Source organism: Manihot esculenta, chromosome 12, assembly GCF_001659605.2.
Source record: "Manihot esculenta cultivar AM560-2 chromosome 12, M.esculenta_v8, whole genome shotgun sequence".
Lineage (NCBI taxonomy): Eukaryota > Viridiplantae > Streptophyta > Magnoliopsida > Malpighiales > Euphorbiaceae > Manihot > Manihot esculenta.
The window spans coordinates 35288462-35432640 of record NC_035172.2 but is presented as its reverse complement, the minus strand read 5'-3'; the positions used below and the strand labels follow the sequence as shown (position 1 = coordinate 35432640).

Genomic DNA, 144179 nt, shown 5'->3' with positions numbered 1-144179 from the left:
TTACTGAGCCTGACATGAATGATAAGTTCACTAAACTTTTTGATCCTATTATAGCATGAAACCATAACACCCCATCCACCTCTCCTTCTCACACATCTCCACCTCCTTCTCTTGTATAAGTCAAGAGATACACTAGAGTTAGTCACAAGCCTACTTGGTTGCCAGACTATATTAGTTTTCCTTCTACTATATCACAGTCCACTTCAAATATATGCTTTAACCCACATCATCAATCTTTTATTCATAATATAGCTACTATTCTTGAGCCATCTACTTATGCACAACTTGATGCTCAGTGGATTGCAGCTATGCAGCAAAAGCTGCTAGCTCTAGAAAAAAAGGATACCTGAGTGGTTACTAACTTACCCAAGGACAAGAAAGCCATTAGGAGTAAATGGGTTTATAAAGTAAAATACAAATCCAATGGTGAAGTTGAAAGACTTGAGGCATGTTTAGTTGCCAAAGGTTATAATCGAATTGAGAATTTGGACTATAAAGATAAGTTTTCACCTATTGCTAAGCTTACCACTGTTAGGATTCTCATTGCCTTAGCTACTGCAAAGTAGTGGTCTATTTTTCAACTTAACATCAATAATACTTTCCTCCATGGTTATTTGAATGAGGAGGTTTACATGTTACCCCCTTAGGATTATCATAAGGCCCTTCTTGGCCAAGTTTATCTGCTTAAAAAATCCCTTTGTGACTTAAAATAAGCTTCAAGACAATGGAATATAGAATTTACTAATTTTCTCATATCTTTAGGGTTCTCTTTGTAACGACCCAAAAATCGGATCGGTACAGGCGCTAGGGTTCAGATAGGGGTGAGCATTCGGTCGGTTCGGTTCAAAACCGAACCGAACCGAAATAACCGAAAACCGAATTGCAGAATTTTACACAAACCGAACCGAACCGAATAAGAGGAATAACCGAATCGAACCGAACCGATTTGGTTCGGTTCGGTTCGGTCGGTTCGATCGGTTCGATTCGATTTTTAAAATTTTTTTTTCACATTCATTCTAAAATCCAATTAAAATATTTTAATTTTAATTTTTATAAATAAAAAATCAATATTGGGACTGGGGACGGGGACGGGGACGGGGACGGGGACGGGGACTGGGGACGGGGACGGGGACGGGGACGGGGAGCGGGGACTGGGGACGGGGACGGGGAGCGGGGACTGGGGACGGGGACGGGGAATGGGGACTGGGGACCTGGGACTGGGGACGGGGATGGGGACGGGGACGGGGGCGGGGAGCGGGGGCGGGGAGCGGGGAGCGAGGACTGGGGACGGGGACTGGGGACTGGGGACAGGGGACTGGGGACGGGGGACGGGGACGGGGACGGGGAAGGGGACGGGGGCGGGGGCGGGGGCGGGGGCGGGGGCGGGGGCGGGGAGCGGGGAGCGGGGAGCGGGAAGAGCGGGGAAGAGCTAAAACCGACGTAGTTTAGTGATTTCGGTTCGGTTCGGTCTGATCGAAATTTTTGAATCTAAAACCGAACCGAACCGAAATCACCGATTTTTCAAAAAATTAAACCCGAACCGAACCGAATTAAAAATAAAACCGAACCAAATTTTTAGTTCGGTTCGGTTCGGTCGGTTATTTCGGTTTAAACCGAATAGTGCTCAGCCCTAGGTTCAGATCGACTTAAGGTCGCCGGAACCCGTAGCAAGCCTACTATACATCCTGTTACACCTGATAAAATCCCATACATGATCACAAGATATAACAAAAACATAAACATTCCATGAACTAAGGCTCGACCTGTGCATGCATCGAAACTGAAAATATAAAAGCCATACTAGAGCACTCATCAAATGCTCCAGTATGGTAAACATCACATGCCTCAAGGTTAGTTCAAACATAACTCATAATTAAAACTTTTACATGAGGATCATGTAAACAGGGATTACAAGGACAAAACACTAGGGCAAAGCACAATTCTAAAACCATAAAACGATACATGTCCACAACTATTCTATTACAAAGGACTATACCAGCAACTCAGCCGACTTTTCCGAGCTAACTCTGATCCTGCAAACCTAGGGTTAGGGGAAAGGGATAAGCTACAAGAGCCTAGTGAGCAAAACATAAAAACAGTTCAATGAATATATGATCGAATGAAATGCATCACAATACAAACAATTCACATCAAAATGGATTTGTCACCAGTAACCCTCTACAAGTTCCAATAGTGCCAGGCCCACAACGGGTGCTCCTCAGGACTTCCTCTTAAACATATCATAACATATCCATAATGCCAAGAGCGTAGAATGGGCAGCCCTGGTCTTTCCATATCTGTCATAACATATCATACTCGAGGGCTAGTGGGTCATCCAACATCCATCCACAACAACAGTAGATTATGCAATGTATCATATTCATGATTTCTCATGCAAATAACTTAATACATATACATGGCATTCATGATGCATGAGCATGCTTAAAAAGTTTGATTTCTTTAAAATGATATATCAGTTCAGTTCTACTCACCTCTGGCTGACGCTTGCCTAACACTGACGTAGTTATTTCACTGCAGGCCTCTACGATTTCCCAGATCTGATCCTACACAGGTGGACTCAAATGAGGGACCAAACATAACCTTTACAAGACTCTAAACAACTCCCTAAGAACCCCCTAAAACATAGCAAAACATGCATATAAAGCAAACAGAAAAAGGCTGGATAGGGGATTTTCGGCGGCAGATTCGGCGGCCTAAACCCTTTCACAGATCCAAAAGTCCATACTTTTGGGGGCAGTTTAGGCAGCCAAAAGGCTGCCTCTACCTGTAATACCCGGCTAGACTCCGGTATCGGAATTCCTACCGTCCGGTGGAATCTCGGATGTCGGAGACCTCTAGAAGGGTAGGACCATGCTTTCTTAGAATGTTTTCATGTTTTTAATGGTTTTAAAGTATGAAACTAAATGAGTTTTTGCATGAAAATAGCATTGGAGGAAAACCCAGGTTCGGCCGCCGAAAGTCAGGTTCGGCCGCCGAAAGTCAGGTTCGGCCGCCGAACATGCATGCGTTTTGGAGGCACGTTAGGCCCCCGAAAACATGAGTTAGGGAAGTTCAGGTTCGGCCGCCGAAAGTCAAGTTCGGCCGCCGAACATTGCATGGATGCGGAGGCGCATTCGGCCCCCGAACGTGGTCTGGCCAGCCACCTATAAATGGGGCACTTAGCCGAAATGGGCGAGCTTTCTCCCATTTTCGGCCACAGCAAGCTTCCGACCTTCCCTTTGCAAATCTTGAGTTCTTCCTCCAAATCTCTTCCATTTTTCTTGAGTTTTAAACTCACATTGCAAGTTTTGAGCATTTAAACCAAGTTTTGGAGCTTTGGGAACTCAGGAGCTCATTTTCGTGGATCTCCAAGTTTAGGTCGTCTCCCTCTCGATCTTCAAGAGGTAAGAGCCGATCTTAAGCTCCTTATGTGTTTTAAATAAGTTTTATGCAAGATCTAAGGGGTAGAATGCATGTTAGGGTATATGATGAACCTATGGGTTTTTGATGACTTTTTGAACAATGTGGCATGTTTGTGTATGCTTGAAGTGTTGTAGTTGGGGTATTTGATGTTTTGAGGCCCCTAGGAACGTGTATGCTTGTTTTGGTTGAGATATATGCATGATTGGTGAGTTTGGAGGCGAAAATGCACAAAGGAGCCAAGTTTCTGCCCTTTGGCAGAAACCAGGTTCGGCAGCCGAAGGCACTTTCGGCCGCCGAACATGGCTGGGGAGGCAGGCCTTTCGGCTGCCGAAGTTGCCCCCGAAAAGAGACTTTCGTCTCTGTCTGGCACTTTCGGCCGCCGAAGGTGCCGCCGAACCTACCTGAGTTTCGTCTCTGTCCAGGACTTTCGGCCGCCGAAGGTGCCGCCGAAAGTGCCCTGTTCAGCCACTTCATGCATATCTCTATGTGATATTTTCAGGATGTTTTAGGGGGTTTTTGGTGGATATATTAGAGTTATGTCTATGTATGTTTGGTCCCTCATTGGAGTCCACCTGTGTAGGTTCGGACCCGAGGAACCAAGGACCCCAGCAGTGAGCCAGCTGCTACAGAGTTTGTCAGAGTCAGCCAGAGGTGAGTGGAACTAAGCTTAACATTTTAAATTAAGAAATCAAATGCTTTTATCATGCTTCATGCATCATGATCATATTATAGGTTGTTTGCATTAGAATCCACGACTATGCCGCATTGTATTGTTGTGATAGATGATAGTGGATGGACATTAGGATGATTCATTAGCCTTCTATATACGAAGTCCTGTGGTGCCCATAATAGGGCCGGGCAATACGAAGACCTGTGGTGCCCATAATAGGGCCGGGCAATAACTCCGAGTACGAAGTCCTGTGGTGCCCATAATAGGGCCGGGCAATACGAAGTCCTGTGGTGCCCATAATAGGGCCGGGCATGGAGTTGAGGGATTTTTGAATCAGTCCATCCGTGATGTGATTTGTTTGTGCAGTAACGCATTTCATGATAGCATGTTTTAAATATTCTTTTTATAGTTCTACTCACTGGGCATCTAGCTCACCCCTCTCCCTAACCCCCAGGCTTGCAGGTACGGGATAGATAGAGAAGGCAAGAAGAGAAAAAGTCATATGTATGTAATAGTTAGTTTGTGGACATGACAATTGTGTTATGATGAAATGTAAAAATATTCAGGATGTTATGTAATGAGGTTATTGAGGATAGAGTTGTGCTTGACCATAATATTGTGTTAATCCCTTTTGTATATACATGATCTTATGCTATGATGTTTATGTAAACTAACTCAACACAGGTTGTTTTGCCTTTAAGGCTTGATGAGATCCCACAGAGGGACTATGTTATGTTTATGATCAGAGTATGCACAGGTTGAGTTAGTTGATGACAGTATGTATGAAGAAAAGTTTTAATTTTTATGCATGTTGTTGATCATGTATGGGATTATACAGGTTTACAGGTTATATGTCAGGCTTGCTACGGGTCCCGGCGGCCTTAAGTCGACCCGGATCCTAGCGCCGGTAGCGGTCCAAATTTCCGGGGCGTTACAGAATGGTATCAGAGCCCTAGGTTCATATGGTCGGACCTAGAGTGTCGGGCTCATAGATGTTCTAGAAGGTCAAGCACAATAGGAAGGTCATGTCCACTAGGATAGGATGTGGAGTCCTGTCTTACATGATGATGTGAAATGCCATGATTTTGTGCATGTGCATTAATGATATGCTATGCTATGTGATGTATGTGATGAGGGTTCATGTGTGCCCACATGAACCATATGATGCTAATGTTTGCTTGTTATGAGCTGTTTTTCAGAGAATAGGATGAGAGGAACTCGTCGGTCTACGCGATTGACTGGAGTGCCACCTGAGGATGAGGGCACGAGCGCCCGTCCTCCTACATTGCCTAGGGCAATGTCTTGTAGAGCCAACAGAGAAAGAGTGTCAAGGGACCCTAGAAGGTCTTTTGATGCTAGCAGAAGGGGGACAGATAGAGGAGGAAGTTCTTCAGATGTGAGGGAGGTTATGGAAGAGGATTAGAGGAGGGATGGGAACCTGGATGTGAGCATGCAGGAAGAAGGGACAGGGGAGTCTCAGGGAGGCGTTCAGGCCTCGGGGTACGGTTTTCCACCCCATTATCCACCCTTCCCACAGGGTTCAGGGTATCCGATGGGAGGCACATCGGATTACTCCAGCTTTAACCCCTACCCTACCTACATGCCCTATCCACCTTTCTATCCACCTTACGCACAGTACCCAGCTTATCCACCCTCACCCTTCTATCCAAACCCGGCAAACCCCACCTCGGGGAATGCTGCACCTCCACCTCCACCACCTACAGAACCAGCAGCCCCAGTTACTCAACCTCCTAGACCTAGCTCAGTCGATGGGAGCAAGGTAAAGATGACAGACTACCTTAAGCTAGATGCTCCCAAATACAAGTCAGGGGATGACCCCTTTGAGTATCTGAGAGTAGTGAAGACAATAACTGATGAGCTAGGGGCAAGTGACAGCAGGGCCATTCAGATGGCAGGGTTCACTTTAAAGTGCAAGAAGGCACGGGAATGGTTCAAGTGTTATGTGGACCCGAGACTAGACGGTATGACATGGGAAGAATTTGCGAATGAGGTCGCTGGATGGGCTTTTCCAGACAGTTCTAGAGAACTGAAGATGATTGAGTTTGAGCAACTGAGGCAGTCAGAGCACATGAGTGTAGAGGAGTTCACGGATAAATTCTTGGAGCTATTGCCTTTTTCAGGGCAAGCTCTAGATTCAGATACGAAGAAAGCCAAGAAATATGTTATGAAGCTGCATTCCAGGTACTCCTCGTTAGTTCAGTCAGCTGAGAGAGAAAGTTTCCACACTGTGGTGGATATGGCTCGAAGAATGGAGGCAAGTGCTATAGTTGAGGGGTCAGTGAGGCAGTCAATGACCCAGTCTTCAGGGGTTAAGACCCCAAGCAGAGGAGGACCAGGTTTCTCTTCTCAGAGCTCAGGTAAGAAGAGGTGGGATAGCACCACCAAGAAGCCGAAGAAGAATAAGTTTTGGAACAAGTTGAAATTCGGTCTGGGATTTGGCGGTGACTCGAGCTCAGGCTCAGATGGTACAGAATGCCAGAGATGTGGAAGACCGCACAGGGGAGTGTGTCGAGCTGGGACTAATGCATGTTTCAGATGTGGACAGGAGGGACACATAGCTCGGGATTGTCCTAGAGCGCCTTTTATGGGCCAGCCCCAGCAGACAGCTTCTGGTAGTGTGGCACAGCCAGCAGTTCCAGCCCCAACTCAGGGCAGTGGCAGAGGTAGAGGGAGAGGGGCAGCCTCTTCTTCTGGTTCCTAAGGTGAAGGTCCATCAGCTCCAGTCAGGATCTTCACCATGACACAGCAGGAGGCTAACACATCCAACATCGTGGTGTCAGGTAATCTCGTCATTGGGTGTTCTGATGTGTATGCATTAATGGACCCGGGTGCATCTCATTCATTTATTGCTCCGAGAGCCGTTGAGAGGTTAGGTCTGATAGTCTCTGGGTTAGAGTGTCCCCTATGGGTCAGTGGATCCAAGTGTGACCCGTCAGTGGCAGTGTCAGTCTGCCAGTACAGTCCAGTTTTTATTGAGGGAAGATGCCTCTCCGCCGACCTTGTGGTTCTAGATTTGACAGACTTTGACGTCATTCTAGGGATGGATTGGCTATCTACCCATAGTGCTACCTTGGACTGCAGGGACAAGGTAGTCAGGTTCAGAGATCAGAACGGGTCAGAGGTCGTCTTCAGAGGAGACAAGAGGGGCACACCTAGAGGTCTGATATCAGCTCTTCAGGCTCGTAGGTTGCTTAGGAAGGGATGTCAGGGGTACTTAGCTCATGTGAGAGAGCTAGACAGTCAGGTCAGGGAGCCGGCCTCGGTGCCAGTTGTCAGAGAGTTTCAGGATGTCTTTCCTGATGAGCTTCCAGGTTTACCACCTGCTAGGGAGATAGAGTTCGAGATAGAGTTGATGCCTGGAACTAGACCGATCTCTATCCCTCCCTACAGGATGGCTCCAGCCGAGTTAAAGGAGTTGAAAGAGCAATTGCAAGAGCTGGTAGAAAAGGGTTTCATCCGACAGAGTACCTCACCTTGGGGTGCTCCAGTTTTGTTTGTGAGAAAGAAGGATGGATCCCTTAGACTTTGTATCGACTACAGACAGTTGAACAAAGTCACTACCAAGAATAGGTACCCATTGCCTAGGATCGATGATCTATTCGACCAGCTAGTCGGAGCGGGTTGTTTCTCCAAAATAGATCTAAGATCGGGGTACCATCAGCTAAGGATAAGGGATGAGGATGTGCCAAAGACGGCTTTCAGGACCAGATATGGGCATTTTGAGTTCCTTGTGATGCCGTTCGGGTTAACTAACGCCCCTGCAGCATTCATGGATCTCATGAACAGAGTGTTTAGCCAGTACCTGGATCACTTTGTTATTGTCTTCATAGATGATATCTTAGTGTATTCCAGGAATGCAGAGGAACATGCCCATCATCTGCGGTTGGTCTTACAGACTTTGAGGGAACATGGCTTGTATGCCAAGTTCTCTAAGTGTGAGTTCTGGCTGAGGAGCATTTTGTTCTTGGGGCATGTAGTGTCAGAGAATGGGATTGAGGTGGACCCCAAGAAGACAGAAACTGTGGCTAACTGGCCTAGACCCACTTCAGTGACGGAGATCAGGAGTTTTTTAGGTCTGGCAGGTTACTACAGGAGGTTCGTTCAGGACTTCTCAAAGATAGCAGCTCCTCTGACCAGACTAACCAGGAAGAATCAGAAGTTTCTGTGGACCGACCAGTGCGAAGAGAGTTTTGAAGAGCTTAAGAAGAGGTTGACTTCAGCACCAGTGTTAGCTCTGCCATCTAGTGATGAGGACTTTACAGTCTTTTGTGATGCGTCCCGTGTGGGACTGGGTTGTGTACTGATGCAGAATGAGAGGGTGATCGCTTATGCTTCTAGGCAGCTGAAGAAGCATGAGTTGAATTACCCCACACATGACCTTGAGATGGCAGCAGTAATCTTTGCACTCAAGATGTGGAGGCACTACCTCTATGGGGTAAAATGTGAGATCTTTACAGATCATAAGAGCCTACAGTACATCCTGAGTCAAAGAGATTTGAATTTGAGACAGAGGAGGTGGGTAGAGTTGCTGAGTGACTATGATTGCAAGATTCAGTATCATCCGGGTAAGGCGAATGTCGTGGCAGACGCCCTAAGCCGGAAGTCACTAGGCAGTCTATCCCACATCACGGCAGAGAGGAGACCAGTGGTGAAGGAGTTTTACAAGCTCATTGAGGAAGGTCTACAGTTGGAGTTATCTGGTACAGGTGCCTTGGTTGCTCAGATGAAAGTGACACCCGTGTTTCTGGAGCAGGTGGCTCAGAAACAGCATGAGGACCCAGAGTTAGTAAAGATTGCCAGGACTGTCCAGTCGGGCAAAGACAGCGAGTTCAGATTCGACAATAAGGGGATCCTCCGCTATGGGAGTCGTTTATGTGTACCAGATGACATTGGGCTAAAAGGAGACATTATGAGAGAAGCTCATAATGCAAGATACAGCATTCACCCCGGAGCCACCAAGATGTATCAAGATCTAAAGAAGGTTTATTGGTGGCCAGCGATGAAGAAGGAAGTGGCACAGTTTGTGTCCGCCTGCGAAGTATGTCAGAGGGTGAAGCTGGAACATCAGAAGCCGGCTGGAATACTTAACCCGCTACCTATTCCAGAGTGGAAATGGGAGAATATAGCTATGGACTTCGTAGTGGGGCTACCGGCGACGTCCAACAGATTGGACTCCATATGGGTGATTGTGGACAGACTCACCAAATCTGCTCACTTCGTTCCTGTCAGGAGTGGCTACTCTGTGGACAAGTTGGCACAGGTGTATGTGGATGAGATAGTCAGACTGCATGGGGTTCCTGTTTCGATAGTGTCAGATAGAGGGCCCCAGTTCACCTCCAGGTTTTGGCGGAGTCTGCAGAATGCCATGGGTACTAGGTTGGATTTCAGTACTGCCTTCCACCCCCAGACTGATGGACAGTCAGAAAGGACCATCCAGACTATCGAGGATATGCTCAGAATGTGTGTGCTAGACTTTGGCGGTTCTTGGAGGCAGCATCTACCTTTGGTGGAGTTTGCCTACAACAACAGCCATCATGCTAGCATCGGGATGGCTCCATATGAAGCTTTGTACGGAAGGAAGTGCAGATCACCTGTTTGCTGGGAGGAAGTTGGAGAAAAGGCCTTGGCAGGGCCTGAGTTAGTAGAGATCACCAGCAGGGTGGTACCCATAATCAGAGAAAGAATCAAGACTGCTGCAAGCAGACAGAAGAGCTATGCAGACGTCCGCAGAAGACAGTTAGAGTTTCAGGAGGGGGATCTGGTATTGCTCAAGGTGTCTCCAATGAAGGGAGTGGTTCGCTTCGGAAAGAAGGGTAAACTAGCCCCACGATACATCGGACCCTTTGAAATCTTGCAAAAGATTGGGAATCTGTCGTACAAGCTGGATTTACCTGCTTCGATGGAAAGAATCCATCCGGTTTTCCATGTTTCAATGTTGAGGAAGTTTGTGTCAGATCCGAGCAAGGTTCTTAGTGAGCCTAATGTGGAGGTCCAAGAGGATCTCACCTATGTTGAACAGCCAGTACGGATCATAGACACCCAGATCAGAAAGTTAAGAAACAAGGAAATCCCAATGGTGAAAGTCCTGTGGAACCACCACAATTTAGAGGAATGCACTTGGGAGACACGGGAGTCTATGCTCCAGCAGTACCCTCATCTCTTTTAAGGTTAGATCCCTATGTGTTTATGTGCCTTGTATGTGTGTTATGTTCTTTGCCATGCTATGTGTGCTAGTGAGGAACATTCGGGGACGAATGTTCTTAAGGGGGGGAGAATGTAATACCCGGCTAGACTCCGGTATCGGAATTCCTACCGTTCGGTGGAATCTCGGATGTCGGAGACCTCTAGAAGGGTAGGACCATGCTTTCTTAGAATGTTTTCATGTTTTTAATGGTTTTAAAGTATGAAACTAAATGAGTTTTTGCATGAAAATAGCATTGGAGGAAAACCCAGGTTCGGCCGCCGAAAGTCAGGTTCGGCCGCCGAACATGCATGCGTTTTGGAGGCACGTTAGGCCCCCGAAAACATGAGTTAGGGAAGTTCAGGTTCGGCCGCCGAAAGTCAAGTTCGGCCGCCGAACATTGCATGGATGCGGAGGCGCATTCGGCCCCCGAACGTGGTCTGGCCAGCCACCTATAAATGGGGCACTTAGCCGAAATGGGCGAGCTTTCTCCCATTTTCGGCCACAGCAAGCTTCCGACCTTCCCTTTGCAAATCTTGAGTTCTTCCTCCAAATCTCTTCCATTTTCCTTGAGTTTTAAACTCACATTGCAAGTTTTGAGCATTTAAACCAAGTTTTGGAGCTTTGGGAACTCAGGAGCTCATTTTCGTGGATCTCCAAGTTTAGGTCGTCTCCCTCTCGATCTTCAAGAGGTAAGAGCCGATCTTAAGCTCCTTATGTGTTTTAAATAAGTTTTATGCAAGATCTAAGGGGTAGAATGCATGTTAGGGTATATGATGAACCTATGGGTTTTTGATGACTTTTTGAACAATGTGGCATGTTTGTGTATGCTTGAAGTGTTGTAGTTGGGGTATTTGATGTTTTGAGGCCCCTAGGAACGTGTATGCTTGTTTTGGTTGAGATATATGCATGATTGGTGAGTTTGGAGGCGAAAATGCACAAAGGAGCCAAGTTTCTGCCCTTTGGCAGAAACCAGGTTCGGCAGCCGAAGGCACTTTCGGCCGCCGAACATGGCTGGGGAGGCAGGCCTTTCGGCTGCCGAAGTTGCCCCCGAAAAGAGACTTTCGTCTCTGTCTGGCACTTTCGGCCGCCGAAGGTGCCGCCGAACCTACCTGAGTTTCGTCTCTGTCCAGGACTTTCGGCCGCCGAAGGTGCCGCCGAAAGTGCCCTGTTCAGCCACTTCATGCATATCTCTATGTGATATTTTCAGGATGTTTTAGGGGGTTTTTGGTGGATATATTAGAGTTATGTCTATGTATGTTTGGTCCCTCATTGGAGTCCACCTGTGTAGGTTCGGACCCGAGGAACCAAGGACCCCAGCAGTGAGCCAGCTGCTACAGAGTTTGTCAGAGTCAGCCAGAGGTGAGTGGAACTAAGCTTAACATTTTAAATTAAGAAATCAAATGCTTTTATCATGCTTCATGCATCATGATCATATTATAGGTTGTTTGCATTAGAATCCACGACTATGCCGCATTGTATTGTTGTGATAGATGATAGTGGATGGACATTAGGATGATTCATTAGCCTTCTATATACGAAGTCCTGTGGTGCCCATAATAGGGCCGGGCAATACGAAGACCTGTGGTGCCCATAATAGGGCCGGGCAATAACTCCGAGTACGAAGTCCTGTGGTGCCCATAATAGGGCCGGGCAATACGAAGTCCTGTGGTGCCCATAATAGGGCCGGGCATGGAGTTGAGGGATTTTTGAATCAGTCCATCCGTGATGTGATTTGTTTGTGCAGTGACGCATTTCATGATAGCATGTTTTAAATATTCTTTTTATAGTTCTACTCACTGGGCATCTAGCTCACCCCTCTCCCCTAACCCCCAGGCTTGCAGGTACGGGATAGATAGAGAAGGCAAGAAGAGAAAAAGTCATATGTATGTAATAGTTAGTTTGTGGACATGACAATTGTGTTATGATGAAATGTAAAAATATTCAGGATGTTATGTAATGAGGTTATTGAGGATAGAGTTGTGCTTGACCATAATATTGTGTTAATCCCTTTTGTATATACATGATCTTATGCTATGATGTTTATGTAAACTAACTCAACACAGGTTGTTTTGCCTTTAAGGCTTGATGAGATCCCACAGAGGGACTATGTTATGTTTATGATCAGAGTATGCACAGGTTGAGTTAGTTGATGACAGTATGTATGAAGAAAAGTTTTAATTTTTATGCATGTTGTTGATCATGTATGGGATTATACAGGTTTACAGGTTATATGTCAGGCTTGCTACGGGTCCCGGCGGCCTTAAGTCGACCCGGATCCTAGCGCCGGTAGCGGTCCGGATTTCCGGGGCGTTACACTACCTGCAGGTTCGACGGCCGAACCTTGCTTCACGGCCGAACCTGGGTTCTCCAGTTTAGGCAGAACCGGATTCTGCCCTAGACACATAGCCACCAAAAGCTTCGTTTCTCACCCACACAGCTAAAAAAACAACCATACATACTCAACACGCATAAGGGGCATATAAGACTTGTCTAATCCCCATCATACAACACAAGAGGAAACATTTATCATCAATCCTAACCCAAACCCTAAAACTTCAGATTTAATAATTTGCATGCATCAATAACCCTTAAACCCCTTTAAAACTTGCTGGAAACTTCTAGAAAATAGAAGAAAGGAAAAGATTCAAACTTACCTCTTGGAGACACAAAGGTGACAGTAACCTAACTTGGAGATGAGGGAAATCGATCTCCAGAGGTCTTTAAGGTTCAAAACTTTAGATTCAAACTCAAATCTTTAAAAACAAAGGAAAACTCATGAATTCTCTGAGAGATTTAAAGGAATTTCAGCAAGAACATCAAAGAAAGGGCATGGACTCACCTCTGCCTGAAAATGAGAGAGCTTGCCCGAAAATGAAGAGGAAGCTCTCTCATTTTCGGGCTGAAGACCTCTTATAGGTGGCTGGAGGGACCACCTTCGGCGGCCGGGTATTACACTTTTATTCCTCCCATGATCATTGTCTATTTGTTAAAACTTCTGCAGAGTCTTTCATTCCTTCTTACTTTATGTAGATAATGCCATTATTACTGGTACTTCAATTGATGACATCTCTAATATTAAGACTGCTTTACATGATAAATTCACCATCAAAGACTTGGGGCATCTCAAATACTTTCTTAGGCTTAAGGTGGCTAGATCTGATCAAGCTACTATTCTTAGTCAGTCTAAATTTATTACAGATTTATTGAGTGATGTTAGCATGTTGCATTGTAAACCAACATCTTTTCCTCTACTTAGAGGGCTATATTTATCACCTGATCTTGGTGACCCGCTACTTGAGCCTGATATTTATCAAAAGTTGATTGGCAGACTCTTGTATGTTAATCTTACTAGAACTAACATAAGCTATATTGTCTAGCATTTTAGCCAGTTTATATATGCTCCTAAAAGGCCTCACTAGGAGGCAGCTATGCATGTTTTGAGGTACTTGAAAGCCACTATTACTACTGGATTCCATTTTTCTGTTCAGTGAAATTTTCAAATCATATTATATTGTGAGTCAAATTGGACATCCTGTTATTTCTCCAGAAAATCACTTATAGGGTTTGGCATATTTCTCGGTTCCTCACTAGTTTCTCAGAAAACCAAAAAACAGTTGACAGTGTCTAAGTCCTCTGCTGAGACTGAGTATAGAGCCATAGCTGCTATAGTTCTGTGAATTACTTTGGATTACATATATTTTGCAAGATTTTCAGGTTCCACTTGTTTTTCCAGTCTAGCTTCACTGTGACAACAAGGCAGCTCTCCAAACTGCAGCCAATCCTACTTTCCATGAGAGGATTAAGCACATCGACATTGACTGCCATATTATTCAAGAGCAACTTCAGAAAGGTTTTCTACCTACTTCACTTGGCTCCAACCAAGACCAAGTGGCTGATCTTTTCACTAAACCCTTATTAGCTACACAACACTAAAATTTTTGTTCCAAGTTGTCTCTGGTCTATCTTTCAGCTCCAACTTGAAGGGGAGGATGTAGAAGAATGTACATGCTAACTGGTCTCTATTATTTTAAATACTATTTCATAATTATGCTTATACTTGGACTTGTCAGTTTAGTTTATTTTGTTTTAGGGATCCTTGTGTTATTTTCCTTTCTAGCTTGTGCTTTGCACGTGAGGTATGCTAAATATAAATAGCTCAGCTCTCTCTTGTATAAATATAGCTTTTCAATAGAAGATGTATTTTTCCAAGAGAGTTTTTCTCTATCTTTACAAGTTTTACAAAAACATAAGCTAGCTATCTTGGATATGGATAGTTGTCCACCTTTTCCCTAACGTCCTTCAAATTATTAAAATACACGAGAACACACCATGGAGTGGAATCAAAATCAGTCCAAGAATGAAAAAGTTGCTAAAAATCCCATTTATTCCTGGGATAAGGAAATCCATAAAAACAAGTCAACTGAAATACAGGCAGGGAGGGGAATAAAACATTCAAATCAATATAATTAGAAGAAAAATCCTTAATTGAACTGAGACTATCTCGTTCCAAAATAAAAGCAAAGTATTTATAGTGTCCTAATGGAGCAGCAACAAATATCCCCTTTGAATTCCAACCTTGAACAATAAGTGTGAATCTCCTTCCTACTAACAATTATTTTCATAAAAAATAAAATTGCAGGCCGATTGGCTCTAATTAGGTTCAAGAGCTCAGACATGGTGCAGAAATTGTCTAACCTACAAGCATTCTACCTAATGACTTTTAAGGAATAAATAAGAGACATGGCATCAGCCCTTCGATCTAATCCAATCCATCTTCCCTAACCTCTTCAACACACTTTTAATTAAAAAAAAAAAACTTCCACCGTAGAGAAGAGATTTAAAATTTGGGTCCCCTCAATCACCCTTTCCAAAGGAAAGCTTAAATTGGTTAAGAAATATGAACCCGCATTTGTTTTAACATTCAAACCGAACCCCAGCTAGAGATGGAATTCCAAAACCTAAACAACTCAATTGAGAGCTCCATGACCATTCAAGGGAAGATCCACCAATGATTGATAGGTTATTCCCTCATCCGTCTCTTGATCGCTCATTCAACTAATTTGTTATTACTAATTTATTCAAGGCATAGACTCCCACTTCTTTATCTTATTAGCGGAAGTGTTCATCAACGATGAAAGTCGTTGAACTCAAGACTGTTTTTGGCCAGCCCCATGCACATTTTTTGGACTAGTTTCAGCAGAAGTGGTACTAGAAGCAGAAGCTACCAACTTAGAATTTAGGTGTAATCGACTACAACGATGTTTTAGGTCTGAAATTAAGATGTCAGCATCATTCTCATTTATATAACTTTGTTGAAAATAAAAGGTTAAACTAATATTAACAAGCACATTTTTCTATTTTTAAAACACAATGATTTATCTCTAAATTTTGACTCTTTTATTTAAAAATGTTATTAATGACATATGGAATGACTCTATGCCCTTAGTCTCACTCTGGTATAACTCTCTCTCCATCTGTGTTTTCCAAATCTTCTATGGCAAAGCCATCAACCCTCTTCACTGAAATTTTAAATATTTCAATTTTTTCTACACAAAGGCAAAAAAATCCCCACTTGCAATTGAAAGAACTTGTCCTCTTCCGCTCACTATTTCCAATTTTATATATTTCTTTCAAATCATATTCCATTCACCCATAAATGGGAACAACAAAAAACTAAAAAACTCGTTTAATAAAGTCCCAAATAGCAAGTCACAATGAAGAGAAACACATTACAACTAACAAAGAGACCAACGTATTGACATGGACCTGAATTGTTATGATTCACTGGTGCTTGCAAATATGCCTTGCACTGCAAAGCAAAATACTAATGGCAAATGCAAACATCCCAAAATAAAAGGCAAAATAAACAGAGATGCACTTTAGATTCCTTCATGTGTTCTTAATTTTCAGTTATTTCCCCTTTGAATATCACTTGTCTTGAATTTCTCTTCTAGCAAAATCAAACTTTGCCATACTAAACACAATCATATGCCTTCCCATCAACTTGGCCATACTAAACACAATCTCCTCCCTACTAACCATTATTTTTAAGATTTTATATTTTAATCATGTGAATTAATTATCCAATTCAGATAGGTTTTTATACCAGATAGCAGCAAGTTGTGGCTGTAGTTTAGTGGTAAGAATTCCACGTTGTGGCCGTGGAGACCTGGGCTCGAATCCCAGCAGCCACATTCTTTTGCCCTTTCTCTACATCCAATGAAAAACTAAAATTTTCAATTCCCCAATTATTGCGCCTCTTTGTCTCCTTCTGGAGGTTCATTTTAATTTTGAACACGTTACCAAGTTTCATAAAAAGTAACATTTTATTATTATATTTTACCTGATAATGTAGCAACTAAAGCGGCACTATTTATTAGCGACTGATCATCAATGGCTTAAAAATATAAAAGTCGAAGATTTTGCACAATTAAAATCTTACATATTGCAGATAAATCTCAAACTCCAATCAACAGCTCACGCAGCCAGGTTTAATAAGTGAGCAAAAGATAGATCCACAATTAACATTTAATAAAAATAAAAGAGTTTTCAGGAATTTTTTTGGATTAGACTCCAATGAATTATGGCCAACCATGTAATCCAAATAATTAATCATCCAAAACTCAAAATTTTATAAAAGTTGATCCTACAACACAAAAATTTTGTGAATAATTTTCACATATAATCATTAAAATCACAATAGTGATTAAATTTATTTTAAAAAAATTATTAACGTTTAAATAATTATCTCACACCGTATGTAAATAATCTTTTATTAATTTTTAAAAAAATACACATTAAAATATGTAATATATTTTATATACCTTAAAAAACTTTTAAAATTAAATTATTTTATCACGTCAGTAAAACTTCAAACCTCTTGTTAAAGAATTTTATTTTCTTTCTATCTCCATAGCCTCAATCATCGTCCAACTGCTTCCTCAGTACTCCAATCCAAACCTCTTCCAGATCCTCCAGAAAACCAGAATCGAATCATCGGAGAACCGCTCCTTCTTCGTGGTGAGCTCCTCTCTTCGGATGGTCTCCGATCCCAACTATATTAACACCACCTCCGGCAAGGTGTAGAGTTCGTTCGATATCCAAGGAAAAATATTTTTTCTTCTTCATCTGTTCATCTGCTTCCTTCTTCTTCGTTGTATTATTATGTTTCTATTATTTTTTCTCTCTATTATTAAACATCTGTTTTTCTTAATTTTTCTTTTTAGAAATTTTTTGGATTTTTTCATGAGGTATTGGTTATTACAAATTTAATTATTTTATTTTTTTATTACTTCATATATTTTATTTTTTTATTATTCATTAAAATTAAACTTTTGCATAAAATTCCTAAACCCATTACTGGTTGTTGTGGTCTGGCTGGCAGACGAAGGGAACATCACATGTGCGGTGTCTCAATGGTTTATTAATTTAAAATGTTTGGTTATTATTTATTGCTTGGCTTATGAAAATTTGTGCTTTCCCTCCTCACACGGAAATAATAAAGGTAATTTACAGGAATGTTTTGAAATTTGGCAAAATTTACTAGTAGCCATTTATTAAAGTTTTGATAATAAATTAGATTTAAATTTAATTTTCATTTAATAAAATAATATTTTTATTACCATTTCAAAAAAAAAATATTATTATTAGTAAAAAATTATTAGTAGACAACTAATTAGAGATTATATATTTTAAATGGCTAAATTACTGGTCTAAATGGTATATTTTTTTATAATAAAAAAATAATTTTATCTATTTTAAAATTAAAATAGTAACTTTACAATTTTTTAAAACTAAAACAATAGATAATCAACTCACAGTAATATGTGTTTTTTATTTACAAAATATTCATTTTATTAAATAAAAATTAAATTTATAAACTAATTTATTATTAAAAATTTAATAAGCAATTTTTTTTTGAAATAGAATAAGCAATTACTTTATAAGATAAAATCTCAAATATCAACCTCAATTGTAAAAACATATAAAAAAAATTACCTCATTTGTATATTAAAAAAATTCTGTAGTAATTTATTCTCATTAATAATAATAATAATAATTATAAAGCCCTACATTAAATGTCTCCTCCCGTACAATTGATGTTTTGAAAATTACCTATGTGTGTTATTTCCTTCGCCCGTGTACAACTGTAAAAGTGTACTACTTTATCTACGCTCAGTCCAATTAAAGTTGCGTTTCTTTTATGGAAATATTTTCTTAAAAAATATTTTTAAAATTTAAAATAATTAAAAAATATTTTTATGATTAAAAAAATAAAATTATTTTTAAAAAAATGAGTTATTCTTTTTAAAATAGAAAATTATATAAATTTATTAATATACTTTATTTTAAAATTATAATTTAACTAAAATTATTTTATATAAAAAAAATATTTTTTAAATACAAGTTCAAGATTAGAAAATAGAACTATGTTATAATTAACTAAATATATAAGAACGAAAACGTGAGGTGATGGGTTCTTATAACCGCCACTCAAATTAATATACAGAAGAAATATGATAAATATAATGAATTACTTAAAATTTAAATAGTATGATAGAATAATATATTTTATTTTTTTTATATTATAAAAATATAAAAATAAATATAATATTTTCTGATAATTTAATAATAATGTGACCGATTACTTAATAAAAAATATCGCTAACTAATGATTATACAATTACAGACATAATATAATCGGATGGTGTCTAATAACGATAATTTTGTATCGAAATTCAACCTGTTTAGGATAATATAAATGTTGGTAATGGACCGAATGTCAAGATGTTCGAATCTTTATTTTTTCGAGTGAAATTATATTTTTCATTTATCAAATCTTAACTCTATTTTTTGGTCAAAGCACAGTTTATTTTGAGTAATTATTATATAATATCAATAAGTTATGTTTTTTAAGTAAATAAGGCTAAATATCTACACGTTTGTTCAATGGTCAAATAATTTTTGGAACAATTAAGTTTATGTATATTTACTTAAATGTTAAATAAAATTTGATCTAATATAATATTACTTTTTAATAATAAAATATTTTTTATAATAAAATTTTATTTTTGTAATTTTAAATTATTTACTATTTTTATATATTTTTTATTTTTATATTAATTAAAATATTAAATTTTTTAATATTTTAAATTATAAATAAATAATATTTTATTAATTTACAACTTATTTAACTCTGAAGTAAAAATATATAAAATTAATTAATACAAAAACAATCAACCTTATTTAAGTTTTTAATAAAAATATAAAAGTTTAATTAAATTTATTTCCATTTATACTCCCACCTTAGTATTAATTTTTTTTATGATGAGTCTCATAACTTATTTTTAATTTCTATGCAATTTAATTAAAAATGCTTAATTTTGACTTAATTTGATTTAAAAATAAAGAAAAATCATGAATTAAATTTTTTAATTTTTAAATCTGATACTATATAACGATCGTCCAAAAGTAAGTTATGAGGGGTAACCATAAAATAGGTTCACGTGGTAATGATATGATAAGTGGGTAACGCGGTCCATCCGAGAAAAAAAGATTTGAACACCTCAACGTCTGGTTCATCATCAAAACTCGTTCTTCCCTGAATAGAATGAGTCTCGAAACAAAGCTACCGTTATCAGGCACAGTCCAACATATCCACATTACGTCTGTGATAGTGGAATCATCAACCTATTAGCTAGCGATATTTCTTACCAAGCAGTCCGTCACATTATCACCGGATCATCATTAAATGTTATAGTTATCTCAATCTTCTTCTAGTATAAAAGGAGAAGAATCACAGATATAAAGGTACGCTATTCTTTGCCACTACTCAAATTTTACGCAATTCATTATTTTCGCCCAATTCTCCAGTACACTGACTTGAGTATCGGAGTGGCTGTAATACCCGGCTAGACTCCGGTATCGGAATTCCTACCGTCCGGTGGAATCTCGGGTGTCGAAGACCTCTAGAAGGGTAAAACCATGTTTTCATAAAATGTTTTAATGTGTTTTATGCTTTAAGCATGGAAGAAAATGAGTTTTTTTGCATGAAAATAGCATTGGAGGAAAACTCAGGTTCGGCCGCCGAACATGCAGGCATTTCGGGTGTGCCTTAGGCTCCCGAAGGCATAAGTAAGGGAAGCCCAGGTTCGGCCGCCGAACCTCAAGTTCGGCCGCCGAACATGGCATGCATGCGGAGGCACGTTCGGCCCCCGAACATGGCCTGGCCAGCCATTATAAAAGGGTCCCTTAGCCGAAAACGGGCGAGCTTTTCTCCCCGTTGTCGGCCAAGGTGAGTTCTCCGCCGTCCCTCACCAATCTTTGATGTTTTTCCTCTAGATCTTTCAAGATTTTCATTTGTTTTAACCTTGTTTTGAAGATTTGAGCTTTTGAGCAAAGTTTTGGAGCTTGGAGGTTCAAGAACCCAATCTCTCCCAACTCCGAGTTTAGGACGTCTCTCTCTCGATCTTCAAGAGGTAAGAGCCGATTTTAAGCTCATTGCATGTTTTAAGTAAGTTTTAAGTAGATCTATGGGTTAGAATGCATGTTTAGGTTATGGTTATGTTTATGGGTATAAATGTATGTTCATGAACAATGTGAGTTGCTTGTTGTGTTGTAGATGGGGTTTATGATGATTTGAGGCCCCTAGGAATATGTATGCTTGTGTATGTGTGTTGTAGAATAGGTTTGAAGCATGTTTGGAAGGTTTGGAGGCATTTGTGCATGTTTGAACCAAGTTTCTGCCCTTTGGGAGAAACCAGGTTCGGCAGCCGAAAGGACTTTCGGCCGCCGAACCCTCTTGTGGAGGCAGCATTCGGCTGCCAAAACTTGCCCCCGAAAGAGGACTTTCGCCTCTGTCTGGGAAGTTTCGGCCGCCGAAAGTGCCGCCGAACATGCATGAGTTTCGCCTCTGTCTGGGAGTTTCGACCGCCGAAGGTGCCGCCGAACCTGCCTGACTTTCGACTCTGGAAGGACTTTCGGTCGCCGAACCTGCCGCCGAAAGTGCCCTGTCCAGGCCTCTTTTGCATGTTTTTCTATGATTGTTTCATGATGTTTTAGGGAGTTTTTGGGGAGTAGTTTATAGTTATGTTCAGGTATGTTTGGTCCCTCATTTGAGTCCACCTGTGTAGGTTCGGACCCGAGGAACCGAGGGCCCCAGCAGTGAGTTCAGCTGCTTCGGTGTTGTCAGAGTCAGCCAGAGGTGAGTGAAACTAAACTTAATCTTTTAAATTGAGAAATTAAATGTTTTATCATGTTTCATGCATCATGATTATGCAATAGGGTGATTGCATTAGTTTTCACAAATATGCCGCATTGCATCGATTGTTGTTGATGTGGGTGAATATTGGATGACCCAATTAGTCCATGACAGGAAGACCAGGACCCCATTCTACGGCCTGGCACAGAGTAAGGAAAGACCAGGACCCCATTCTACGGCCTGGCACGGTTATGGGACTCGAAGACCAGGAGCCCAGAGGAGGCCCTAGGGCAATGGTAAGTAATGTATGTTATGACAGGAAGACCAGGACCCCATGCTACGGCCTAGCACAGAGTTAGCTTGGACTAATTGGTGACAAGTTCACCCAACCCTTATGTGAACTGTCTGTGTTATGATGCATTTCATTGGAGCATAGTGTTAATACGTTTTTATGGTTCTACTCATTGGGCTTTTAGCTCACCCCTCTCCCTTTACCCCCAGGCTTGCAGGTACAGTATAGAGCAGGAGTCCGGATAGAGTAAAGAAGTCATGTTTATGTAATAGTTAGCAATGGACATGATCAAATTGTAATGTAATGTCTTAATCAGTATAGATATGTAATGAGATGATGTTTATGGATGTTAGAGGTGTGCTTGACCATAGACTGTTGTTATCCCTTTTAATACATAATCTTAGAGATTTTTTTATGATGTTTATGTAAACCAACTCAACATATGTTATGTCACCCATTGGGGGCACTGATGAGATCCCACAGAGGGATCAATGTTATGTTAATGTATATGCACAGGTTGAGTTTGGTTGATGTACATGGAAAGAAAAGTTTTAATTTTTATGTATGTTGTTGATCATGTATGGGATTATACAGGTTTACAGGTTATATGTCAGGCTTGCTACGGGTCCCGGCGGCCTTAAGCCGATCTAGATCCTAGCGCCGGTAGCGGTCCGATTTTTGGGTCGTTACAGAGTGGAATCAGAGCCCTAGGTTCATATGGTCGGACCTAGAGTGTCGGGCTCATAGATGTTATAGAAGGTCAAGCACGATAGGAAAGATCATGTCCACTAGGATAGGATGTGGAGTCCTGTCTTGTACGATGATGTGAAATGCCATGATGATATGCATGTGCATTAATGACATGCTATGATATGTGATGTATGTGATGCGGGTTCATGTGTTCCCACATGAACCATATGATGCTAATGTTTGTGCTATGTGTACTGTTTTTCAGAAAACAGGATGAGAGGAACTCGTCGATCTGCACGATTGACTGGAGTGCCACCTGAGGATGAGGGCATGAGCGCCCGTCCTCCTACATTGCCTAGGGCAATGTCTAGTAGGTCTAACCGAGAAAGAGCAGTAAGAGACCCTAGAAGGTCTCTGGATCTGGGTAGGAGCAGATCAGTGAGGGGAACAGTTCAGGGAGGAATGTCAGAGGATATGGGGGATGATATGGATGTAGAACAGAGAAGGGATGGCAGTTTGGGAGTTAGCATGTCAGAAGAAGGTATGGGAGAGTCCCAAGGAGGCACTCAGGCCTCGGGATTTGTTCAGCCACCCCACTACCCACACTTCTCACAACATCCCGGGTATTCGATGGGAGGTACATTGGATTACCCTAGCTTCACCCCTTATCCCACACAGGTGCCATACCCACCATACTACCCACCATATTCACAATACCCAATGTATCCACCCCCACCTTACTATCCAAACCCAGCTAACCCTACCTCAGAAAATGTTGCACCTTCTCCACCATCAGCAGAAACCCCAGTTCCAGAAACCCAATTACCTAGGCCTAACTCATCTGGTAGGAGCAAGGTCAAGATGACTGAATATATGAAGCTGGGTGCTCCCCAGTTTGAGTCAGGTGATGACCCGTTTGTGTATCTTGAGAGGGTCAAGACTATTACAGAGGAGTTAGGGGCGGATGACAGTAGAGCCATTCAGATGGCTGGGTTCACATTAAAATGCAAGAAGGCCCGTGAGTGGTTTAAGAATTATGTGAATCCGAGGGTGGACAGCATGTCTTGGGAAGAGTTTGCAAACGAGTTTGCAGGATGGGCTTTTCCCGATAGTTCAAGGGAGCTGAAGATGATAGAGTTTGAACAGTTGAGGCAGACAGAGGATATGAGTGTAGAGGAGTACACCGATAGATTCTTGGAGCTGTTGCCTTTTGCTGGGTAGAGTCTGGATACAGATTCGAAGAAGTTAAGGAGGTATGTCATGAAACTTCATTCCAGGTATTCCTCCTTGATTCAGTCCGTGGACAGGGAGAGCTTCCATGCCATAGTAGATATGGCCAGGAAAATGGAGGCCAGTGCCATCATTCAGGGGACAGTTAAGCAGACAGTGGCACAGCCTTCTGGTTCTAAAACTCCGGGTGGGGGAAGGTTAGATCCCTCTACCCTGAGTGCAGCAGCCTCAGGCAGTAAGAGATGGAGTAAAGCCAAGGGTAAGAAGAACAAGTTCTGGAGCAAAGTCAAGTCCAGTCTGGGATTTGGGAGTGGCTCAAGCTCTGGTGCTGATAATGCAGTTTGTGCAAGGTGTGGTAGGCCGCACAGGGGAGTATGTCGGTTTGGGACGAAAGCCTGTTTCAGATGTGGTCAGGAAGGACATATGGCTCGAGAATGTCCAAGAGCAGTCCCGATGGCTCAGTCCCAGCAGACAGCCTCAGGTAGCGTAGCACAGCCAGTAGCTCCAGCCACGACTTAGGCTAGTGGCAGAGGTAGAGGGAGAGGGGCAGCCTCTTCTTTAGCGGGTTTCAGAGGTGAAGGTCCATCAGCTCCAGCACGGATCTTCACAATGACACAGCAGGAGGCAGATGCATCTAACACCGTAGTGGCAGGTAACTTAGTCATTGGTTGTTCAGATGTGTATGCCTTGATGGACCCTGGTGCATCTCATTCTTTTATTGCTCCGAGAGCCGTTCAGAGGTTAGGGTTGATGATCTCTGAGTTAGAGTGTCCTCTCTGGGTCAGTGAACCCAAGTGTGATCCATCAGTGGCAAAGTCAGTCTGCCAGTGTAGTCCTGTGTTTGTTGAGGGAAGATGCTTGTCCGCCGACCTAGTGGTTCTAGATTTGACAGATTTTGACGTCATTCTAGGGATGGACTGGTTATCTACCCATGGTGCTACCTTGGATTGCAGGGACAAGGTAGTCAGGTTCAGAGGTCAGGATGGGTCTGAGGTTGTCTTCAGAGGAGACAGAAGGGGTACACCTAGAGGTCTGATATCAGCTCTTCAGGCTCGTAGGTTGCTCAGGAGGGGATGTCAGGGGTGGCTCATGTGAGAGAGCTTAGCAGTCAGGTTAGAGAACCCGCCTCGGTGCCAGTGGTTAGAGAGTTCTTAGATGTGTTCCCAGACGAGCTGACAGGTTTACCACCTGCTAGGGAGATAGAGTTCGAGATAGAACTGATGCCTGGAACCCGACCGATCTCTATCCCTCCCTACAGGATGGCGCCAGCAAAATTGAAAGAGTTGAAGGAGCAGTTACAGGAGCTGGTAGACAAGGGCTTCATCCGACCGAGTACCTCACCCTGGGGTGCTCCAGTTTTGTTTGTGAGAAAGAAGGATGGATCCCTTAGACTTTGTATCGACTACAGGCAGTTGAACAAAGTCACTACCAAGAACAAGTACCCATTGCCAAGGATCGACGATCTATTCGACCAGCTAGCAGGAGCGGGTTGTTTCTCCAAAATAGATCTGAGATCTGGGTATCATCAGCTGAGGATCAGAGAAGAAGATGTGCCAAAGATAGCTTTCAGGACCAGATATGGGCATTTTGAGTTCCTTGTGATGCCGTTCGGGTTAACCAACGCCCCTGCAGCATTCATGGATCTCATGAACAGAGTGTTTAGCCAATACCTGGATCACTTCGTTATTGTTTTCATAGATGATATCTTGGTGTATTCCAGGAATGCAGAGGAGCATGCCCATCATCTGAGGTTGGTTCTACAGACCTTGAGGGAACATGGCTTGTATGCCAAGTTCTCTAAGTGTGAGTTCTGGCTGAGGAGCATTTCATTCTTGGGGCATGTGGTGTCAGAAAATGGTATAGAGGTAGACCCCAAGAAGGTAGAAGCTGTGGCTAACTGGCCTAGACCCACTTCAGTGACAGAGATTAGGAGTTTCTTGGGTTTGGCAGGTTACTACAGAAGGTTCGTCTAGGACTTCTCAAAGATTGCAGCTCCTCTGACCAGGTTGACCAAGAAGAATCAGAAGTTTGTGTGGACCGACCAGTGCGAAGAGAGTTTTGAAGAGCTTAAGAAGAGGTTAACGTCAGCACCAGTGTTAGCTTTGCCAGCTAGCAATGAGGACTTCACGGTTTTCTGTGATGCATCCCGAGTGGGATTGGGTTGTGTGCTTATGCAGAATGAAAGGGTGATTGCTTATGCTTCTAGGCAGCTAAAGAAGCATGAGTTGAATTACCCCACACATGACCTGGAAATGGCATCCGTTATCTTTGCACTCAAGATGTGGAGGCACTACCTCTATGGGGTTAAATGTGAGATCTTCACAGATCATAAGAGCCTGCAGTACATCTTGAGTCAGAGGGATTTGAACTTGAGATAGAGAAGATGGGTAGAGCTGCTGAGTGACTACGATTGTAAGATTCAGTATCATCTGGGTAAGGCGAATGTTGTGGCAGACGCCCTAAGCCGGAAGTCACTAGGCAGTCTATCCCACATCACGGCGGAGAGGAGACCAGTGGTGAAGGAGTTCTACAAGCTCATTAATGAAGGTCTACAGTTGGAGTTGTCTGGTACAGGTGCTTTAGTTGCTCAGATGAGAGTGACACCCGTGTTTCTGGAGCAAGTGGCTCAGAAACAGCATGAGGACCCAGAGTTAGTGAAGATTGCCAGGACTGTTCAGTCAGGCAAAGACAGCGAGTTCAGATTTGACAACAAGGGGATCCTCCGCTATGGGAGTCGTTTATGTGTACCAGATGACATAGGGCTAAAAGGAGACATTATGAGAGAGGCTCATAATGCAAGATACAACATTCACCCCGGAGCCACCAAGATGTATCAAGATCTGAAAAAGGTTTATTGGTGGCCAGCTATGAAGAGAGAAGTGGCACAGTTTGTGTCAGCCTGCGAAGTTTGTCAGAGGGTGAAGCTGGAACATCAGAAGCCGGCTGGAATGCTTAACCCGCTACCTATTCTAGAGTGGAAATGGGAGAATATAGCTATGGACTTCGTAGTGGGGTTACCGGCGACGTCCACCAGATTGGACTCCATATGGGTGATTGTGGACAGACTCACCAAATCTGCTCACTTCATCCCTATCAGGAGTGGCTATTCTGTGGACAAGTTGGCGCAGGTGTATGTTGATGAGATTGTCAGACTGCATGGGGTTCCTGTTTCTATAGTGTCAGATAGAGGACCCCAGTTCACCTCCAGGTTTTGGCGGAGTCTGCAGGATGCCATGGGTACCAGGTTGGATTTCAGTACTGCCTTCCATCCACAGACAGACGGACAGTCAGAGAGGACCATCCAGACCATAGAAGATATGCTAAGAATGTGTGTGCTGGACTTTGGCGGTTCTTGGAGGCAGCATCTACCTTTGGTGGAGTTTGCCTACAATAACAGCCATCATGCTAGCATCGGGATGGCCCCATATGAAGCTTTATATGGAAGGAAGTGCAGGTCACCTGTTTGCTGGGAAGAAGTTGGAGAAAAGGCCCTAGCAGGGCCTGAGCTAGTAGAGATCACCAGCAGGGTGGTACCCTTAATCAGAGAAAGAATCAAGACTGCTGCAAGCAGACAGAAGAGTTATGCAGACATCCGCAGAAGGCAAGTAGAGTTTCAGGAGGGGGATCTAGTATTGCTCAAGGTGTCTCCAATGAAAGGAGTGGTTCGCTTTGGAAAGAAAGGTAAACTGGCTCCACGGTACATCGGACCCTTTGAAGTCTTGCAAAAGATTGGGAATGTATCATACAAGCTGGATTTACCTGCTTCAATGGAGAGAATCCATCCGGTTTTTCATGTTTCTATGTTGAGAAAGTTCATGTCAGATCCGGGCAAGGTTCTTAGTGAGCCTGATGTGGAGATCCAAGGGGATCTCACCTATGTTGAGCAGCCAGTACGGATCCTAGACACCCAGATCAGGAAGCTAAGGAACAAGGAAATTCCGATGGTGAAGGTCCTTTAGAACCACCACAATCTGGAAGAGTGCACTTGGGAGACACGGGAGTCTATGATCCGGCAATATCCTCATTTCTTTTAAGGTTAGTCTCTATGTGTTTTATGTGTTTGATGTGATGATTCTATGCATGTACTAGTTGAGGAACATTCGGGGACGAATGTTCTTAAGGGGGGGAGAATGTAATACCCGGCTAGACTCCGGTATCGGAATTCCTACCGTCCGGTGGAATCTCGGGTGTCGGAGACCTCTAGAAAGGTAAAATCATGTTTTCATAAAATGTTTTAATGTGTTTTATGCTTTAAGCATGGAAGAAAATGAGTTTTTTTGCATGAAAATAGCATTGGAGGAAAACTCAGGTTCGGCCGCCGAACCTCAAGTTCGGCCGCCGAACATGCAGGCATTTCGGGTGTGCCTTAGGCCCCCGAAGGCATAAGTGAGGGAAGCCCAGGTTCGGCCGCCAAACCTCAAGTTCGGCCGCCGAACATGGCATGCATGCGGAGGCACGTTCGGCCCCCGAACGTGGCCTGGCCAGCCACTATAAAAGGGTCCCTTAGCCGAAAACGGGCGAGCTTTTCTCCCCGTTGTCGGCCAAGGTGAGTTCTCCGCCGTCCCTCACCAATCTTTGATGTTTTTCCTCTAGATCTTTCAAGATTTTCATTTGTTTTAACCTTGTTTTGAAGATTTGAGCTTTTGAGCAAAGTTTTGGAGTTTGGAGGTTCAAGAACCCAATCTCTCCCAACTTCGAGTTTGTAACAGCCCGGAAATCCGGACCGCTACCGGCGCTAGGATCCAGATCGGCATAAGGCCGCCGGGAACCGTAGCAAGCCTGACATAACCTGTAATCCTGTTTAATCCCATACATGATCAACAATACTCATAAACCTGTAAACATTCTCATATAACAACCAAGCTCAACCTGTACATAAACATAAACATAACATAAACCTCCACTGGAGCCCTCATCAAAATGCTCCAATGGGGTATCTCATCATACATAAGCTTGGCTGAAACATAACCTCATATCTCATATCATAAAGACCATGTACATACAAGTGGGATTAACAAGCTGTATTGGCCAAGCACAACTCTATCCTCAATATTCAAATTACATAACATAACTTAAAATACTTTTACATTACATCATAATACAATTGTCATGTCCTGTAACGCCCCGGAAATCCGGACCGCTACCGGCGCTAGGATCCAGATCGGCGTAAGGCCGCCGGGACCCGTAGCAAGCCTGACTTACAACCTGTATACCTGTATAGTCCCATACCTGATCAACAGCATACATAAAACTGTAAACATTTTTCTTTCTTTTCCAAGCTCAACCTGTGCATGCATATAACTATAGACATAAACCTCCACTGGAGCCCTCATCAAATGCTCCCATGGAGTGTCTCATCATTACATAAAGCTTGGACTATCATAGATCATATCTCATAAACAACTCTATAGATCATGTGTATAAGAGGGACAACTATACATATAGGGTCAAGCACATCTCTAATTCTCAATATCATACATAACATTACATAACTGTTCAATACTTTTACAATACATCAAAACATTTGTCATGTCCACATTCTAACTATTACATAACAACTCTTCAGTACTCTGGCTAACCTTCTGATCTACCCTGTACCTGCACATCTGGGGTTAGGGGAGAGGGGTGAGCTAGAAAGCCCAGTGAGTAGAATAGAGAAAAACATTATATTAAAGTTTCATGCTCACATGAAATGCAACACCTCACAAACAAATCACATAAGGATGGTATCGTCACCTCTAGTCCTCTACAATCCAAAGTGCCGGGACGTAGAATGGGTCAACCGGTCTTTCTCTTACATAACATACATAACATAACATTCCAATATGCCAGGGACGTAGAATGGGTCAACCTGGTCTTTCTCTTATTCTGGCCGGGACGTAGAATGGGTCAACCGGCAAACATACCATACCATGTCTCATCATAACATATCAAGGACTAAAGGATCATTCAATGCCCATCCACATCATCATCAAGTATGCAATGCAACATATTCGTGAACTAATGCAAGCAACCTATTATATTCACATGGCATTCGTGATGCATGGGTCATGCTCAAAATTCATATTTCATTAATTAAAATTTAGGTTCATTCCACTCACCTCTGGCTAGCTCTGACAATACTCTGAAGCAGCTATCACTGCTGGGGTCCTCGGTTCCTCGGGTCCGAACCTACACAGGTGGACTCGAATGAGGGACCAAACATACTTAAACAAGACTCTAATATACTCCCCAAAAACCCCCTAAAATATCATGAAAACATCACATAAAAATATGCATGAAATGGCTGAACAGGGCACTTTCGGCGGCAGGTTCGGCGGCCGAAAGTCCCAGACAGAGACGAAAGTCAGGCAGGTTCGGCGGCACCTTCGGCGGCCGAAAGTGCCAGACAGAGACGAAAGTCTCTTTTCGGGGGCACCTTCGGCAGCCGAATGCTGCCTCCACAAGAAGGGTTCGGCGGCCGAAACTTCCTTCGGCTGCCGAACCTGGTTTCTGCCAAACGGGCAGAAACTTGGTTCAAATGAACCTCCTGCCTCCCAAAACCATAAATCATGCATATGACTCAACCAAAGCATGCATACAAGCTCCTAGGGGCCTCAAACAAACATATACCCCATCTACAACACTCCAAACACACTCAATCAAGCCACATTGTTCATTAAAGCATCAAAAACCCATAAGCTCAACATATACCCTAACATGCATTCTACCCCTTAAAACTTCATAAAACTTGTTTAAAACGCATAATAAGGGTGGATCCGAGCTTACCTCTTGAAGAAACGAGAGGGAAGACGATCCTAGCTTGGAGATGAAGAGATTGAGCTCCTTGAACCTCCAAGCACCCAAAACTTGCTCTTTGCTCACAAATCTTCAAAATAGAAGTTAAAACTCGTGAAAACCATGAAAGATCTAGGGAAAACACTCAAGATTGAGGGAGGAGCGGCGGAGACTCACCTTGGCCGACAATGGGAGAGAAAAAGCTCGCCCGTGCGGACCAAAGGGACCCTTTTATAGTGGCTGGCCAGGCCACGTTCGGGGGCCGAATGTGCCTCCACAACTCATGCAAGTTCGGCGGCCGAACTTGACTTTCGGCGGCCGAACCTGGACTTCCCTCACTCATACTTTCGGGGGCCTAACGTGCCTCCAAAACGCATGCATGTTCGGCGGCCGAACTTGACTTTCGGCGGCCGAACCTGGGTTTTCCTCCAAAGATTTTTCATGCAAAAACTCATTAAATTTCATACTTAAAAACATTAAAAACATGAAAACATTTTATAAAACATGCTTTTACCCTTCTAGAGGTTTCCGACATCCGAGATTCTACCGGACGGTAGGAATTCCGATACCGGAGTCTAGCCGGGTATTACATTCTCCCCCCCTTAAGAACATTCGTCCCCGAATGTTCCTCAACTAGTACATACAGAGCATAAAGCATATCATACATACTAAACACATAGCACACATAGATACTAACCTTTTTAAAAGAGATGGGGATATTGCTGGAGCATGGACTCCCGTGTCTCCCAGGTGCACTCCTCCATATTGTGGTGGTTCCAAAGGACTTTCACCATCGGGATTTCCTTGTTCCTCAACTTTCTGATCTGTGTGTCAAGAATCCGTACTGGCTGCTCTACATAAGTGAGATCCTCTTGGATCTCCACATCAGGCTCACTAAGAACCTTGCTCGGATCTGACATGAACTTCCGTAACATAGAAACATGGAAAACCGGATGGATTCTCTCCATTGAAGCAGGCAAGTCCAGCTTGTATGATACATTCCCAACCTTTTGCAAGACCTCGAAGGGTCCGATGTACCGTGGAGCTAGCTTACCTTTCTTACCAAACCGAACCACCCCTTTCATTGGAGACACTTTGAGCAACACTAGATCCCCCTCCTGAAACTCTACCTGTTTCCTGCGGATGTCTGCATAACTCTTCTGTCTGCTTGCAGCAGTCTTGATCCTTTCTCTGATCATGGGCACCACCCTGCTGGTGATCTCTACTAGCTCAGGCCCTGCTAGGGACCTCTCTCCAACCTCTTCCCAGCAAACAGGTGACCTGCACTTCCTCCCATACAAAGCTTCATATGGGGCCATCCCTATGCTAGCATGATAGCTGTTATTGTAGGCAAACTCCACCAAGGGTAGATGCTGCCTCCAAGAACCGTCAAAATCTAGTACACACATTCGGAGCATATCCTCTATTGTCTGGATGGTCCTCTCTGACTGTCCATCAGTCTGGGGATGGAAGGCAGTACTGAAATCTAACCTGGTACCCATAGCACTCTGCAGACTCCGCCAAAATCTGGAGGTGAACTGGGGCCCTCTATCTGATACTATAGACACTGGGACCCCATGCAGTCTGACAACCTCATCAACATACACCTGCGCTAACTTATCCACAGAGTAGTTGCTCCTGACTGGGATGAAGTGAGCAGATTTAGTGAGTCTGTCCACAATCACCCATATGGAGTCTACTCTGTTGGACGCCGCCGGTAGCCCCACTACGAAATCCATAGCTATATTTTCCCATTTCCACTCTGGAATAGGTAGTGGGTTAAGCATTCCAGCCGGCTTCTGATGTTCCAGCTTCACCCTCTGACATACCTCGCAGGCTGACACAAACTGTGCCACTTCTCTCTTCATAGCTGGCCACCAATACACTCTCTTCAGATCTTGATACATCTTGGTGGCTCCAGGGTGAATACTGTATCTCGCATTATGAGCCTCTCTCATAATGTCTCCTTTTAGCCCTATGTCATCTGGTACACACAGTCTGTTCCCATAGCGGAGGATCCCCTTATCATCAAATCTGAACTCTTCACTTTTGCCTGACTGAACAGCCCTGGCAATTTTCACTAACTCTGGGTCCTCGTGCTGTTTCTGAGCCACCTGCTCCAGAAACACAGGTGTCACTTTCATCTGGGCTATTAAAGCACATGTACCAGACAACTCCAACTGTAGACCTTCCTCCATGAGCTTGTAAAACTCCTTCACCACCGGTCTCCTCTCTGTTGTAATGTGGGATAGACTGCCAAGTGATTTCCGGCTTAAGGCATCAGCTACTACATTAGCCTTACCCGGATGGTACTGGATCTTGCAATCATAGTCACTCAACAGTTCTACCCATCTCCTCTGTCTCAAATTCAGCTCTCTCTGGCTCAAGATGTGCTGCAGGCTCTTATGATCTGTGAAGATCTCACATTTTACCCCATAGAGGTAATGCCTCCACATCTTGAGTGCAAAGATAACTGCTGCCATCTCAAGGTCGTGTGTGGGGTAATTCAACTCATGCCTCTTCAGCTGTCTAGAAGCATAAGCAATCACCCTTCCATTCTGCATTAGCACACAACCCAAGCCTACTCTGGATGCATCACAGAACACTGTGAAGTCCTCATTGCTGTTTGGCAGAGCTAACACCGGTGCTGAAGTCAACCTCTTCTTGAGCTCCTCAAAGCTTTCTTCACACTGATCGGTCCACTCGAACCTCTGATTCTTTCTGGTCAATCTGGTTAGAGGAGCTGCAATCTTCGAGAAGTCCTGGACGAACCTCCTGTAATAACCAGCCAAACCCAAGAAACTTCTGATCTCTGTCACTGTAGTGGGTCTAGGCCAGTTAGTCACAGCCTCTACTTTCTTGGGGTCTACCTCTATTCCATCCTCTGACACTATATGCCCCAAGAATGAGATGCTCCTCAACCAGAACTCGCACTTGGAGAACTTGGCATACAAGCCGTGTTCCCTCAAGGTCTGCAGAACTATCCTCAGATGATGGGCATGCTCCTCTGCATTCCTGGAATACACTAAGATATCGTCTATGAAGACAATAACAAAGTGATCCAGGTACGGTCTAAACACTCTGTTCATGAGATCCATGAATGCTGCAGGGGCATTAGTTAACCCAAACGGCATTACAAGGAACTCAAAATGCCCATATCTGGTCCTGAAAGCTGTCTTTGGTACGTCCTCTTCCCTGATCCTCAACTGATGGTACCCCGATCTCAGATCTATTTTGGAGAAGCAACCCGCTCCTGCTAGCTGGTCGAATAGATCGTCGATCCTTGGCAATGGGTACTTGTTCTTGGTAGTGACTTTGTTCAACTGCCTGTAGTCGATACAAAGTCTGAGGGATCCATCCTTCTTTCTCACAAATAGCACTGGAGCACCCCAGGGTGAGGTACTCGGTCGGATGAAGCCCTTGTCTACCAACTCTTGCAACTGTTCTTTCAATTCTTTCAACTCAGCTGGTGCCATCCTGTAGGGAGGGATAGAGATCGGTCTAGTTCCAGGCATCAGTTCAATCTCGAACTCTATCTCCCTAACAGGTGGTAAACCTGGCAACTCGTCTGGGAACACATCTAAAAACTCATTGACCACTGGCACTGCGGCGGGCTCTCTAATCTGACTGTCTAGCTCTCTCACATGAGCCAAATACCCCTGACATCCCTTCCTAAGCAGCCTTCGAGCCTGTAGGGCCGATATCAGACCTCTAGGCGTACCCCTCTTGTCTCCTCTGAAGACAACCTCTGACCCGTTCTGATCTCTGAACCTGACTACCTTGTCCCTGCAGTCCAAGGTAGCACCATGGGTAGATAGCCAATCCATCCCTAGAATGACGTCAAAGTCCGTCAAATCTAGAACCACAAGGTCGGCGGAGAGACATCTTCCCTCAATAAAAACTGGACTGTACTGACAGACTGACACTGCCACTGACGGGTCACATTTGGGTCCACTGACCCATAGGGGACACTCTAACCCAGAGACCATCAACCCCAATCTCTCAACTGCCCTCGGAGCAATAAAGGAATGAGATGCACCCGGGTCCATTAATGCATACACATCGAAACACCCAATGATGAGATTACCTGACACCACGGTGTTGGATGTGTTAGCCTCCTGCTGTGTCATGGTGAAGATCCTGGCTGGAGCTGATGGACCTTCACCTCTGAACCCTGCTGAGGAAGAAGCTGACCCTCTCCCTCTGCCTCTGCCACTGGCCTGTGTAGCAGCTGGAGCTACTGGCTGCGCCACACTACCTGATGCTGTCTGCTGAGGCTGTGCCGTATGAACTGCCCTAGGACACTCCCGAGACAGGTGTCCCTCTTGCCCACATCTGTAGCAGGCTGTCGTCCCAAACCGGCACACTCCCCAGTGTTGCTTGCCACACCTTGCACATACGGCATTATCTGCACCAGAGCTCGAACCACTTCCCAATCCCAGACCTGATTTGATCTTGTTCCAGAATTTACTCTTCTTTGATTTCCTGGAGGTAGTACCCCACCTCTTGCTGCCTGAACTCAAGGATGCAGGGTCCACTCTTCCCCCACCTGGGGTCTTGGAACCAGAAGGCTGTGCCACTGATTGTTTAACTTTGCCCTCAATGATAGCACTAGCCTCCATCCTCCTAGCCATATCCACTATGGCGTGAAAGCTTTCTCTATCTGCCGACTGTATCAAGGAGGAATACCTGGAGTGGAGCTTCATGATATACCTCCTTGACTTTTTCTGTTCTGTATCCAGATTCTGCCCAGAAAAAGGCAACAGCTCCAAGAACCTGTTGGTGTACTCATCAATACTCATTTCATCCGTTTGCCTCAGCTGCTCAAACTCTATCATCTTCTGTTCCCTTGAACTATCAGGGAAGGCCCATCCTGCAAACTCGTTTGCAAACTCCTCCCAAGAAAGACTGTCCACCCTTGGCTTCACATAGGCCTTAAACCACTCACGGGCCTTCTTGCATTTTAGGGTGAACCCAGCCATCTGAATGGCTCTACTGTCATCCGCCCCTATCTCATCTGTAATGGTCTTGACCCTCTCCAGGTACACAAACGGGTCATCACCTGTTTCATATTGGGGAGCACCCAACTTCATGTAGTCGGTCATCTTCACCTTGCTCCCTCCAGATGAGCTAGGTTGAGGTATTTGGGTTTCTGGTGCTGCTGGGGGTGGAGGAGGTGCAGCATCCCCTGGGGTAGGGTTTGCTGGATTTGGATAGTATGGTGGAGGTGGGTACATGGGGTACTGTGTGTAGGGTGGGTAGTATGGTGGGTATGGCATCTGTGTGGGATAAGGGGTGAAGCTAGGATAATCCGATGTACCTCCCATCGAATATCCAGGATTATGTGGAAAGGGTGGGTACTGTGATGGCTGAACAAATCCCGAGGCCTGAGTGCCTCCTTGGGATTCTCCCATACCCTCTTCTGACATGCTCATCCCCAAACTGCCATCCCTCCTCTGCTCCACATCCATGTCATCTCCCACATCCTCTGACATGCCTCCCTGAACTGTTCCTCTAACTGATCTGCTCCTTCCCAGATCTAAAGACCTTCTAGGGTCTCTCGCTGCTCTTTCCCTGCTAGACCTGCTAGACATTGCCCTAGGCAATGCTGGAGGACGGGCGCTCATGCCCTCATCCTCAGGTGGTACTCCAGTCAATCGTGCAGATCGACGAGTTCCTCTCATCCTGTTTCTCTGGAAAACAACACATAACAAGCAAACATTAGCATCTTATGGTTCATGTGGGCACACATGAACCCTCATCACATACATAACATACATATCACGTCATTTATGCACATGCATATTATCATGGCATATCACATTATCATAGCAAGACAGGACTCTACATCCTATCCTAGTGGACATGACTTTTCCTATTGTGCTTGACCTGCTATAACCTCTATGAGCCCGACACTCTAGGTCCGACCATATGAACCTAGGGCTCTGATACCACTCTGTAACGCCCCGGAAATCCGGACCGCTACCGGCGCTAGGATCCAGATCGGCGTAAGGCCGCCGGGACCCGTAGCAAGCCTGACTTACAACCTGTATACCTGTATAGTCCCATACCTGATCAACAGCATACATAAAACTGTAAACATTTTTCTTTCTTTTCCAAGCTCAACCTGTGCATGCATATAACTATAGACATAAACCTCCACTGGAGCCCTCATCAAATGCTCCCATGGAGTGTCTCATCATTACATAAAGCTTGGACTATCATAGATCATATCTCATAAACAACTCTATAGATCATGTGTATAAGAGGGACAACTATACATATAGGGTCAAGCACATCTCTAATTCTCAATATCATACATAACATTACATAACTGTTCAATACTTTTACAATACATCAAAACATTTGTCATGTCCACATTCTAACTATTACATAACAACTCTTCAGTACTCTGGCTAACCTTCTGATCTACCCTGTACCTGCACATCTGGGGTTAGGGGAGAGGGGTGAGCTAGAAAGCCCAGTGAGTAGAATAGAGAAAAACATTATATTAAAGTTTCATGCTCACATGAAATGCAACACCTCACAAACAAATCACATAAGGATGGTATCGTCACCTCTAGTCCTCTACAATCCAAAGTGCCGGGACGTAGAATGGGTCAACCGGTCTTTCTCTTACATAACATACATAACATAACATTCCAATATGCCAGGGACGTAGAATGGGTCAACCTGGTCTTTCTCTTATTCTGGCCGGGACGTAGAATGGGTCAACCGGCAAACATACCATACCATGTCTCATCATAACATATCAAGGACTAAAGGATCATTCAATGCCCATCCACATCATCATCAAGTATGCAATGCAACATATTCGTGAACTAATGCAAGCAACCTATTATATTCACATGGCATTCGTGATGCATGGGTCATGCTCAAAATTCATATTTCATTAATTAAAATTTAGGTTCATTCCACTCACCTCTGGCTAGCTCTGACAATACTCTGAAGCAGCTATCACTGCTGGGGTCCTCGGTTCCTCGGGTCCGAACCTACACAGGTGGACTCGAATGAGGGACCAAACATACTTAAACAAGACTCTAATATACTCCCCAAAAACCCCCTAAAATATCATGAAAACATCACATAAAAATATGCATGAAATGGCTGAACAGGGCACTTTCGGCGGCAGGTTCGGCGGCCGAAAGTCCCAGACAGAGACGAAAGTCAGGCAGGTTCGGCGGCACCTTCGGCGGCCGAAAGTGCCAGACAGAGACGAAAGTCTCTTTTCGGGGGCACCTTCGGCAGCCGAATGCTGCCTCCACAAGAAGGGTTCGGCGGCCGAAACTTCCTTCGGCTGCCGAACCTGGTTTCTGCCAAACGGGCAGAAACTTGGTTCAAATGAACCTCCTGCCTCCCAAAACCATAAATCATGCATATGACTCAACCAAAGCATGCATACAAGCTCCTAGGGGCCTCAAACAAACATATACCCCATCTACAACACTCCAAACACACTCAATCAAGCCACATTGTTCATTAAAGCATCAAAAACCCATAAGCTCAACATATACCCTAACATGCATTCTACCCCTTAAAACTTCATAAAACTTGTTTAAAACGCATAATAAGGGTGGATCCGAGCTTACCTCTTGAAGAAACGAGAGGGAAGACGATCCTAGCTTGGAGATGAAGAGATTGAGCTCCTTGAACCTCCAAGCACCCAAAACTTGCTCTTTGCTCACAAATCTTCAAAATAGAAGTTAAAACTCGTGAAAACCATGAAAGATCTAGGGAAAACACTCAAGATTGAGGGAGGAGCGGCGGAGACTCACCTTGGCCGACAATGGGAGAGAAAAAGCTCGCCCGTGCGGACCAAAGGGACCCTTTTATAGTGGCTGGCCAGGCCACGTTCGGGGGCCGAATGTGCCTCCACAACTCATGCAAGTTCGGCGGCCGAACTTGACTTTCGGCGGCCGAACCTGGACTTCCCTCACTCATACTTTCGGGGGCCTAACGTGCCTCCAAAACGCATGCATGTTCGGCGGCCGAACCTGGGTTTTCCTCCAAAGATTTTTCATGCAAAAACTCATTAAATTTCATACTTAAAAACATTAAAAACATGAAAACATTTTATAAAACATGCTTTTACCCTTCTAGAGGTTTCCGACATCCGAGATTCCACCGGACGGTAGGAATTCCGATACCGGAGTCTAGCCGGGTATTACATGTCCACAATCTAACTATTACATAAACATATCTTCCATACTCTGGCTAACCTCCTGATCTACCCTGCACCTGCACATCTGGGGTTAGGGGAGAGGGGTGAGCTAAAAAGCCCAGTGAGCAGAATAGAGAAAACATATATTAAATATTTCATGCTTCCATGAAATGCAACACATCACAAACATATCACATAAGGATGGTATTGTCACCTATAGTCCTCAACATAGTCCAATCGTGCCAGGGGCGTAGAATGGGCCTCACTGGTCTTTCTCTTTCATACATAACATAACATAACATTCCAATATGCAAGGGGCGTAGAATGGGCCTCACTGGTCTTTCTCTTAACATAGTCCAGGGGCGTAGAATGGGCCTCACTGGCAATCCATACCGTATCATCATCATATCATACCATAGGAGGACTAAAGAATCATCCAATAACCAATCCGCATCCACATCATATTATGCAATGCAACATATTCGTGAATACTAATGCAAACAACCTAAAATATCACATGGCATATATGATGCATGAACATGCTCCAAAAAGTTATATTTCATTTATTTAAAAACTTAAGGTTCATTCCACTCACCTCTGGCTGAAGCTCTACAGACTCTGATGCAGCTATCTCACTGCTGAGGTCCTCGGTTCCTCGGGTCCGAACCTACACAGGTGGACTCCAATGAGGGACCAATCATACATAAACATAACTCTAATAAACTCCCCAAAAACCCCCCTAAAACATCAGGAAAACATCACATAGAAATATGCATGAAATGGCTGAACATGGCACTTTCGGCGGCACCTTCGGCGGCCGAAAGTCCTGGACAGATCCGAAAGTCAGGCACTTTCGGCGGCACCTTCGGCGGCCGAAAGTCCCAGACAGAGACGAAAGTCTCTTTTCGGGGGCAACTTCGGCAGCCGAATGCTGCCTCCACAAAGGGGGTTCGGCGGCCGAAACTCCCTTCGGCTGCCGAACCTGGTTTCTGCCAAAGGGCAGAAACTTGGTTCAAACGAACCTCTTGCCTCCCAAAACCTCCAATCATGCATAAACTTGCTCTACAACATGCATACTTCACATACATTACACCTAGGGGTCTCAAACTATCATATACCCCATCTACAACACTTCCAACAACACATAAACAAGCTACATTGTTCATCAAAGCATCAAAACCCATAAACTCATCAATAAGCCTAAACATGCATCTTTACCCATAAATCAACTTAATGCTTGTTTAAATCATACAATGAGCTTAAGATCGGCTCTTACCTCTTGAAGATCGAGAGAGAGACGACCTAAACTCGGAGATCCAAGCAAATGGGCTCCTGAGTTTCCAAAGCTCCAAAACTTGGTTTAAATGCTCAAAACTTGCAATGTGAGTTTAAAACCCAAGAAGAATGGAAGAAATTTGGAGGAAGAACACAAGATTTGCAACAGGAAGGTCGGAAGCTCACTGTGGCCGAAAATGGGAGAAAGCTCGCCCATTTCGGCTAAGTGCCCCTTTTATAGGTGGCTGGCCAGGCCACGTTCGGGGGCCGAATGTGCCTCCGCATCCATGCAATGTTCGGCGGCCGAACCTGGACTTCCCTAACTCATGCTTTCGGGGGCCTAACGTGCCTCCAAAACGCATGCATGTTCGGCGGCCGAACTTGACTTTCGGCGGCCGAACCTGGGTTTTCCTCCTATGACTTTTCATGCAAAAACTCATTTAATTTCATACTTAAAACCATTAAAAACATGAAAACATTTTATAAAAACCTGGTTTCTCCCTTCTAGAGGTTTCCGACATCCGAGATTCCACCGGACGGTTGGAATTCCGATACTGGAGTCTAGCCGGGTATTACATTCTCCCCCCCTTAAGAACATTCGTCCCCGAATGTTCCTCAACTAGTACATGCATAGTAAAACAACATAACATACATATAAAACACATAGGGACTAACCTTAAAAGAGGTGGGGATATTGCTGGAGCATGGACTCCCGTGTCTCCCAGGTACACTCCTCAATATTGTGGTGGTTCCAAAGGACTTTCACCATCGGGATTTCCTTGTTCCTCAACTTTCTGATCTGAGTGTCAAGAATCCGCACTGGCTGCTCTACATAGGTGAGATCCTCTTGGATCTCTACATCAGGCTCACTAAGAACCTTGCTCGGATCTGACACGTACTTTCTTAACATGGAAACATGGAAACCGGATGGATTCTTTCCATAGATGCAGGCAAGTCCAGCTTGTACGATACACTCCCAATCTTTTGCAAGACTTCAAAGGGTCCGATGTACCGTGGAGCTAGCTTACCCTTTTTACCAAACCGAACCACCCCTTTCATTGGAGACACCTTGAGCAATACTAGATCCCCCTCCTGAAAGTCTACCTGTTTCCTGTGGAGGTCTGCATAACTCTTCTGCCTGCTTGTAGCAGTTTTGATCCTCTCTCTGATGATGGGTACCACCCTGCTGGTGATCTCTACTAACTCAGGCCCTGCCAAGGCCTTCTCTCCTACTTCCTCCCAACAGACGGGTGATCTGCACTTCCTCCCATACAAAGCTTCATATGGAGCCATCCCGATGCTAGCATGATTGCTATTATTGTAGGCAAACTCCACCAAAGGTAGATGCTGCCTCCAAGAACCGCCAAAATCCAGCACACACATTCTGAGCATATCTTCTATTGTCTGGATGGTCCTTTCTGACTGTCCATCGGTCTGGGGATGAAAGGCAGTACTGAAATCCAACCTGGTACCCATAGCACTCTGCAGACTCCGCCAAAACCTGGAGGTGAACTGGGGCCCTCTATCTGACACTATAGATACCGGGATCCCATGCAGTCTGACAATCTCATCAACATACACCTGCGCTAACTTATCCACAGAGTAGTTGCTCCTAACTGGGATGAAGTGAGCAGATTTAGTGAGTCTGTCCACAATCACCCATATGGAGTCCAATCTGTTGGACGTTGCCGGTAACCCCACTACGAAGTCCATAGCTATATTCTCCCATTTCCACTCTGGAATAGGTAGCGGGTTAAGCATTCCAGCCGGCTTCTGATGTTCCAGCTTCACCCTCTGACACACTTCGCAGGCTGACACAAACTGTGCCACTTCTTTCTTCATCACTGGCCACCAATAAACTTTCTTCAGATCTTGATACATTTTGGTGGCTCCGGGGTGAACGTTGTACCTTGCATTATGAGCCTCTCTCATAATGTCTCCCTTAAGCCCTATGTCATCTGGTACACATAATCTGTTCCCATAGCGGAGGATCCCCTTACTGTCAAATCTGAACTCACTATCTTTGCCTGACTGAACAGTCCTGGCAATCTTCACTAACTCTGGGTCCTCATGCTGTTTCTGAGCCACCTGCTCCAGAAACACGGGTGTCACTCTCATCTGTGCAATCAAAGCACCCGTACCAGACAACTCTAACTGTAGACCTTCATTCATGAGCTCGTAAAACTCCTTCACCACCGGTCTCCTCTCTGCCGTGATGTGGGATAAACTGCCTAGTGACTTCCGGCTTAGGGCGTCTGCCACAACATTCGCCTTACCCGGATGGTACTGAATCTTGCAATCATAGTCACTCAACAGTTCTACCCACCTCCTCTGTCTCAAATTCAGCTCCCTCTGGCTCAAGATGTGTTGCAGGCTCTTATGATCTGTAAAGATCTCACATTTCACCCCATAGAGGTAGTGCCTCCACATCTTGAGTGTAAAGATGACTGCTGCCATCTCAAGATCGTGTGTGGGGTAATTCAACTCATGCCTCTTCAGCTGTCTAGAGGCATAAGCGATCACCCTGCCATTCTGCATCAACACACAACCCAAGCCTACTCTGGATGCATCACAGAACACTGTGAAGTCCTCATTGCTAGATGTAGGGCTGTGCAATCGGTCGGTTCGGTTCCGAACCGAACCGAACCGATAAAACCGAAAACCGATTTGTTAAAATTTATAAAACCGAAAAAACTGATTATGAAGGTATAACCGAACCGAATCGAACCGATAAAAATCGGTTCGGTTCGGTTCGGTTCGGTTCAAACCGAAATCTGTATTTTTTTTTAATTTTTTATTTTTAATTTCAACAAAATAATTTAATAAATATTCTATTAATCTCTGGATCTAATACCCTCAAACTCCACTTCTATCGCCGCCTGCGCCGACGCAGAAACCTTCTCCTCGAGCTTAAATCCAGCAGCGGACGTGCCGCCGGAAGCCGAAGAAGCCGGAAGCCGAAGAAGCCAAATTATTGGGGCTCTGGCGGGCTCTAGTCAAAGCAATAGAACAAGAAAATCAATCAAGCATGAAAGCAAATTCACCTGAACAAGAGGCAACATATAAGCCAAAGTTTTGCCAGACCCAGTATACGACCCCAAGACCACACTTTTTCCATCCAAAACAGCAGGAATCCCAATGCACTGTATCTCAGTAGGAACCTCAATCCCCATCTCCCTCACAGCCCCCATCACCTCTTCACTAAGCCCAATCTCCTCAAAGCTTCCCACCATCTTTTTCCCCTTCTTCGACTTAAAACCATCTTCATCCTTCTCGATAGCAACAACTGGTTTTGGTGGGAATTGGGTTTTAGCTTGTGAGGGTTTTGAGGAGTGCTTGAGGTGCCTCAATCTAAGTCTCTCTAGAAGGATTGAGTGCTTGGCTTCGTCTGGTCCAGGAATTGTACTAGACCTCCATTGTGGATCGGAGGGTGAGAGATCAGGCCCTTCTCGCGTGTGAGCCGTTTCGACGGTGTAGACGAAGAGCTGGATGTCGAGAGCCAAACTCTTCTTCACCGTCTTCATCCTCGTCACCGTCTTCCTCCTCCTCATCGTCGTCGTCATCGTCATCGTCATCGTCGTCTCCGCCTTCACCATCGTCATCTTCATCGTCATCCTCGTCGTCGTCCGCCGACTGAACCGGTTCGTAGTCTTCGTCGTCCTCATCTTTCGGGAGAATAGGGGTGGGGGAATCGGGAGATTGGAGAATGTGGAAAATGGGATGGAGGGGAGGGATTCGGCGAAAGGTATGGAGGGGGTTGGGTTGCTGGCCTGCTGGGTTGGGTTGGGTTGGGTTGGGTTGGGTTGGGTTGGGTTGGGTTGGGCTGGGTTGGGTTCGGTTTTTCGGTTTGATCGGTTATTTAACATGTTTAAACCGAACCGAACTGAAAACCGAATAATTTTAAATCTACTAACCGAACCAAACCGATTTTTCTGATTAACCGAACCGATAAACCGAATTTAATCGGTTCGGTTCGGTTTTTCGGTTTAGACCGAGAATTGCTCAGCCCTAGCTAGATGGCAGAGCTAACACTGGTGCTGAAGTTAACCTCTTCTTGAGCTCCTCAAAACTTTCTTCACACTGATCGGTCCATACGAACCTCTGGTTCTTTCTGGTCAATCTGGTTAGAGGAGCTGCAATCTTTGAGAAGTCCTGAACGAACCTCCTGTAATAACCAGCCAAACCCAAGAAACTTCTAATCTCTGTCACTGAGGTGGGTCTAGGCCAGTTAGTCACAGCTTCTATCTTCTTGGGGTCTACTTCAATTCCGTTCTCTGACACTATATGCCCCAAGAACGAGATGCTCCTCAACCAGAACTCACACTTGGAGAACTTGGCATACAAGCCATGCTCCCTCAAGGTCTGCAGAACTGTCATCAGATAATGGGCATGCTCCTCTGCATTCCTGGAATACACTAAGATATCATCTATGAAGACAATAACAAAGTGATCCAGGTACTGTCTAAACACTCTGTTCATGAGGTCCATGAATGCTGCAGGGGCGTTGGTCAGCCCGAACGGCATCACAAGGAACTCATAGTGCCCATATCTGGTCCTGAAAGCTGTCTTTGGCACATCCTCTTCTCTGATCCTTAACTGATGATACCCAGATCTCAGATCTATTTTGGAGAAACAACCCGCTCCTGCTAGCTGGTCGAATAGATCGTCGATCCTTGGCAATGGGTACTTATTCTTGGTAGTGACTTTGTTCAACTGCCTGTAGTCGATACAAAGTCTAAGGGATCCATCCTTCTTTCTTACAAACAGCACTGGAGCACCCCAAGGTGAGGTACTCGGTCGGATGAAGCCCTTGTCTACCAATTCTTGCAACTGTTCTTTCAATTCCTTTAACTCGGCTGGGGCCATCCTGTAGGGAGGGATAGAGATCGGTCTAGTTCCAGGCATCAATTCAATCTCGAACTCTATCTCCCTAACAGGTGGTAAACCTGGCAACTCGTCTGGGAACACATCTAAAAACTCATTGACTACTGGCACTGCGGCGGGCTCTCTAATCTGACTGTCTAGCTCTCTCACATGAGCCAAATACCCCTGACATCCCCTCCTAAGCAACCTACGAGCCTGAAGAGATAAGATCAAACCTCTAGGTGTACCCCACCTGTCTCCTCTGAAGACGACCTCTGATCCATCCTAACCTCTGAACCTGACTACCTTGTCCCTGCAGTCCAAGGTAGCGCCATGGGTAGATAACCAGTCCATCCCTAGAATGACGTCAAAATCTGTCAACTCTAGAACCACAAGGTCGGCGGACATGCATCTCCCCTCAACAAAAACTGGACTACACTGACAGACTGACTCTGCCACTGATGGATCACACTTGGGTCCACTGACCCAGAGAGGACACTCTAACCCAGAGACCATTAATCCCAACCTCTCTACGGCCCTCGGAGCAATAAAAGAATGAGATGCACCAGGGTCCATTAATACATACACATCAGAACACCCAATGACTAAATTACCTGCCACCACGGTGTTAGATGCATCTGCCTCCTGCTGTGTCATGGTGAAGATCCTTGCTGGAGCTGACGGACCCTCACCTCTGAACCCTGCTGATGAAGAGGCTGACCCTCTCCCTCTGCCTCTACCACTGGCCTGTGTCATGGCTGGAGCTACTGGCTGTGCCACACTACCAGAAGCTGTCTGCTGAGACTGTGTCACAAAAGCTGCTCTAGGACACTCTCGTGCCATGTGTCCCTCCTGCCCACATCTGAAGCAGGCTGACGTCCCAACCAGACATACTCCTCTGTGCGGTCTCCAACATTTCTTACATACTGCATTATCTGCACCTGAGCTCGAGCCACTTCCTAATCCCAGACCTGACTTGATCTTGTTCCAGAACTTGTTCTTCTTAAACTTCTTGGTGGTACTGCCCCACCTCTTACTACCTGAGCTTAAGGAAGAAGGATCCACTTTTCCCTTACCTGGGGTTCTAGAACCAGAAGGCTGTGCTGCTGACTGTTTGACTTTTCCCTCGATGATAGCACTAGCCTCCATCCTCCTAGCCATGTCTACTATGGCATGAAAACTCTCTCTATCTGCTGACTGTATCAAGGAGGAATACCTGGAATGGAGCTTCATGATATACCTCCTTGACTTCTTCTGGTCTGTATTAAGGTCCTGCCCAGCAAATGGCAGCAACTCCATAAACCTGTCAGTATATTCGTCTACACTCATGTCATCAGTTTGCCTCAACTGCTCGAATTCTATCATCTTCAATTCCCTTGAACTATCAGGGAAAGCCCATCCTGCAAATTCATTAGCAAACTCCTCCCATGTTAGACTATCCACCCTCGGTTTCACATAGCTCTTGAACCACTCACGGGCCTTCTTGCATTTTAGCGTGAACTCAGCCATCTGAATGGCTCTACTGTCATCCGCCCCTATCTCATCTGTTATCGCCTTGACCCTCTCAAGGTACACAAACGGGTCATCACCGGTTTCAAACTGGGGAGCACCCAACTTCATATAATCAGTCATTCTGACCTTGCTCCCTCCAGATGAGCTAGGTTGAGGTATTTGGGCTTCTGGGACAGTAGGTGCTGCTGGTGGTGGAGGAGGTGCAGCATCCCCTGAGATAGGGTTTGCTGGATTTGGGTGATAGGGTGGGGGTGGATACATAGGGTACTGTGGGTATGGCGGGTAATATGGTGGGTATGGCATCTGTGTGGGGTAAGGGCTAAAACTAGGGTAATCCGATGTACCTCCCATCGAATACCCGGGATTCTGTGAGAAAGGTGGGTAATGAGGTGGCTGAACAAAACCCGAGGCCTGAGTGCCTCCTTGGGACTCTCCCATGCCTTCCTCTGACATACTCATCCCCAAACTGCCATCCCTCCTCTGGTCCACATCCATGTCATCTCCCACATCTTCTGACATACCACCTTGAACTGTTCCTCGTACTGACCTGCTTCTACCCAGATCCAGAGACCTTCTAGGGTCTCTCACTGCTCTTTCTCTGTTAGACCTGCTAGACATTGCCCTAGGCAATGCTGGAGGACGGGCGCTCATGCCCTCATCCTCAGGTGGCACTCCAGTCAATCTTGCAGATCGACGAGTTCCTCTCATCCTGTCTTCTGAAAAAAACCACACATAGCACAAACATCAGCATCATATGGTTCATGTGGGCACACATGAACCCTCATCACATACATAGCATACATAACATATCATTTATGCACATGCATATAATCATGGCATATCACATCATCATGTAAGACAGGACTCCACATCCTATCCTAGTGGACATGACCTTTCCTATTGTGCTTGACCTGCTATAACCTCTATGAGCCCGACACTCTAGGTCCGACCATATGAACCTAGGGCTCTGATACCATTCTGTAACAGTCCGGAAATCCGGACCGCTACCGGCCCTAGGATCCAGATCGGCATAAGGCCGCCGGGAACCGTAGCAAGCCTGACATAACCTGTAATCCTGTTTAATCCCATACATGATCAACAATACTCATAAACCTGTAAACATTCTCATATAACAACCAAGCTCAACCTGTACATAAACATAAACATAACATAAACCTCCACTGGAGCCCTCATCAAAATGCTCCAATGGGGTATCTCATCATACATAAGCTTGGCTGAAACATAACCTCATATCTCATATCATAAAGACCATGTACATACAAGTGGGATTAACAAGCTGTATTGGCCAAGCACAACTCTATCCTCAATATTCAAATTACATAACATAACTTAAAACACTTTTACATTACATCATAATACAATTGTCATGTCCACAATCTAACTATTACATAAACATATCTTCCATACTCTGGCTAACCTCCTGATCTACCCTGCACCTGCACATCTGGGGTTAGGGGAGAGGGGTGAGCTAAAAAGCCCAGTGAGCAGAATAGAGAAAACATATATTAAATATTTCATGCTTCCATGAAATGCAACACATCACAAACATATCACATAAGGATGGTATTGTCACCTATAGTCCTCAACATAGTCCAATCGTGCCAGGGGCGTAGAATGGGCCTCACTGGTCTTTCTCTTTCATACATAACATAACATAACATTCCAATATGCCAGGGGCGTAGAATGGGCCTCACTGGTCTTTCTCTTAACATAGTCCAGGGGCGTAGAATGGGCCTCACTGGCAATCCATACCGTATCATCATCATATCATACCATAGGAGGACTAAAGGATCATCCAATAACCAATCCGCATCCACATCATATTATGCAATGCAACATATTCGTGAATACTAATGCAAACAACCTAAAATATCACATGGCATATATGATGCATGAACATGCTCCAAAAAGTTATATTTCATTTATTTAAAAACTTAAGGTTCATTCCACTCACCTCTGGCTGAAGCTCTACAGACTCTGATGCAGCTATCTCACTGCTGAGGTCCTCGGTTCCTCGGGTCCGAACCTACACAGGTGGACTCCAATGAGGGACCAATCATACATAAACATAACTCTAATAAACTCCCCAAAACCCCCCTAAAACATCAGGAAAACATCACATAGAAATATGCATGAAATGGCTGAACATGGCACTTTCGGCGGCACCTTCGGCGGCCGAAAGTCCTGGACAGATCCGAAAGTCAGGCACTTTCGGCGGCACCTTTGGCGGCCGAAAGTCCCAGACAGAGACGAAAGTCTCTTTTCGGGGGCAACTTCGGCAGCCGAATGCTGCCTCCACAAAGGGGGTTCGGCGGCCGAAACTCCCTTCGGCTGCCGAACCTGGTTTCTGCCAAAGGGCAGAAACTTGGTTCAAACGAACCTCTTGCCTCCTAAAACCTCCAATCATGCATAAACTTGCTCTACAACATGCATACTTCACATACATTACACCTAGGGGTCTCAAACTATCATATACCCCATCTACAACACTTCCAACAACACATAAACAAGCTACATTGTTCATCAAAGCATCAAAACCCATAAACTCATCAATAAGCCTAAACATGCATCTTTACCCATAAATCAACTTAATGCTTGTTTAAATCATACAATGAGCTTAAGATCGGCTCTTACCTCTTGAAGATCGAGAGAGAGACGACCTAAACTCGGAGATCCAAGCAAATGGGCTCCTGAGTTTCCAAAGCTCCAAAACTTGGTTTAAATGCTCAAAACTTGCAATGTGAGTTTAAAACCCAAGAAGAATGGAAGAAATTTGGAGGAAGAACACAAGATTTGCAACAGGAAGGTCGGAAGCTCACTGTGGCCGAAAATGGGAGAAAGCTCGCCCATTTCGGCTAAGTGCCCCTTTTATAGGTGGCTGGCCAGGCCACGTTCGGGGGCCGAATGTGCCTCCGCATCCATGCAATGCTCGGCGGCCGAACTTGACTTTCGGCGGCCGAACCTGGACTTCCCTAACTCATGCTTTCGGGGGCCTAACGTGCCTCCAAAACGCATGCATGTTCGGCGGCCGAACTTGACTTTCGGCGGCCGAACCTGGGTTTTCCTCCTATGACTTTTCATGCAAAAACTCATTTAATTTCATACTTAAAACCATTAAAAACATGAAAACATTTTATAAAAACCTGGTTTCTCCCTTCTAGAGGTTTCCGATATCCGAGATTCCACCGGACGGTTGGAATTCCGATACTGGAGTCTAGCCGGGTATTACAGAGTTTAGGTCGTCTCTCTCTCGATCTTCAAGAGGTAAGAGCCGATCTTAAGCTCATTGCATATTTTAAGTAAGTTTTAAGTAGATCTATGGGTTAGAATGCATGTTTAGGTTATGGTTATATTTATGGGTATAAATGTATGTTCATGAACAATGTGAGTTGCTTGTTGTGTTGTAGATGGGGTTTATGATGGTTTGAGGCCCCTAGGAACATGTATGCTTATGTATGTGTGTTGTAGAATAGGTTTGAAGCATGTTTGGAAGGTTTGGAGGCATTTGTGCATGTTTGAACCAAGTTTCTGCCCTTTGGGAGAAACCAGGTTCGGCAGCCGAAAGGACTTTCGGCCGCTGAACCCTCTTGTGGAGGCAGCATTCGGCTGCCGAAGCTTGCCCCCGAAAGAGGACTTTCACCTCTGTCTGGGAAGTTTCGGCCGCCAAAAGTGCCGCCGAACATGCATGAGTTTCGCCTCTGTCTGGGAGTTTCGGCCGCCGAAGGTGCCGCCGAACCTGCCTGACTTTCGGCTCTGGAGGGACTTTCGGCTGCCGAACCTGCCGCCGAAAGTGCCCTGTCCAGGCCTCTTTTGCATGTTTTTCTATGATTGTTTCATGATGTTTTAGGGGGTTTTTGGGGAGTAGTTTATAGTTATGTTCAGGTATGTTTGGTCCCTCATTTGAGTCCACCTGTGTAGGTTCGGACCCGAGGAACCGAGGGCCCCAGCAGTGAGTTCAGCTGCTTCGGTGTTGTCAGAGTCAGCCAGAGGTGAGTGGAACTAAACTTAATCTTTTAAATTGAGAAATTAAATGTTTTATCATGTTTCATGCATCATGATTATGCAATAGGGTGATTGCATTAGTTTTCACGAATATGCTGCATTGCATCGATTGTTGTTGATGTGGGTGAATATTGGATGACCCAATTAGTCCATGACAGGAAGACCAGGACCCCATTCTACGGCCTGGCACAGAGTAAGGAAAGACCAGGACCCCATTCTACGGCCTGGCACGGTTATGGGACTCGAAGACCAGGAGCCCAGAGGAGGCCCTGGGGCAATGGTAAGTAATGTATGTTATGACAGGAAGACTAGGACCCCATGCTACGGCCTGGCACAGAGTTAGCTTGGACTAATTGGTGACAAGTTCACCCAACCCTTATGTGAACTGTTTGTGTTATGATGCATTTCATTAGAGCATAGTGTTAATACGTTTTTATGGTTCTACTCACTGGACTTTTAGCTCACCCCTCTCCCTTTACCCCCAGGCTTGCAAGTACAGTATAGAGCAGGAGTCCGGATAGAATAAAGAAGTCATGTTTATGTAATAGCTAGCAATGGACATGATCAAATTGTAATGTAATGTCTTAATCAATATAGATATGTAATGAAATGATGTTTATGGATGTTAGAGGTGTGCTTGACCATAGACTGTTGTTATCCCTTTTAATACATGATCTTAGAGATTTTTTTATGATGTTTATGTAAACCAACTTAACATATGTTATGTCACTCATTGGGGGCACTGATGAGATCCCACAGAGGGATCAATGTTATGTTAATGTATATGCACAGGTTGAGTTTGGTTGATGTACATGGAAAGAAAAGTTTTAATTTTTATGTATGTTGTTGATCATGTATGGGATTATACAGGTTTACAGGTTATATGTCAGGCTTGCTACGGGTCCCGGCGGCCTTAAGCCGATCTGGATCCTAGCGCCGGTAGCGGTCCGATTTTTGGGTCGTTACAGTGGCTGTCATGGGCACCCACTATCTTATGTTTTTTTTCTTGCAGGTCTAGCCAATCACAGTATAACTTTGTTTTTTGGCTACATCATTTGGCATTGTTGCCGGAGAATCCATTGAATTCTCTTTATTCATTTGGATTGTGACCGGTCTCCTACTCTTTTCTCGTAGAAAATAAATCTCTCCCTTTTCTCTCTCAAAATGGCCGATAGTTTACGAGCTGCTGCTAATATTGCTACTAATGAAGGCGTTATCATTTTTTCTACCCCTGGCAGTGGATAAAATATGCCCTCAATAGTCAATGAAGTATACATCAATAATTTGAACAATAAGTAAATGCCCCAATATATCCAAAGGTTGCAAGCTACTCTTGAACAATACAAGACTCAGGGAGAGGCGTCAAACATGGCTCCCAGGAGAAGAGAGGAGGCCTTTGTAGACATCCCGAGGAATTTGGTATGTATCACAAAGGCGGTCTATATCTTGCTCTGATAGAATGGACGAGATGTCACTAATCGAGCTACCTTCACTTTTTGGGGCCTCCCTCAATGAGACAATGGGGCCGGAGCACGGATGGGACCATCGGAAGAGGAATTTGAGGCAAAACTACTGGGGATAAGAGAAGAATAAGTATTTATATTCATTCTAAGAGGAAAAAGAAAACAAAAATTACCGTAAAAGCAAGGAGAGTATGATCGGAAAAGAATGAGCGATCGAGTCTTTTTAGAAATACAGATTACATTTGAGAGCAGAAGTAATATTTGGAAAAGAAGAAGGGCTTATAAGACGGTTTTTTACGGCAAGCTTTAAATGTTGCTCAGGAAACGGGGCAGTCATCTTTGAGGGGCTAGGCAGGCGAAACGGCGAGAACAGAAAAGAACCAATCTTAGGGGCCACGTGCTCTAATATCTCGAGAACAACTATGTACTTCGAATCTAAAAAATCGAAGGCTAGCGAGGGACCTCTGATACTAAATAATAATCTTCCAAAAGTAAGCTATGAGCTGTTAACATAAGACAGTCCACGTGATAAGGATCTGAAAAGTAGGTAACGCGGTCCTATCCAAAGAAAGAAAGACCCAGACACCTCAACACTTGGTTCATCATCAAGACTCGCCCTCCCTTGGATAGGACGAGTCTCGATATATAATTATCATTATCAGGTATAATCAACTTAATGCTTGTTTAAATCATACAATGAGCTTAAGATCGGCTCTTACCTCTTGAAGATCGAGAGAGAGACGACCTAAACTCGGAGATCCAAGCAAATGGGCTCCTGAGTTTCCAAAGCTCCAAAACTTGGTTTAAATGCTCAAAACTTGCAATGTGAGTTTAAAACCCAAGAAGAATGGAAGAAATTTGGAGGAAGAACACAAGATTTGCAACAGGAAGGTCGGAAGCTCACTGTGGCCGAAAATGGGAGAAAGCTCGCCCATTTCGGCTAAGTGCCCCTTTTATAGGTGGCTGGCCAGGCCACGTTTGGGGGCCGAATGTGCCTCCGCATCCATGCAATGTTCGGCGGCCGAACTTGACTTTCGGCGGCCGAACCTGGACTTCCCTAACTCATGCTTTCGGGGGCCTAACGTGCCTCCAAAACGCATGCATGTTCGGCGGCCGAACTTGACTTTCGGCGGCCGAACCTGGGTTTTCCTCCTATGACTTTTCATGCAAAAACTCATTTAATTTCATACTTAAAACCATTAAAAACATGAAAACATTTTATAAAAACCTGGTTTCTCCCTTCTAGAGGTTTCCGATATCCGAGATTCCACCGGACGGTTGGAATTCCGATACTGGAGTCTAGCCGGGTATTACAGAGTTTAGGTCGTCTCTCTCTCGATCTTCAAGAGGTAAGAGCCGATCTTAAGCTCATTGCATGTTTTAAGTAAGTTTTAAGTAGATCTATGGGTTAGAATGCATGTTTAGGTTATGGTTATATTTATGGGTATAAATGTATGTTCATGAACAATGTGAGTTGCTTGTTGTGTTGTAGATGGGGTTTATGATGGTTTGAGGCCCCTAGGAACATGTATGCTTATGTATGTGTGTTGTAGAATAGGTTTGAAGCATGTTTGGAAGGTTTGGAGGCATTTGTGCATGTTTGAACCAAGTTTCTGCCCTTTGGGAGAAACCAGGTTCGGCAGCCGAAAGGACTTTCGGCCGCTGAACCCTCTTGTGGAGGCAGCATTCGGCTGCCGAAGCTTGCCCCCGAAAGAGGACTTTCGCCTCTGTCTGGGAAGTTTCGGCCGCCAAAAGTGCCGCCGAACATGCATGAGTTTCGCCTCTGTCTGGGAGTTTCGGCCGCCGAAGGTGCCGCCGAACCTGCCTGACTTTCGGCTCTGGAGGGACTTTCGGCTGTCGAACCTGCCGCCGAAAGTGTCCTGTCCAGGCCTCTTTTGCATGTTTTTCTATGATTGTTTCATGATGTTTTAGGGGGTTTTTGGGGAGTAGTTTATAGTTATGTTCAGGTATGTTTGGTCCCTCATTTGAGTCCACCTGTGTAGGTTCGGACCCGAGGAACCGAGGGCCCCAGCAGTGAGTTCAGCTGCTTCGGTGTTGTCAGAGTCAGCCAGAGGTGAGTGGAACTAAACTTAATCTTTTAAATTGAGAAATTAAATGTTTTATCATGTTTCATGCATCATGATTATGCAATAGGGTGATTGCATTAGTTTTCACGAATATGCTGCATTGCATCGATTGTTGTTGATGTGGGTGAATATTGGATGACCCAATTAGTCCATGACAGGAAGACCAGGACCCCATTCTACGGCCTGGCACAGAGTAAGGAAAGACCAGGACCCCATTCTACGGCCTGGCACGGTTATGGGACTCGAAGACCAGGAGCCCAGAGGAGGCCCTGGGGCAATGGTAAGTAATGTATGTTATGACAGGAAGACTAGGACCCCATGCTACGGCCTGGCACAGAGTTAGATTGGACTAATTGGTGACAAGTTCACCCAACCCTTATGTGAACTGTTTGTGTTATGATGCATTTCATTAGAGCATAGTGTTAATACGTTTTTATGGTTCTACTCACTGGACTTTTAGCTCACCCCTCTCCCTTTACCCCCAGGCTTGCAAGTACAGTATAGAGCAGGAGTCCGGATAGAATAAAGAAGTCATGTTTATGTAATAGCTAGCAATGGACATGATCAAATTGTAATGTAATGTCTTAATCAATATAGATATGTAATGAAATGATGTTTATGGATGTTAGAGGTGTGCTTGACCATAGACTGTTGTTATCCCTTTTAATACATGATCTTAGAGATTTTTTTATGATGTTTATGTAAACCAACTTAACATATGTTATGTCACTCATTGGGGGCACTGATGAGATCCCACAGAGGGATCAATGTTATGTTAATGTATATGCACAGGTTGAGTTTGGTTGATGTACATGGAAAGAAAAGTTTTAATTTTTATGTATGTTGTTGATCATGTATGGGATTATACAGGTTTACAGGTTATATGTCAGGCTTGCTACGGGTCCCGGCGGCCTTAAGCCGATCTGGATCCTAGCGCCGGTAGCGGTCCGATTTTTGGGTCGTTACAGTGGCTGTCATGGGCACCCACTATCTTATGTTTTTTTTCTTGCAGGTCTAGCCAATCACAGTATAACTTTGTTTTTTGGCTACATCATTTGGCATTGTTGCCGGAGAATCCATTGAATTCTCTTTATTCATTTGGATTGTGACCGATCTCCTACTCTTTTCTCGTAGAAAATAAATCTCTCCCTTTTCTCTCTCAAAATGGCCGATAGTTTACGAGCTGCTGCTAATATTGCTACTAATGAAGGCGTTATCATTTTTTCTACCCCTGGCAGTGGATAAAATATGCCCTCAATAGTCAATGAAGTATACATCAATAATTTGAACAATAAGTAAATGCCCCAATATATCCAAAGGTTGCAAGCTACTCTTGAACAATACAAGACTCAGGGAGAGGCGTCAAACATGGCTCCCAGGAGAAGAGAGGAGGCCTTTGTAGACATCCCGAGGAATTTGGTATGTATCACAAAGGCGGTCTATATCTTGCTCTGATAGAATGGACGAGATGTCACTAATCGAGCTACCTTCACTTTTTGGGGCCTCCCTCAATGAGACAATGGGGCCGGAGCACGGATGGGACCATCGGAAGAGGAATTTGAGGCAAAACTACTGGGGATAAGAGAAGAATAAGTATTTATATTCATTCTAAGAGGAAAAAGAAAACAAAAATTACCGTAAAAGCAAGGAGAGTATGATCGGAAAAGAATGAGCGATCGAGTCTTTTTAGAAATACAGATTACATTTGAGAGCAGAAGTAATATTTGGAAAAGAAGAAGGGCTTATAAGACGGTTTTTTACGGCAAGCTTTAAATGTTGCTCAGGAAACGGGGCAGTCATCTTTGAGGGGCTAGGCAGGCGGAACGGCGAGAACAGAAAAGAACCAATCTTAGGGGCCACGTGCTCTAATATCTCGAGAACAACTATGTACTTCGAATCTAAAAAATCGAAGGCTAGCGAGAGACCTCTGATACTAAATAATAATCTTCCAAAAGTAAGCTATGAGCTGTTAACATAAGACAGTCCACGTGATAAGGATCTGAAAAGTAGGTAACGCGGTCCTATCCAAAGAAAGGAAGACCCAGACACCTCAACACTTGGTTCATCATCAAGACTCGCCCTCCCTTGGATAGGACGAGTCTCGATATATAATTATCATTATCAGGTATAATCCAGCGTATCCCCATTATGCCTGTAATTGTGGAATTATCAACCTATTAGCTGGTAATATCTCTTACCAAGCAGCCGGCCACATCATCATCAGATTATCAGGAAATATTATATTTATCTCTACTTTCTTATTGTATAAAAGGAAAAGAACTATAGAGGCAAAAGTACATTATTCTTTGACACTACTTAATTTCTAAGTAATTTATTACTTTCGCCCTATTCTCTAGTATACTAATTTGAGCGTGGTTGTCATGGACACCCACCACCTCATATTCTTTTTTTGCAAGTCTAACCAATCACATTATAGTTGTATTTTTCGATTATATTAAAATTAAATAAAAAAATAAAACTAAAAGTATTTAACCCATATGCACGACGATATAAAAGTAAATATATATATATATATATCCCTTTTGAATCCAAAATCCCATTTAAATGAATCTAAATAAAAAGTTAAAATTGAAGATTTCCATATAGTTATTTAATCGAAACTTAAAACTGAAAATTTTGATAATGTTAATCACAACTCTACTCATATATCATTAACTCATTAAAGTAAATCTACACTTCTAATCAACTTTACAACAAGTGTGTTTGATATTCCCTTTTGTTTCCTCATTATCAATTATATTTTGTAAAATTATTATTGATAAAAAAATTTCATTATTATTTTAGTAAATGATATTAAAATTAAATTCTATATATTTAATTATAAAATAAAAAATAAAAAATTATTTTCATATTATGTTTAATATCACTTTTTTGATGAGTGAAGGGAAATAAATAAGGAAGGAAAAAATAAAACCTTATTTTACCTTAATTATTCTTCCCCAATTTAAAGAGAGAAATAAAAATAATAAATTATTTCATTTAGAAAATTACATAAATATCCTTTGATTTCATTTATAAATAAAAGGTAAAATGATAATTTTAATAAAGTAATGTTATTTTCTTTTTTTTTTCAAAAAAATAAAAAAATTATATACTGCTCTTTCATTTTCATAAATGCAAATAGAAAATAAAAAATAAAAATAAAAATTATTTTATCCTGTTTATTTTTTTAACTTCGTCTCTCATGATTTATCTAAATAAAAAGTAAAAGGTGGTGATGATGATTCTCTTAACTTCAGATAAAAGGTGATTTCAATTCATTTCTCTTCACTGAGTTGGTTCTAACTTTTTCATATTGTTTGTCCATTTGGATTTTGTATTGTCTTTTTTTTTTTTACTTTGCATTTTTTTATCTTGCATGCAAGGGTTGGCTGATGTCAAGTCGAGTTCTTTTGGTCAGAATAGATTTCGTCGATATTGTCGTCTTTGATTTTGATAAGTTAGACTTGTTTTCAGTTTGTTCAGAATGATTTCTCTTCCCTATGAACTCTTCAATGTGTTGATGCCAATTTTTTTTGCCATGGTTGGTATTCGGTGATATAATTGTATTGGACGAATTGTTTAAACCTTTTATTTTGTTAGTTGCATGCTTATTTTGAATTTATTAATAATTTTCTTTAAATTATATTACTGGGACCGAGCTTTTTAAAGCAATATTTTATAAAAAGGAAAATTTATTTTTTAGTTTCTGAAATTTAACATAATTAACACTTTTGTCATTTTATTTTGGTGACCCAATACTTAAATCCCTCACTTTCTCTTCTGTCTAAATTCGTAGTTCTTCCGTCCAAAATAGTCATTTGGGACACGTGAATTGACAAAATTGACCCTTACTAAAAGTCCCGCTATTTCAAAATTACGAAACTCAAACCTAATGCCTCTTCAATGTAGATTCTTCTACTTATTCTTCTTATTCTTCTTCTTCTTCACCATAACTCCTACCCTTTCTGCAACTTCTTCTTCTTCTTCTTCTTCTTCACCATAACTCCTACCCTTTTTGCAACTTTCAAATAATGTTTCAAAGAAAGATAGAAAAGAGAAAAAAAAAGAAAAGAAAAATCAACAATGTCAAAAGGAAATAGAAAATATACGAGAGAGAATAAAGATGAAAAAGAGAAAAAAAAGAAAAATCAACAATATCAAAAAAAATAGAGAAGATATAAGGGAGAAAAAAAGATGAAAAAGAGAAAAAAAAAAGAAAAATCAACAATGTCGAAAGAAAAATAGAGAAAATATGAGGGAGAAGAAAGATGAAAAAAGAGAGAAAAAAAATAAGAGGAGAATTAACAATGAATAAAAGGAAATGGAGAAGATATGAAATAGAAGAATAATAGGAATTTCACGATGAGAGGATGGTATTTTTAGAAAAAATTATCACCTATCACCTCTCACCTTTGAATTTTTGATCAAACGGTTTAAATGGATGGAAAGACTATAAATTTGGACGGAAGAGAAAGTGAGGGATTTAAGTGTTGGATTGACAAAATAGAGGATAGAAGTGTTAATTATGTTAAATTTTAAAAATTAAAAAATAATTTTTCCTATAAAAAATAAGAGTAATATCGATTTATTTTCTGAAAAGTTTAATTTTTGGAAAGTATGAATTAACATGTTTGGTTGATATATTAAATTTTTGAAAAATAAAACTATGTTAGTGAAAAATAATAATAAAAATAACATAAATGCTCCTATTCTAATATAAAATATTCATTAATTTAATGTAGGATATTTTATAATATTCAATGTAAAACGAAATTCAACTTACATAATAATTAATACATAAATAAAGAAAAAAAATAAAATAAAAAGTTATATATATATATATATGAAGAAAGAGAAAAAAAAAAGTGGAAAGTAGTAGTAATTTTTAATAAGAAACTCTAATTTCTTAAATAAAGGTAATTAATTTACTTTTATAGTAAAAAAAAGTAAAATATACTTCACAAAAAGTTAATAAATATGGCTAAATAAACGAAATGAATTTTAGCAAAAATTTTAACTTTTTTAGCCAAATTTTCCCAAAACAAACAAAACCGAAATGAAGTGCAGCAGAACGAGTAGGAGCAAGTAGGGAGTGTCCACATTCTCAGTACTTGGAGCTAAGTGGTATGAAGCGGTAAGTCTACTCGCGTTTCCACGTATCATAAAATTTCCGGGCAAATCTTCTACGACCGACACTTCTGCCCGAATTTCTTCTCTCTCTAGAGATTCTGTGGTTCACACTTCACTTTCCACAAAAGCTATCGCAAATCGCAATCGCCAGCTGTCATCTCTCTCTAAACACAAAAGTGTCTCACAACTCATTGGGACCCACTCTCTATCAAACAAAACATGTCATTCGTCTATGTAGGTCCCACACGGGTTTAGCGCTTATTTGGAAGTAAATGGAAGTTCCTTTTTTTTTTTTCCCTCTTTCTATATGTCTCCATGGACCCACCTATCACATGCCCTTTAACACGTGGTGTGTTTGTATTGGATACATGGTGGGGTAAAACCCATGATTGTGTCCTTCCCTCGGTTGGTGATGATACAATAATATCTTTAACCAACTGTTATTAGCGTGTCTTACTATTTTGTTTTTAATTTTTTTTTACCACATGGCATGTTCTCAATGGATTAAAACAATTTCATTTTTATGGATAAACCTCCAAAGGAAAAAGGATTTATTTTCCCGTTTTTACTACAATTTAATCATTATATTAATTTTATATTTTTAAATCATAGTAGCTTATATATTTTTGAAAAATTAATAAATTAGTCAGTAATTTAAAAAATATTTACACTCATATATTTAATTTAATAATAAATATATTTCAATAAATCTAAAAAATTTTAAATTCTACTCCTCTAATATTTAATTTTCAATTCAAAAAATAAATTTAAAAAATATTTTTCATTTCATTCACATTTTAATTTACATAATTTTTATATTCCAATAATTTCATTTATGTGAGCTAAATGGATATAGCAACTTAATAATTAAATAAATTATATAATCATAGTGACTAAGTGTATTTTAATGATTATTTCAAGGAAAAGTGTATTTTATCTCCAAAAAAAATTGATAGATACTAATTTATTATTTTTTAAATTATAAAATTTAAATAATTATTTTTTAGAAAAACACTAGTATTAAAATATATATTTGGTAACTAAATAGACTAAATTGTAAGTTATATTACACATAATAAGTGATTTTTTTAAATTTTTAAACAATAATTTTATACTGAATTTAATATCATTTTCATTCTTAATGATCAATAAATCGTTTAAACAATGATGAATTAATATTAAAAAATAAATAAAAATAATTGAGGAGGGAATTGCCGAAGTGGGCATTTGGGAGTCGTGTGATATTTCCTCTTTTCCTTTTATTTCACGTTGCAAAAGCAAAAGGAGGTAATTATTTTATATTAAAGCAGATGTAATAATATATAAAATATTAATTCAATTAATATATTTTATTAATTTTAATATAAATAAATTAATTTAATTTAAGCATATACTAGAGCTGAAGGTTTCTGAATGTCAAAAAAGGCCTATAGCATGGAAACACGTGTGTGTGTTAGCACTTAGCAAATGATTCAGGTTTAGCTTAAAGAGATTTACAATGATGACCATATGACCAATCATTATTTATTGTATACAAATTTTATTAAAAAGCTCATCAAACCTAAATCAGAAATCAAACCCCATATTAATATTTGTGTGAGAGTAAAGTCTTCCCCAACACACAAATTAAAATAAATTAACCAATTAAAAAACAAAAAAAAAGAAATTAGCTCCACCGACACTTTGATGCTCATGTGGTCTGAAAGGACAAGACTATCTAACAGAATATAATAATGTAGAGTGAGAAGAAGAAGTAAAGTTGAAAATCACATGAAGCCCAAGCCATATGAGCCGTATACTAATTACTGGGGGTGGCTATAACGTTATTTACTTTCGATATTAATTTAAATTTTTTTTCCTAATATTTTGAGTTTTAAATTGATTAATATGAAGTGGTTTGCTCATTAGGATGGGATCGATTTTTTTTTTATTTTTTTTCTATATTTTAGTAATATTTTAAATTAAAAAAAAATAAGTATAATTTGCATTTTTTATTTCCTTTTTAAAAAAATAAAGCGTTTGCCAACTAACTCATTTATAGAAAACAAAAGGCTGAAATCAAATAAAGAATCAATTTGATTGTTGTCATTTCCATTGGATTAAGCATAACAGCTAATAATTGCATTGGTGAGTTGTCTTGACTTCAATATAACCATACACTCACGGACATGAGATAATTAGTAGGGAATTAGTCTAAATTTTAGGTATGCAAAATTTAGATTAGCACTCGCCATGTTCCTCGCTTGACCAACTCTTCAAAAAATATAAAAAAATTTAAAAAAAATATTTATATGAATATTAATTTTATAATAATTATATATATAAACAGAATAAAAAAAATATTTTTTTATAATTAATGATTAAAAAGTTAATTATGATATGAATATATTCTTTTAATTTTATTATTTTAAAATAAATATAAATACAGTAGAAATATCATAATCAATAGTCAAACGACCTTTATGACAAGTGAACCAATTATGAAGATTAATTAGTTAGCAAATCTTATAATTTTATAGTTGGATTTAAATTATAAATAAAAATAAAAAACATCACCGACAAAAATAAAAATATTGACCCGAATATAGTTGGGTCCGAAAAGGCATCAGATCTAACCCGAATTAAAGTCAAATACGCTGAATTACTGAGACAGACGGAACTGATCCCGTACTATTGTATTTATATTCTCACGAGAAATTAAAGAGAGAGAGAGCTTGGAAGTAGGATCTGTTAACGCGGCACAGATCAAGTATCGAGTGTCTCTCTTCTGCTGTTGTATTCGTAATCTCTACACCATTTTCTTTCACTTTCTCACTGCAAAATATTCAGGAGAAGGGAAAAAATGAATTTTCTTTCTTATTCTCGGAGAGCGGAGGGAGAAAGAAAGAAAAAGAAAAAGGGCAAATAATTAATAGGGTGACGACGAGCGGGACACCTACTCCGGTGGGGGCACAGACCAGAGCCACCATCACATTCTGGGGCCCACCACCAATTACTTTTTATAATTATTATTCACTGTTTTTTTTTTTCTTAATTTTAATTTTCCATTTGTTTGTTTTCCTCGATTTTTTTTTTCTCACTTGGTTAGAGACGCATAGATACATTTCTTGATCTATCTGTCTCCTTCTCTATTACGCCTCCACATTTTCAACTAGCCATTCTCTCTCTAAAAACCAACCCACATCTCACTCATTCCATTGCCTCAAGATTGAGACCAGCCAGGATACAGAGAGGAGCTAGACTTGGCTGGCAAAGCTATTGAAAACAATATTAAAGCAACAGCAACCCAGCACCACTTTTTTCATCCTTTTTTTTTTCGTAGTCGTTTAGGGAAATTTTTATATTTATAAAAGAAGCAGCTCTGTTTATCAGTTGATGTTTTCTCCATTTCTGGGTTTTGAGATTGGGATGCAAAGGTGGAGTCTTTTTGGCGAGCTGACCCAGCGGAGGGCTCAGTTCTGAGTTGGGTTTTCTCGATCTGAGAAGAGTGCTGGGTTTGTTTTGATTTGGAGAGTTAGCTGAGCCAGTCATGAATACTGGGGGTCGACTTATTGCTGGGTCTCACAATAGGAATGAGTTTGTACTCATAAATGCTGATGAGAATGGAAGAGTAAGAGCTCTACAAACTCCTGCATTTTGATTCCTTTTTTTCTCTCTCAGTTAACCCATCTGTCCTTTCTGCCGATTTATGATCTGGGTTTCCTTTCAAATGTGATAAATTAGAGTTTAGCCAAATTTTCTTTTGATTCTCACAGATTTAGGGATTTCTTTTTGTGGGTTATCGTTGTTAAGATTATAAATGTCGTTCAATTTTTTTTTCAGTTGTTTTTTCCCTCCAAGTATATGAAAATTTTCCTAAAAATTTATTTGCCTTTTCGTGAAATTTCCTTCCCATTTCCCTGGTGATTATATCTTATTTTTCTTGCTATGTAATCGAGTCAATATTAGAGTCGTTTGGTTAAGATAAATAATACCCACTTTTGGAAGTAAATTGCTAGATTGTTTTAGCGGCTGCGGAATATGCCACATTCTTACTTCTGGTTTGTTAAAATTATGGTATTTTGCGACTGATTTAGTAGAAGATCGAGATTTAGATTCTGATTTTGGTATTTTGCGACTGTTTTAGAAGATCGAGATTTAGATTCTGATTATAGGTTAATGTTGGTTATAATTTATAGGAATGTCCAATAATTTTTGAACATTGTAATCAAATTTGCAGTTCGTTATGAGATAATTGAAAGTGCCGTGGCATTTTTGGCATAGATTTAGGAAGCTCTCGGATAGACTATCAATGGTTTTGCATATGACATACTGCAAGCTCTGCTGTGGGATTTTTGGCATAGATTTAGGAACCTTTAGGATAGACTGTCAATGAATTTGCATCCGCATGTTGCAACTTTTTCTTCTGGATCTACCAGACTTTCAATTAATCTGCAGTTCACTCGAAAAATGAGACCCATTGTGAGTTGGAAACCATCCCTCTTTTCTGTAATAAAACACATGACGGCACAAACAGAATCACATTCACTGGTATATATGGAGGGACTACAATTTCCTTTGACTAGATGAAATTGCAGGCATGAATATGGAAAAAAGGAGTTCTGAGGATGTAGTGGAACACAATTAAATGTTAGTTTTCAGTCAATTAGAAATTGACTGGCAATGAAGGACAAAACAAATTACTGGTGAAATTCTGGTATGACAATTTTAGTATATATAAGAGTGTAATGATGAGAAATTTAGTTAATGTAGGAGTATGTGCAATGAATTGAAACACTTTCCTTATGTCTGTATCTTTTGTATTTTTTAGTAGCAAGCTCAACCAGTATTTATGGTGTGCTTTTTAACTATTCGCCTTGTGAATTATGTTTGAGTACTGATAGACTCATTTTGTTTGTTTTGCATACAGATAAAGTCTGTGCAGGAGTTGAGCGGGCAAGTGTGTCAGATATGTGGGGATGAGATTGAGATCACTGTGGATGGAGAGCCATTTGTTGCCTGCAATGAATGTGCTTTCCCAGTGTGCAGGCCTTGCTATGAGTATGAGAGAAGGGAGGGAAATCAAGCCTGTCCTCAGTGCAAAACCAGATACAAGCGCATCAAGGGTTAGACTTCATTTCCCTTTTGGTGCATGTAAATATTTAGATTACACTTGTCTTTTTGACTGTAACCTTTGATAACGGCAGGTAGTCCTAGGGTTGATGGTGATGAGGAAGAAGATGACATTGATGACTTGGAGCATGAGTTTGATTATGGGAACTTTGATGGCTTGGGTCCAGAACAAGTTGCAGAAGCAATGCTCTCTTCACGACTTAATACTGGGCATGCTTCTCATTCTAATGTATCTGGAATTCCCACACACTCAGAACTTGATTCTTCTCCCCTTAGCTCTAAAATTCCTCTTTTGACGTATGGCGAGGAGGTAATTCTGTTGGCCTGTCACATATGAACATGCTCTAATGTTCACACAAGTGGTCTGATCATTGTGTACATTGTGTTTTAGGATGCTGAAATTTCTTCTGATCGACATGCTCTTATTGTTCCCCCATATATGGGCCATGGAAACAGAGTTCACCCAATGCCTTATTCTGATCCGTCTATTCCCTGTAAGTCATTTGTTCATTCTCTGTTTTGCTTATGCTTCTGCTTTTTTATTGTTCTATTTTTCCAGATAATATAAAGTTAATGTTTTTAATGTTGTAGTGCAACCTAGACCTATGGTTCCTAAGAAAGACATTGCTGTATATGGGTATGGGAGTGTGGCCTGGAAAGATAGAATGGAAGACTGGAAGAAAAGGCAGAGTGACAAACTTCAGGTGGTCAAGCATGGAGGTGGAAATGATGGTGGAAACTTTGATGGAGATGAATTGGATGATCCTGATTTGCCCATGTAAGTGATAGCTGAAGGCTTTTTTTTTTTCCTCTTCTTTTGGTCCATTCTTATTTGTTGTTTGGTAAAGTTTGCTCCATGTTCGTTTTATCATTGATTAAATTATCCCTATCCCTAGAAAAGATGATGTATGATAATTCAGTTTTGAGTAAAGAAGAATTCCATAATTCCATTAGGTGGTGTTGAAGATTTTGCTAGTATTAAAAGCAGCTGCTAAACTTAAACATTTTATTTCTTACAACATCAAGGATTTTGTTTGGAGCTCTTTCAGGAAAAAGATTATGAAATATGCACAATGTAAGGATTTGTTTTCACTTCACATCCAAAACACTGGATCATTACAGGGGACATGTAGAAACTTGCCTGCTTTGATCTAGACTTCTTCAACCACTAAAACTGGTTTACTGTCAAATGAAAAGGCAAATTGAAGGATTTTTTTTTCTCCCTTTCTTTCTAATAAATGGTGCCTTTTATTTATCTAATTCATTTTTTTTTATCTGTTAACTTACTAAGGATTACTATGATCTTTCTTGATGCGATTTGTCAGGATGGATGAGGGCAGACAGCCACTTTCAAGGAAGTTACCCATACCATCTAGCAAGATAAGCCCATACAGATTGATAATAATTCTCCGTCTCGTAATTGTGGGCTTGTTTTTTCACTATAGAATTCTCCACCCAGTCAATGATGCCTATGGTTTGTGGTTGACATCGGTAATATGTGAAATATGGTTTGCAGCATCATGGATTCTTGATCAGTTTCCAAAATGGTATCCTATAGAACGAGAAACATACCTTGATCGTCTGTCACTAAGGTATATAACACCAATTAAGTTTCAAATGTGACATGTTCTCATAATTCATCTTGGTTCCACTCTCTTTTTCCTTAGATTTAACTTCCATTTTGAGATTTGGGAATCTGATGGCTTACGGTTGTACCTTGATTTTCAGGTATGAAAAAGAAGGAAAACCATCTGAGTTGGCTAGTGTAGATATTTTCGTAAGTACCGTTGATCCAATGAAAGAGCCTCCACTGATCACTGCAAACACTGTTCTCTCGATTCTTGCGGTTGATTATCCTGTGGATAAGGTGGCATGCTATGTATCGGATGATGGAGCTGCCATGCTTACATTTGAGGCACTTTCAGAGACGTCAGAATTTGCCAGGAAATGGGTTCCTTTCTGTAAGAAATTTAATATTGAGCCCCGAGCCCCTGAGTGGTATTTTTCCCAGAAGATTGACTATTTAAAAAATAAAGTCCACCCATCTTTTGTGAGGGAACGGCGTGCTATGAAGGTTAGTGACCGTCTGTCGGCACTCATTTTGCAGTATAATGCATAAAAAGTTATATAGCTATGTAATTTGAGCATTTATCTACTTCAGAAAAATACAATCAGATGCTTCTGGTATCATTTTTTAATATTTGTTTTAATGCATGATTCACTCAAATTTATGCTAATGATGTTACTTCATTGTACTATTTTATTGGTGCAGAGGGAATATGAAGAATTCAAAGTTCGGATAAATGGATTGGTTGCAACAGCTCAAAAAGTCCCTGAAGATGGTTGGACAATGCAGGATGGTACTGCATGGCCTGGAAACAATGTACGAGATCATCCTGGCATGATTCAGGTGCGACCATATTCTTTCTAAAAAGTAATTCTAACCATGTTGTCTTGATAATCTATTACTTAAGTTATGTACAACTACCAGCAGTCCTTTTTTCCTTGACAAGTATAAATGTATTTTTTTTGACATTGTTGATGATCATTTGTTGCTTATTTATCTTGTTTGTGGCACAACATGACCACAAACATGATGGTGATCCTATTCACCAAATAACGATGTTATCTTGCTTTGCAGGTCTTCCTTGGCCATAGTGGTGTCCGTGATGTGGAAGGGAATGAGTTACCTCGTTTGGTTTATGTTTCTCGTGAGAAGAGACCAGGGTTTGAACACCATAAAAAGGCTGGGGCTATGAATGCTCTCGTAAGGCTCAAACTTTATTTTTTTAATGCCTTTTTGTCACTTTTAAGTTTTCTTTAATATTCTCTAACTACCAAGAATTAATGTTTGTTTGTTTGTTATTATTGCTGCAGGTTCGGGTGTCTGCAGTTCTATCAAATGCTCCTTATCTTTTGAATGTTGATTGCGATCATTATATTAACAATAGCAAAGCTCTTAGGGAAGCTATGTGTTTCATGATGGATCCAACATCAGGGAAGAAAGTTTGCTATGTGCAATTTCCTCAAAGATTTGACGGTATTGATCGTCATGATAGATACTCAAATCGGAATGTTGTATTCTTCGATGTATGTGTATTTTGCTTTTTTTTTTGTTTTCCTGTTTTATCCCTGCTCTTTGAAATTTCTCTTTTTAATTTGTACTCTGGAAAAAACAAAAAACTAAATTTTCAATTGAAAACAGATCAATATGAAAGGATTAGATGGTTTGCAAGGTCCCATATACGTTGGAACAGGGTGTGTTTTCAGAAGGCAAGCACTTTATGGTTACGATGCACCTGTCAAGAAGAAGCCCCCTGGCAAGACCTGCAACTGTTGGCCAAAATGGTGCTGCGTTTGCTGTGGATCTAGGAAGAACAAGAAATCAAAGCCAAAGAAAGAGAAGAAAAAGAAGTCAAAGAACAGGGAAGCATCAAAGCAGATACATGCCCTTGAAAATATTGAAGAAGGAATTGAAGGTGTAGATTTGTTCTCGCTGTTAGTACTAGTTTTACCATACTGAGCTAACTCTAACTCAATAAAATTTTGCTCTCCTTTCAGATCCAAATATTGAAAAGTCTTCAGAAACATCCCAAGTGAAATTGGAGAAAAAGTTTGGACAGTCTCCGGTATTTGTGGCTTCCACTATTTTGGAGAATGGCGGAGTTCCTCACGATGCCAGTCCTGCATCATTGTTAAGAGAAGCCATCCAAGTTATCAGCTGTGGTTATGAAGATAAAACAGAATGGGGAAAGGAAGTAAGTGAAAAACAATAAACAGAATTCTAAAACTTACATAAGCATGTTCCATTGTAATTGGGTGTCAATATGTTTTTTGTGTTGAACCAGATTGGCTGGATATATGGCTCTGTGACTGAGGATATCCTGACAGGATTCAAAATGCACAGCCATGGATGGCGATCTGTGTATTGCATACCTAAGCGGCCTGCATTTAAGGGGTCAGCTCCTATTAATCTGTCGGATCGTCTGCACCAGGTTCTTCGGTGGGCCCTTGGCTCTGTTGAAATTTTCTTCAGTAGACATTGTCCAATCTGGTATGGCTATGGGGGTGGATTGAAATGGCTGGAACGATTTTCCTACATAAATTCAGTTGTATATCCTTTGACATCCATCCCCTTGCTTGTTTATTGTACACTACCGGCTATCTGCCTTCTGACTGGGAAATTCATTGTTCCTGAGGTAACACCACATATCATTTTGATTGTTGTTAATTCCTTTAAGAATTTGAAAATGCTGATTTTGGAATGATTTTTTGAATCCCTCGTGGATTTCTGAAATGGCAAGTGACATGAAGAACTATTACTCATCCAACTAAATTTATTTTGCTTTTTTAACTATTAAAACAAAAATAGCTGTTTTGTATATGGTGGTTATAATATGTGCTTCTGTGGATGAATTATGTTAATGTAGATTGATTGTAGCCTGTTGTTTATCAGCTTACTACTCTTTTTAAGAAGATTCAAAATGCATGTACTATAAGAGCAAACTAGTCTTTCTTTTGTTATAAACTCCTGATTATGTTCCATAATATTTGGTTGTTATTGGAGCCTGAAAAACCAACTCTGTCATTTGTACTATTTAGCCACTAGGCTTTTTTGGCTCACTCGGGGTTTTTGTGTTATGCAGATTAGCAACTATGCCGGTATCATATTCATTGCACTCTTCATATCTATAGCTGCAACCGGTATCCTTGAGATGCAATGGGGTGGTGTCGGGATAGATGACTGGTGGAGAAATGAGCAGTTCTGGGTAATTGGAGGTGTTTCATCACATCTCTTTGCTTTGTTCCAGGGTTTGCTCAAGGTGTTGGCTGGTGTCAACACAAACTTTACTGTTACTTCTAAAGGAGGTGATGATGGGGATTTTTCAGAGCTTTACCTCTTCAAATGGACATCATTGTTAATCCCTCCCACAACTTTGTTAATCATAAACATTGTTGGAGTTGTGGTTGGGATCTCAGATGCTATCAACAATGGCTACGATTCATGGGGTCCTCTGTTCGGCAGGCTATTTTTTGCCTTATGGGTCATTATCCATCTCTACCCCTTCCTCAAGGGTCTGCTTGGGAAACAAGATCGTATGCCCACCATTATTTTGGTATGGTCAATTCTGTTGGCTTCAATCTTAACTCTTTTGTGGGTCCGAATAAACCCATTCGTGTCGAGAGACGGTCCTGTGTTGGAACTTTGTGGGTTGAATTGTGACTAGGATGATGAATAAAAGCCTGAAAAGTAGGTGTTTTCAGTGGAGAGATAGGAAAATGGTTCTGGAGTCGCCCCCGGGAAGTCATCGGATAAGCTGGGTGTGACAAATGTGCAATGTTTTATTGTTATGACCAATTAAGATGAAATTTTTGTGGGAAGAAAGAAAGTTGTAATTTGGGGGTGTAGATACTGTGGGTTGGGGATGACACATTATTTTTTTACAGGTTTTTTTTTATTAATTCTTTTATTAAATTGCTGTCTTTTCTGTTCATGTGAGTTTTATGTATTTCTAAGAGAGCATGGAATCATAAATTATTCCCTTGTCAATGTGGGGATTAATGTTAAGTGTCTGAGACAACTTTTCACGTTCTTCTGTTGGTTATTCATGTGGACATCTATGTAACCTTATTTGGAGCTGCAATTTTTATCTCCTCTCTTAGGAATAATATGCCTCTTCTTTGTTTCCCTTGGTTTCCTCAGCTTCTTCATATCTTTTCTTCTTCTTCCCCTTTTAATATAGCATCATTAGTTTAACACATGTTCTGCAAATTTTGTTTATTATCTGTTACTACAAAGTATTTATGTCTTTGAGATGGCTCTTAGTTTGTGATAATTTGATGAAAGAGTTCTTTTCTTTTTTTACTTTGTTAAAATTTTTCAAATTTGATCTTACTTTGAATAGAATATCAATAAGTTCAATATTAGTTCGTGTAATAAATGAGTAGTTTTTATCAAATAGAGTCAAATTTTCAAATAAGTTAAACAGAATTTTTATTATGCCGGTCTCAATTAGCTCAAATAATGTATTTCATTTATAGCCCTAAATATATTGGGCAGAAGGTATTAAAAATTGAAGGAATTTGTTAAGGGAGATTTATCATGAGAGGCGATTATCTGAAATTCAAAAAAAAATAGAGTTTCGACGAGTATATGGAAAATGTTAGTTAGAGGGTTATGTTTCTTTTTTTTATTTTACTCCCGTCATATTAAATGAGTTAGATTTTTTTTTATAGGTTCGGACTCTCAATTAGTTCGACTTGCTTTAGTTGCAGATTGAATGATGTGTTGATGGTCGGCCTATTTAGTGGACTCCAATAAATTTTAAATTTATCTCTTTTTCTAAAATTCGATTTCAAAAGTTTTAAGGTTGACTCTCAATATTTATTCCTTAAGAGTGACATTATATTTCTTATGTAGTATTTATACATTCCTTCAACATTTTACAAAAGGTTGACTTGCTACCAAGAAAAGAGAAATTATGTTTGACTTCTGTTATATAACTCATTTTATTTTCAAAACTCAGTAGTTTGATTTTTTTTTTTTATTCTGTCAAATTGAAGGTTATTTCATTTAATTTTTTTATTAATTATTTTAAAATACTAAAATATCATTGAATATTAGCAATTAATAATTTAATTTTTATATTTTGAATTTATCAAACTGAAAAAAATATATCATTTTGAAGGAGTTTTTATTTTGATAAAATTAAAAATATAAATACTAAATTATTGAGTTTTTTTTATCAGTTTTGATATAATGAAGAATAAGAAAAGTAATTTATTCAAAAAGAAAAAGTTAAATTTAATATTTTTTAAATATGAAACTCTAAAATAACTCTTTTTTTTTTAAAAAAAAAAAACCAGTATTTTAATCTCGCAAACACAGTCCAAATAGAGTTGAAGTGGTTGGTCCAAGATGTATGAGTTGAAGATTTGCAAATTACAAGAGAAATTTACCTCACCCTAATTCATACAAAGTTTCTTATTGGCCAAATATAGAAAGGGTTTCGATGTGCAGACCTATATGGGAATAACCAGGTGGTTACCTTCCAAGACTTCCCCAGCTCCACCTTTGACTCCACCGAAATATGCAAATCCTATTTATATATATATATATATATATATATATATATATATATATATATATATAATTTTCACTCATTAATAATTTAAATTCGTATTCACAGAATTAATCTGATACTAAATATATTTGAGTAAATCTAAAATTTCAAATTTTATTTCCTTAATTTCTAAACTCTATTTAAAAAGAAAAATTAAACTCCAAATTTTTTTATGCATAAAGTATTTTATACCAATAAATTTAAATTATTTATTAATAAAAAATATGTATTTGAATGTGAATGCAAAAAAATCCACACCCAAATATTATTGCTTTTTTCTTGTTTTTAAAGTCAATTCTACTTGTCTTTTACTACTCATTGCTTTAGTTAGAATTTATTTATTGACTTGACTATTCAAAATAGTACCTTATTTTGTTTGCTTCCTTTGTCTGAATTGCATACAAATGATAACATTTTACTTTCTCTTTGAAATTATCCCTACTCTAAATTTCAATGTCTAATTCCAAATTTAATGGACAATTTAAATAAATTTTTATAAATTATGCATGGTTTAATTTTTTTAAATTGAAAATTGATGATTTGAGATCCAAAAAATAGAGTTTTTACAAGGATTTTTGTGAACTTAGAAAAACTTAGTCCTATAAGAGTATATTCCCTCCCTTTTATCCTTTTTCTCCCCCCTCATGCGAGATGGCCTCTCCGCTATAGGGTCACCTACCTCTTGGTGCAGGTCCGTACGTGCAGGTAACCCCTGGACCATCTTTGTGTCAGACAAGCATTTAATTCCCTTTAGCGCGTGCGTGGGCAGGGCTGCGAAATGACTGGACTCGCAGTCTTTTCTTCTTGTGACCAGGTTTGAGAGAAAAGGGTCGGGACCTTGAAAAGGACTGGCTTCAAGGCTAAAATGGGCTGGGCCGGTCTGATTGAGTGACGTGAATAGGAGTCCGATCAGAAGGATGAACGGGTTGGGCCTGGCTTATTCGGGGGCTTAGGAGCTTTCTGATTGTGGGCTGCTATTATCGGTCCGGCCTCGTAATGGGATGGAGAAACCCAACGGTCATCAATTGTCCCTTTACCTTCTCATCAGTTATTGCCCGACTGATGAGGGGGTAAATACCGAGAATCATTATGACCGCGCCATCTAAATGCAATTTGCCTCAGAACACCATTTCACCTTATCGTCATATTGATTTCTAAATTTTCTCCGTCTCCTCCCAGTTCCTGCTTTCTTTGGTCATTCGTGCACGCTGCTATCTGCGTTCCCCTGTCTTTATTTTCACGGTACGTTCCTTCTTTATTCCTACGTTAGTGCCCCTTGCCGGAAGGGGAGTAACGTTCTCCTCGATCCTCATCCTTCTGGTTCAATCGGCTCTCAGAAAGATGTGAGCTTGATTCTGTCTTTCTTCGAATCTGCTTGTCTGAGCTGGAGGTTCACACCCTCGGCGCGTCTGTTTATCGCCTTCTTCAAGGGGGGCAAGACGAACCAAAAATCTTATTGCTTTATCCCTCGAAGAGGCCCGTTTTAATCTTGCTTTTGTGATTTTTGCTGAGAAGTCTTCTGACTTGCCCCGATTTTGGGTTTTTTGCAGCTTCTGAAATGAAGATGGGTCAGAATAAGCCCTCTAAGAATTTCGTGCTCTCTTGGTAAGACATGAATACTGCCTCGGGCACCTTCCTCGCGAGGCGATCGAGGGGGGAGACTTCCCAACAAGTGGCTGAAGTAAGATCGTCCAAGTCGTCTTTCCGGCCTCCTTCCCCTGGTCCTGCCTGAGCTCCGAAGCTGGGCCCTCGAGATACCAAATCTTTGAGGTCGTCAAGCTGCAGTTGGTCGGGCTCGGCCACTCAGACTGTTCAAGCCCCTAGGTCTCCACGGATTTCGAGATCGAGCGAGAACTCCGGGTTACTGGGGAAGAAGCCTGCCTTACCCTCTGGTGATGCTTGCGGAAGGGGACTCGAGATCTCCATAGCTCAGGTGGAAGTCCTTGCAAGTGAGACTAAGATCGCACTTGCAGGGAATGTTCGGGGGGCCCCAGTCGAGGGCGCTCAGGTTGCAGGCGAGAGGGAGTCCGGTTCTCCAGATGGCGGGAGTGTAGCGGAGGAGGTCGGGGGCAAATGTCCTGCCCCTACCGAAGTGCTTGTCCCGGTTCCTATTCCAAAGAAGTCCCGGGCTTCTAGGAGGTCGGCTCTTGTCCTCCCTCCTCTTGGGAAGGAAAAGGACGTTCCTGTGGTGTCTCTGATGTCCGCTCCTAACTCAAATTCGGGGAATAACATGATCTCTGAAGTTTATTGTGGAATACAAGATGTAGCTCACACATGTAATATAAAGCAGATCATGGTAGATTCATGTCAGGATTTCCTTGCTGGGAATGGTGAAGATGATCAGTTTGCTGCTGATTTTGATGTAGAGCGCTTGTGCTATGAGAAACAGAGATCTGCTGCGTTCAGTCAAGCTTCCGTGGATGCTTTCCGATAAGTGTTCCGTGATATTCAAAGTTTAGCTTACAAATATGCAAGCTGGGACAGTGCGTTGATGGCTATGTTTAAACTAGGAAACAAGGATAATCTGCTAAAATTAGTCCAACATAGTATGTGTGTAGGTTTGCAACATTCACTTGTTCCATTGCCCTTCAGCATGCTTTACCGGCCTTCTTGTGCTGCTTTAGGTAAGTAAAAGGGTGACAATGCTACTGAATTTGCCAAGTGTCATATCCCATCTGTTGTCGTTGAAGGTTCTCTTCTATCCGGCTTGAATCTCCTTTTGAGGGTACTGGGAGGTCTGAGCCAGAGAGTGCTGGGTCTCCCATAATCAGCAATGTAGATAGTATGAATGCAGGTTATGTAGATGATAGTGCCCCTAGGCATGTAAGTCCTTTAAGGACAGTTTTTCTTCTATTACGCGTAGGTGATGAGAATAAGCTGTAATATACTTTTCTTTTAATGAAAATTTATTTTTGTCTCTTACTTCATGTTCATACCTGAGTTATTTCTTGTCTTGTGTTTACGCTTGAATTGTTTTTGCCTTTGTCTGCTTTTTAACACTCTACCGAGCTACCGCTTGCTTTTTTAAGCTAAACAGGGCTGAAGACTTAGTCCACGACTTGGCTTCTGGCTCGTAAATCTCTTCAATTTTGTGGGGACCTTCTCACTTGTAGGCTTTTTTCGAGCTGGATTTACCGTAAGGATAAGACTCTGAGCTGTGCTTCTTTACGGGATTTGGCCCCGTTAGGTCCTCAGCCTTTTAAGGGGATAAACGGGGTTGGCCTTCTTAGTTTTGGTTCTGTTCCGACTGGATCTGAGGCTGAGGCCCTATCTTCTCACGTCCTTGGACTTTTTTCTAGCTTATAGGAGGTGTGTTTTCTTCCGTTTGATTTTTGAGCTTTCTGAGCTCGGCTTTCTTTGGCTTGGTTTTCTGAGTTCGTGTTTTCAGGTCGGCACTTTTGGTCCCTTGTCATCTTTCGTCTGATGATTCAGTTCTCGGGTATGCCTCGGCGGGGTCCTTTGTCACTTAGATCTTTCTCTTAGGCTAGTCGAGCTGGTTTAGTGTCATTAATTAATTTTGGGGGTCGGCATTTTACTAGCCTGTAATCCGAGTTCGGATTTAGACTTTTTATTTCTGCCTCGGTACCTTTTTAAGGTCGACAGGGCACTTTGCCCCCTTTGGCTGTGAGATCAGGGTCTCTTCCTCTTAGGTCCTGAGCTCCTTTTGGGAGGTCAGGGTCCAGCTTTGCTCCGAGAGATCTCGGGAATCTCACCAGCCATTTTTGCTCCGGGAGACCTTTAAGGATCTCACCGACCGTTTTTGCTCCGGGAGACCTTTAAGGGTCTCACCGGCCGTTTTTGCTCCGGGAGACCTTTAAGGGTCTCACCGACCGTTTTTGCTCCGGGAGGCCTTTAAGGATCTCACTGGCCGTTTTTGCTCCGGGAGACCTTTGAGGATCTCACCGGCCGTTTTTGCTCCGGGAGACCTTTGAGGATTCTCACCGGCCGTTTTTGCTCCGGGACACCTTTAAGGATCTCACCGGCCGTTTTTGCTCCGGGAGACCTTTGAGGATCTCACCGGCCGTTTTTGCTCCGGGAGGCCTTTAAGGATCTCACCGGCCGTTTTGTGCCAGGAGATCTTGGGGATCCTAGTCTTTTTCCTCCTTGAGGTCTTCTGTGAAATTCGGGCTCTGTAGCCTTAGTGCCGCTTCGTCATCTCAGCCAGCTTTGTAGCGACGAGGGCACTTTGGGAGCTCGGTCACTTGCAGTTCTGAGATCTTCTGGGATCTGTTCTTTCCTTTTTCAAAGATAGTTAATACGCATAATAATTGAGATAACATTGTTTTGCCAAAAAATGTTGTTATTCCATTCATTCATGTTTTCGGAGTACAATACTTTTCTTTACAAATATTTTAAGGGAAGTACCTCTTTAGGTGCTGGATATTCCAGGCGTGAGGTTCAGGGTTTCCCTCCATATCCTCGATTTGATATACCCCAGACTTGACTACTTTTGCTATTCTGAACGGGCCCTCCCAGGTCGGTGCCAACTTGCCTACCGCCGCTCTTTTTCCTGTAGCTTCTAGGTTTCTCAGGGCCAGGTCCCCTACCTTTAGGCTTCTTTCCCTGACCCTTTGATTGTAATAGTGGGCCGCTCTTTGTTGATAAGCGGCAGTTCGGATTTGGGCTTCCTCCCTGACTTCCTCTAAGGCATCAAGGCTACTTCTCAGCTTATCACTATTTGCGCTCTCATCATGAAACTGGACCCGATGTGTAGGGACTTGTAACTCAATTGGGACTACGGCTTCAGTGCCAAATGCAAGTGCAAAAGGCGTTTCTTTAGTGGACGACCTGGGAATAGTTCGGAGTGTCCACAAGATGCTATTAAGTTCTTCTGCCCAGTTTGCTTTTGCCCCATCCAGCCTCTTCTTTAATCCCTGGAGGATAGCCCTGTTGGTGACTTCCTTCTGGCCGTTGGTCTGAGGATGAGCTACTGAGGAGAATTTGTGCCATATGCCCATGTTTGCTGTGAACGCTCTGAAGGCACTGCAGTCGAATTGTCTGCCGTTATCTGAGATGAGCACCCTCGGTACTCCAAACCTGCAGATGATATTCCCCCATACAAAATCTATCATCTTGCGGCCTGTTATTGTGGGGATTGCTTCCGCCTCTGGCCATTTCGAGAAGTACTCCACAGCTACTACCACAAATTTTTTCTGCCCCGTGGTCTTGGGAAATGGTCCCAGGATGTCTATTCCCCATTGTGAGAACGGCCACGGGCTAGAGATGCTGGACTGGGGAGTGGCTGGGACATTGATGGCGTTGGCAAACCTTTGGCATACATCACACCTCCGGACGAACTCTTCTGCCTCCTTCTTGACAGTGGGCCAGTAGTACCCTTGCCTGAATATTTTATTAGCCAACATTCCTGCTCCTTCATGAGCTCCACATATTCCCCTGTGTATTTCTTCCATTATTTTAATCACCTCCTCCGGGCTTACACATCGGAGCCACGGGCTGGATTTCCCCCTTCTGTACAAAGTCCCCCTTACTGCCTGATAGTTAGTGGCGTGAGATGCTATCTTTTTTGCTTCGTTCTTATCTTCGAAAGCTTTCCTTTTTCCAGGTACTCCAAGTACGGGGTCATCCAGTTCTGGTTTTGCTCCACCTGAAATACAGTGATTGTTTTATTAAAAGCAGGTGTGCTGACATGCTGTATGTATACCTCATCAGGAAGTTGTTCTAGTTCTTCTTTGGTCAACCGACTGAGCAAGTCTGCTTCCTCATTCTCCTTTCGGGGTATTCTTTGGTATTTAACTATGACTCCCCGACCCTCAAGCTCGACTTCTATGGCTTTTACCTTTGCCAGATAATTCTGCATGGTTGGGTCTTTGGCCTGATATGCCCCGGTTATCTGATTAATCACCAGCTGGGAGTCACTATTCACTTCGAGGTCGGTCGCCCCCACCTCCATTGCTACCAGCATCCCATTTATTAAGGCTTCATACTCCGCCACATTATTGGAGGCCTTGAATTCTAGGCTTAGGGCATAGCACACCTTAAATTCTCCTGGTCCCTTTAGCAGTATTCCAGCACCACTGCTCCCGGCGCCCGATGCTCCATCTACGTACAGTTTCCAGTCAAATTCCTGGGAGGATTACCCCTCTGTCTCTTCTTCCGACGCTTCAGAAGCTAGCTTACCCGGCCCCTTTTGTTCTTCATTGAACGTGCACTCTGCTATGAAATCAGCCAGGGCCTGAGACTTTATAGCAGTCCGAGGTCGGTACTCTAGACAATAAGGGCTAATCTCAATAGACCAAGCCAGCATCCGATCTGAGGTTTCTGGCCTGTGCAGAAACTTCTTTAGAGGTTGGTCTGTCATTACTACTCCCTGGTGGCTTTCCAAATAGACCCTAAACTTCCGGACCGCTAGCAGCAGAGCGTATGCCATCTTTTCGATGTTCAAATATATGACCTCGGCGTCCTTAAGTACCTTGCTGACGTAAAACACTGGTTTATGTTCTCCCTCATCTACTCTTACCAGTACTGCATTGACTGCTTGCTCAGAGGCTGCCAAGTATATCAAAAGCTCTTCTCCTTCCAAGGGGCTGCTAAGTACATGAGGGGAGCTGAGGTAGTTTTTGAGTTCTTTGAAAGCCTTTCGGCAGTCCTCGGTCCATTCAAAGTTCGGCACTTTTCTCAGCTTTTTAAAGAATGGCAAGCACTTTTCTGCTGACCTTGACATGAATCGGTTGAGTGCCACTACTCTTCCCGTGAGTCTCTAGACGTCTCTCACACAGGTCGGCTCTGGCATACTTAGGATAGCTTCTACTTTCTCAGGATTGGGCTCAATGCCTTTTCCACTCACCATATACCCCAGGAACTTCCCTCCCCTAATGAAGAAAGCGCACTTAGCCGGGTTTAACTTCATTCTGTACTGCTCCAACACCTCGAATACTTCCCTGAGATCTATCAAGTGTCAATGGAAGGTCGGGCTCTTCACCACCATATCATCCACATAGACTTCCACATTCCTACTGATCTGATTTTTGAAGATTTTGTTCATCAGTCTTTGGTATGTTGCCCCGGCATTTTTCAGCCCGAAGGGCATGGCCTTATAACAATAAGTCTCATCTTCTGTTATGAACGAGGTCTTTTCTTCATCCGACCTGTCCATTGGAATTTGATGATACCCAGACATAGCATCCAAAGACGACATATAATCAAAACCGGCCGTGGAATCGACCATTTTATTAATATCAGGGAGGGGATAACAATCTTTAGGATAGGCCTAATTCAGGTCAGTAAAATCTATGCACATCCTATATTTTCCATTGGCTTTTTTGACTAATACAGGATTTGCTAACCACTGCGGGTACATGACTTCCCTGATAAAGCCTGCCTCTTCTAACTTCCGTACCTCCTCCCTGATGGCATGTTGCTTCTCCCTTCCTACCACCCTTTTCTTCTGCTTCACCGGTCTAGCTTCAGAGAGGACATTCAGCTTGTGCGTCATCACCTCGGGGTCAATCCCGGGCATGTCAGAAGGCTTCCAGGCGAAACTTGACGCGTGACCTCGGATCAGGGCCATGACTTCAGTTTTCTGCTCCTCAGTCAGGCAGGCGTTAAGACTGAAGACCTTATCCACCTCGGTTTCTGATAGAGGAAAAGTTTCCAGCTCTCCGATCGGCTCTGTTCGGGCCTCTTTTTTCTCGTCCCTAACCTCCAGGACTTCTGAGTCAAGCCTTTCTGCTGCCGAGCTCGACTTTGATACCGTGGCCAAATATACTGCTCTTGCCTCCTCCTGACTTCCTCTGACTACACCCACTCCTGCCTCCGTTGGGAACTTCATGGTCAGATATCTGATGCTGGTTACGGCCTCAAAGTCAAACAGCGTAGGTCTCTCCAGGATTGCGTTGTAGCTCAATGGGAGTTTGACCACTAAGAACACCGCGTAGTGAGTGCGAGTTCTTGGTGCCTCTCCTAAAGTGAGAGCTAGCTTTACCTTCCCCTCCACCGGCACTGGGATTCCTCCGATCCCTTTCACTAGGGCCTGGTCCCGGACTAGTTGCTCTTCAGGAATTTCCATCTGCTGGAAGACCCGGTACGGCAGCAGATTCACCTTGCTCCCATCATCCACCAAGATTTTCTTCACCTGGTAGTTGTGGATGACGGCTTCGATTACCAAAGCATCGTCGTGAGGCATCTGAACACCCTGAGCATCCTCCGGAGAGAAAGTGATGGCCAATGGAGAGTGCTCGACGACCTGCATAACCTCAGCATTGCTGCTTTCCCCCTCTCGGCTCCTCTTCTTCCCCCTTCGGCTCATCCGACCTCCTGTGCCTCCAACAATCATGTTGATGGTCCCACTGGACCCATCATTCACCGGTCTGGCTCCCGTTCTCCTTGGTGCTTGGGCTGCCGGGTTAGTCTGAGGCCTCTGTCCTTCCGGCTTCTTTACGAAGTTTCTGAGGTGTCCCTTTTTTATCAGCCTCTCAATTTCTGCAATCAACTGGTAGCAGTTGTTGGTGTCATGGCTGTGCGTATGATGATACTGACAATATTTGTCAGGATCTCGCTGGTTTGCTTCAGCTTTCATAGGTCTGGGCCATTGAAGGAACTCCTTGTCCTGTACTGCCATGAGCACCTCGGCTCTGGAAGCGTTGAGCGGGGTCAGGCTCTCTAGAATCCACGGAGGGAGCGATTTCTGTTCTGGGACCCTTGGAGGGTGGGGTCTGTTGTAACAGCCCGGAAACCGGTATCCCTCTATAACGGTCCGAACCATCACTGGCACTAGGATCCAGATCGGCTTAAGGCCGCCGGGACCCGTAGCAAGCCGACTATACTCTCTATGTACCTGATAAATCCCATACATGATAAAAAATACTCAACAATCATGTAAAACTCTCCAGGCTTAACTACTGCTACTCAGATATGCCAATCTGAAATGGCCCTCAGGGCCTATAGAAGGAAAGAAATGGTTCTGCGTCCAGACACCACTTCTATTCCAAACTCTGACTCCCTGATAGATGGTAAACCTGACAGCTCGTCTGGGAAAAACATCTAGAACTCGCTAGCAACGGGCACTGAAGCTGATTCCCTGACCTGACTACTAAACTCGCTCACAAGAGCTAGAACCCTCTGACAAACTTTCCTGAGCATACTATGAACCTGATGGGCTGACATCAAACCTCTAGGCACCTATACTCTGTCCCCACCAAGGACTACCTCTAATCCATCTAGCACTCTGAACTCTCCTACCTTGTCTCTGCAGACATAGGTAGTACTATGAGTAGCTAGCCAATCCGCCCTAGAATGACATCAGATAGCCAACTCTAGAACCATAAGGTCAGCTGGATAGCATCTACTCACCACAAACTCTGAACTGACTGACTGACTACCTCTGCCTCAGATGGATCATACCCAGGTCCACTAACCAAAGGAAAACACTCTAAGCCCAGAAGTCATCAAACCCACTCTATCAACGGCTCACTAAGCAACAAGGAAAGCGAAACACTAGGGTTCAAAACAAAAAGCATACACATCCGAACACTTCCACAAGTGAACGTACCTGACGTCACTGTGTTCGATGTGATAGCCTCCTACTGAGTCAGGATGAAGAGAGATCTCTTCGTTCCCAGGGCTATTGGTAGGTTTCAGGCCTTCTGCCTTGCTTCTTCTCCTGCCTCTCCGACCTCTTTTCTTCAGGGGCTTTTTCTCTGTCTTCTGCCCCTTTGGCAAACCTGCTCGTCATTAAGGCATCATCCTGCCTTATGTATTTCTCCGCCCTCTTCATGAGCTCTGCCAGTGAGGTCGGGGGTTTCCTGCTCAACGAGCCAAAGAACTCGGGTGAGGTCATCCCTTTCTACATGGCCTCTACCGCCCGACTCTCATCCAGCTCGGGGATCTGTAGGGCCTCTGTGTTGAAACGGGCCACGTACTCCCTTAGCGATTCATCCTTTCTCTGCTTGACCGTCTCTAAGTAACTGGTCTTTCTCTCTGCTGGCACTCCGGCTATGAATCGGCTGATGGAGGCGGTGGCTAGATCCCCAAAACTCCTTATGCTCCCTGCCTCCAGGCTGTTAAACCATGCCCGCGCTGGTCCTGTCAGAGTTGTAGGGAATACCTTGCACATCAAGGCATCCAACAGAGTCTGCAACTCCATAAAAGTTTTGTAGTAGAGAACATGCTACCTCGGGTTGCCAGCCCCGTCATACGCTGCCATAGGAGGCATCATAAACTTCTTGGAGATGATCTCCTGCTGTACCCACTTCGAGAAGGGTGAAGAGGGTTTGATTTTGATCCTTCGTTCCCAACTCGGCCAAGAGCTGCTCTCTCATCTTCTACTCTCTCATCTTTTGTAGCTTTTGGTCTACACTCTCCTCCTCCTGCCTAGGTTTCTTCTCCCGAGGGTACTCCTCTTCCTCCGCTTCGCTTCTCGTCCGCTTGGTTGTTCTGACAGAATAACTGTCGGCTTCGTCATTCGCAATCAACTCTCTCACCCTCCTTCCGTGAACTCTGGCTTCTGGCTCTACTTCTCCACCAGCTCTCCTGCTTCTCTCTCCTATTTCTCGGCTGGTTGTTTGAGGAGGATTGAGGGTAGGTTGGCGAGGTTCATTGGTTCTGGGTTCTTCTGTCACTGGCAACACATTCACCGGGGTGTTAAGGCCCCTTTGTTGCATCATTTGTCCCAGCCAGTGAGCGGTATTTTGTAGCTGGAGGGCCATGGTTTGAAGGTCCTGGTTGGATAGAGCAGCTCCAGGCACGTTCCCTGCCAAGCTTGGTGAGGGGTTGGGGGGGATTAGTGTGGGGTTGAGGGGGATTGGTGTTTAGTTGTTTAGGGTTGCGGGACTGGAAAAAGAGAACTGTTGTCCCTCCTGAGCGGAGCTCAGGTCATTAGGGGTGTTGACAAGATTGTTTTCGTTGTGGTTGGCCATCGTGGATCTCAGTTGGTATTGTAAGAGTGGAACTCCGGCGATGAAAAGATCTCCTTTGTTCCCACAGACGGCGCCAATTGATGATTTGAGATCCAAAAAATAGAGTTTTTATAAGGATTTTTGTGAACTTAGAAAAACTTAATCCTATAAGAGTATGTTCCCTCCCTTTTATCCTTTTTCTCCCCCCTCACGCGAGATGGCCTCTCCGCTATAGGGCCACCTACCTCTTGATGCAGGTCCGTACGTGCAGGTAATCCCCGGACCATCTTTGTGTCAGACAAGCATTTAATTCCCTTCGGCGCGTGCGTGGATAGGGCTACGAAATGACTGAACCCGCAGTCTTTTCTTCTTGTGACCAGGTTTGAGAGAAAAGGGCCAGGACCTTGGAAAGGGCTGGCTTCAAGGCTAAAATGGGCTGGGCCGATCTGATTGAGTGACGTGAATAGGAGTCCGATTAGGAGGATGAACGGGTTGGGTCTGACTTATTCGGGGGCTTAGGAGCTTTCTGATTGTGGGCTGCTACTATTGGCCCGGCCTCGTAATGGGACGAAGAAACCTAGCAGTCATTAAAAATTTTTTAAATTAAAATAATAATATTTTTTTTTCCATTTTAAATAAGAAAATTAATAAAAAAATAATATTTAAAACTAATATAAGTTTAGATAATTTTCTTTAATATTGAATTTTTTACTGAAAATTGACATTAATTCCATGACGTGATGTAATAAATTAGGCAAGTTGTTTCCTAAAGCTGTAAGGATTATGTTCTAAGCCCACGGCCCCACGCGATGAACAGCAAGCAAAAGAAATATTAAAAAATTGCCATAAAATTTATTATTTTTTAATGCAAATTATAATTAAATATTATAAATTTTGGAATGTGAACCTATACTATAATTTTAGGAAATAGTCTAATCAAACCCTAGATTTTTCATTTGATTTTTTTTTCAATAAAATAAAATAACTGAATAATAATCTATAAAAATATTTAATGTTATATCATAAAATAATTATCAAATATTTATGCTGATTTCATGCAAATAATCACAATTAAAATATTTTAATAATGAGAATATTTTATCAGTAATTTTTTTACATATGTTAATATTTTAGTATTATATAATTTTATTTTTATTTTTTTTTTGAAAGAAAGTTTCTCCCAACTAAATCAGTACATATTATAGCTAAATATATAATTTTAAGAAGTCTTAAAATATAGTCAATACTAGATTTATCTAATTATTAATTAAAATTATTTTCTTTCTTTATCTTCTTAATTATTGATATAAGGTTTTACGTAGCTTTATATTTTATGATATTTTTATTATTATCATAAAAAACTATTAATAATAAAATTATATATTAATTATTATGTGAGTTGAATATTTAATTTTCAAAATTTAGATATTTGAGAAATATATAATTTTTTCTATTAAATTTCCAATTAAAAAAATAATTTTCTCTATTAAATTAAATATTATACATATATTTACAGGAAGAATATTTATATTATTTTTATAATCACACAGATAAATTAAGAGATTCAAACTCGAAACCTCGTTTATTCTTTATATCTTAAATTAATCACACAAATAAACACGTGGTTAAATTTAATTTGATGATCTATATATTTATTACACAAGATGAAATTGAATTGATATTGTTTTGGTCTAATTTTAATTCTAATTTAAAAATTAATTTTAATTAATTAAATTTTAAATGGTTTTAATTAAATTAATTTCAAATCTAAATTATAAATAAAAGTTGAAACCTATAATTAATTAATGCATAGAATGCAATAAAATAAAAATCAAACAACTATGTTTTTATAATTTTGCACCAAAGCAAACGGATCTGTTAATATTATAATTTATTCATCAAAGAAATTCAACTACAATAGCATCACTTCTTAAGAAAGGGGGAAAAAAAAAAGAATATTCTTTATCATGACCCTATTTTTCTTCTTAGCAGCCGCAAGTAAAACTACGTCACAATCCCTTTAAAAAAGAAAAATAATTATTCAGTCCATCAGACTTAAAAAATTTATTATATTATAAAATATTAAAAAATCTACTAATTAATTTTTTATTATTTAATTCGTATAAATAAAATTTATTAATTAATTATTTAATTTTATAAAATTAAATTAATTAATTTAAATATTTTAATTCTTTTTTAATATTTAATGATTAAAATTAATAGAAATACTGATTAATATATTTTTTAATAATTTAAAAATATTTTAATATATTTTTTAAAATTAAAAAATTAATTAATAAAATTTTTTTATGTTACAGAAACTAAATAATAATTTTTTAAAAATAAATAAAAATTTTATCAATAAAAAATAATTTTATTTTATCTAATTTAACTCTATTTTAATCGGAATAGGGGCATTTTTCAAGTTTGCCTTATATATATATATTTTTCAAGTAATATGAAATAACACAGTTTACAATTAAAATTAAACATTTTCTTTTTTTTTTATTTTAAAATTGAAAATTTGTAAAAAGGACAATATCCAAACAAAAAATTGACTATTGACTCTGATGTCCATAAGGACTAGGTAGGCTTATAGATCTCATGATATGTGGGACCACCAAATAAACATTTATACCATATGAAAACTTCCCTCCAAGCAAAACACGTTATTTATCATTGAGGAAAATTTTTTTTGTATACATCGGGTGTATATACTTAATCGTTAAGTATATAAAATAACGAAAGGAAGTGTATGATCAAGCCCAACAATTGCTGTTTGAAAAGTCAGCAAAGTTAATCAGACGGTGTAGGATATTTTGAGTACCATATTAAAATAGAAGTGGAAGTGGAAGAAAAAATATCAAACTTAAATATATATATATATATATTTTTTAAATTTAACAATATAATTTTTATATTTTGACTATATAAATCAAAAGTCATAAAATTAAAATATATAAAATAAATTATTTTTTAATTTTAAATATAAATATATAAATACATTTATATAATTAATTGTGTATTTAAATAAATTTAAGAGATATTAAATTTTACTCGTCTGATCTCCATTTAAAAAATATATATATATATTAATTTAAATATAATTTTAATTATTTTAAAGATAATTAATGAAAAATTTAATGAAGAACAAGAGGAATATATATATATATTAGTGTTAATTTTGATATATTTTAAGGATATAAAAGTAATTTACTATTAAAAAAAACAAAACATGTTTAATAATAATTAAATAAAATAGAAAGTTAATATTTATTTATTCAGTTATTATATAAATTTTATTTTTTTTAATGAAAAAATGGGAGTTAATAGATTTACCAAATAGAAAAAGAATTATATTATATTATATTATATATATAAATAAAAAGCAGTCCCTGGCTTCCTGATATGCATTAGCTAGACATCTTCCAGTCATCTTCACAGCGCCAACCGTGTAGTTTCTTATCTGTACAACACACAAACCACCACCTCTAAACGCCATCTTCGCCAACTCCTTCAACCCCAGACGCGTCCAACGTATAAAATCATTGCAGAGAAGAAAGATTCAACAAACGAAGAAGCAGCACAGGGAGAGAGAGAGAGAGAGAGATCAGAAAGATTGTTTCTTGATGATGGTCATGGCCGCAGAGTTACAATCCTCACATAGAACCCACAAAGTCTTGACGGAATTAGAAATGGTCGCCGCTCAACAGCTGATGCAGCTAAGCGATGAAGATAACAGCAATAGCATTAACAGGAACAGCAAAAACAAGATTAATAATTGTGATGACAATGAGGAGGAGTCATTTGATCGGAGCAGCCAAGATGAGATCACTTCGAAGAAGAAGATTGAAGAGATTTTTGGTAAAGAAGAAGAGTTCATCATCATTCAACGGCCAAAGAAGAGAAGATTCAGGTCTCTGCAGAGTATTTACGAAGCCACCAAGCCGTTAAACGTTAGACACGGCAAGATTAATCATCGTGAGGTGAGGCACTCTAAGGAAACCTAATGGAGATTCTTGGGTAAGAATGGATTATTTTGTAAATATATAGCTTTCTGAAAATTGGGCTTCGTAGGGAGATCGAACTAATGTAGTTTTTTTTTTTTCTTCTTTGCTTGTGATGCCTGATAAGTTAGGGATTCTGAGTTCTTGATGATGATGATAATTATATATACTCACCGTTTTGATTATGGGATTTTGGTTTAATATACAATTAATATGAAAATTAATTTCTCTGTCATTTATTTATTTGGCTAATTTGATTGCCATTCCGATTTAAATTCGAAACTTTACAGTAATTAATCTTTATCTTTTGATATCTAAAGATTTTTTGTTCTTGTGTAAAAATTAAATTAAATTTATTTTTTTTTTATTTAGAAAGAAGGAATTCAATTTTTCTTTTTATTTGAAGAACTTTGAGTATAAGAAAAAAAATTGAAAATCCCCATTAAGCATTTATAATTTTAGTTTTTGTAATAATGTTATTGATTTAGTAAATCTCATATATTTATTTAAAAAAAAAATTAAGATACATGTAATTAAAAAGGTGATATGAGTGAAAAACACAATGCATTACCTTAATTTCTAAAATGCAGCTTCCAATTTTCTTGTCCTTGGATTAATTAGGTAGTCAAAATTAATGTAGAAAATTATAAATTTTAATTTCTGGTTTTAGTCATTAGTGGACGAGTTGTTCAAGCTTACACGTTTCAGACTTTCCTTCTTTATTTTCTTTCTTCACATTAATCTCTTTACATGTTCAACCATTTTTTTTTCTTTTTTAATTTAAAGAGATAAAAAAATAATAATAAATCATATAAAAGGAAAGTTTTATTCTTTTCACCATAAACATAAATATCTCAAAATAAATAAATCACCATATATTATTATTGTTAATGATCATTTAGAGTGAGCAATCAGATCAGATTAAATGTCCTTTGGTTTGAGAATGAGAAATTTATGGAGTTTTTGCTCTATTATTTTTACATGGTCTTGAGTAATCTTCCTTGAAAATGTTGACCTTTAAGAATTATATATATAGAGAGAATGATATTCAAATTAATTTCAAAATTATAAAGTTTTAAGTTTAATTTTATACTCTATTCTATAATTTTTATCCATTTATTAAATTTTTAATTATACTCATTTTAAAAATATTAAAAAAAATTTTAAAAAAATTAAAAATTAAATAAAACTACAATGTTCACTTTATATATTATTATGGTATAAAAAATGAAAATAAATAATAATTTTAAAATAATTAAACAAAATAAAAAAAATATAAAATAGAGAATATAAAATTATCCATGAGTTGAAACTTAAATTTCACACTTTAAATTCTCTATATCCAAACACAAGATTAGTATTATTTGTTTTCTCATTTGAATCGCTTATTCTAATTTTCATTCTCCACTGTAACTGAAACAATATTAACAAAAGTAGTAAAATTTTGAAGTAAAAATAATAAATGTGGAAGATAAATTCTATTGATATGCCCTCAATGTGAAAATTAATGATATAATCAGCACCAAATTATCTTTTAAGAAATTAAAATAATACATATTTCAAATATTAGACATTATATCATAAATAAATTCTTAAAAATCCCATAAAAATAGACAATATAAATTATTTTTTGCGAGTAAAAGATTATATACACTAGATATATTTAATATTTACTCAAAAACTCCATGCAACATTCATCTCGCGTAGAGTTGTATATAATCTTCAGTTAAAATTAAGATATTCACTCAAATTCCATGCAACATTCATCCTACGTGGTTGCATTGCACATAAAAGCTTCTCGAAGAGGAAATCAACTTTGCATGAGAAAGCTACGAATTGGGATCTCACTTGTCTGTTATGGATACAATGGGAAGGTCTTTACATGGCAGACTCCAGAGAATAGAAGAGGTTAGAGATGTCATCGAGAGGTACAAGGGAGATAGATGCAAAGCCAAGCAGACGCGACCAAGAATCTGAAACTTGAAGAGAAGAAACCAAAACAAATGGGTTTCTAAGAGAACTTTGAGACAATGATTAGCTGCCAGAAGAATCATAGTGTGAGGTTTCTTGGATTATAAGTTAAAGATCTTGGAAGACAGAAGAGTGGTTATGCAGAAGAAAGAATCATTGATGATCTCATTACTGCTTTATAATCTGATACTCTGATCAAGTGGGTGGGTTCTGCAAATCCTTACATGGGTGAATTTGATGGGGTGAAATTCCATGATCGGTTACGCTGTAAGTGGCAGTTCTTGCTCGCTGTAACACAGTAATGTTAGTTTTTTAGTGATGGTTGTTTTCATTTTAGGGTTTCCTCGAGCATTGCAGGCTTTGGATGTTACGGCAATTTCAATTAGTAAATTACAGTTGGAACTGCTTTCTAATACGAAAACAGACGCACAATTTGAGACTCAAATGCAGAAAATTCGTTCTCAAAGCAGTCACTTGGGCTTTCTAAAGTGTCCCTTTTTTCCGAAAAAAATTGCAAAACAATGTACTCATGTATTAAATAGGGCAGTTGTTTCGATCTATAAATCGAAAAAAAAAAGTAAAAAAAGGAAATTACAGATAAATAATAATAATCACAGGAGTCCATAAATTAATGAAAATAACTTATTAGTCCATAAATGGTTAAAGAGGGAGTTGCAAGTCCATAAATTACTGAAAATTGTTAGAGGGCTTTTCAATTTTATTGTGAAGAGGTTTGAATTCAAGACAATTCTCGAATCAAACACCCAATTCAATTGCATATAAACCCCACCAATGCTATATATGGATGGTTGAATCCGATTAAATCTAGCGGTGTAATACACAGCAGTGAATGTTCATCCATGCAATCTTATCTATTTATGCAAATGAATAGATGCACAGATCTGTAAGCAACCTAACGGCTCACAGCAGCCTCATCATGGGAAGGATGCGCCAAAGAAGTGAATGCCAAACGAATTGAGCAGGAAAACATTATCATCAACCATACCCAACACCCCCACCCCAAAACCCAAAAATAAATAAATAAACAAACAAATAAAAAGCAGCCGCATACTAACAACTAGAATAGCACAAAATGGGAATTTGAAGGTACAACTCCGTGTGTGTGTGAGAGAGAGAGAGAGAGGGGGGATAATAATCAAACTGAAAGTATCTGATTATATATTTATTCTGCTCACAAGAACTTGGGTAAAATTGTCTAGCAAAATTAAAGAAATTTGTCAAGCATAAATTGCAACATGTACATGAAATTCAAATATGACATCCATGCCAAACAGCAAATGGAGTATGAAACTGCACCAGCAGTTGCTGCCCGACGATAACCAAAAAGCTTCAATCTTGAACAATAAATGGGATTTGACGTACTGATTCAAGTTTCCTTTTGAATGTCAAATCCATTCAACTACTCAACCAAGCCTGTCAAGTTCTGCGAAAAATGGGAATTTATGAACAAATAAAAATCATAAGTGATAAAAGCAAACATCAAAGTTGCAATTTGGTTAAATCTACTTGAAGAATGGAACAGAAAGAAAGAGTGATACTAGCATGAGATGCACACAGTCAAAAAAAAATAATGTTGATCAAGAATCAACGCATGAAGTTCCCCCGCATTCACCTTTATATCAGACAATATAATCACTACAAGTCGGTCAAAAAGAAGGATACAATTTTTTGGGAAGGCACTTACAAGGCAACGTAACAAAAATGAGAATTCATGAATGCTTTACCATGATAATTAATATATCTCTAAGCACTTACCTTGTATCACTGACTTAAAAGATGAACTAACCCAATGTGAGATATCAACATCAAATTTCACAACTTTATATATGCATCCATCAAACCATATAATGCACACAGAAGAATCCATACCATTCTACTGGTAGGAATTTACACCACACTAATTCATAGTTCAAATAAATGTCACCGTCTACAGGACAATGTAGCACCATTCAAGTGACCACTTAGATGCACCAAGGTTACATGAACACTAGCTGCATCACAAAATTTCCTAAATGATTCTCACCCATTGTTAAAACTCTTTCGTGAAGGATATTGCCAATGACTAATTCAAGCATTAATTGGTCATTACATCTCTCAAAAAATGTGTCTGCAAAAGATATTTTCAACTTTCTTAAAACAGATGGGTACCTATACTCTATGAAGAAAGGTTTCACATCATTTATAAATCAATAAAGTTCTATTTTTGCAGATAATTGTTTAGAAGGGAGTCTATCATGCTTGAATGAGTCTATAGCTATTAGAGTACCTCGCACATATTCTACCCCATCAACTTTTGTCATTGCTTTTGTGCTGTTACTCTTCCTTTTCAATTTACTAACAACAAAATTTATATAATAACCAAACAAAAGGATATTCAGGTAATCAACAACTAAATCACATGAATAACAGCATCAGTTTCATGCCTTCAAAGCCTAATTGCCATGTAAGGATTAACACCACTAAAATAACAGAGAACTTTGTCTAATGATGAAAAATCAGCCAACCTCATTCAGAAAGGTGTCCTTAATCAAGAAGTTTGTTCTACACAGACGCACAGTATTGGCCAACAAAATAAGTTTAAACTTGTTTCAACAGATACTAAAGAAACTGATTAATATTGAGATCACATAATTCAACAAGCAGCCATAACCAGTAGAAGCACCACATGTGACAAAACAGAAGGGAAGGGAGTTACTCATATAAACAAACCTTGGAGAACCTGCATTGATATTCCTGTGAAGAATGTGAGCACCACCAGAATCCCCACCATCAATCAACTCTCTCAACCCCAAAGTTGCCATTTTCTTCTCTTCCTTCTCCTCTTCTTCTTCCTTGTATACCTTACCCAGCAACCTCTCAAAGTAGTTCCCATATATATACTCGGGAGCATATCCATTCTCTTCATCAAACAGCATAATATGCCCATGCCACTCCCACACTCGATAATCTGATCCCGTTTCCTCATGAATCCCAACACATATGTGATGTTCACCAATTGTAACTGCCTGACCCGAGTTGGGTTTCAATGAATCACCCTTACCTGACAAGATGAGTTTAATGATTTCCCTCTCAAGCTTGGATTCTTCTTTTGCGAGTTGGGTTCTGGAATCAGAGCTATCATCATCAGAGTAACTGTTGGCAGCATCAAAGAGGAGGTCCTCAAGAGACTCAGAGAGGAAGGGGTTATTGGTAGAATTTGGAGGGTGGATTTGGAGGCGTCCCATTAGGGTTTGGAGCAGGAGATTGTCAAAATTGGAGGAATTGGTGAATGAGCTCATGGTGTTTGTTTTAGGCTTTAGCCTCAGTGATCAGAGAACAATAGAATTAAGTACTGATCTACAAAAAAACATGTTATTAGAGACTTCCATTAGTACGGTTGCAAAAGAACATGACCTCTTGGAAAGAAAAGCCATAGAAGATAAAGCTGTAAAGTAATATTTGGTAGAGGATAAATCACAAAGTTAAAGAAAATGATGAAACAGCCGTAAAAAGTCAAGAAATTTATATCCATGTATTTACCATATTTACTAAAATATTTGGTTACTAAAATAGATGGCTACTTAAATAGACAGTTATTTATGATCGATTAATATCATAACAGAACCATTGCTGTCAAAATCATGAGTTGACTCTCAATGTATATATACTCTGATCAAGTAAAATCAAGTTAAACTGTGTTTTTGTCAATGGTGAGAAATATTCAAGTTTACAAGTTTAAAATTTTATCTATTTGAATCCTTCTAATTTTACAATCTTTTTTTCATGCATGTATACAACCACTATTTGCTTACTTTGACACCTTTTTTTCTACGTTTAAATTGTATAAATGAAATTTTAAAAAAAATTGCTTGACTACTATTATGTGCTAACAAAATAATCATTCATATAAATATTAAATTTATATATTGAAATTATGTTATTATTATTAATAAATACGAGCTTAATTTTGCATATGAACCTTAAACAAATATTAACTAATGAATTTAACAGTAAAACAGCAGAAACTGGTCTAAAACTTTTAACGAGTTGCCTCCAACCAGTGAGTTGCAGCACTCAAAGTGTGTCGCATTACAAATACACAAATTGATAACTACAAGTAATGAAAATGTGATTTGAATATCATTAAATCAAAATTCAGATACCATTAAACCACATCCTCCACAGATAGAACAAGCCGCATTCCTGTAGGCCACGAGTAATTTGATCCTACACTAATTCATCACTTCCTCCTTTTCTAGCTAAATAGTCGGTTGTTATTTGAAAACCCAAGATGATGGATAGTATTAGCAAGTAATCAGAACCAAAGAAGAGATCAAGGAGTTAACAACCATGTACCTCTATATAGACTGCATCAGTATATGAAATACACACAAAAAAAAAAGGAAGTTAAGGATTGCGCAGAGATAGATTCACCAAAAGCAAAATCAGAGAATTGGAGAATAGATAAGAAGAATCAGATATTTCATAAAATTAAAGGAATTAAAAGGCAAGAACAAGTGGATGTACAAGATATTAAGCATGCACCTTCAGAGAGACAAAGATAGAAAAGAAACGAAGGGAAGGGTTGAGAACGAACCTTCGGATGTATAGAGAGGATTGAGGAGGATGGCGGCGGCGGTTCCTTCGCCGACGATGGATAAAACCCAGCCGCAATTGAAAGAGTTGCAAAAGATATCGAGAACGAGAGGGGAGAAAAGGAGAATTCCAATTGAGCAACGAGCAGGAGTGGGGAGGTTTAATCAAAGGTTTAGGGAGAAAAACGGTGTCGTTTACTTTGTAAGTAAAAGGATAGGATCGCGGCACGTGACTTTGAAGATATTTGTTGACTTGTGTTAACCGTATTAAAATGAATTAAATATCTATTTATTGAAATTTTATTTTTCTAAAAATAAATATAGTTAGTGAGAAATATTATTGATTGTGATGAAAATAATTTAAAAATTTATCACCTAAATTGAAAATGTTCTGAGTGTTAATTGATGAGTGGTGCTTTTAGATCTGTGATTTCTTCGGATGACACAGTTAGATTATGAGATTGTTTGATAGTTTAAGCGGTTTTCTTCAATTTTTTGCAGTTTAAATATTAGGTGTTGAGTGATTTTTCAATGGATGGTTTAAAAATTTTTTTTTAATTTAAATAATTTAAATAGTATAAAGACGGTGTCTAAGTTGTGAACCGAACTTCTAATTTTCTCTAATGAATGGGTGAAGTTGTTGTACTCATTTGCTCCCTCTTGAACTTATACTATTATCCATTGTTATTGGACTTTCAATGCAACCTCCTTTCCATATAAAGGCAAAGTTGTAATTACATAGATAATAGAGAGGAGTGAAATGTTACACGTGTTACAATCATGGGAGGGGCACATATTTAACTTTTATTAAGCCATCACTAAACACAGTAATTGGCTCTTAATCTCCCCATATTTTTCATCAAAAATAATTTATTTTTATTGTTTAATTTTAATTTAAAAATAAAATATATTAATAAATTTATATAGACCTTTAGTAAGATTTTTAAAATATAAAAATATTTTTCTGAAAAAATTTAATTTTTCTATTAATTATGAAAAAAATTGTATGTTAACTAATTTTCTTAATATCCTAAATACCAGAAAAATATGAATATTTTATGTGAAACAAACTTACCCTATCCATTGGTCCAATTTTGAGCCAGCTAAAACTACTCAAAAATCACTTTTGAAGGCCTCTAGTCGATAACTAGATCCACTCCACAGATCAGTTGTCCTCTCCTTTGATTCAGCTTGTAGAATCAAACTTGCCCATGATTTTCTTCAAATTGTAACTATATCGATCAAATCCAAAACCAAAATCAGTCAAATTATTTTAATATTTCATCAACCAACTGGAACTGTTTGTTAGGAGAATCAGTTATAGAACTTCTCTCTTTGAACCAGGATTAAAACCAACCTAGAACCATCCGATTTAAATTGTTAGTTCCGAACCAAAACATGCTCTATTCAAATTTTGTCCCTTTTTAAAATTGAAACAATAAATTTATATTAGTTTTTTTAATTTGTTATATTAAAAAGGAAATATAAAAATAAAAAAATAGAAATTTCTTTCAATTCTGAAATTTCAATATATATACATTTCTTATTTGCTATATTTATACATTTTATTATTATTGAATATTATTTTATCTTTAATTATTTATATATTGATATATTATCTGTCGGTTAATTATTAATTTAATTAACTATGTTGAACCATAACCTCTTTTTGAATCGAAACCACTTCAAACCATAAAGCCGAACAAACCAGCATTTCTTGCCCGAAACTGATTGAAACCAGCCGACAGGATCTTTGTAGAATTCTTCAAAAGCTGACTTAAACCTTTCCTCAGAAGAATTATAGGAGTTGATGAATGGTAAAAATCACAAATTGGGAAGTTTGCATTGACATTGCTAAAGAACATTAAAATTAATGAGAAGTTCAATTAAAATCAGCATGCAGCATATCTATTTTTGTTATTAAGAATAAAAGAATGTACTGCTCTATCATTCCTTTATAGGGGGAGAAAACAAAACATTTACAACCTTACCCAGTATGCTAAACATCTGATCAGCAATAATAAACTACAAAAATAATCCTACTCCATAACCTACACAGAGACAAAACTGCAAGCAGCATGGCTTCTACACTTTCAAAACTCTAAACTTAAGGACAATGCCCGTAAATTATCACCAAATTTACCAAGACAAAAAGCAGAGCAGGCATCCATGTAAAACTTTTCAACTGCACACCTAATATTATAGTTTCCCCAGAGATGCTGCTCAGGCAGCTCCTGCTTGGTCAGGGCCCTCAGATCTGAAAGTACGACCACGCCCACGGCCCCTTCCCCTGCCACGACCACGCCCTGCAAAACCTTCAAGCGACATTCAATATATTATTTTTCACTTTTTACCAAAATAACCAAATGCATTTTTTTTCTAAAATAGAGAGAATAACTATCTTCAAGCCTTGACTATGTCAAAATTCATAATAATTCACATGAGCAAATTTAAAAATTCATTAAAACTAGAGATTAAGTTTTTTAATATTATTTAGAAGAATTACAATTAAACTATTTTAAAAGTGGAAAGTAATAGATTCTGAGAAAGACCGACTCCTATCTTGCCAAATCTTAGATGATGTGGCATATAATGTGATTAATAAATTAGATATCAATTTGACCATTAGCCTCAACAGCACAAGATAAAAAGGTTTTCTATAGCAAAAGCTTTCATTTGGAAGACTTGAAAAACACCCTTTCTAAAGATTATGGGGGTAAATATCATTTGAACTATGCTCAAGTTTTTCGAGAAGTAATAGATAGAACAGTATATGCATACAGTGCCAGATATTAAAAATGTTCAAACCTAAATTTGAACTGAGAAAATTCACTCACAGGACAGTTCATAACTAAGCTTATGAATCATTTAGAGCAATATAAGAACATGGTATACTCTGAAGTATTGTAAAGACAGACATTTCAACTTAAAACCAGTGGCACAGCATAGTGTGTAGATTTTTCATTTCCAAATGCTGCCACAAGTTCACTTCATGGTAACAGTTCTACCATCCACGGATAAGGTCACAAATTCTAAAAGCTAATGGCACTCATCATCCATTCTAAAAACAATAAAACAAACAACATGAAGTTCTTCTTTACATAGAAAATGAGGCATCGATTTCAGAAAGCAATCAGAAAGAACCAATGTCAGATAACATTCAGAGATAATCATCTCTCTCCTTAATTTTTGTAAGTTCAGTAGTAACTATAGAAGCTCTTGTTGCTCAAAACAGCACACTATCACAATGAAGTAGAACTGTAACCTAAGATAATGGTAATGCAAGACTTGAATATGTGTAAAATAGTGGTTTGCATTCTTATCATTGCCATTGTTACACAGCCATCTACAAGAAGAGAGAACCTAATTTGTTCAAATTTTATTGTGCTAGTTCATAAAAAATGAACTCCCTTTCTATAGTTAGGAAATGTTTCATTAGCGATAACAGATGATAACAGATGCAAAATAATTAATCAGAAAATTCAGGGGCCAAGTTCAGCAAAAGTATCAATTGCAATTCAGGTAATAGAACACAAAAAGACTCTAGTCCAAGGGGGAGGAAATAGAGGTTTTATATCACTAGTTCTAGAAACTTACCGCGACCAGGGGCAGGCAGAGCATCAAATTCACCATAATCATAGTAACCACTTGATTGACCCCCAAATCCTCGCCCTCGACCACGGCCACGGCCTCGGAAAAAACGGCCTCTTCCACGACCTCGGCCTCTGCCTCCATAACCACGCCCACCATCCCAACCATCACCATTATAATCTCCTACATTGTAATTCCCTACAAATACATAATCATAAAACTGATTAAGCCAGGCCGAATGGGAAACAGAAGTCTATGAACATGGCATCACTAGAAGAACATGAAGTCTCCTATCACATCCAAAGAACACATGGAGTTTGATACTCAGGACTTAAACCAAGTTTTTTTACTTCCTTTTGTTTAAAATGCATTTAATGGATGTAAATCTTTGATAGATTGAAATGAATCACACTTAGAACAACTGGAATAATTCAAGATGAAAAACAAACATAAGATGTACCAACAGAACGACCAAAAATTAGAAAACTAAATGCAATCACCAAAAGAAGGATTAATCTATACCCCCATGTGGTCCGTGATGATGTGATAATGATGCTAAACTATAATCGGAAAACTAACAAATTATTGCAGACGTTTTGCTTATGGGTGCAAAACCATCCACTTAGATCTCTATACCATATGCAACAAAAAAGTATAACATCAATAAATGGAATATTCTGTAGAAGCAGTATGCTCTAGCTCTACCTCTGCCCCTTCCTCTTCCCCAACTCCCACGTCCTCTTCCTCGTATTATTGGCGAGCCTTCTGAATTAGATGAAAGTAAAGAATACAAATCAATTCTATTTCTAGTAGCTGAAAAAAGCTTCATATATAAATAGAAAAGGTTGTCACTCCACCTCCTTCATCTTCAAATTCATTCAATGGCTTCACTTGATCAACTGGAAGAGGAGGTTGATATCTGCATTGGAAGATTATTAGGAATGCTCTCAATAGCAACAAATGAAGTTTCAAGGTCACAACTCCAATTCAAAGAACAATAACGGCCCCAGAGGCCATATGAAAATAAGAATATTTCAAATTCACAAAAAAAGGTGCCCAATAAAATATAACAAGAAAAGCAAAAGTTTATACAACTCAATTCAACACAATTATAACTCAATCCCAAACTAATTGAGATAGGCCATATGGATCCTTTTGAATAGAAGTTTACACATGATACTATAATCATACACAGTCCATGAAGCACTACCAATTAAATTTAATATAGACTTGGTGTCTACCAGCCCACCCACTTGAAATAGACTTTTGGAGTACACAAACCATAACTATTTTGGATCACCATGTGTTTATCATGAAAATGAACATGTTCCTCAGGCACACTTGAATACAAAGGTGCTATTTTGTATACATGAACACTCAACAAGTTCAGCAAATCACCAAGTTTTATTTCAACAGCATAGAGAAATGTATACCCCAAAACTAAAAAGCAAAAGAGCTTCATTGCAGATTTGACAGCAGCACAATCAATTAAAAAGCCCAATCCTGAAAGATCACGTGCATATGATATTAAAAAAAGGACACCACATTCATATCAATTGTTTATGTGTGCAAATTTTAGCAATACTACCAGAAAAACGCAGGCAGCTTTACATGGTAAATGCAAAAAATTATATGTATATAAATATATATATTACCAATCACTCTCCAGTTATAACTATGCCACACCCAACCCTAAAACTGAAATAACATTGCCTATAACCTTATTTATAATCATCACTGTCTATGCACCGTATACCCCAATGACAAAACACCAATACAGTTACATTGCAAACAGAGTCATGGCATTCACTGCCTGGTAAACTAAAATTACCCTGTGGAGGATGTATCCAGCTCCTTCTTTGAAAAAGTGATTGTGATCATTGAAACATGTCGAGTAGTCTCAAGACTGCAAGAAAAGAGAAGCAATTACTGCACTATCTACACAATGAAAATGCAATTTGCGAAATACTCGGTAGAATAAATGTCAGAAGTTACATACGGAAGAAGGCCTTCTTCCAGTGGCTCCCACATGTCAGTTATATCAGTTGATTCAATAGCAGTGTTCTGATGCAGACCAACAATTCTTCTCTGTAAGGAGATAAGACGATGAATGATGAGAGAGGAGACAGATAGACATAGAGAAGGCAACAGTGAGATCCCTCATCCCACCTTAATTAACTCTGCGATCATCACTGTCTTGTTTATAGCTCTGCCCATGGCTTTAAGAATTATTTCGTTGGACCCTTTCTCCTGTATACACGCAAACACAAAGAAATTTATACTACACAAGCTGTTTATCAAACACAAAGGCCCGTCATTTATACTAAAGGTGGGAACAGGTAGAGTAATTGCTGCAATTCTGTTTGAGAATTAAAAATCTTCAAAGAAGCATTAAATATTCGTCAAAGTTTTCAATCAATATGTTCAAAACACATTATAAGAAGCAAGTTGTATACCCAAACGAGAGAGTGAATTACCTGGAGGAGAGTGGTGGCATAGGTAATATAATTTCTCATCCTGCCCTGAGTGGTAATGCGAATCTCATTCTCATTTATTGGCGTTTCCGCCTTAGGCTTCTCAATCCTCTGGTACCTATCCATCTGCTACACAGAATAAAGCTCCTCAATAAAAACACTTATTTGGATAATTAACAAAAAAAACCAAAATCAAGCGATTGATTATAAGAAACACCTTCGAGACAGAAATTTCTATATCAAGAAAAAAAAATTACTACGAAACAAGAGAATCAAGATTAGGGTTTTAGAGGACAATCAATTACAGTGAGTGTGAATCAAACAGTTACAGAGACTACGCAAACCACTCTCCCGCTGGCTCTGGCGCTCCGTTGGCCAATCGTTGGAGTGCAGCTTTGTCTACGGAGAAGATAATCTACAGATTGAAAAGAGTTTTTTATATATTGGGCATTATGAAGAAATGGAAGAAATGAAGTGAAGAGCTTAAGCAGAAGGGAAGCAGTGAAGTTTGAGATATGATTGGAGAAGAAAAAGGATAACCAAAGCAGTTCAGAGAGAGTAGGGCTTTGTGATCCCGGTCTTCTCGCCTTCTAGACCGGCACAAAGGTTGAAGATCTCACTTCATCGTTGTAAAGCCCACTCTCACTCTTTTCCCTTTAGGCTTAAGCCCACTCCATATTTAGCACTTGTGAGGATTAACAACTGATGAAAATTTGAGTTAAAAATCATAAATTTGTCATACATTTAAATTTGCAAAACTAACGATAATTAAATATAGATTAATTATATTAAAAAATAATTTTACTTATTAATAAATATACGTTAAATTTACTTAGAAAACTTTTGACTTTCGGCATCCCCGGTTTTGATCACTCTGAATGGAGAAATTATTATAATATGAGAAGATTTGTTGCCTGTGGTTTGGTCTTCGTATTGTGTATTTAATGCCGGCTCACTAGTTGTTAGTGATCTTTTCTGCATGCTGTGGTTGAGGTTCTTCTCCTTTTCCGTGTATATTTATATATGCATTCGTTTATGGGATAATCTTCTCCAAACATAGTGTTCATGTCAGCATTTACAAGCGGTTGCAGCCACCATAGCCATTTGGCGTTGAGTTTCAAGTGTCAAAAAAATTATGTATCTTTTTAAATGCTGTTGAAAAAAAAAAATGATGTTTTAAAGTTTTTAAAGAATTTTTATAATTAAATTATATTATAATTAGTTTTTAATATTGAGTAATTACTACATTAAGTAAAATGTTTTCGTTTTTCAAATTCGAGTACCCAATTGCTTCACAGTAAAAAAGTTAATGGAAATAATAAACAGTAAAATCCATAATAGGACGCCCCCACTACACCATTCCCAAATACATAACCTTAATTGCGAGTGAAGCTGACACCCTCTTCTACGCTATTTGTTGGAATACATATTTATCTGCATTAAAATTTTACTTATCACGACACAATTATCTTTTACTCAGCGTGATAGTAGAATTAATATGACTAGTTCAAAGAGAAAAAAATAGTCTTTTGCTTTAGCATCGCAAGCCTCTCCAATCTTTGCAGACAAAAACCAAAACCAACCACATAGGCCAACTAAAATAAACGCCGAAAATATAACCAGTCAGGCAACACTTCGCCAGAGTCTGGTTTACAATCAAAATGGAATGGATCGATTCAATCTGAAATCAAAACTATATCAAAATTGATCAAGATCAAATTGACAAAAATCATTATTAGAATAAAACAAAACCAACTAATTCAATTTAAGCATTTCAAAGGAAAAGCTAATATACACCCAATCTAGATAAATTCAAGAATAAGTCCACATCAATTAAGTCTAAAATTTTTTAAAAGAGATCTTATTTAAAAAGCCATTAGATTTAATGAAAACTAAATCAGACCGAAGTAAATTGAAACAAAATTAAAATCAAAATTAAAAATGAACCAAAATCGAGAGGAACCTTATAATTCCGTCCCAACTCCGTAAACCATGAACTGGAACTGCCAAGTCCAACCCGATGGACACAAGTTTCAAGTATATTTTCTAAAAACATAGATTTTGAAATTTTTGATAAATAATATCTCAATTTGATTTGAAGAGAAATCGTATATAAATACATTTACAACTCTAATGGAATTTTTGTTCATTTGACACCAATTACAGTGCACACAACAATCCTAAGGCTCAGGCTCAGTTGTACAGACAACAAACCTTATCCAAGCTTTGCTGGCCACAAAAATCACTTCAATATTAGCCCAATGGGAAATGGAAGTAACTGCAGAATAGGTTCTTGCTTGGTGCCATCACACAATCCTGTTCAAAGGAATTCTTTCACTTTGTCTAGCAATCCGTTGCAGAGGTGTAATCATTTGTGGCATTGTCATACCTCCAGAGACGATGATCTCTGCATTATTACCAGCAACGCATGAAATAAGTCTAAAAAGGAACATTTGTAACTAACAGAAATTGTACATATATGATAGGGATCACCTCGCCATTTTAACAATCTCAAGGCTTGATTTCACCAGATAACCAATGGGTGATTGAATTGAAATCAATTGCGAAGTTCCTTAAGCAAATTGGAAACTAAAAGGGGAAACACTTGAAACAAGACTTTGTGTTTTATATCATTGGATAATAAATGGAGTTATACTCCGCTAAAATTTTGACAAAAAGTACAAATAAGAAACTATCCAATAACCATATGTTACCTTACATCTTGCTTGGATTGGAGGCAAAATGAAAGAAGAAAAAAAATAAGATTGGAAAATAAGAGACTTTTCCACTCATTACTACATTAGCAAGAAGGAAAATAAGAGGAAAAATAATAAGCTATGAGAAATAAATTTGTGGAACCCATAAATGACTCTCTAAATTTTGGAGAGAGAGCATGGTAAAATTACAATTTTATACTTATAATAATAATTTTAATTGTAAATATAACGGTCAAAATAGATATTTTACTATTCAATGAGTTACTTTTCTCTTTTATTTTCCTTCTTAATATCAAAACCAGGGAATGAAAATAAATTCATTTTCATTTTCATTTTCCTCCATTTTATTTCCTTTTCCCGCTAAAATTTTCTTAGTGTTCAATGAAAACCACAAAAGATGCCTACACCATTTCATATAATGTAGGAAATGGCTCTTTCAAGAACAAAAACATACCTATGCCTTCTCGAATTGACAGATTTGGTCTTATGATGTCCTTAGAGTTCACAAGGAATATATCACCAATATATAGATGGTTTGTTGGGACAAAAACACTACACAATTCTTCATCTTCATTATCTTTCTGCAGTCAACAAACAAGAATAGAACATAATGTACAAATAAAAAAGTAAAAATAAAAAGTAGCCCTGAAACACAACAAACACTAAAATAATGTGTTTTTGTATTTCATCACATAAACATAGATAACCATCATGACACAATTCTTTTGTGGATGAACAACGCTGACACCACATAAAGTTGTAGATATTCTCATATTCAAAAGAAGAAAACATTTTGTCACATGCACTGCACATGACAATTTGTAATACTTCTCTTTAAATAATAATTAGTAATACTTAACACACAAAAAATGTGCAACACTATACTAATATTTTTTTTATTTTTTAATTTTTGATATTCTATTTGAATTGCAATTTTAACTTCTCTAAATCATTTTGTGAAGCACTCTTGTTTGGACAAGAAGGTCAGCTGTGGAGGGAGGGGGGACTAGTTGTAGGTGGAGCCTTGCCCCTCCTCCCAGCCACTCTAACATCTCTTTGTATAGGTATATTTATTTGGGAAAAAAAATATTCTATTGTAGTTATTTGTCCCCTAAAAAATATATTACTTTATGATGATATAAGGGAATGTTAGAATTATTTATTTCTCATCATAAATTTAATGAATTCTTTTACCATTAATACCCTCCACGAAAAAATTAACATCGCCCTCTAATATGCAACATTTACCAGTTAAAATATATATGTATAAAAAATGAGCATAATTAAATATTTTTTGAATTATTTTATACATAATATTGGCCCTCTCCAAAAAAATTAACTCTGGAATTGGAGGAGGTTCCTTCAAGTAAAATACAGGAAAAAAAACTGAGAGGAAAAAAAAAAATAAAACAATTTTTATTACCGCCAAATCAGAATACTGTAATTAACTTCAATTGGGAAAAAAGTAGTGACAAGGACTAATTAGTAAATCTCTCTACTTTCACTTTCCAATTGGAATGAAAAGGTCAAGATAGCCCAAACTAAAATCCACTTCCATAATTTTGACTCCCCTACCTTTCACCTTTTCCAAAACAAGAAAAGTTTCCTTGAGACTAGATAGAATAATCCTTGATACTTAAGGCCTCCCATCCCATGCTTGATCTCAAGGAGGAAAATAAAAAGGGAAAAGAAAAAAGAGTAATGACCAAATATAGTATGGACAATTTGTATCTATTGCCACTTGCATTTGTTACGGTAATACAATATCATGGTGGGAGCTTAATATCACATTCACAACAAATGGACTGAATGAATGGGAAAACTTAGTCTCAAGATGTCACTTATATATAAACGTAAAACTTATCCCTTTGCAATATAATGCACATCATAAGACAGAAGTACCTGAAGGATAACTGTAGATGTGATGAAACCAAAAGCATATTCACCAACACGAGGATGACGGATAATTGCAACCTCTTTAAATGCTGTGGTATTCTGATCTGTAGAGGAGACATGGATATCAATATCAAGTAAACCAATTTTAACACATGAAAATGCTTAAATAAATAACAACTGGTCCCAATACACTGGAATTAAAGGAAAAAAAGACTCGAGTCAAATGACATTTACAAAGTTTTTCAGGATGGGTCTGTTGCAGTGATGAGGACAAAGCTTGTCAACTTAAAATTGGATAAAAAAAAATTCCAACTTTGTGAAACACAACAATTTGCAGAGAAAAATTAGTCCACCATACCCATAGTCCTAAGAAATTAAAGAGCCCAATGCTAAAGCAAATCATGGTTAAGTATGTCAAAGATTTCTACCATGCCCATCTGAAATAAAAGGTTCAACCAATTAAGTGAAATCATCATTGACAATAGACAATACTTGGCAATGTTTCCACTTTTGGAGGCAATTTGTAATTAAATAAGTAGTTAGCATATAGTTTAGAACTCAGGCAGAGTGAGCCAAATAGCAAAATAAATCCCAAGGATGAAGACGGTCTGTAAGATAACAGGATACAAGTAATAATAACATGTTAAACTAACTAGAGTAAGAAAATATGTGCACACTGCACAGCCTTAAGCAACTTCCATGCCCTGTGTACAAATATAATTGCATTTCCAGATGCCTTTGTGAAATTAATAAAGGGACATTCGATTAACCTGGAGAAACTGCAGCGCTAATTTGTTTGGATGCTGAATATAAGTGCTTAACAAAGGGCATTCGCTTTATGAACCATTCCCCAAGCCAGAAAACAGTGGAGCCTATCCATGATGAAACAAAAACACCAACGAAGAATACAAATACCAGAGATGTGACAAATCCAAGTCCTGCATGGCAGACCAAGTACTTTGAAGTGTATAATACAAACATTAAATATATAATTTAAAAACAAAAAAAAAAAGAAAATCATAATATAGTATCTATATATTTCCAGGTAAAAAGCATGTTGTTCAGAAAGATTTTATAATTAGCCAAACTTACACTTTCACCGAATAATTGTCATTTCAAAATAAATGTGTTGTAGTGTAATATCTTGAAATACAGTAACATAAACTTCAAAGCTAACATTATCCAGAGACATCTATTTTCCCTCTTTGACTTTCATAGCAATGTTGGGTAGCACATAGATGAAAATGATGTCATTCTATGCAACCTTTCCCAGATAATTTACATCTATGAGAAACACAAAGGAAGTGTAGCATGAAGACTCATGACAAAAATCTAATTAACTCATTTAAAATTACAAGGAACAATATGCTATTTGGTTTGAGGAATGGAAAGAATAATAGAAATTTGTGCTATTTGAATAGTTACTTTTCACTTGTATGTTGAATTTATATCAAATTAATTTAAAAGAGTTATTTGTTTTCTAAAATAGTTATTGGACATTTTAAATTTTAATGTTTAAAAAAAAAAACCTTCAAATTATATAATAACTATTCCATGAATTAATATTGCATTTTTAATTTGAACAAAAGCTAAGAAATTGCTAATCAACATGCACTAGCCATGCCATTGAAACAAATGAACCCTAAATATTCAACCACCATAAACACAGTTATTCTGATATTTTTACTCTCAAAGAATAATTTCTTTGCATTCATTGTAAAATAATAAGCTTAAAGTAATAGTATGTTATAAATGAAAGTAATAAATATACAATTGTGAGCAATTCCTGTTTCTATTTTAAGATTTTCTCAGTATCATGAATTTACAATTTTTTTTCCAAGTAACTGAATTCAGAGGAACAAAAGGTTGCACTTGCACCATTCTATAAGAAGTTTTTGACAAGACATACAGTAGAGTATCCCTTCTTTAAAATACTCAAATAACACTGCAGACTTTGATAAATATGGCCAACCCATAAATCATGATGAGGACATTACCAAATAAATCGTCTAGAATGTCACGTGTAAGCATTGAGATAAAGTAAACAATAACACTTTGCTTATTCTGCAAGACATGATTTAGGATTCTGAGAAGAACAAACCAACTCCCAGTATTCCAGTCTTTGATTTATTCTTATCAATATTGCTGTTTTCCTTCTTTATATGACTAAGTTATGTGTTTTGGGACAAAATATAAGCCTCTTGCATTAAATTGAAGTTATCAACGAGATATTGCAGTATCACATAAAATTACAACCTTTGGACAAAACTACCTACCAAATATGTCAATGCCAAGCCGTTCATAAATTGGACTGAAGAAACCATCAACAAACTGAATAAGCCACCATGTAATAAAGAATGTTACAGCTATGGGGAAAAGTACAACACTGCAATTTCACAATGCAACAAAATATTAGGCTTGATATATCAAAAGAAGTTTAGAACATTTCAAGTAGTAGTTACGCTCCTTACCATCCAGTCATAAACTTCTTTGAGACCCAACTTTGGAGAACATAACAACAAGCCTGAACAAATGAATGGAACGAAAATATCATATATGAAAACTTGGCATGATCATTTTTTACATAAACCTCATGAATTTGCATACATGAGAAAATAAGCTTTCACAAGGTTAAAGCTTATGTCATTTTTAATTCACACATAAATGATTGGAATTGACTCTAATTCTTATATCAAAGTTTGAAACGACACAAATTTCCACATGCATTTAAGAGGAAGTTTGGGTTTGAACTTGCACGAATTCTCAATTTAATTAAGCTTCAGTCACCCCCCCCCCCCCCCAAACCTCTTTTTCTTTTTTATCTTCTTATTTTTTTTATTTATTTATTTATTTTTGTTGAGGAGGATGGTTGTATATCCATTGCTATTCTTAATAATACTGATAAAATGGTATGAACTACTGAACAATGGAGCTCTCATTGGTGGCCGAGGTGTCAGCTTCTGCAAATACGTATATTCCTTCGATTTTCCTTTTCTCTCCTAGTCGTGGATTTCCTAATGTAACGTCTCTATAAGTTGCATTACACATATATAACAAAATTAATTAGGCCATACCTTGTCAAATTCCATTTCTAGCAGAGAGTAATTTTAACAAGAAAATGCAAAGCTGTATTACAACAATGTCTCCATGATTCAATAACATTTACCTTGCCGACAACAATATATCCATTTACAGTTTATAAAATATTATTTGATAAACTCAAGCTTCACAATTAAAACAACCTAACGTTTGCTGTACACAACCGTACTGGCTTTACCCTCTGCAGAACGTCTTAATCACTGTTCACAAATTTTGTTCTGGAAATCATTATAATCTGAAACATTACAATTTTCCTGTTTTGATTAAATGCCATATTATACATCTACCACACAATGATCAATCTCCGAATCATAATTAGCCACCTAAATCATAGAAAATTCTAAAAAAATCTTAAAATAAAAATATAAACTACATCAATGGCTACCAAGAGGTGAAATGTATAGATCCATGAATGCTAAATCTAACAAACAATGGCAGTGAAAATAAATAGAAATCAAACAGTTGAATCTCAAGAAATAAAAGCGGACCTCACGAGTGGAGGAATTGGAGGAAGGGGGAGACTTGGCAGAATCCTCGGGATCGTCGCCGGTATTGTCGGGGTGGCTGAGAGGAATGGAAGTGGATTCTTCTTTTTCTTCGGGCATATCGGAGATTGAGAGAGTTTTCCGGTGTGGTTCCTGTGTTGAATGAGGAAATGGAGGCGAGTCAAGAGGAAACAACTACAGGTAGGTGAGAAGGTGGTGAAATGGACCGGTGGTGGTTTAAAATCTTATTAACCAAGCCAAACCGTGAATGAATAGAGCTATAAAAATAGGATATTTTTGCAAGCCCAAGCAATCCCATGCGACTTTGCGAAGGGTTACTTTGCTTGATAAATAAATAAATATATATATATATTATAAAATTATTATGAATGGTGATTTATAAAAAAAAAATATTATTTAATTTTTATAATGCCAACAAAATTAGTTTTGCTATTGAAAAGTAAATTAAAATGTTTTTTTATAAAATTGCATATATTAATTCTCAACACATTTATTTGTATATTATAAAAAAATAATATTAATTATTAAATTTCTTAAAAATTTTATTAATATTAATTAATTGATAAAAAATTATTTATTTATAGGTGTAATAAATATTTATATTATATTTATTGATTGTAATTTTTAATAACCACTCGATTCGTTAGGAGAGAATAAGTTTTAATAAAAAAAATTTTAAATCTGTTTTTTAGTGAAATCTCTATAGCTTAATATCGGCTTATCAATCTCTTAGCAGATAATTCAGTTTTATGGTGATGGATTATTATGTGGAATCTATTAAATCATTAATTAATTATATTTAGTATATAAATAATAAAAATTTAAAATGCTTTCATATTTAGAAAAGAGTAATTTTGAAATTAAAAAAAAAACTCCTTTTACATTAAAATAAATAGAATTACGTTTCTAAAAATTAGATCTACATTTTAATGTATTTTTTAAATTATATAAATTAATTCGTTAATTTTTTATATTATAAAAAATAAATTTTAATTTTTTTAAAAAAATTATTATAAAATTTTAAAATTATGGTATATAAAAAATTTTCTAATGTAGGTAGTATCTTTTTACTCATATTGAGATGTTTGAATTTGATTTATGCTCGTTAAAAAAAATGATTTAAGATAAAATGTTATTTTTGTATTTTGATTTGTTTATGTTAAAATTTTTACGTTTAATATGAATAATTTTATAATAAACTAATTTAAATGAATTGTGTGTGATTTTATTTTTATATATAATGAATATTTTTTAAATTAAAATAATTAAAATTTAAAAAAATAATTAAAAAATAAATTAATCGAATCGCATTGAATTATTGATTTTAAATAAAATAAATATATTATATTTCAAATCAGTGTTTAATATTGTTTTCTTTAAATGATGATCGAAGATTGAGGAGTAGTACCACACTATAAATGTCAGTGTTTAATGTTTTAAATAGTGTGTAGAAATTGAAGGGGTGGATTTGAAAAGTTATTTAATTTATATTTTTATTAATTATTATGAAATTGGGATATAATTATTAAAATAATTAATATTATCAAATAATATGAGAATATGTGAAAAAATTTAACATTGTTTAAGTTGATATTTACTTTTTTTTTTCTAAGTCAATTTAAGTTTTAAATATTAAAATTAATTGATAAAATAAATTAAATTAAAGAACATATATGATTAAAATTACATCGAGGAAAGTATTATAAAAAAAAATACAATTTTAAATATTAATGTGAAATTTGTTTAAACATAATTAAAATTTCTTTATAACATTAAGGCTATTTGTTATGAAAAAAAAGTATGTATAAAATAAAACAATCGGATCCAAACTGATAGGTCCCGGCCAAAATTTATAAAAAAAAAAAATTAAATTGAGAATAATTTGAGTAATTTTGATTGATGATACTATTATATAAGTTTTTTTAAATAACAGTAAGACTTTAACAATTAAGTCCTATAAACAGGCCACTAACAGAGATTATTCTTCAAAAATAGCTAAAAATATGTAAGTCAGTTAAGATATCAACTATGACTTGTTCTTACAAAGAATTATTAAAAAAAAAAAAAAACCAGCAAAAATATTCAGCAGCAGCAAAACTTTATTCAGCAGCAATAATCAACTCAAAACAAAATAATTAATCCAAATACTTCCTATTTGGAACAACCATTCGATTAGTCCTCCGAAACTTATCATTACTTTCCCCATTTTCAAAAACCTTGTCCTCAAGGTTCGAAGGAGAAAATCTTGCAAACAGAGCTTCTGTGTTTTCCCATGTAGCATCGTCAGTGGGCAAGCCCTTTCACTAAACAAGCCTCTCCTCCACCAAACGTGATCCCTGTTTAACCCATCTGGTATCCAGTAACGCTTGAGGCTCCAAGACAACATTACCATCATCATTGAATTGAGGCAAATTTGTTGATACTGGGTGTAACGACCCAGAAATCGGACCGCTACTGGCGCTAGGATCCAGATCGGCATAAGGCCGCCGGGACCCGTAGCAAGCCTGACATACATCCTGTAAACCTGTTTAATCCCATACATGATCAACACATACATAAAAATTTTAAACTTTTCTTTTCATTCATTCACCAAACTCAACATGTGCATGCACTGTTCATAAACATTAACCCCTCTTTGGAGTCCTCATTAATGCTCCCATAGGGTGACAACATATATTAAGCTTGGTTTACATAAACATCATAAAACATTTCATTAAAAGATCATGTAACCGAAAAGGGATTAGCAACATACTAGGGTCAAGCACAATTCTATCCTCATTAACATCATTACATTACATTACTGAATTATACTTTACATTACATCATTTTCATGTCCACTTCTAACTATTACATAGACATGACTTTACTCTAGCTGACCTCCTGGTCTATCCCGTACCTGCAAACCTGGGGAAATTAGGGAGTGGGGTGAGCTACTAGAGCCTAGTGAGCAGAATAATAAAACATTGTATTTAAAACATGTGATATCATGAAATGCATCACCGCACAAACAATTCACATCACGGATGAACTTGTCACCATTTAGCCCTCTATACAGTCTAATCATGCCAGGGGCGTAGAGCAGGCACGCCTGGACTTCCATATCATAACATACATATCCAATAGTGCCGGGGGCGTAGTGCAGGCATGCCCGGACTTTCCCTTACATAGTGCCAGGGGCGTAGAGCAGGCACGCCTGGACTTCCATATCCTATCATCATGTCATAACATATGAGGGCTAATGGATCATTCAACATTCATCCACATCAACAACGTAATATGCAATGCACATATTCGTGAATTCTAATGCAAGCACCCTAATATATCTCATGGCATTCATGATGCGTGAATCATGCTAAAACTTTCCTTATTTGTTTGAAACATAAAGAGTTATTCCACTGAAGCAGCTGACTCACTGCTGGGGTCCTCGGTTCCTCGGGTCCGAACCTACATAGGTGGACTCAAATGAGGGACCAAACATACATAAACATGACTCTAAAATACTCCCCAAAAACCCCCCTAAAACATCTTAAAACAATCATAGAAATCATGCAAAGGAGGGCTAAACATGGCACTTTCGGCGGCAGGTTCGGCGACCGAAAGTCCCTCCAGAGCCGAAAGTCATGCACCTTCGGCGGTCGAAGGTTCCCTCCAGAGACGAAACTCATGCATGTTCGGCGGCACCTTCGGCGGCCGAAAGTCCCTTCCAGAGCCGAAAGTCCACTTTCGGGGGCTGGGTTCGGCAGCCAAAAGTTGGCCTCCACAGGCAGGTTCGGCGGCCGAAAGAGCCTTCGGCTGCCGAACCTGGGTCCTCCCAAAGTGGCAGAACCCAGCCTTTCTCATGCATAAACGCCTCCCAACTCATTCAATCATGCATTTTCCTATTCTACAACATGCATACTCAAGCATATAAGCTCCTAGGGGCTTCAAACTATCTCAAACCCCAACTACAACACATCAAACATGTACATTTAACATACATTGTTCATAACACACATTTAACCGAAAACTCATCATAAACCTACACATGCATTTCTACCCCAAGAAACTTCATAAAACTTGCTTAAAACATGAAATGAACTATGGATCCACTCTTACCTCTTGAAGAACGAGAGGAGAGACGATCCTAGCTCGGAGATGGGGAGAAATCAACTCTTTGGTCTCCAAGCTTCAAAACTTGCTCTTTTGTTCCAATATCATCAAATCAACATAAAGCTTGTTAAAACATGAAAGATCGGAGGAAAAACATCAAAGATCAACCATGGGAGAGCAGGAACTCACCATGGCTGAAAATGGGGAGAAAACTCTCCCGTTTCGGCCATGGAGCCCTTTTATAGGGGCTGCCAGACCACCTTTCGGCAGCCTAAAGTGCCTTCAAAACTCATGCAAGTTCGGCGGCCGAACATGAGGTTCGGCGGCCGAACCTTTGAAACTTTCGGAAGCCTAACTTGCCCCCCCTAAACTATCCAATGTTCGGCGGCCGAACTTGAGGTTCGGCGGCCGAACCTGGAAATGCCTCATTGGTCTTTTTCATTCAAAACTCAATTTCTTTTCTTGCTTAAAACCATAAAATACATTAAAACATTTTATGAAAACATGGTTTTACCCTTCTAGAGGTTTCCGACATCCGAGATTCCACCGAACAGTAGAAATTCCGATACCGGAGTCTAGCCGGGTATTACATTCTTCCCCCCTTAAGAACATTCGTCCCCGAATGTTCACCAAACAACACTTGCAAAACATAAAACATGAACATACAAAGCATGAAACATCAACATACATACAAAACACATAGCACTCACCTTAGAAGAGATGAGGATATTGCTGGAGCATGGACTCCCGTGTCTCCCAGGTACACTCTTCGATGTTGTGGTGATTCCAAAGGACTTTCACCATCGGGATTTCCTTGTTTCTCAACTTTCTGATCTGGGTGTCTAAGATTCGTACTGGCTGCTCAACATAGGTGAGATCTTCTTGGACCTCCACATTAGGCTCACTAAGAACCTTGCTCGGATCTGACACAAATTTCCTTAACATGGAAACATGGAAAACCGGATGGATTCTCTCCATTGAAGCAGGCAAGTCCAGCTTATACGATACACTCCCAATCTTTTGCAAGATCTCAAAGGGTCCAATGTACCGTGGAGCTAGCTTACCTTTCTTCCCAAACCGAATCACCCCCTTCATCGGAGACACCTTGAGCAATACCAAATCCCCCTCCTGAAACTCTACTTGCCTTCTGCAAACATCTGCATAACTCTTTTGCCTGCTTGCAGCAGTCTTGATCCTTTCTCTGATTATGGGCACCACTCTGCTGGTGATCTCTACTAGCTCAGGCCTTGCTAAGGCCTTTTCTCCAACTTCTTCCCAACAGACAGGCAACCTGCACTTCCTTCCATATAAAGCTTCATATGGAGCCATCCCTATGCTAGCATGATGGCTGTTATTGTAGGCAAACTCCACCAGAGGTAGATGCTGCCTCCAAGAACCGCCAAAATCCAGCACACACATTCTGAGCATATCCTCTATTGTCTGGATGGTCCTCTCTAACTGTCCGTCCGTCTGTGGATGGAAAGCAGTGCTAAAATCCAACCTGGTACCCATAGCGTTCTGCAGACTCCGCCAAAACCTGGAGGTGAACTGAAGCCCTCTATCAGACACTATTGAAACAGGAACCCCATGCAACCTGACAACCTCATCAACATACACCTGCGCCAACTTGTCCACAGAGTAGTTACTCCTGACAGGAATGAAGTGAGCAGATTTGGTTAGTCTGTCCACAATCACCCATATGGAGTCTAATCTGTTGGACGCTGCCGGTAATCCCACCACGAAGTCCATAGCTATGTTCTCCCATTTCCACTCTGCAATAGGTAGTGGGTTAAGCATTCCAGCCGGCTTCTGATGTTCCAACTTCACCCTCTGACATATTTCGCAGGCTGACACAAACTGTGCCACTTCTCTCTTCATAGCTGGCCACCAATACACTCTCTTCAGGTCTTGATACATTTTGGTGGCCCCAGGGTGAACACTGTATCTGACATTATGAGCTCTCTCATAATGTTCCCCTTCAGTCCCACGTCATCTGGTACACACAATCTATTCCCATAGCGGAGGATCCCCTTGCTGTCAAATCTGAACTCTTCATTCTTGCCTGACTGAACAGTCCTGGCAATCTTTACTAACTCTGGGTCCTCATGCTGTTTCTGAGCCACCTGCTCCAGAAACACAGGTGTTACTCTCATCTGGGCTATCAAAGCACCTGTACCAGACAACTCCAACTGTAGACCTTCATTAATGAGCTCGAAGAACTCCTTCACTACTGGCCTCCTCTCTGCTGAAATATGGGACAAACTGCCAAGTGATTTCCGGCTTAAGGCGTCTGCCACAACATTCGCCTTACCCGGATGGTACTGGATCTTGCAATCATAGTCACTGAGCAGTTCTACCCATCTTCTCTGCCTCAAATTCAGCTCTCTCTGACTCAGGATGTACTGCAGGCTTTTATGATCTGTGAAGATCTCACATTTTACCCCATAAAGGTAATGCCTCCACATCTTAAGTGCAAAGATTACCGCTGCCATCTCTAGGTCATGTGTAGGGTAATTCAACTCGTGCTTCTTCAGCTGCCTAGAAGCATAAGCAATCACCCTTCCATTCTGCATTAGCACACAACCCAGTCCCACACGGGACGCATTACAATACACTGAGAAGTCTTCATTACTAGTTGGCAGAGCTAACACTGGTGCTGAAGTCAATCTCTTCTTGAGCTCCTCAAAGCTCTCCTCACACTGGTCGGTCCACACAAACCTCTGGTTCTTCTTAGTCAGTCTGGTCATGGGAGCTGCAATTTTAGAGAAGTCCTGAACGAACCTCCTATAGTAACCTGCTAAACCCAAGAAGCTCTTGATCTCTATCACTGTAGTGGGTCTAGGCCAGTTTGCTACAGCTTCCACTTTCTTGGAGTCTACCTCTGTAACGACCCGAAATCTGGACCGCTACCGGCGCTAGGATCCAGATCGGCTTAAGGCCGCCGGGACCCGTAGCAAGCCTAACATACATCCTGTAAACCTGTTTAATCCCATACATGACCAACAATTACATAAAAATTTAAACTTTTCTTTTCATTGGTCAATCATTCACTTTTTTATTCATTCATTCATCTACCAAGCTTAACCTGTGCATGCACAAATCATAACATACATTAAGCTTGGTTTACAATAATCATCATTTAACATTTAAGATCATGTACCACAAGGGGATTAACCATCATACAATGGTCAAGCACAACTCTAAACTTCCATAAGCATTATTACATTACATTTCTATACTATACTATTACATTACATCATATTCATGTCCACAACTAGTTATTACAATAACATAACTCTACTCCTGTTGACCTCCTGGTCTACCCTGTACCTGCAAACCTGGGGGTTAAGGGAGAGGGGTGAGCTACTAGAGCCCAGTGAGCAGAATGATAAAACATTTTATTTAAACATATGATATCATGGAATGCCTCACATCACAACTAATCACATCAAGGATGAATTTGTCACCCATAGCCCTCTAAGTGGTCCAACTGTGCCAGGGGCGTAGAATGGGCCTCACTGGTCTTTCTCTTACATAACATATCATAACATAACATTCCAACTGTGCCAGGGGCGTAGAATGGGCCTTGCTGGTCTTTCTCTTACATAGTGCCAAGGGCGTAGAATGGGCCTCACTGGTCTTCCGTACCATATCATATCATACCATATCATATCATGGGAGGGCTAAAGGATCATTCAATATTCATCCACATCATCAACATATTATGCAATGCAACATATTCGTGAACTCTAATGCGAACAACCTAGAATATCACATGGCATTCATGATGCATGAAGCATGCTAAATCTGATTTATTTACTTTAAAGCATAAGGAGTTATTCCACTCACCTCTGGCTAGCTCTGACAGACACAGAAGCAGCTGAACTCACTGCTGGGGTCCTCGGTTCCTCGGGTCCGAGCCTACACAGGTGGACTCAAATGAGGGACCTAACATACAGAAACATGACTCTAAAATACTCCTCAAAAACCCCCTAAAACACCTTAAAACAATCACATAAATCATGCAAAGGAGGGCTGAACAGGGCACTTTCGGCGGCAGGTTCGGTGGCCGAAAGTCCCTCCAGAGCCGAAAGTCATGCACCTTCGGCAGCATTTTCGGCGGCCGAAGGTTCCCTCCAGAGACGAAACTCATGCATGTTCGACGGCACCTTCGGCGGCCGAAACTCCCCTCCAGAACCGAAAGTCCACTTTCGGGGGCAGGGTTCGGCAGCCGATACATGCTACCACAGGCAGGTTCGGCGGCCGAAAGAACCTTCGGCTGCCGAACCTGAGTTCTTCCCAAAGGGTAGAAACTCAGCTCAACATGCATAAATGCCTCCCAACTCATTCCATCGTGCATTTACCTATTCTACAACATGCAAACTCAAGCATACTAGCTCCTAGGGGCTTCAAACTATCCTAAACCCCAACTACAACACATCAAACATGCATAACCAACATACATTGTTCAAAAACGCACAGTAAACCCATAAACTTCACATAAACCTACACATGCATTTTTACCCCAAGAAACTTCATAAAACTTACTTAAAATATTAAAGGAACTATGGATCTACTCTTACCTCTTGAAGAACGAGAGGAGAGACGATCCAACTTGGAGATGGGAGAGATCTCAACTCTTTGGTCTCCAAGCTTCCAAAACTCGCTCTTTTGTTCAAATATCTTCAAATCAACATAAAGCTTGTTAAAACGTGAAAGATTGGAGGAAAAACATAAAAAATGAACCATAGGAGAGCAAGAACTCACCGTGGCCGAAAATAGGGAGAAAACTTGCCCGTTTCGGCCATGGAGCTCTTATATAGGGACTGCCAGACCACCTTTCGGCAGCCTAAAGTGCCTCCAAAAATCATGCAAGTTCGGTGTCCGAACCTTTGAAACTTTCGGAAGCCTAACTTGCCCTCCAAAACCATCCCACGTTCGGCGGCCGAACTTGAGGTTCGGCGGCCGAACCTGGAAATGCCTCCATGGTGCTTTTCATTTAAAACTCAATTCCTTTCTTGTTTAAAACCATAAAATACATTAAAACATTTCATAAAAACATGGATTTACCCTTCTAGAGGTCTCCCACATCCGAGATTCCACCGGACGGTAGGAATTCCGATACCGGAGTCTAGCCGGGTATTACAACCTCGATTCCATTTTCTGACACCACATGCCCCAAGAATGAAATGCTCCTCAGCCAGAACTCACATTTGGAGAACTTGGCATACAAGCCATGTTCTCTCAAGGTCTGCAGAACTAACCTCAGATGATGGGCATGCTCCTCCGCATTCCTGGAATACACTAAGATATCATCTATAAAGACAATAACGAAGTGATCCAGGTATTGGCTAAACACTCTGTTCATGAGATCCATGAATGCTACAGGGGCATTGGTCAACCCAAACGGCATCACAAGAAACTCATAGTGCCCATATCTGGTCCTGAATGTTGTCTTCAGTACATCCTCTCCTCTTATCCTCAGCTGATGGTACCCAGATCACAGATTTATCTTGGAGAAACAACCTGCTCCTGCTAGCTGGTCGAAAAGATCATCGATCCTTGGCAATGGGTACTTATTCTTGGTAGTGACTTTGTTCAACTACCTGTAGTCGATACAAAGTCTAAGGGATTCATCTTTCTTTCTCACAAACAGTACTGGAGCACCCCATGGTGAGGTACTCGGTCGGATGAAGCCCTTATCTACCAGCTCTTGCAACTGCTCTTTAAGCTCCTTCAGTTCTGCTGGTGCCATCCTGTAGGGAGGGATAGAGATCGGTCTAGTTCCAGGCATCAATTCTATCTCGAACTCTATCTCCCTAGTAGGTGGTAAACCTGGCAGCTCGTCTGGGAACACATCCAAAAACTCACTGACCACCGGCACTGAGGCGGGCTCTCTGACATGACTATCCAACTCTCTCACATGAGCTAGAAAACCCCGACAACCCCTCCTGAGCAACCTACGAGCCTGAAGGGCTGATATCAAACCTCTAGGTGTACTCCCCCTGTCTCCTCTGAAGACAACCTCTGACCCATCCTGACAACTGAACCTGACTACCTTGTCTCTGCAGTCCAAGGTAGCACCATGGGTAGATAGCCAATCCATCCCTAGAATGACGTCAAAATCTGTCAAATCTAGAACCACGAGGTCGGCAGAAAGGCATCTCCCCTCAACAAAAACTGGACTATACTGGTAGACTGACTCTGCCACTGATGGGTCGCACTTGGGTCCACTGACCCATAGGGGACACTCTAACCCATAGACCATCAATCCCAACCTCTCGACGGCCCTCGGAGCAATGAAAGAATGAGATGCACCAGGGTCCATTAAGGCATAAACATCTGAACAACCAATGATGAGATTACCTGACACCACGGTGTTAGATGTGTTCGCCTCCTGCTGTGTCATGGTGAAGATCCGTGCTGGAGCTGATGGACCTTCACCTCTGAAACCCGCTGAAGAAGAGGCTGCCCCTCTCCCTCTGCCTCTGCCACTAGCCTGAGTCGCGGCTGGAGCTGCTGGCTGAGCCACACTACCAGAAGCTGTCTGCTGAGACTGTGCCATAAAAGCTGCTCTAGGACACTCCCGAGCCCTGTGTCCCTCCTGCCCACATCTGAAGCAGGCTGTCGTCCCAACCAGACATACTCCCTTGTGCGGCTTCCCACACTTCATGTGTAACGACCCCAAAATGGACCGTCACCGGCGCTAGGATTCAGATCGGCATAAGGCCGCCAGAACCCGTAGCAAGCCTGCTATACTCTCTGAGTACCTGTAAAATCTCATACATGGTCATACATTTTCTGTGAAACTAAAAACTTTTCTCTGGACCACGACTTAACCTGTGCATGCACTCTCTCTGTACTCTGTTCCCCTGACTAGAGCTTGCTCTAGATGGGTTCAGTCATACCTGTTAAGCCTGGTTGTTCACATACTCTGTAAAACAGTGATATAAACAGACCACATATACAAAAGATTTACAACACAACAATAACTAAGTCAAGCACAATTCTAACTTAATACACAACTGTTACATCTCTTTAATCTTACATGTCCACAATATTCTATTACAAAACTCTTATCTCTTCCTGTACTTTGCTGGACTTCCCCTGTACACTGTACACTGAACCTGCAAGACTGGGGTTAAGGGAGTGGGATAAGCTCTATAGCCCAGTGAGTAGAATAGTAAAACAGGTCATTAAAATATGATCTTATGGAATGCATCATATCACAGACAATTCACATCACGGGTAAACCTGTCACCACATAGTCCCAGTAACTGTTCCGTGCCAAGCCGTAGACTGGGGTCCTGGTCTTCCTGTACTGTATATGTATATGTGTATACAACACCTGTACTTACCATTTGCCAGAGCGTAGACTGGGCACCTGGTCTTTACTATACCTGCCAGGCCGTAGAATGGGGTCCTGGACTTTTCTATACTTGCCAGGCCGTAGAATGGGGTCCTGGACTTCCTGTCTGAAACTATTGGATCATTCAGCATTCACCCACATCAACAAATAACTATGCATTGCAACATATTCGTGGATTCTAATGCAAACAACCTACTGCATACTCATGATGCATGAATGATGCGAAAAGCATTTCATTTCTCAATTAAAGGAATTAAGTTTAGTTCCACTCACCTCTGGCTATCTGGACTGACACTGCAGGCTCTGTACACTCTGGCGCAGTACTCACTGCTGCTCTCTCTGGTTCCTTTGGTCTGTGCCTACACATATAGACGCAAATGAGGGACCAAACTAGCTTATGACCAACTCTGTTAAATTCCCCAAGAATCCCCGTAAACTCACTCAAACATCCATGCAAAGCGTGCAAAGGAAGGCTGGACAGAACACTTTCGGCGGCAGGTTCGGCGGCCGAAAGTCCTCTCCAGAGCCGAAACTCATGCACCTTCGGCGGCTGAATCTCAACTTTCGACAGCCGAACCCTTTCGGGGGCAAGTTTCGGGGGCTGAAAGGCACTTCAGAGACGAAAGTCTCTAACCTTCGGGGGCATCTTCGGCGGCCGAAACTCCCCTCTAGAGCCGAAAGTCCAAAGGCTCGGGGGCAAGCTTAGGCAACCGAAGCCACCTCCTCAGCACATTCGGCGGCCGAACCATTCTTCGGCGGCCGAACCATTCTTCGGCGGCCGAAGCTGGGTTCATCAGTAAGGCAAAACCTTGCTCTGCCTTACGCCAAAATGCACCAATCTTCCTCCAACTCAAACACCTCAACTCCTCAACATGCATACACCCAAGTATATGCTCACAGGGGTCAGAAACTACCTTAAAACCCCAACAAACACAAAACATATAACACATATACAAGCTTTTCTCACAAAATCATCAAACACTCTCTTTTTACCCTAATCATGGAACTCTCCCCCAAAACCTCAAAAAGCATCCATAAATCATGAAAACAAGCTTAGGATCTTCACTTACCTCTTGAAACCAAGAAGATGAACGATCCTAACGTGGAGTTTTGGAGCAACTCTCCTTCAAACTCTCCAAACTTCAAAATCTCAAGTGTTTAGGTCAAAACCTTTAAAAGAACATAAAAATCAATCAAACTTTTGCATGATTTGATGAAAACATGAAGAAACCTTCAGAAGGACAGGGTCTCACCTCAGCAAGTGAAAGAAACGGCAATACTTATCCTTTCAACCGACTGAGGGCCTTTTATAGGTGGCTGGCCAAACCACCTTCGGCGGCCTATCGTGAAACCGAAAGCCATGCATGTTCGGCGGCCGAATGTCACCTTCGGCGGCCGAACCTGGCTTTTCTGCCTTGGTTCTTTTCTTTCCAAAAACTCTTTTCATTTCAACGTTAAAACAGTTAAACATACTATATTACTTTCGAAAAAACATAAATCTTACCCTTTAGAGCCTTTCGACATCCCGGATTCCACCGGACAACAGGAATTCTGATGCCGGACTCTAGCCGGGTATTACATCATGCATACTGCATTATCTGCACCTGAGCTCGAGCCACTTCCTAATCCCAGACCTGACTTGATCTTGCTTCAGAACTTGTTCTTCTTAGACTTCCTGTGGCCTCTGTCCCACTTATTACTGCCTGAAGCTGCTGAACTTAAGGAAGAAGGATCCAACTTTTCCCAACCTGGGGTCTTGGAACCAGAAGACTGTGCCATTGACTGCTTAACTCTTCCTTCGATTATGGCACTAGCCTCCATCCTCCGAGCCATATCCACTATGGCATGGAAACTCTCCCTCTCTGCTGACTGGATCAAGGAGGAATACCTGGAATGAAGCTTCATGATATACCTCATTGACTTCTTCTGATCTGTGTCAAGATTCTGCCCAGCAAACGGCAACAGCTCCAAGAACCTGTCTGTATACTCATCCACACTCATCTCATCTGACTGCCTCAACTGCTCAAATTCAATCATCTTCAATTCCCTTGAACTGTCAGGGAAAGCCCATCCTGCAAACTCATTTGCAAACTTCTCCCATGATAGGCTGTCCAACCTCGGGTTCACATAGTTTTTAAACCACTCTCGGGCCTTCTTGCATTTTAGTGTGAACCCAGCCATCTGAATGGCTCTACTGTCATCAGCTCCTATCTCATCTGTTATCATCTTGACCCTCTCAAGGTACACAAACGGGTCATCACCTGTTTCAAACTGGGGAGCACCCAGCTTCATGTAATCGGTCATCTTGACCTTGCTCCCTCCAGATGAGCTAGGCTTAGGCATTTGGATTACTGGGACAGTAGGTTCTGCTGGTGGTGGAGGAGGTGCAGCATCCCCTGGGGTAGAGTTTCCTGTACCTGGATAGAAGAATGGGGGTGGGTACATAGGGTGTAATACCCGGCTCGAGTCCGGCATCGGAATTCCTATAGTCCGGTGGAATCTCGGGTGTCGGAACCTTCGAGAAGGGTAATACATATGTTTTCCAAGGTATTTTCACTTGTTTTCATGTTTTGAAGTGTTAAAAGACTTGCGTTTTGAAAGAAAAGCAACAAGGGAGAAATGCAAAGGTTCGGCCGCCGAAGGTCACTTTCGGCCGCCGAACATTGCATGGTTGCGGCTTCACGTTCGGCTGCCGAAGGTGGTCTGGCCAGCCACCTATAAAAGGGCCAAGGGTCGGTGGAAGGAGGCTATTTCTCCTCCACTTGCAGCCAGAGGTGAGTTCCAGCCTCTCCTACGTTGACTTTCATGTTTTCCATGATTTTTATCAAATCTTTCAAGAGTTTTAAGAGTTTTGGTGATTTATGAAGGTTTTGAGCAAAAGAACCAAGTTTTGAAGCTTGGAGCTTTGGAAGAGCTTTTCTTCATATCTCCACGTTAGGATCCTTCATCCTCAAGTTGTGTAAGAGGTAAGTGAAGATCCTGAGCTTCTTTGATGATTTTGAAAGGTTTTATGACGTTTGTATGGGTAGTATGCATGTTTAGGTTTAGGTGAGGTTTTTGATGATTTGTGGTGTTCCAGCATGTTTAAGTGTTATGGCTATGTTTGTTTGGGGTTTTAGGGTAGTTTTAGACCCCTTTGTGCATATCTATGTGTATATGCTAGTTGGGAGTAGTTGATATGCATGTTTGTAGGTTTTTGGGCAAAGTTTGCATGAAACAGAGCAGGGTTCTGTCCTTCGGGCAAAACCAGGTTCGGCCGCCGAAGGAAGGTTTGGCCGCCGAACCCCTTGTGGAGGCAGTTCGGCTGCCAAAGGTTGCCCCCGAAAGCTAGGCTTTCGGTTTAGAAAGGGACTTTCGGCCGCCGAAAGAGGGAGTTCGGTCGCCGAAAGTGTGTGAGTTTCGTCTCTGGACGAGACCTTCGGCCGCCGAAGGTGCCGCCGAACATGCATGAGTTTCGTCTCTGGAGTGGAGTTTCGGCCGCCGAACCTGCCGCCGAAAGTGCCCTGTCCAGCTTTCTTTTGCATGTTTTATGTGATGGTTTTAGGATTGTTTAGAGGGGTTTTGGGGAGTTTCATAGAGATGTTCTTGAGTGAGTTTAGTCCCTCATTTGAGTCCACCTGTGTAGGTACGGACCAGAGTAATCAGGGAGGTCAGCAGTGAGTCCAGTGTCAGAACCTGCAGAGTCAGTGCAGAGATAACCAGGTGAGTGGAATTAACTTAATGTTTTAATATGAGAACTGAATATTTTATCATGCTTCATGCATCATGACTATGCTATAGGGTGAGTGCATTAGTGTACACGAAGATGATGCATTGCATTTATCCTTGTACTTGGCATTGCTCCTTGTACATTGCTTATGTGAGACGGCACGGACTTCGTGAGGATTCATTAGCCCTCAGAGGAAAGACCTGGAACAGCCCTACGGGGACCAGGCACATACACAAAGACCTGGAACAGCCCTACGGGGACCAGGCACATGGTACTTCGGTACCCCAGATGAGATAGAGGGAGTTTTGATCCGTTCGGCCGAGGTGATGTGATTCTGTGTTGCATTCCATGAGAGCATGTTTTATCACCTGTTATTTGCCTATTCTACTCACTGGGCTATCGTAGCTCATCCCTCTCCCCTAACTCCAGTTGTGCAGGTTCAGAGGTCAGAGACAGGTCAGCAGGGTACAGGAAGAGTACAGAGTCTTGTAATAGCTAGTGTGGACATGTAAATGTATAGAAATGGTGTATATGTACAGTGTATAGAATGGTGCTTGACTATAAGAGTTGTAATCCCTTGTTCTTTTCACATGATCAGTTTATGTTTACATATATTGTTGTATGTTTATGAGCAAAACCAGGCTTAACATTATGAGTGTGATCCGCCTAGAGCCATGAGGAGCTCTAGTAGGGATTAGTATAGAACAGAGAATGTGCATGCACAGGTTAAGCCTGAGAATGAAGAAAAGTTTTATGTTTTTACAGCAAATGTATGGTCATGTATGGGATTTCACAGGTATACAGACAGGATAGCAGGCTTACTACGGGTCCCGGCGACCTTAAGTCGATCTGGATCCTAGTGCCGGTGGCAGTTCGGTTTCCGGGCTGTTACAGATTGGTATCAGAGCCCTAGGTTCACATGGTCGGACCTATAGAGAGAGAGTTGGGCTCATAGAGAGGTTTAGCAGGTCAAGCACCATAGGAAAAACATGTCCACGAGGATAGGATGTTATGCTGATGTGCAATGCCCTGAGTTATGCATGTGCATGTTTTTGATGTGTTGCTGATGTGTTATGTGATTTGTTGTTTTCCAGAGCGTGAAGATGCGAGGAACTCGTCGATCCGCGAGATTGACTGGAGTCCCACCTGTAAGTGAGGGTACAGCTGCTCGTCCACCTGCTTTGCCAAGGGCAAGATCTCATAGGTCAAGCAGGGAAGGAACGTCACGAGACCCTAGAAGGTCTTCTGACGAGAGCAGGAGAGGAGTAAGCAGAGGGGGAAGGTCAGTAGAAGAAAGAGGTGTGATGGAAGAGGATCAGAGTAGAGATGTAAGCATGGGTGTAGGAAGGTCAGAAGAAGGTATGGGGGAGTCCCAGGGAGGCATGCAGGCCTCGGGGTTTGGCTATCCACCCTTTCCACAGGGCCCAGAGTATCCGATGGGAGGCACGTCGGATTACTCCAGTTTTGCCCCATATCCACCCTACATGCCATATATGCCCTATCCTTCCTTTTATCCACCATATCACATGTATCCACCCCCACCTGTTCATCCAAGTTCAGTACAACCTGAAGTGAGGGAACCAGTTCCTCCACCACCACCTCCTGAACCAGTAGCCCCTGTTGTGGAAGCACAGCAACCCAGTTCTTCAAGGGGAAGTAAGGTGAAGATGACCGAGTACTTAAAGTTGGATGCTCCTAAATTCAATACAGGAGATGATCCCTTTGAGTATCTCAGTGCAGTTAGAATGATAACAAGTGAGTTGGGTGCAGATGATGGTAGAGCCATTGAGATGGCAGGGTTCACGTTAAAGTGTAAGAAAGCTAGAGAATGGTTCAAGAACTATGTGGACCCGAGACTTGAGAGTATGACATGGGAAGAGTTCGCCAACGAATTTGCTGGATGGGCTTTTCCTGACAGTTCCAGGGAACTAAAGGTTGTGGAGTTTGAACAGTTGCGACAGACGGAGGTGATGAGCGTTGATGAATATACAGATAAGTTCCTGGAATTGTTGCCATATGTCGGTCAGGCATATGATACAGATCAGAAGAAGGCAAAGAGATATGCCACAAGGCTTCATCCCAGGTATTTCTCTTTGATTCTTCATGCGGAGAAGGAAAGTTTCCACTCTATTGTGGATGCTGCTAGAAAGATGGAGGCCAGTGCTATAAGTCAAGGTGTAGTCAAGGCACAGTCTTCTGGTGCTAAACCAGGTACCTCCTCACAGGGTACAGCAAATGCAAGTAAGCGGAGATGGGAGAAATTTAGAGGAAAGAGAGGTAAGTTCTGGAACAGGCTTAAGTCGGGTCTGGGAATGAGTAGTGGCTCCAGTTCTGGTGCAGATTTTCCAGTGTGCAAGAGGTGTGGCAAACAGCATAGAGGAGCTTGTCAGTTGGGATCCACAGCCTGCTATAGATGTGGGCAGGAGGGACATTATGCACGGGAATGTCCTCAGGCGACTTTGGTTGCACCATCCCAGCAGATGAGTACGGGCAGTGTAGTACAGCCAGTAGCTTCAGCCATACCACCAAGCAGTGGCAGAGGAAGAGGAAGAGGGGTAGCCTCTTCATCAGGGATGGGTTCCCGAGGTGCAGGTCCGTCAGCCCCAGCACGGATTTTCACCCTGACTCAGCAGGAGGCAGACACGTCGAACACGGTGGTGTCAGGTAATCTCATCATTGGGTGTTCAGAGGTGTATGCTTTAATGGACCCCGGTGCTTCTCACTCTTTCATTTCTTCTAGAGCTGCAGAGAGATTGGGTCTGATAGTGTCTGAGTTAGAGTGTCCTCTATGGGTCAGTGGACCCAAATGTGATCCATCTTTGGCAGAGTTAGTCTGTCGGTTCAGTCCAGTGTGCATAGAGGGTAGATACCTTCCAGCTGACCTGGTGGTTCTAGAGTTGACAGATTTTGATGTCATTCTAGGGATGGACTGGTTATCTACGTATGATGCTACCCTGAACTGTAGAGACAAGGTAGTCAATGTCAGAGACCAGGATGGGTCAGAGTGTGTCTTCAGAGGAGACAGGAGAGGGACACCTAGGGGTTTGATATCAGCCCTCCAGGCTCGTAGAATGTTAAGGAAGGGGTGTCAGGGGTTCCTAGCTTATGTGAGAGAGCTCGACAGTCAGGTTAGGGAACCATCCTCAGTACCAGTTGTTAGAGACTTCCCAGATTTGTTTCCTGAAGAGCTTCCAGGACTACCACCGGATAGGGAAATAGAGTTCGAGATTGAGTTGATGCCCAATGCCAGACCGATCTCTATTCCTCCCTACAGGATGGCACCAGCAGAGTTGCGAGAGTTGAAAGAGCAGTTACAGGATTTGGTAGCTAAGGGTTTCATCCGCCCGAGTACCTCACCCTGGGGTGCTCCCGTATTAATTGTCAGAAAGAAGGATGGACCTCTTAGACTTTGTGTCGACTATAGACAGTTGAACAAAGTCACTATCAAAAACAAGTATCCGTTACCCAGGATCGATGATCTCTTCGACCAGCTGGCAGGAGCAGGTTGTTTTTCGAAAATAGATCTGCGATCCGGATACCATCAGTTGAAGATCAGGGAAGGAGATGTATCCAAGACTGCTTTCCGAACCAGATATGGGCATTATGAGTTCCTTGTGATGCCGTTCGGGTTGACTAACGCCCCTGCAGCATTCATGGATCTCATGAACAGGGTTTTCAGGGAGTACTTGGATCGTTTTGTGATCGTCTTTATTGATGATATCTTGGTGTACTCCAGGAATGCAGAGGAGCATGCCCATCATCTGCGGATAGTGCTGCAAACCTTGAGAGAGCATGGCTTGTATGCCAAGTTCTCCAAGTGTGAGTTCTGGCTAAGGAGCATTTCCTTTTTGGGACATGTTGTATCAGAGGACGGTATAGCAGTAGATCCCAAAAAGGTAGAGGCAGTAGCCAACTGGCCTACACCCACGACAGTGACAGAGATCAAGAGTTTTTTTGGGTTTGGCAGGCTACTATCGAAGGTTTGTTCAGGACTTCTCGAAGATAGCTGCTCCTATGACCAGACTGACCAGAAAGAATCAAAAGTTTGTGTGGTCAGAGGAATGTGAGGAGAGTTTTGCAGAATTGAAGAGACGGTTAACTTCAGCACCGGTGTTAGCTCTGCCGATCAGTGATGAAGATTTCACAGTGTTCTGTGATGCATCCCGAGTGGGATTAGGTGGTGTGTTGATGCAGAAGGACAGAGTGATAGCTTATGCTTCTAGACAGCTGAAGAAGCACGAGCTGAATTACCCGACACACGATCTTGAGATGGCAGCTGTTATCTTTGCACTTAAGATGTGGAGGCATTACCTCTATGGGGTAAAATGTGAGATCTATACGGATCATAAGAGCCTGCAGCACATCTTAAGTCAGAGAGAGTTAAACTTGAGGCAGAGACGGTGGGTCGAATTGCTCAGTGATTACGATTGTAAGATCCAGTATCATCCGGGCAAGGCTAATGTTGTAGCTGATGCCTTAAGCCGAAAGTCACTTGGCAGTTTATCCCACATTGCAGTAGAGAGAAGACCGGTGGTGAAGGATTTCTACAAGCTCGTGGAAGACGGGTTACAGTTGCAGTTATCTGGTACAGGTGCTTTGATCGCACAGATGAGAGTGACACCAGTGTTTCTAGAGCAAGTGGCTCTGAAACAGCACGAAGACCCCGAGTTAGTGAAGATTGCCAGGACTGTTCAGTCGGGCAACAGTGCAGAGTTCAGATTTGACGATGCGGGGATTCTTCGGCACGGTAAGAGGTTATGTGTACCAGATGATAGCAGTTTGAAGGCAGACATTATGAGGGAAGCTCATAATATGCGGTATAGCATTCACCCGGGAGCTACCAAGATGTATCAAGATTTGAGAAGGGTGTATTGGTGGCCAGCAATGAAGAGAGAAGTGGCACAGTTCGTGTCAGCCTGCGAGACATGTCAAAGGGTGAAGCTAGAGCACCAGAAGCCGGCTGGAATGCTTAACCCACTGCCGATTCCAGAATGGAAATGGGAGAACCTAGCTATGGATTTTGTAGTGGGGTTACCGGCGACGTCTAACAGATTAGACTCCATATGGGTGATTGTGGATAGACTCACGAAATCTGCTCACTTCATTCCAGTCAGGAGTAACTACTCTGTGGACAAGTTGGCGCAGGTATATGTAGACGAGATAGTCAGGTTGCATGGAGTTCCAGTGTCGATCGTATCAGATCGAGGACCTCAGTTCACCTCCAGGTTTTGGCGGAGTCTGCAAAATGAAATGGGCACAAGGTTGGATTTCAGCACTGCTTTCCATCCACAGACAGACGGTCAGTCAGAGAGAACCATCCAGACCATTGAAGATATGCTGAGAATGTGTGTGTTAGACTTTGACGGTTCTTGGAGGCAGCATCTACCTCTGGTGGAGTTTGCCTACAACAACAGCCATCATGCTAGCATAGGGATGGCTCCTTATGAAGCTTTGTATGGGAGGAAGTGCCGAACACCTGTTTGCTGGGAAGAGGTAGGAGAGAAAACTCTTGCAGGGCCAGAGTTAGTTGAGATAACCAGCAAGTTAGTGCCTATCATCAGAGAAAGGATCAGAACAGCTGTAAGCAGACAGAAAAGCTATGCAGACATCCGTAGGAAGCAGATAGAGTTCCAGGAGGGGGATATGGTATTGCTCAAGGTGTCTCCGATGAAGGGAGTGGTTCGGTTTGGGAAGAAGGGTAAACTGGCCCCACGGTACATTGGTCCCTTTGAGATCTTGCAGAAGATCGGGCCTGTATCGTATAAGCTAGATTTACCGACTTCTATGGAAAGAATTCACCCGGTATTCCATGTTTCTATGTTGAGAAAGTTTGTGTCAGATCCAGAGAAGGTTCTTAGTGAACCTGAGGTGGAAATCTTAAGTGATCTCACCTATGTAGAGCAGCCAGTGCGGATCCTTGACACCCAGATCAGAAAGCTAAGAAACAAGGAAATACCAATGGTGAAAGTTCTGTGGAACCACCACAACCTAGAAGAGTGCACGTGGGAAACTCGGGAGTCCATGCTCCAGCAATACCCATATCTGTTTTAAGGTTAGTTTTCCCCTTTTCTATGTGTTTATGTTGTGTTATGGACATTCGGGGACGAATGTTCTTAAGGGGGGGAGAATGTAATACCCGGCTCGAGTCCGGCATCGGAATTCCTATAGTCCGGTGGAATCTCGGGTGTCGGAACCTTCGAGAAGGGTAATACATATGTTTTCCAAGGTATTTTCACTTGTTTTCATGTTTTGAAGTGTTAAAAGACTTGCGTTTTGAAAGAAAAGCAACAAGGGAGAAATGCAAAGGTTCGGCCGCCGAAGGTCACTTTCGGCCGCCGAACATTGCATGGTTGCGGCTTCACGTTCGGCTGCCGAAGGTGGTCTGGCCAGCCACCTATAAAAGGGCCAAGGGTCGGTGGAAGGAGGCTATTTCTCCTCCACTTGCAGCCAGAGGTGAGTTCCAGCCTCTCCTACGTTGACTTTCATGTTTTCCATGATTTTTATCAAATCTTTCAAGAGTTTTAAGAGTTTTGGTGATTTATGAAGGTTTTGAGCAAAAGAACCAAGTTTTGAAGCTTGGAGCTTTGGAAGAGCTTTTCTTCATATCTCCACGTTAGGATCCTTCATCCTCAAGTTGTGTAAGAGGTAAGTGAAGATCCTGAGCTTCTTTGATGATTTTGAAAGGTTTTATGACGTTTGTATGGGTAGTATGCATGTTTAGGTTTAGGTGAGGTTTTTGATGATTTGTGGTGTTCCAGCATGTTTAAGTGTTATGGCTATGTTTGTTTGGGGTTTTAGGGTAGTTTTAGACCCCTTTGTGCATATCTATGTGTATATGCTAGTTGGGAGTAGTTGATATGCATGTTTGTAGGTTTTTGGGCAAAGTTTACATGAAACAGAGCAGGGTTCTGTCCTTCGGGCAAAACCAGGTTCGGCCGCCGAAGGAAGGTTCGGCCGCCGAACCCCTTGTGGAGGCAGTTCGGCTGCCAAAGGTTGCCCCCGAAAGCTAGGCTTTCGGTTTAGAAAGGGACTTTCGGCCGCCGAAAGAGGGAGTTCGGTCGCCGAAAGTGTGTGAGTTTCGTCTCTGGACGAGACCTTCGGCCGCCGAAGGTGCCGCCGAACATGCATGAGTTTCGTCTCTGGAGTGGGGTTTCGGCCGCCGAACCTGCCGCCGAAAGTGCCCTGTCCAGCTTTCTTTTGCATGTTTTATGTGATGGTTTTAGGATTATTTAGAGGGGTTTTGGGGAGTTTCATAGAGATGTTCTTGAGTGAGTTTAGTCCCTCATTTGAGTCCACCTGTGTAGGTACGGACCAGAGTAATCAGGGAGGTCAGCAGTGAGTCCAGTGTCAGAACCTGCAGAGTCAGTGCAGAGATAACCAGGTGAGTGGAATTAACTTAATGTTTTAATATGAGAACTGAATATTTTATCATGCTTCATGCATCATGACTATGCTATAGGGTGAGTGCATTAGTGTACACGAAGATGATGCATTGCATTTATCCTTGTACTTGGCATTGCTCCTTGTACATTGCTTATGTGAGACGGCACGGACTTCGTGAGGATTCATTAGCCCTCAGAGGAAAGACCTGGAACAGCCCTACGGGGACCAGGCACATACACAAAGACCTGGAACAGCCCTACGGGGACCAGGCACATGGTACTCCGGTACCCCAGATGAGATAGAGGGAGTTTTGATCCGTCCGGCCGAGGTGATGTGATTCTGTGTTGCATTCCATGAGAGCATGTTTTATCACCTGTTATTTGCCTATTCTACTCACTGGGCTATCGTAGCTCATCCCTCTCCCCTAACTCCAGTTGTGCAGGTTCAGAGGTTAGAGACAGGTCAGCAGGGTACAGGAAGAGTACAGAGTCTTGTAATAGCTAGTGTGGACATGTAAATGTATAGAAATGGTGTATATGTACAGTGTATAGAATGGTGCTTGACTATAAGAGTTGTAATCCCTTGTTCTTTTCACATGATCAGTTTATGTTTACATATATTGTTGTATGTTTATGAGCAAAACCAGGCTTAACATTATGAGTGTGATCCGCCTAGAGCCATGAGGAGCTCTAGTAGGGATTAGTATAGAACAGAGAATGTGCATGCACAGGTTAAGCCTGAGAATGAAGAAAAGTTTTATGTTTTTACAGCAAATGTATGGTCATGTATGGGATTTCACAGGTATACAGACAGGATAGCAGGCTTACTACGGGTCCCAGCGACCTTAAGTCGATCTGGATCCTAGTGCCGGTGGCAGTTCGGTTTCCGGGCTGTTACATAGGGTACTGTGAGTATGGTGGGTAAAAAGGTGGGTATGGCATGTGAGAGTGATAGGGGTTAAAGCTGGGGTAATCCGATATACCTCCCATTGAATACCCGGGATTTTGAGAAAAGGGTGGGTACTGGGGTGGCTGAACAAATCCCGAGGCCTGAGTGCCTCCTTGGGACTCTCCCATACCCTCTTCCGACATACTCACTCCAAGACTGCCATCCCTCCTCTGATCCACATCCATATCATCCCCTACATCCTCTGAGATTCCTCCCTGAACTGTTCCCCTTACTGATCTACTTCTACCCAGATCCAAAGACCTTCTAGGGTCTCTTACTGCTCTTTCCCTGCTGGACCTACTTGACATTGCCCTGGGCAATGCAGGAGGACGGGCATCTGTGCCCTCGTCCTGGGGTGGCACTCCAGTCAATCGTGCAGATCGACGAGTTCCTCTCATCCTGTTTACTGAAAAACAGCACACATCACATAAAACATTAGCATCAAATGGTTCATGTGCAAACACATGAACCCGCATCATATTCATCACATATCATTAATGCACATGCATAAAATCATGGCATTTCACATCATCATTCAAGATAAGACTCTACATCCTATCCTAGTGGACATGATTTTCCTATTGTGCTTGACCTTCTAGGACATCTATGAGCCCGACATTCTCTATAGGTCCGATCATATGAACATAGGGCTCTGATACCAATCTGTAACGACCCAGAAATTGGACCGCTACCGGCGCTAGGATCTAGGTCGGCATAAGGCCGCCGGGACCCGTAGCAAGCCTGACATACATCCTGTAAACCTGTTTAATCCCATACATGATCAACACATACATAAAAATTTTGAACTTTTCTTTTCATTCATTCACCAAACTCAACCTATGCATGCACTGTTCATAAACATTAACCCCTCTTTGGAGTCCTCATCAATGCTCCCATGGGGTGACAACATATATTAAGTTTGGTTTACATAAACATCATAAAACATTTCATTAAAAGATCATGTAACCGAAAAGGGATTAGCAACATACTAGGGTCAAGCACAATTCTATCCTTATTAACATCATTACATTACATTACTGAATTATACTTTACATTACATCATTTTCATGTCCACTTCTAACTATTACATAGACATGACTTTACTCTAGCTGACCTCCTGGTCTATCCCGTACCTGCAAACCTGGGGAAATTAGGGAGTGGGGTGAGCTACTAGAGCTCAGTGAGCAGAATAATAAAACATTGTATTTAAAACATGTGATATCATGAAATGCATCACCGCACAAACAATTCACATCACGGATGAACTTGTCACCATTTACCCTCTATACAGTCTAATCATGCCAGGGGCGTAGAGCAGGCACGCCTGGACTTCCATATCATAACATACATATCCAATAGTGCCAGGGGCGTAGTGCAGGCACGCCCGGACTTTCCCTTACATAGTGCCAGGGGCGTAGAGTAGGCACGCCTGGACTTCCATATCCTATCATCATGTCATAACATATGAGGGCTAATGGTCATTCAACATTCATCCACATCAACAACGTAATATGCAATGCACATATTCGTGAATTCTAATGCAAGCACCCTAATATATCTCATGGCATTCATGATGCGTGAATCATGCTAAAACTTTCCTTATTTGTTTGAAACATAAAGAGTTATTCCACTCACCTATGGCTAGCTCTGACAAGACACTAAAGCAGCTGACTCACTGCTAGGGTCCTCGGTTCCTCGAGTCCGAACCTACACAGGTGGACTCAAATGAGGGACCAAACATACATAAACATGACTCTAAAATACTCCCCAAAAACCCCCTAAAACATCTTAAAACAATCATAGAAATCATGCAAAGGAGGGCTAAACAGGGCACTTTCGGCGGCAGGTTCGGCGGCCGAAAGTCCCTCCAGAGCCGAAAGTCATGTACCTTCAGCGGCACTTTCGACGGCCGAAGGTTCCCTCTAGAGACGAAACTCATGCATGTTCGGCGGCACCTTCGGCGGCTGAAAGTCTCTTCCAGAGCCGAAAGTCCACTTTCGGGGGCAGGGTTCGGCAGCCAAAAGTTGGCCTCCACAGGCAGGTTCGGCGGCCGAAAGAGCCTTCGGCTGCCAAACCTGGGTCCTCCCAAAGTGGCAGAACCCAGCCTTTCTCATGCATAAACGCCTCCCAACTCATTCAATCATGCATTTTCCTATTCTACAACATGCATACTCAAGCATATAAGCTCCTAGGGGCTTCAAACTATCTCAAACCCCAACTACAACACATCAAACATGTACATTTAACATACATTGTTCATAATACACATTTAACCAAAAACTCATCATAAACCTACACATGCATTTCTACCCCAAGAAACTTCATAAAGCTTGCTTAAAACATGAAATGAACTATGGATCTACTCTTACCTCTTGAAGAACGAGAGGAGAGACGATCCTAGCTCGGAGATGGGGAGAAATCAACTCTTTGGTCTCCAAGCTTCAAAACTTGCTCTTTTGTTCCAATATCATCAAATCAACATAAAGCTTGTTAAAACATGAAAGATCGGAGGAAAAACATCAAAGATCAACCATGGGAGAGCAGGAACTCACCGTGGCAAAAAATGGGGAGAAAACTCGCCCGTTTCGGCCATGGAGCCCTTTTATAGGGGCTGTCAGACCACCTTTCGGCAGCCTAAAGTGCCTCCAAAACTCATGCAAGTTCGGCGGCCGAACCTTTGAAACTTTCGGAAGCCTAACTTGCCCCCCCTAAACTATCCAATGTTCGGCGGCCGAACCTGGAAATGCCTCCTTGGTCTTTTTCATTCAAAACTCAATTTCCTTTCTTGCTTAAAACCATAAAATACATTAAAACATTTTATGAAAACATTGTTTTACCCTTCTAGAGGTTTCCGACATCCGAGATTCCACCGGACGGTAGGAATTCCGATACCGGAGTCTAGCCGGGTATTACACTGGGGCAGTTGTACCAACATGTTTTTTAAGCAAAGAAATATGAAAAACATGATGAACTTTGGAGCCTTCAGGTAACTGTAATTGATAAGCAACTTTTCCAAACTTAGCCAAAATCCTATAAGGCCCATAGTAACGGCAAGCCAGCTTCTGGTAAGCTCTCTTGGCAACTGATTGTTGACGATAAGGCTGCAATTTTAGATAAACCCAATCACCAACTTGGAATTCGACATCCTTGCGTTTTGCATCTGTCATTTGCTTCATTTGGTGAATAGAATGGGAAATGGTAGTTTTAAGTTGCTGAAAAATTTCATCACGACTTGTTAAAATATGATCTGCCTCATGAACAGGGGACAAACCCGCATCATATCGTGGAATGGATGGTGGAGGCCTGCCATATAATGCTAAGAAAGGGGTCATGCTAATAGAAACATGATATGAAGTGTTATACCAAAATTCAGCCCAAGGGAGATAAAAGCTCCATTTTTGTGGCTGTTGGGAAGCAAAACAGCGCAAATATTGTTTAAGACACCTGTTCACAACCTCCGATTGGCCGTCCATCTCTGGGTGATAAGAAGAACTCATGGTCAGCTTGGTGTCGGACAATTTAAAGAATTCACGTCAAAAATGACTGATAAAAATAGGATCACGATCACTGATAATGGATTTCGGCATCCCATGGAGCTTGACAACACCTTCAACAAATTTCTCAGCAATTGATTTAGCAGTAAAAGGATGCGTTAAAGCTAAAAAATGAGCATATTTGCTTAAACGATCCACAACAACCAGGATTGCATTTTTTCCACTAGACAATGGTAGACCTTCAATGAAGTCCATTGTTATATCATCCCAAACCTGATGAGAAATTGATAGAGGCTGTAATAAACCGGCCGGTGAAGATGTTGATGATTTATTCTTTTGACAAATTGAACAAGCAGCAACATAGTCACGAACTGATTTATTTAAAGAAGGCCAATAAAACTGGGCAGCAATCCACTTACAAGTCCTCAAAACTCCAGAATGTCCACCGCTTGGGGAGTCATGAAATTCCTATAAAATATGAGTAATTAAGTCAGAATCAGGGGGAATGACAACCCGATTCTTGTAAAGAATTAACCCAGCTCTCCACAAATATGGTTTTCCCGCATTACTGGTAGCCAATTTCCCAATTTGAATCATGTAGGGACGTGTAGTAACAGCTGCCCTTAAAGAATCCCATAAAGAGGTTTGTGGACTGAAGAGTGCATCAAGGTTAGGACTCCCTGCAATTCTTGATAGTGCATCGGCGGCGACATTTTCTTTACCCGGTTTATACCTGATTTCATATTCATAACCAAGCAGCTTAGAGACCCACTTTTGTTGTTCTGGAGTCACAATCTGCTGTTCCAAAAGGTATTTAAGGCTTCTTTGATAAGTTTGAATTAAGAACCGCCGGCTGAGTAAGTAAGGTCGCCATGTTTGAATTGCGTGAACAATGGCAAACATTTCTTTAGCATAGGTGGACCAGGTTTGTTTAGAAACTCCTAAGGATTTGCTCATAAAAGCAATGGGTTTATCCCGCTGAGAAAGGACAGCCCCAATGCCTTCATTCGAAGCATCTGTTGTTATGACAAATTCCTCATTAAAGTTGGGCATAGCCAAAGTTGGTGTGGAGGACATTGCTTGCTTTAAATTTGTAAAGGATTGCTTTGCCTGTTCTGTCCAAGCAAACCTTCCCTTCTTTAGTAAATCCGTCAAGGGTCGTGCAATCATGCCATAATTTCAAACAAATTTTCTGTAGTAACCTGTAAGGCTTAAAAAACCACGTAAATCAGAGACATTAGTAGGTTTTGGCCAATCAATCATTGTTCTAATTTTTCCTTGATCCACCATTACTCCTTCATGAGACATAATATGACCCAAATATTCAAAAATCTTCAAAACCAAGTTAAAACTTGTTAGAAACTTGTAGGATTTGAAGGAAAACCTCAAAACCAACCATGGAAGGGCATGAACTCACCCTTGCCCGAAAATGGAGGAGAAAGCTCGCTCATTGTCGGACATGGGGCCTTTTATAGGTGGCTGGCCAGACCACCTTCGGAAGCCAAAGGTGACTCCAAAACTCCAAGTTGGGTCACGTTTTCTCTCGATCTTCAATAGGTAAGCGTCGATCCTTGCCTCCTTCGATGATTTAAATAAGTTTTATGAAGGTTTATGGGGTAGAAATGCATGTTTAGTCTAGTTGTTAAATGTTAGGGTTTTTATGAGTTAAGTATGAAATACATGATTAATGAGTTGCCATGTTGATGTTTGTTGGGGTATAGGATAGTTTGAGACCCCTATATGCTTATGAATGTGTTTATGCATGTTATTAGGAGTGTTGTGTTTGAGTTGGAAAGGTTTGGGAGGCAAAATGTGCATAAGGGCTGAGTTCTGCCACTTCTGGAAGAACTCAGGTTCGGCAGCCGAAGGCCCTTTCAGCCGCCGAACCTGCCTGTGGAGGCAAGCTTTTGGCTGCCGAACCCTGCCCTCCGAAAGTTGGACTTTCGGCTCTGGAGGGGAGTTTCGGCCGCCGAAGGTGCCGCCGAAGGTGCATAAGTTTCGTCTCTGGAAGGGACTTTCGGCCACCGAAGGTGCCGCCGAAAGTGGCTGAGTTTCGGCTCTGGAGGGACTTTCGGCCGCCGAACCTGCCGCCGAAAATGCTCTGTTCAGCCTTCCTTTGCATGATTTCTATGATTGTTTTATGGTGTTTTAGGGGGGTTTTTGGGGAGATGTTTATAGTCATATTGATGTATGTTTGGTTCCTAATTTGAATCCACTTGTGTAGGTTCGGACCCGAGGAACCGAGGACCCCAGCAGTGAGATAGTCTGTTCAGAGTCAGCCTGAGGTGAGTAGAATGGATCTTTATGCTTCAAAGTAAATAATTTTGAGCATGTTCATGCATCATAAATGCCATGATATATACTAGGTTGTTTGCATTAGAATTCACGAATATGTTGCATCGCATAATATGATGTTGATGTGGATGAACATTGGATGATCCATTAGCCCTCGTATGAAGTGATATGATATGATGATGAGACGGTATGAAAGTCCAGGAAGACCCATTCTACGTCCCTGGCACATTGGAATGATATGTTATGTTTAAGGGAAAGACCAGAGACCCATTCTACGTCCTGGCACCATGGGAATGTGTAGAGGGCTATTGGTGACAAGTCCATCTGTGATGTGATTTATTTGTGATGTGGTGCATTCCATGAAAGCATATGTTTTATATATATATTATTTTACTATTCTGCTTACTGGGCTCTAGTAGCTCACCCCTTTCCCTTAATCCCCAGGTTTGCAGGTACAGGTTAGATCGGGGAGTCTTCCAGGTTGAAGTTATGTCTATGTAATAGTTAGATGTGGACATGTATTGTAAAATGTTATAATGTGATGTAATGTAAAGAATTGTATTGATGATAGAATTGTACTTGGCCCTAGTGTATGCAAATCCCTTTTGGTACATAATCTTTTTAATGAAATGTTTTAATGATGTTTGATGAAAACTAAGCTTGATTATAGTAATGATGACCCAACTAGAGCATTTGATGAGGGCTCTAGTCTGGGGTTTGTATGTTTAATGTATAGTGCATGCACAGGTTGAGCTTGGTGAATGAAAAAGTTTAAAGTTTTATGAAAATGTATAATCATGTATGGAATTTATCAGGTGTAACATGTTGTATGTTAGGCTTGCTACGGGTCCCGGCGACCTTAAGTCGATCTGGATCCTAGCGCTGGTGGCGGTCCGATTTCGGGTCGTTACAGCCCAAATGCACATTTACTGAGCTTAATAAAAAATTGGTGTTGTCGCAATATTTCAAAAGCTAATTTGACATGTTCAAGATGCATGGTCCAATTGGGGCTATAAATCAACACATCATCAAAAAATACTAGCACGAATTTGCGTAAATATGGACGGAATATTGAATTCATAAGGGCTTGAAAGGTGGAGGGGGCATTACATAACCCGAAGGGTATGACTAAATACTCATAGTGACCATTATGGGTACGAAAAGCTGTTTTATGAATGTCATTTGGATGAACTCTTACTTGATGAAACCCCGCCCTAAGGTCAAGTTTAGTGAAGTAGGCTGCCCCATGTAATTCATCTATCATATCATCAACAGTGGGAATCGAAAATCTGTCCCTAACAGTTACTGTAATACCCGGCTAGACTCCGGTATCGAAATTCCTACCGTCCGGTGGAATCTCGGATGTCGGAGACCTCTAGAAAGGGTAAAACCATGTTTTCATGAGATGTTTTAATGTTTTTGATGATTTTAAGTAAAGAGGAAATGAGTTTTTGAATGAAAACAACCTTGGAGGAAAGCTCAGGTTCGGCCGCCGAACCTCAAGTTCGGCCGCCGAACATGCATGCGTTGCGGGTGTGCTTTAGGCCCCCGAAAGCACAAGTGAGGGAAGTCCAGGTTCGGCCGCCGAACCTCAAGTTCGGCCGCCGAACATGGCATGCATGCGGAGGCACATTTGGCCCCCGAACGTGGCCTGGCCAGCCACTATAAAAGGGTCCCTTAGCCGAAAACGGGCGAGCTTTTCCCCATTTTCGGCCAAGGTGAGCTTTCCGCCATCCCTCACCGATCTTTGATTTTTTTCCTCAAGATCTTTCAAGTTTTTCATGTGTTTTAACTTTGTTTTGAAGATTTGAGCTTTTGAGCAAAGTTTTGGAGCTTGGAGGTTCAAGAATCCAACTTCTCCCACCTTCGAGTTTTAGGTCGTCTCTCTCTCTATCTTCAAGAGGTAAGAGCCGATCTTAAGCTCATTGTATGTTTTAAATAAGTTTTATGCAAGATCTATGGGGTAGAAATGCATGTGTAGGTTTTTAGTGAGTTATGGATGATTTTTGAGTTTATGGACAATGTGGCTTGCTAATGCTTGTGTATGTGTGTTGTAGTTGGGGTTTAAGTTAGTTTGAGACCCCTAGGAGCTTGTGTGCATGTTTTGGTTGAGCTAAATGCATGATGGTATGAGTTTGAGGCTTTTGTGCATGTTTGAACCAAGTTTCTGCCCTTTGGGAGAAACCAGGTTCGGCTGCCGAAGGGACTTTCGGCCGCCGAACCCTCTTGTGGAGGCAGCCTTCGGCTGCCGAAGCTTGCCCCCGAAAGGAGACTTTCGTCTCTGTCTGGGAGTTTCGGCCGCCGAAAGTGCCGCCGAACATGCATGAGTTTCGTCTCTATCTGAGAGTTTTGGCCGCCGAAGGTGCCGCCGAACCTGCCTGACTTTCGGCCGCCGAACCTGCCGCCGAAAGTGCCGCCGAAAGTGCCCTGTCCAGCCTTCCTTTGCATGTTTTGCATGAATGTTTTGAGGAGTTTTAGAGGGTTTTTGGGGGATGTTTTTAGAGTTATGTTCTAGTATGTTGGTCCCTCATTTGAGTCCACCTGTGTAGGTTCGGACCCGAGTGTAACAGCCCGGAAACCGGTACCCTCTTTGTAACGGCCCAAACTGCTCGGCACTAGGATCCAGATCGGCTTAAGGCCGCCGGGACCCGTAGTAAGCCTGCTATGAACTCTGTGTATCTGTTAAAATCCCATACATGATCCGACAGGACTATTACTTTTTAAAACTTGTCTTTAAAACTACCAGACTTAACCTTTTAAACACTGTACCATAGGTCCAATCATATGAACCAAATGCTTAGATATACTAATCTGAACTAGCCCTCTGGCTATCTATAATACACCAGTGATGCTGTACCAAGTAACCTCCATACCCTATGCGCTCTGCAGCATAGAACCCACTCTGTAAGGGTCAGCATATCATAAGTTAACTTGGCTACCATAGAGTCACAGGAATCAAACCTGATCTTCTCTATTGGCCTCTCTATGGATCACAGGAATCAAACCTGGTCTTTCCTCCGCACTGGTCTTGGGTCAAGGGAATTAAACCCTGTCTTCCCTCACAGTTATAATTCACTGGGTTTTCGAAACACAACATGTTATTAAGCCTGGTTTGACTCATTGCTCATCATTAAACTGAAAACAGGATACATGCATAGACAAGGGATTAACATACACTAGACAATAGGCAAAAGCACATTCTAATACACTGACTAACTATTACATCACTTTACATATATCCTTTTACATACATCATGTCCACACTATGCTATACACAAACATACTGAAGTCAACACTCTGATGCTTCTGACTTCCCAGCTAACCCTGTACCTGCAAAACTGGGATTAAGGGAAAGGGATGAGCTTCTAAAGCCCAGTGAGTAGAAACACTGAAAACAGTTCATTCACACGCACTATATATGAAAATGCATCACAACACAAACATCTCAATATATCTTGGATTAGACATGACCCCAAAACTCCCTCGACGGGCTATTGAAGTCGCCTTGGTCCAATCCCCACTAAGGTAGACATGACCCCAAAAATACCCTCTGTCAACACTGGCCCCCCCAAAGGAGCTACACAGGGCATTCCAACAAGTAATTGCCCAACTGACCTGACACAATGACAGGAGCCGAAGCTTAGGCTATTGGAGTCGCCTGGGTCCACCTAATCTCTGATCACATAATATGCAATGCTTCACATTCGTGATTCTAATGCAATCACCCTAATACATATCATAGCATTCATGATGCATGAACTATGCTAAAGCATTATGTTTCTTTAATAAAAGATTAAGTTTAGTTCTACTCACCTCTGCTCTTCAAGCAGAAACCTGACTGACTCTGCAACTGCTAATCCTGACGACCTCCCTGAACTGTCGGGTCCACTCCTACACAAAGGGACTCGAATGAGGTGTCAAACAAACTCTTATCAATTCTTAAACAACTCCCCAAAACCCCTCTAAAAGCTCATAAAACAATCGCATAAAGTATGCATAGGAAAAACTAGGCAGGACACCTTCGGCGGCACCTTCGGCGGCCGAATGTGCTGGACAGATCCGAAAGTCCATTCTTTCGGAGGCAACCTTAGGCAGCCGAAACTACCGTCACAAGGGGTTCGGCGGCCGAATCCTCCCTTCGGCGGCCGAACCTGAGTTCATCCAGAACTCAGCTTCACGCACAACCATCTCCTGCCAAGCACCAACTCTACACAATCCTGCATACACAACTCCTCAACTTGCATATACTCTGGTATATGCTCAAAGGGGTCCAAAACTACCTACTAACCCCAACAAAACAGCAACTATAACACATAATCATGCTTACACCATTAAAACATCAAAAACTCAACTTTAAAACCTAAACATGCCACTCTACCCTTACCCACTTTAACAGCTATTAGAAATCATTAAAACAAGTATAAAGACTTCCCTTACCTCCTGAAATCAGAAGCTGGACAACCTAAACACCAAACTATGCACCAACACCTCTTTCCTTTCACCAAAACCCCAAAACTCTCTTCTTTTGTTTCAAAACGTTCTGAACACTTTACCACCCTCAAACCTGTGCATGAGTGATTAAAAGTGTATAGATGAGTCATGGGAGACGTGGCATAACCCTCTAGCCATGATCTGGAGGCAACAGCTGGCCAAACCACGGACCGAGGCGCATGCACAGCTTAGCCGACCACCCCAGCTTCGGCTGCCGAAACTGCATGCAAAACCATGCAACTTTCGGGGGCCGAACATAAACTTCGGGGGCCGAACATTGGGCACTTTCGGCGGCCGAACGTAACATTCGGGGGCCGAACATGACAGAAACTCCTTTGGCCATTTCTCCCGAAAACTCAACTATTTCCTAATCAAACCGTGAAAATACTTTAAAACATTTTAGAAAACCTTCACTCTCTCCTCAGGAAACCTCTGACATCCTTGAATCCCACCGGACGGTAAGAATTCCGATGCCGGGTTTAGCCGGGTATTACAATCTACCCCCCTTACAAAAACATTCGTCCTCGAATGTTAAAAAACAACAAAGAAACCATCAAGACCTCAACCTATTCTTGAATTCCACAGCTTTCGCTGCGCTACTCTGATCCTTACTCCTCTTTCTCTTTATCTTTTTCTAACTTTCACTTTCTAACTCTCAATAGGTGATACTCAAATCTCTGCTATCATCATTCTTACCTAAACTAATCTCTTGGTGAAACTCTCAGTCTTTAATTCTCTCAACAGATACCAATCTGTACTCTGATCATACCAATTTGTAAATCCACTCAACTTTAATTAGAACAGCTAGTAGATCATTCAATCCTATCCAGGAATACCTATAACTGCTTAGTAGTGCTCTTGTTACCTGAAAACAGTTATAACACAATCTCAAGAGTCTATCCTTCATTTTCCACAACAACACTGGAATCTTCCAGGGTGAGGTACTAAGGCAGATACACCCTTTATCTACTACGCTCTCTTATATTTTTCTGACTCTTCTGAACTCTCTCTTTCTCTGCAGGTGCCATCCTGTAGGGTAGAAGGAAAGAAATGGTTCCGCGTCCAGATACCACTCTTACTCCAAACTCTACTTCCCTAACAGATGGTAAACCCGACAGCTATTCTGGGAAACATCTAGAACTCTCTTCTAGTAAAGGGCACTGAGGCTGATTCCCTGTCCTGACAAACTTGCTCACAACCCTCTGATAACCTTTCCTGAATAACCATGAGCCTGATGGACTGACATCAACTTCTAGGCACCACTAGACACTGTCCCACTAAAGGACTACCTCTGATCCATCCTTAGCTCTGAACGTTGCTACCTTGTCTCTGTGGACTCAGGTAGTACTGTGAGTAATGCATCAATCCGCCCTAGAATGACATCATACAGTCACTTCTAGAACCATAAGGTCAGCTGGATTGCATCTACTCACCATAACCTCTGAACTGAACTGACTGACTTTACCTCAGATGGATCACACTCCGGTCCACTGACCCAAAGAAAACACGCTAAGCCCAGAAGTCATCAAACCCATCCTATCAACAGCTCACAACAACAGGAAAAGCGAAACACTGGGGTCCAACACAAACAGCATACACATCCGAATACTCACAAGCAAACGTACCTAACGTCGCCGTATTCGATATGTTAGCCTCCTATAGAATCAGGGTGATGACCCAAGCCAAAGCTAATGGAACCTCTCTCGGGAATCTGCTGAAGAAAAGGCTCACCCTTTTCCTTGCCTCACTACCACCCAAACCCAGACTAATTCTAATCTCTTTCTAACCGTAGTCTTTCTTCTTTTCATTTTCTTTTTACTCTAAACTCTCTTCTCTGATACTATCTCTCTATAAGATCATTCTTACTATACCGATAAGTAACAACTCAAGGTTACCACATTTCACAGCACCTCTCTCTTTTTACCTTTTCTTTTGTTCACTAATCTCTCAGCTATTCTGTTTTCCTTTATGAATCTAAAAACATAAGCATACCTGGCATCACTGAATCTGATGGGACTATCCCCTGCTGAACATCTCTACTTGAAAATGTCTGCCGGGATTGAATCATCCAGGGCATCGTACGACACTCACGAATCACATGTCCCTCCTGACCACATCTATAACATCCTGTCATGCCAACAAGACAAACTCCCTTATGAAATCTTCCACACCTCAAACATTTTGGTCTATCAATACCAGAACTCGAATCAACACCACCACCAGAACTAAGTTCTTTCCTATTCCAATATTCTCTTTTCTTTTTCCCTTTAAGACCCCTAACCTTTTTCTTTTTAACTTTCCCCCACTTTGCTCCTTTCCAGGTAGCTGTACTCCAAGTGGAAGGATCATTTTCTCCTATACCTGACATTTTGGTATCCTTGGTCTGAGCATCATCTAAAGACTCGTCATCCATATTCACCTGTAATCCTACATCCTTTCTTTGCACATCTCTTCCCAACTCTCTCCTATTTCCTAAATCCATGCCTCCTCTATTTTCATCAAAAGATGCTTCAGACGGATCTGAATCAATCTGCGGACTAACACCACTCATCTTAGCTATCCTGAAGAACAACACAAGAAACAAACATTAGCACACATAGAGTTCATATGAAACACATGAACATAAAACATATACATGCATACATAGCATCACATTAAGGCACATGCATATACTCATGGCATTTCATATCAGCATGCAAAACAAAACTTAACAACCTAGTGGACATGATTTTTACTTATTGTGCTTGCCTTTCTATGACTGAAGCAACCTCTTTCCGATGTGGGATCTCTAATCCTTGAACAAACATGCTCACACACCGTACTTAGAGGCCCTATGCTCTGATACCATCTGTAACAGCCCGGAAACCGGTACCCTCTTTGTAACGGCCCAAACTGCTCGGCACTAGGATCCAGATCGGCTTAAGGCCGCCGGGACCCGTAGTAAGCCTGCTATGAACTCTGTGTATCTGTTAAAATCCCATACATGATCCGACAGGACTATTACTTTTTAAAACTTGTCTTTAAAACTACCAGACTTAACCTTTTAAACACTGTACCATAGGTCCAATCATATGAACCAAATGCTTAGATATACTAATCTGAACTAGCCCTCTGGCTATCTATAATACACCAGTGATGCTGTACCAAGTAACCTCCATACCCTATACGCTCTGCAGCATAGAACCCACTCTGTAAGGGTCAGCATATCATAAGTTAACTTGGCTACCATAGAGTCACAGGAATCAAACCTGATCTTCTCTATTGGCCTCTCTATGGATCACAGGAATCAAACCTGGTCTTTCCTCCGCACTGGTCTTGGGTCAAGGGAATTAAACCCTGTCTTCCCTCACAGTTATAATTCACTGGGTTTTCGAAACACAACATGTTATTAAGCCTGGTTTGACTCATTGCTCATCATTAAACTGAAAACA

The 144179-nt window shown here is 40.8% G+C and overlaps 5 protein-coding genes and 1 non-coding gene across 11 annotated transcripts; 3 read left to right on the top strand and 3 right to left on the bottom strand.

Annotated features, from left to right (window-relative positions):
• The first annotated feature begins 16420 nt into the window (after positions 1 to 16420).
• TRNAH-GUG lies at positions 16421 to 16492 on the top strand. The gene has a single exon. It is a non-coding gene; the product is annotated as a tRNA-His (tRNA).
• A 45607-nt stretch (positions 16493 to 62099) lies between these two features.
• LOC110628802 (cellulose synthase A catalytic subunit 2 [UDP-forming]) lies at positions 62100 to 69826 on the top strand. Of its 2 annotated transcripts, XM_021775608.2 has the most exons (14): positions 62102 to 62635; positions 63935 to 64130; positions 64212 to 64447; positions 64529 to 64631; positions 64729 to 64915; positions 65463 to 65729; positions 65866 to 66211; positions 66410 to 66547; positions 66779 to 66904; positions 67015 to 67227; positions 67343 to 67616; positions 67699 to 67895; positions 67986 to 68336; positions 68784 to 69826. In XM_021775608.2, the coding sequence occupies exons 1-14, from the start codon at positions 62555 to 62557 to the stop codon at positions 69363 to 69365; spliced, it is 3297 nt and encodes a 1098-aa protein (XP_021631300.1). In that variant the 5' UTR covers positions 62102 to 62554; the 3' UTR covers positions 69366 to 69826. The 2 variants fall into 2 exon arrangements, with proteins under 2 accessions (XP_043804617.1, XP_021631300.1); XM_043948682.1 differs by lacking the exon at positions 67986 to 68336 and having other exon boundaries at positions 62100 to 62635.
• A 15706-nt stretch (positions 69827 to 85532) lies between these two features.
• LOC110628806 lies at positions 85533 to 86306 on the top strand. The gene has a single exon (XM_021775610.2). It carries the CDS (start codon positions 85744 to 85746, stop codon positions 86122 to 86124), a length of 381 nt encoding a protein of 126 aa, XP_021631302.1. The 5' UTR covers positions 85533 to 85743; the 3' UTR covers positions 86125 to 86306.
• Positions 86307 to 89254: 2948 nt separating this feature from the next.
• On the bottom strand, positions 89255 to 92845 carry LOC110628874. Of its 3 annotated transcripts, XM_043962222.1 has the most exons (4): positions 92690 to 92830; positions 92256 to 92459; positions 90823 to 91449; positions 89255 to 89536 (listed from the first exon to the last, which is right to left on the bottom strand). In XM_043962222.1, exons 3-4 carry the CDS (start codon positions 91389 to 91391, stop codon positions 89530 to 89532), a joined length of 576 nt encoding a protein of 191 aa, XP_043818157.1. In that variant the 5' UTR covers positions 91392 to 91449; positions 92256 to 92459; positions 92690 to 92830; the 3' UTR covers positions 89255 to 89529. The 3 variants fall into 3 exon arrangements, with proteins under 3 accessions (XP_043818157.1, XP_021631389.1, XP_021631390.1); XM_021775697.2 differs by lacking the exon at positions 92256 to 92459 and having other exon boundaries at positions 92690 to 92845; XM_021775698.2 differs by lacking the exon at positions 92256 to 92459 and having other exon boundaries at positions 90823 to 91444; positions 92690 to 92845.
• Positions 92846 to 94573: 1728 nt separating this feature from the next.
• LOC110627307 (ribonuclease P protein subunit p25-like protein) lies at positions 94574 to 99415 on the bottom strand. Of its 3 annotated transcripts, none has more exons than XM_021773571.2 (9): positions 99058 to 99415; positions 98756 to 98878; positions 98448 to 98528; positions 98278 to 98366; positions 98110 to 98184; positions 97136 to 97197; positions 96984 to 97043; positions 96285 to 96476; positions 94574 to 94993 (listed from the first exon to the last, which is right to left on the bottom strand). In XM_021773571.2, exons 2-9 carry the CDS (start codon positions 98876 to 98878, stop codon positions 94911 to 94913), a joined length of 765 nt encoding a protein of 254 aa, XP_021629263.1. In that variant the 5' UTR covers positions 99058 to 99415; the 3' UTR covers positions 94574 to 94910. The 3 variants fall into 3 exon arrangements, with proteins under 3 accessions (XP_021629263.1, XP_021629262.1, XP_021629261.1); XM_021773570.2 differs by having other exon boundaries at positions 94574 to 95002; positions 98756 to 98881; positions 99058 to 99413; XM_021773569.2 differs by having other exon boundaries at positions 94574 to 95002; positions 99058 to 99409.
• Positions 99416 to 100819: 1404 nt separating this feature from the next.
• LOC110627320 (protein LIKE COV 2) lies at positions 100820 to 107169 on the bottom strand. The gene is made up of 7 exons (XM_021773585.2): positions 106953 to 107169; positions 105837 to 105889; positions 105642 to 105751; positions 104136 to 104303; positions 103372 to 103469; positions 101924 to 102050; positions 100820 to 101159 (listed from the first exon to the last, which is right to left on the bottom strand). The coding sequence occupies exons 1-7, from the start codon at positions 107067 to 107069 to the stop codon at positions 101059 to 101061; spliced, it is 774 nt and encodes a 257-aa protein (XP_021629277.1). The 5' UTR covers positions 107070 to 107169; the 3' UTR covers positions 100820 to 101058.
• Between the last annotated feature and the right edge of the window lie 37010 nt (positions 107170 to 144179).

What these genes read in the sequence shown, in the direction of transcription:
- LOC110628802 (XM_021775608.2), top strand. Translation starts at nt 62,555, where the DNA reads ATGAATACTGGGGGTCGACTTATTGCTGGGTCTCACAATAGGAATGAG. An exon ending in TTTTGACGTATGGCGAGGAG is followed by an intron (nt 64,448 to 64,528) that starts GTAATTCTGTTG and finishes ATTGTGTTTTAG; the next exon opens with GATGCTGAAATTTCTTCTGA. An exon ending in CTGGGGCTATGAATGCTCTC is followed by an intron (nt 66,905 to 67,014) that starts GTAAGGCTCAAA and finishes TTATTGCTGCAG; the next exon opens with GTTCGGGTGTCTGCAGTTCT.
- LOC110628806 (XM_021775610.2), top strand. Translation starts at nt 85,744, where the DNA reads ATGATGGTCATGGCCGCAGAGTTACAATCCTCACATAGAACCCACAAA.
- LOC110627307 (XM_021773570.2), bottom strand. Translation starts at nt 98,878, where the DNA reads ATGGATAGGTACCAGAGGATTGAGAAGCCTAAGGCGGAAACGCCAATA. An exon ending in ATGCCACCACTCTCCTCCAG is followed by an intron (nt 98,529 to 98,755) that starts GTAATTCACTCT and finishes GCGTGTATACAG; the next exon opens with GAGAAAGGGTCCAACGAAAT. An exon ending in CTGGATACATCCTCCACAGG is followed by an intron (nt 97,198 to 98,109) that starts GTAATTTTAGTT and finishes CTTCCAATGCAG; the next exon opens with ATATCAACCTCCTCTTCCAG.
- LOC110628874 (XM_021775697.2), bottom strand. Translation starts at nt 91,391, where the DNA reads ATGAGCTCATTCACCAATTCCTCCAATTTTGACAATCTCCTGCTCCAA.
- LOC110627320 (XM_021773585.2), bottom strand. Translation starts at nt 107,069, where the DNA reads ATGCCCGAAGAAAAAGAAGAATCCACTTCCATTCCTCTCAGCCACCCC. An exon ending in AAGAAGTTTATGACTGGATG is followed by an intron (nt 105,752 to 105,836) that starts GTAAGGAGCGTA and finishes GTGAAATTGCAG; the next exon opens with TGTTGTACTTTTCCCCATAG. An exon ending in TAGCGCTGCAGTTTCTCCAG is followed by an intron (nt 103,470 to 104,135) that starts GTTAATCGAATG and finishes TCTCCTCTACAG; the next exon opens with ATCAGAATACCACAGCATTT.